The sequence below is a fragment of the Marmota monax genome, unplaced genomic scaffold, assembly GCF_021218885.2.
Source record: "Marmota monax isolate L192 unplaced genomic scaffold, Marmota_monax_Labrador192_F-V1.1 WCK01_AAM20220418_F8-fsc00244, whole genome shotgun sequence".
NCBI lineage: Eukaryota > Metazoa > Chordata > Mammalia > Rodentia > Sciuridae > Marmota > Marmota monax.
This window is the reverse complement of record NW_026692962.1, coordinates 773,365-896,821: the sequence shown is the minus strand read 5'-3', so window position 1 is coordinate 896,821 and position 123,457 is coordinate 773,365. Positions and strand designations below refer to the sequence as shown.

At 34.4% G+C, this 123,457-nt stretch overlaps 3 protein-coding genes across 9 annotated transcripts; 2 read left to right on the top strand and 1 right to left on the bottom strand.

Moving 5' to 3' along the window:
• Positions 1 to 15,487: 15,487 nt before the first annotated feature.
• On the bottom strand, positions 15,488 to 93,444 carry Slc30a7 (solute carrier family 30 member 7). Of its 2 annotated transcripts, XM_058581974.1 has the most exons (12): positions 93,310 to 93,444; positions 92,871 to 93,072; positions 92,548 to 92,649; positions 78,916 to 79,029; positions 75,202 to 75,289; positions 74,485 to 74,611; positions 70,078 to 70,221; positions 59,124 to 59,174; positions 55,514 to 55,649; positions 31,893 to 31,983; positions 26,086 to 26,235; positions 24,905 to 25,214 (listed from the first exon to the last, which is right to left on the bottom strand). In XM_058581974.1, the coding sequence occupies exons 2-12, from the start codon at positions 92,948 to 92,950 to the stop codon at positions 25,131 to 25,133; spliced, it is 1,167 nt and encodes a 388-aa protein (XP_058437957.1). In that variant the 5' UTR covers positions 92,951 to 93,072; positions 93,310 to 93,444; the 3' UTR covers positions 24,905 to 25,130. The 2 variants fall into 2 exon arrangements, with proteins under 2 accessions (XP_046308276.1, XP_058437957.1); XM_046452320.2 differs by lacking the exons at positions 24,905 to 25,214; positions 93,310 to 93,444 and adding an exon at positions 15,488 to 16,814 and having other exon boundaries at positions 92,871 to 93,107.
• LOC124097773 (peptidyl-prolyl cis-trans isomerase-like 1) lies at positions 61,012 to 62,449 on the top strand. Its single transcript, XM_046452331.2, has one exon. It carries the CDS (start codon positions 61,060 to 61,062, stop codon positions 61,570 to 61,572), a length of 513 nt encoding a protein of 170 aa, XP_046308287.1. The 5' UTR covers positions 61,012 to 61,059; the 3' UTR covers positions 61,573 to 62,449.
• A 3-nt stretch (positions 93,445 to 93,447) lies between the features above and the next one.
• Extl2 (exostosin like glycosyltransferase 2) lies at positions 93,448 to 113,316 on the top strand. 6 transcript variants are annotated; one of them, XM_058581975.1, is made up of 7 exons: positions 93,448 to 93,671; positions 94,421 to 94,498; positions 96,640 to 96,715; positions 98,507 to 98,711; positions 107,882 to 108,309; positions 108,939 to 109,009; positions 111,336 to 113,316. In XM_058581975.1, exons 5-7 carry the CDS (start codon positions 107,916 to 107,918, stop codon positions 111,822 to 111,824), a joined length of 954 nt encoding a protein of 317 aa, XP_058437958.1. In that variant the 5' UTR covers positions 93,448 to 93,671; positions 94,421 to 94,498; positions 96,640 to 96,715; positions 98,507 to 98,711; positions 107,882 to 107,915; the 3' UTR covers positions 111,825 to 113,316. The 6 variants fall into 6 exon arrangements, with proteins under 6 accessions (XP_058437958.1, XP_046308285.1, XP_046308281.1 ...); XM_046452329.2 differs by lacking the exon at positions 98,507 to 98,711 and having other exon boundaries at positions 96,643 to 96,715; XM_046452325.2 differs by lacking the exon at positions 98,507 to 98,711.
• The last annotated feature ends 10,141 nt before the right edge of the window (positions 113,317 to 123,457 follow it).

Here is a 123,457-nt window from a genome sequence, read left to right as displayed (position 1 = left end):
TGGAGGTATTAAACCAAAAATTTAATTTAAATGAAGACCTTCTTATTTTGGTAATGGTAGAATAGCTTATAATGTACATACCCTTCCAATTATAAACTTCAGGCAAAGTATAATAACAACTGTCTAAAGACACTAGGGAGAATAGGAAAGACAGTAGAATGAATCGGACATAACTTTCCTAAGTTCATACATGAATACAGGACCAGTGTAACCGCACAGCATATTCAGCCACAGAAATGGGTTCCTAATTAGAGTAAGTTATGTGCCATATATGTATAATATGTCAAAATGCATCCTACTGTCATGTATACTTATAAAGAACAACAACAAAAAAGACTAGGGAGTCACCAAAAACAGGCTGAGCACTATGCTAACCTGGCTTTCCTCCTCAGGGCATTCCCAGGCTGGTGAAGAGTGGCTAGGATGCAAGAGAAACTTGCGTGTTCCGTCTTGAGGTTTTAGAGGATGGGTTTGGGGACTGCTAGAGGAGCTGGAAATTGAAGTAGTAGATCTTAGAAACAAAGGTGCTGTTTTAGTCAGCTTTTTCACTGCTGTGACTAATGGCCCTGATTAGAACAACTGTAGAGGAGGAAAAGTTTATTTAAGGGCCCATGGTTTCAGAGGTCTTAGTCCACAGAAGGCCGGCTCCATTCCTCCAGGATTGAGGTGAGGCAGAAGAATATCATGGAAGAGGAGTGTGGCAGAGGGAAATAGATCACATGACCATCAGGAAACAGGGACTCCACTTGCCAGATATGATTATATACCCCAAAGCCACACCTCCAATGCCCACCTCCTCCAGGTACCACACAATTAATCCCTATCAGGGGATTAATTCACTGATTGGATTAAGACTTTCACAGCCCAATCATTTCTCCTCTGAACTTTCTTGCATTGTCTCACTCGTGAGCTTTTAGGAGACACTTCACATCCAAATCATAACAGGTGCCAAATAGGGAGGAGTTTTCTAATCTGTCTCCTTAAATCCTTGGCTGACTCTTGGACTGTACATATATAGAAAAGACACCATGGAATCCACTAAAAGTCATGACTGAAAGGCTAAGAAGCAGAGCAGAGATTGCTCTCTATTGCAAGAGAAGACACTTTCAAGTTTGAAAAGCCCTTCTAACAAGGTAGAAGGGCTTAATAAGCACTGGGCTTTTCATCAAACCCACAGAATGGTGATATATTAGTAAGACTAGGCCCAGGACTAGGGTTCTGTAGTAAAACTAAGGATAAAATTTTTTAGATAATATAGAATCAAACCTTCATAAAATCAAGATGATTATCCATTAATTTAAATGCATGCTAGAACAAAGCCTAACACTTTGAATATGATAACAAAATGAGTCTCTTAACATATTCACAATGACCAGAGACAATAAAATGTTATGAGGTGTGACTACATAGTTCAAAAAAAAGAAGCATATAATAGAGAACATAACCTAGCAATTGGAATTAGTAGACAAAGATTTTAAAGCATACTTTAGAACTATTCATAGATAATTTAAAAAAGGGGAAAGGTGATAATGGATGAGTATAGATGAGTACTTTCAAGCAAGAAGTGGAAACTTAACAAAAGAGAGAAGAACCAAATCATTGAACATAGCAGTAGACTAGCAATGCCTTTGAATAGAAATTGTCCAACCTGGGGAAAAAGAGATTGGAAAGAAAAAAAAAAAAAAAGCATGAAATCTCTGCCATGTAGAGCATTATCAAGTAGTTTAACTGTAGGTTATTTGATTCCCAGGAGAAGAGGAAATAGGGGGGGAAATTACATTAATAAAGGCCAAAATTTCCTCAGCTTTGGTAAAACTATCAACACACAAATTCAATAAACTCATTCAATTCCAAGTAGAATAAGTAGAAAGAAAACCATACCTCATATAGCAATTAAAACTGATGAAAACTAACCATAGAAACTAAAATCCACTAAGGGCAGTAGTAGGGAATCCACTAAATTTTTGTTGTTGCAATTAAAATTTAACTAAGTATATTTATCTTTTGCTAAACTTGACATTCCTATTCTGTCTATAATTTAACCACTATATTAATGAAGTTGCAAAGTGGAAACTACATTATTTATCAGTAGGAAAAGGAAGAACAAAATTGGTTTTGATCTACTATCTTGAAGTCCCAATGTTTAACAGTTAAAATGGAAAGAGCTGAAGAATACATATATTTGTTCAGTAGATTTTAGCTTTTTAATACTATTTTGTTTTGCTGTGCTGGGGGTTGGACCCAGAGTATTGAGCATGTTAGATACGTGATTTACCACTGAGCTATATGCCCCCCCACTAAATTTTAATGTTATTTTAAATTATCTTACAGCAAAACTTCCCCATAATCTTAATACATAAGAGTATCATAGCCTGGCATGGTGGTGCACTCCTGTAATCCCAGTGGCTTGGGAGGCTGAGGCAGGAGGATCAAGAGTTCAAAAACCAGCGTCAGCAACTTAAGGAAGCCATAAGCAACTTAGCAGAGACCCTTTCTCTAAATAAAATATAAAAAGGGCTGGGGATATGGCTCAGTGGTTGAATGCCCTTGGGTTCAATCCCAGGTATCAAAAAAAAAAAAAAAGTATCATCATTCCCCCTCACCCCAATTTCCTTCCACTGCCCCTTTCTATTTATCTTGCTGCCCACCCACAATCCCTGGCAACCAATGATGTTTTCTTTTTCTGTAGTTTTGTCTTTTTGAGAATGCCATATGAATGTTTAAACATAATGCTTCTGAGATCCATCCAAGTTGCTTTGTGTATCAAAAATTCATTCCTTTTTATTGCTAAGTAGTGTTCTCTTATATGAATAAACTATAGTTCACAAAATGTGATACATTTGAGATTTTTTTTTATGAAGTCTAATATTTGGTGTGGTATTTTTTTCTTTTTGGATATATTGTTGATGTACAAATGTTCCAACACTCTGATAAAAACACTGTCCTTTTTTTCACTGAATTGTGTCAATCCGTTTGTCTTTTTGCTGTTGCTTTTTTCTATGCCTCTTTCTTCTGTCATTGGTTACTTATATCTTGATTACTTTAGCTTTGTGGTAAATATTAAAAACAAGCTGGCATATATGTTGCACACCTGTAGTCCCAGAGCTGCTTGAGGCCAGCCAGGGAAACATAGCAAGACCTCATCTAAAAAAAAAAAAAAAAAAAAAAAAAAAAAATCAAATCTCATAGGGTGATTCGGTTAACTTCTTTTTTCAAGTGTTTTAGTTGTTCTAGTTCCTTTGCCCTTCCATATAAATGCTAGAATGACCTTGTTGACATCTACAAAATTTCAGATGGTGTGGATATTTGGGGGTTTATTCTATTTGGAGTTTCATCATCCTCTTTAATCTGTAGATTACATCACCAAACTGGGGATGTCTGCAGCCAGACTTTCTTCAAATATTTTTTTTTAGCACTGTATAATTTATCCTCTCTTTTTGGAACTCTGGTAATAGAAATGCTACACATTTCTTGTCTCATTGGTTCTTGAGCTCCATTCATTGTTTTTTGTTGTTGTTTGTTTGTTTGTTTAAGTCTGTTTTCTGTTACTCAGAGTAATTTTTTTTTTCATCTATCTTTAAGTTCATTGCTCTTGCCTCTTCTCTGTTCTGCTGTTGAGTCCATTCTGTATGTTTTTCTAAAACTTTTTTTTACTGTTCTAAAATTTCCTCTTGGTTCTTTTTCATATCTATTTCTTATTTTAACATTTGTTGAAAACTTATTTGTGTTGGCTTATGTGAGTATTTTTATAATAGTTAACTTGAGGTCTTTGTTAGATAATTGCAACATTGATGTCTCAAGTCTTGGCATCTGTTGATTGATTTTCTTCTGCAAGTTAAAAATTTTCCAGTTCTTTATCAAGTAATTCTGATTTTTTTTCCCCCCTCGTGGTACTTTGTTTTAGCACTCCTGGGGATTGAGCCCAGGGCATTAGACATGGTAGGCAAATGCTCTACCAGTGAGCTACATTCCCCAGCCCTGTAGCTGGTACTTTAAAGAAATTTTTTAAAATTTTTTTGTAATTTTTTATTAGTACATTATAATTATACATAGTAATTATGGTATTGTCAAGTAATTTGGATTTAACTTTGGTGTTTTGAATATTATGTATAGATTCTGAGTCTTGCTTAAATTCTGTTGAGAAGTCTTTTTGTAGATAACAGGTGAGGTTCAGGACACAAGTACCAGTCTGCCTTCTGTGGCTGTGGTTCCAAGGTCAGTTCAGTTTTAAAGGCTACAGATCTCAGGATCTATCTTGGGTTTGTGCCATTTTGTTAGGAACTTAAGATGTATTCTATTGGAGAGTTTAGCTCTTCAAGTGCTTTGGTACGCTAAATAAGGTTGACATAAAAATAGTAGTGATTTGAGAGTGATCCTAGAGGTTCAGAAGCAATTTTATGAAGTTGCTCTTCTGGGTTTCTCCCCTTCCCAATCTTTCACCATATTCTGGTTCCCTGGGCTCCCTAGTTTCCATCAGTCCTCAGGCCAGAAACTTGGGGTTTGAGTTATTCTACTCTGTTGCATTTGATTTCATAATTTTATGAGTGATTTGCAGCCTGACACATGTGGAGGGGGAACAGAAAGAAAGCAACAAGAGTTTGCTCTGCCCTTTTGCAACAGTTTTCCCAATCAGAAAAAACTGTCTTATCTCAAAAGTTTTAAGTTTCTATGGCATTCCAAGCTGGCACCACCAGAGGATTGCCTAGGGAAGTCTTTGTTCTAACTAATAAATGTATAAACTTTGCCTTCTTTTGAACTCTATAGCAGCCAGTATGAGCTATGGACTAGTTATTACTCAAGAAGAAGTTTGATGCACATACAGGATAGATGATCTCTGTAGAGTTTAACAACATTATGATCTGACTTACTGCTTAGGGTGGGAAGACATTGATGGCTAATGCTTGTATATGAAACTGATATGTGAAACTTACATATTTTTGTTTAAAAATGTTATACTTTAAAAATATTACTTTGTGCCTGTGTTCAGGAAATACTCTTTGGAATGATTTTGGTTCTGGATTGTCTGATCTCTAATCCTTTAGTTCTCACAGTGACTGGCTTACAAAAAGTATAGTTCACTTCAGCAATTCATACAGAACCTTTAAAGAGGATTTAAACTTCCTATTAAAAGCACAATTCTGGGGCTTGGGTTGTGGCTCAGTGGTAGAGCTCTTGCCTGGCATGTGTGAGGCACTGAGTTCGATTCTCAGTACCACATATAAATAAATAAAGGTCCATCAAGAACTAAAAAATTATATATATATTTTAAAAGGCGCTAGATCCACCCACACTGGTCTGTGTGGGCCTGAGGCTCACAGTATGTCTGATACACCCCTACCCTGGCAGGATAGACACCTGCCAGAGCCTAGCCTCTGGCACAGGACCACCCTTCCCAGCAGCAGACTACCACAGGAGGTCAAGCCCAGCGGCCCAGATTTACTCAAACCAACTTGCACAGGACCCAGATCCAGGATGCAGTAGTAGCATTCATTGAGGGACACCAGCAGGGTCTGGAAGCCCAACATCAAGGTGAGGTACAGACAATCTGCATGAGTACTACAAGAATATAGGGAAGAAACTGTAATATCTCAGATTCACACTGCAAGAAAGGAAGATACATAGACAACATGAAAAAATAAGGGAGGAAAGTGCCCCAAACAAACCAGGACACTAATAACAGAACCCATGGACAGCAAAGTTGATGAAATGTCAGACAAGCAGTTCAGAAGGTTCTTAATTAAAATGATCTGTGAATTAAAGAATGACCTAAACGAGCAAATATAGGCAAAAATTGATCACTCCAACAATGAGATAAGATAGCAAATACAGGTAGTAAAAGATTACTTCGAGAGAGAGAGACTGAAAAAAAAAACAGGCAGAAACTCTTGAAATGAAGGATATAATAAACCAAATAAACTCAATAGAAAGCATAACCAACAGACTAGATCACTTGGAAGAAAGAATGGTAGACAATGAAGACAAAGAATATAATCTGGAAAATAAAGTTGATCACACAGTGAAGATAGTAAGAAATCATGAACAGAACATCCGAGAATTATGGGACAGCATCAAAAGACCAAATCTAAGAGTTATTGGGATAAAGGAAGGCACAGAGTCTCAAACCAAAGGAATGGACAACTTCTTCAATGAGATAATATCAGAAAATTTCCCAAGCATGAAGAATGAATTGGAAATAAAAGAGGCTTACAGGACACCAAATGTACAAAATTACAATAGATCTATACCAAGGCACATTATAATGAAAATGCCTAGAATATAGAATAAGGATAGAATCTTAAAAGCTGCAAGAGAGAGGAATCAGATCACATATAAGAGGAGACCAATTTATATCTCCAGATTTTTCAACCCAGACCCTCAAAGCCAGGAGATCGTGGAACAACATATACCAAGCTCTGAAAGAAAATGGATGCCAACCAAGAATCTTACATCCAGCAAAACTAAGCTTTAGATTTGATGACGAAATAAAAATCTCCCATGATAAACAAAAGTTAAAAAGAATTTACAACTAGAAAGCCTGAACTACAGAACATCCTCAGTAAAATATTCCAAGAAGAGGAAATGAAAAACAATGATGAAAATCAGCAGAGGGAGGGATTACACTAAAGGAAAATCTAATCAGAGGAGAAACCAAATCATGTTAAATACCAAAAATAAACAAAAAATAGCTTGGAATACAAATCATGTCTCAATAATAACCCTGAATGTTAATGGCCTAAACTCACGAATCAAAAGACATAGACTAGCAGATTGGATTTAAAAAAGGAAGAAGAAGACCCAACAATATGCTGCCTCCAAGAGACTCATTTCATAGGAAAAGACATCCACAGACTGAAGGTGAAGGGTTGGGAAAAATCATACCACTCACTTGGACTGCGGAATCAAACAGGGGTTTCCATCCTCATACCAAATAAAGTAGACTTCAAAATAAAGTCAGTCAAAAAGGATAAAGAGGACACTATGTACTACTCAAGGGAACCATACAACAACAAGACTTAAAAATTTTAACTATATATGCCCCCCAAAATGGAGCATCTATGTTCATCCAACAAACTCTTCTCAAGTTCAAGAGTCAAATAGACACAAGCATATTGGGTGACTGTAACACACCTCTTTTATCACTAGATAGGTCTTCCAAACTAAAGCTGAACAAAGAAAGTATAGAACTCAATAATACAATAAATAACTTAGACTTAACTGACATATATAGAATATTTCATCCTTCAATAACAGAATACACTTTTTTCTCAGCAGCACATGGATCCTTCTCTAAAATAGACCATGTACTATGCCACAAAGCAACTCTTAGCAAAAATAAAAAAGTAGAGATACTACCCTGCATTCTATCAGATTATAATGAAATGAAATTAGAAATCAATGATAATATAAGAAATAAAATCTACTCCAAAACCTGGAGACTAAATAATATGCTACTGAATGAACAATGGGTTGCAGAAGACATCAAGAAGATTAAAATTTTTTTACAGGTGAATAAGAACACACATACAACATATCGAAATCTCTGGGACACTATGAAAGCAGTTCTAAGAGGAAACTTCATTGCATGGAGTTCATTCCTTAAAAGATGAAAAAGTCAACAAATAAATGACTTAACATTACATCTCAAAGTCCTAGAAAAATAAGAACAAATGAACACCAAAAGCAGCAGAAGACAGAAAATAATTAAAATCTGAGCTGAAATAAATGAAATTGAAACAATTGAAAAAATTGACAAAACAAAAAGTTGGTTCTTTGAAAAAATAAATAAAATTGACAGCCCCTTAGCCATGCTAACAAAAAGGAGAGAGAAAACTTAATCACTAACATACGTGATGAAAAAGGGGGAAAAGGTACACTCATACACTGCTGGTGGGACTGCAAATTGGTCCAGCCAATATGGAAAGCAGTATGGGGATTCCTTGGAAAACTTGGAATGGAATCACCAGTTGACCCAACTATCCCTCTCCTTGGTCGGTCTATACCCAAAGGATTTAAAAACAGCATACTACAGGGACACAGCCACATCGATGTTTATAGCAGCACAATTCACAATAGCTAAACTGTGGAACCAACCTAGATGCCCTTCAGTGGATGAATGGATGAAAAAAATGTGGCATATATACACAATGGAATATTACTCAGCAATAAAAGAGAATAAAATCACAGCATTTGCAGGTAAATGGATGGAGGTAGAGAAGATAATGCTAAGTGAAGTTAGCCAATCCCACAAAAACAAATGCTGAATGTTTTCTTTGATATAAGGAGGCTGATTCATAGTGGGATAGGGAGAGGGAGCATGGAAGGAATAGATGAACTCTCTAGATAGGACAAGAGGAGTGGGAGGGGAAGGGGAGCATGGGGTTATAAATGATGGTGGAATGTGATGGAAATTATCCAAAGTACATGTGTGAAGTCACGAATTGGTTTGAATATACTTTGTATATAACCAGAGATATGAAAAATTGTGCTCTATATGTGTATTAAGAATTGTAATGCACTCCACTATTATAAATAAATAAATAAATAAATAAATAAGAACAAGAACACACACACACAAAAGGCGTTTTATGTCTACAGGGCTAATTGTTTTTTTCTTTAGCTTTTTTCAATTAGATAATATGAAATTGTTTTAGTACTAATCCTTTTGCTTTAAAAGGGAATAAAATTATATTTTATTTTCTTAAAAAAGGCACAATTCCTTCACTTTTTTCCAATAAATTTTGTGATTGTCCATTGTATCAGGATCTACGTATTTGAGTATTATCTCATTAGTACTCTTCTTGGTTATAACAACTTAGAAGATAAAGTTGAATTGTGAATTGTACATTTGAATGTTGTGACTTATACTAAGTCTTAACTATGTAGATTGCTTTTTAAGCTTGGAGGTAAGGTAGAATGAACTGATAAGTGTTTTTGAATGAACCAGAATTGCTTTACAGTGCTACTTGCCATACTCCCTATCTTCGGACAGAATGAAATAATAAATTACCATCATTCTGTTTACATCTATTGGACATGTTTGCTTCTCCCTGTCTTTTCTATTTTCTGGTCTATTCTAACAAAAAGTTAGTTTATTGCCATAGCATGGGTAATGCGATTGAATAAGGAGGGAAAGAAAAGCATTAATAGTTTTCAGAGTTGTTCAAAGAAATTGTACTTGATGGCATTAGGGAGTTAGGATTCTGAGCTAGAGATTTTGTCAGCATAACACAGGGAGGTTTCTAGGGGAAGGAAGCAAACTAAAAGTTTGATTGGTGCTGTATTGTATTGAATGACTTGCCTAAACCTGTGTGGAAATAGAAGACGCTGCTCTGAGAGGTATGGATAGGCCACTGCAGACTCTGATTAGGCCACAATCTAATTCCAGAGAACACAGGAAGGGTGGGGAGCCCCTGGGAGGTGCTTTAGACCTAAGAAGTCAAAGTGCAGCATGCAGCAGGGCCAGCACAGTGACCAGGAAGCCAGGGTATGGAGACTGTTTTAAAAGGCCTGGGCAAAAGTCAGATTCAGCAGAAATTCCTGGCACTCCCTGCCAAAGCCAGAATTGTGTTTTTCTTTTTTCTTTTTGTGTGTATGTATGTGTTCATGTGTGTGGCAGGGGTAAGCTGAAAAAGAGGTGACTTAAAACAGAACGTGGAATACATGTGAAGCTGGGCAATTAATTCCCAAACATGGTTCTCCCCCCGTCGTCAGGGAGGTCCTGTAATGGGACAGTGGAAGTGGAAAAGGTGAAATTTAGAGATTTCAAGGGAGGAAGAGAAGAACTTATGATAGAGGATTCAGGAAATACAGGTGACAAAGGAAATGTTTGTATTTTTAAGAACTCTGTAGGAAATCTGTCAGAAATTGATAGTTGCAAAGAGATTTGAATGGAAAGATTAATTTTTTTCTCTTTATTTTGAATTTGCAAAGCTGGTCGTTCTGCCATGGATGTGACAGTAAGCCACTGATGCCCTTAAGCCACTTTGATAAATAGGCAGAGTGAAGGCATGTCTCAGGAGCTGTGGAGACAGTTAGGAAAGGAAAAGGGGGCTAGGGACACAGTTCGGGGGTAGAGTGCTTGCTTAGCATGAGTGAAGCCCTGGATTCAATCACAGTTCTGCCTAAAACAAAACCACTTGCACTACAGATTAGGTGTTCAATAGCAGATATGCTAATTAAACCCTTATAATGTAGTTGAGATTAACATGAAGAGGCTGCTTGGAGAAGGTGGGATGAGTAGGGGTTGGGATTTGGTGCAAGTATTTTAAAAATAATTTCTGATTAAAAGGAAACTTTTAGAAGAAATGGAGCTCATGTCAGATTCTTTGGTCTTAGATCATGAGAGGAGATCAGTAATAAAGAATGAGGTAAGAAAAGAACAATTTGGGGTTAATGGAAATACTTGCAGTTAATACACTGAGACGTTGTGTTTAAGGTCAGGTGATAAACAAGAGACACCATGAGGCTCTGTTATGTAGACATTTCTAGACTTCAGTGTCTCTTGTCTGCTAATGAGTTTGTTGTTTCTTGGCTCTGAGAATTTTTCTTTTGCTTTCATATCATAAATCCAATCCAAGCTGTTCCAATACAATCCAGTTCAACAAACTGATAGACACAATTCAGACAAAGATTTTAAAACAAATTTTATTGAAAATAATTTTGATACAGCGGTTCATGATTCTTTTAAAATATACCTGAAGTTAAACAAAATGTATATGTGAGTGTGTGAAAGTAGAAAAAAGTGAAATATACATTCTGGATTTTTTTATATTGCACTTGGGCAAATCATAGCGGCTTACCTTAACATCATCAAGCCACATCACAACATCTCAAATGTGATAGTGTACGCAGATGGTTTTGGAAATGCCATGATGCCATGATCTTCACCAAAGGATCAAACCCAAATCCTTGACCCTACGTTTAAAAATCCTTAAAGACAAGAGTGCAAAGTGTTGTAGGGGTGTTTAGAATATCAAGAAGAGATTTGGCAATTTTTCCATTCACAGTATTTCCAATATAAGATGTCCATTCTGCTTATTTATCAAATTCAGGAAGGTTACAGAAACTATCACATGGGAAAACATATCATTGAATTTGCTACTATTTGAGAAAGCAATGAACTTATTGGACAGAGTATTGACAGGATATGCCTAGTTCAAAACAGATTTTTCATTGAGGGTGGTATACAATATGTAATACATAACCAAAACTCAAATGCTAAAATTCAAAACAAAACCTTTTCCCCTACCAGTATAAAGTGGAAGTTTTACAGTGGAAGCAACAATGAACAGATTTAAAAATGAAGAAATAGAGGTATGTTTTACCAAAATGTAGTATTTGGAGGGGGACAAGAGAAAAAAGGTACAAACTATTCCAGGAATATTTAATTCACTTAATTATTACATGTTGTTTTTATAGAAGCACCTTCAAGAAACCTCTGAAAGAGTTTTGGATGATAATACACATGGGGATAAACTAGAAGACATATGTAGGTCCTTTAAGTAATATGAATATGGCAATTCTCCATTAAAAAAAGGAGACTGTGGTTCGTAATGTAAATATGCAAAATACAAAAATTCAAGTGACCCAGGTTGCAGTCTCAGTTCTGCCAATTCCTTTCCAACAGTATGCAAGATGGGTAACATTTGTATACCTGCACTGTTTGTGTACTGAAAAGAATGGACAGCTCACAAGGATACTTGCGGGGGGTAAAAGTCACTTATTTGTGCAAAAATGGCAAAAAAAAAAAAAAAAGCTGAGATGTCTTCCGTGACACGTAAATTACTGATCTTACTTGTCTATAACGCTTACTTTTGTATCTGCTACTATCTACAATAGGTACTCACTATTTAGCTAGACATTTAGTGAGCATGTTAAGTATAAATTCATACTAACTTTGGGGATAAAATTATGTACAAGACAAAGACATTCTCCTTTATAAGCTTTCCAACATCAAGATCAAAATTACAAATACTAAATTTTCAAAGTTATGGTGATAGCATAGATTTATATGAAACAGATTTCATTTTGAAAAGATATATATATATAAAATGTACAAATCCTGCTTATCTTTTTCCTGCAGCACAAAATTATTTTTACTTCTTGGAAGACAATAAAGTATGTTCAGTTTCTTAATAAAGTAAACAAGAGTTCAGTTCCTCATACTGACACAGAGGGCACTATCTTGAGTCAGTCTCTTAAGCAGCTTACTCCAAATGCCAATAAAACTTTCTACTTCTTCTTTTTTTTTTTAATGGTCTTAAAAGTGTTTGAGAAATTCTGATTACTCTTTTCAGCCTGCATAGTTTTACATAAATGGCTAAAATAGAAAATAAGCATAAGAGTACAGAAAGAAGGAATGAGTTTAAATGATTTATAACAACTGTTGCCCAACATTAATTCTGTCACGGTAATCCATTTGTTGGGTTTTTAGGAGCATATCTTTAGATCTGCTAAGTCCTGGATCTTGAAAGTACTGTTGAATGACATACATAAGAAAGAGTAGTTGTTAGAAAAAGTGCTGGATTTGGATTTGGTGCTCTACCCCAAGCAAGTAACTTAAAATTCTCTTGATATAACTTCATTTAATAAAAGTCATGCAAAATTCACTCTTTATAGAAATGTTTGGATTAAATGTGATAATATGAGAAAGGCCATGATGTGCATGGCACATAAATACTGAATAAATGTTATTCCCCACCCTTGTTTTCTGTATAATCTGCAGTTAGGAAATGTTAAACATAAACCTAAGATGCCCTCATCAAAAAGGCTCCCATCCATTTGGCATTTAAATAGAACTATACTTCTCTGCTCCTTTTCTGCAAACACTTTTTGGTGCATTAAAATTTTTCATTGTCTTTGTCTTTGAGTCTCTTTTGATTCTGTGGTGGGGATCTGAGTCACTATGGCTTTTGGAGGATAACATCTTGAAACAATCTTCTACTGATAAAACTTGTAATGAATCTTTTTCAAAAGATAAAATTTCCATGGTTCTTGTGAATTAGAAAATAATTTATTGAAAAAATGGTGACTTTTTTGTAAAAAGAAAGAAAAAAAGCTTAATTTCCCCAAGATAATGCCTTAATGAAAAACCAGAAGTAGTGGCTTAACATATGGAATTCTACTAAGATTTCAAAACTTTACCCTACTGAATTGAAAGATTTCTTCAATATATTTAATGCCCCTTTTAAAAACAGCTCCAAGGATTTTAAAAACAAAAAGCTCTCCAGTGATTGAAATGCAAAGTGGCAACACAAAATGCTATAATCTGTGAATTCACCTGGTTTTTAAAAAGTACCAGTTCACAATAAAAACAGAAAAGGAAACTAAGAAATCCTTAAACTGGATTGAATCTTGGGAAATTAACAGGTACATTTGCTGACAGAAGTATCCATTGTAAAAATGTCATCATTTTTTAAAAGGAATTAGTTCCACAAGTAAAAAAAAAAAAAAAATACGGAAAAATCTAATTTCATTATTAGATATGAAAAAATGAGACAAATTACATTTATAAAGTGCCTTAATGTACCAAAAATGTTTGTTGGATATTCTTTATTTACAACTGTCAGTCACATTTACAGAAAAGCAAATATCATACTAGAGAGGCAGCACAATAAAGAACTCTCAACTTAAGAGTCAGAAGATCTAGATCTAAATTCTAATCTTGGCTTTGCCACTAAAGATCTCTGAGCCTTGAGTAAATAATAGCTTTTCTGGGCTTCAATTTTCTCATCTGTAAAATGAGAGGTAGAGCTAGATTGCTTCTAAGCAAAGCCCTCACTTAGATGTAAAATTTTGTTAAGTAATGTAATGTTATTCTTAAATCCCAACATTATATATCAGGGTGTTACCATTCTGATATTTGTAAAAATTGCTTATTCCATGGGAGGTAAAAACATTACAGAACTCTGGTCAGCTGCATTTTGAGTTAATGATTCGGCTGCTTTAGAGAGGTACATAAAAGTCACAGTATTTTGATTACTGGTAAATATGTGTAGGCTTTGAAAAATGCTGAAACATTTCAGACAAAGTGAAATCATAATACCAGTGACACCTGTTACCTCTTTATTATGCATCCACTGCAGAAGAATGGTACATGTGACAGTATGAGGAACAGTAACCTACAGATAAACTAGATACTGCCCTTCACCAAGATGCACAGGGAGTTAGCAAACTGAGGAAATTATGCATAAGTCCTTCATCTTCAGTAATAAAATGAATTTTAAAAGACACAAGTAGTATGGGTATATTTCTGTTTAGGAAAGCTTACCCAGCAAAGTAAACTTTTCCTGAGCAATACAAATTTGCTGTCTAGAGAATATTCTGGTTTTTGAAATACTGGTAAATTTATACTCAAATATGGATGGTTTTTGTTTTGCAAGAGCCTAATGCTAAAGACAGTCTAAATTTACAACCATAATCAGGTGGTATTTCTCAGTGAAATATCTATTTTAGTAATATATTAATTTAGTAATATATAATATCTGTGCCAAGACCACTGATAAGCAATTATTTTCTGTGAGAAAAAAACATTTTTCTTTTCTGCTGTATACACAGGTATACTGACATTTAATTAAAACATAAATGTTAATGCCAACTTGCTCAATGACATGAGCTGGAAATTTCTTGAAACAGTACAAAATTAAGAGTTTCATATCCAATACTTACCAAAGGGGAAAAAGCATATTCATGGATTTGTGCATTTGAGGATACAATTAAATAAAGTAATATACATATTTTGACAAAAACTTCACTTGGAATGGAGGGCTCAGCTTAAGGCAGAACTGGATCTTCAGAATGCACTGATAAAATTTACAAACCAGTGCAATTATCTCCATATGTGAAATGTCAGGATAGTTACATATAATTAGTTTGTAAAGGCATACATCCAAAATCTCTGCCTTCATCTAGACCTGTCATTTTCTGTAATATGCCAAAACCCACAGACTGATTATCCCAGAGTTCTATCAGACTTGGTAGTGGTTCAAACTTCCAAATGACTACTTACACTTGTAATGAAAAAGCAATACTAGTAGACCACATTTCCTTCTGTACTTTCCCTCCTAAAGGACCTTTTTCAATTGAACACAATCTACTGCAGGAATTCTTAGCTTTCAAACTACCTGGAAGTGAGCAAACATGTCTTGAATGATCAGTTAATGGTAATCTGTAGCAGTTTTTAAAAGCATGAAGAAAATGGTGTAGTTTTTCTAATATAAAATAGTTCATGAATGATGGATCAGAAGTAGGGAAAAGATATTCTAAAACCCATGCAAAATCAATAATGATTTTTGCTACTTTACTGAATGTACTGATCTATACTCTTCTCTACAATCATTGTTGCTCCACAAGATTCCCCCCCGCAACAATTTCAGTGTTTTAAAGTAAAAGGGAATATATGTTGTGATAAAAGGAAGTACAATGGGAAAATGTTTATCCAAATCAGTATCTCTTCATAAAAGAATACTTAAGTAGCGCGTTGAAGCACTTGTGTCAAATTGCAATTTTATTTTTCAAACACACAAGAACCTAGAAATAAGCTTATCTTGTACTTCTAAGACACCTGTGTTAGGAAGAGTTCTACATCACCACATTTGCTCCGTACCTTAAACAGTTCCAACTCAATCAAATGCTGTATAATATTCCTGAAAGCAATCATTTGTGCAAAGTTAAAACAGGAAAACAAACTGTATGATTTGACATTTGAAGATTGAAAATGCACATTAATGCTATGACAACTGTTTCTGCCTTCAGTCTACTGCCTTTTCCAAACATTAATAAAATTCACAAAAATGGCAAGGAGAGCTACTGGAAAATTTATCATAAACACAGTATCTTTCCAGAAATTTGGAAATTAGCAAATGTTTTAGGTCAAAACAATTTTGTCTGGAACAGACATTTGCAAAGTTTTGAGAATCCACTCCACAAAGTAATTTGATGTGATTATTGAATTCGTTTTAAAAAGCAAAATAATACCTTTTATTTATTTATTTTTTTGATGAGATAAAACAATAAAAAGAAACTTCATGTATCTAAACCAACGCTGGAAGTACACAAAAAAAGACTGGTATTCTAAGCAAGAGTCATGTTTTGTACAGATTACAGAATATCCATTTAAAAAAACACATACATGACCTTTGTTGGTACATTTCTATGCTGGCAAATACATTTTCTGATACAAAGGCACTTTGAAAACCCAATATGGTTTGGTTCATAAGTTTGCAAGGTACAAACAATTTTACAAACATATGATTATACTGAAGAACGTCAACAACTGTGACATTACATATAAAACATATTTCCATTTCTTTTTAAATAACACTGGTTTTGTAGGAATAAAAGCAGTGGTTCCAGCAGCTTCAGTGAAGACATTCCAGATGACTGGAAGCCCACAGTCTGAATCTCACCAGCTGGGATGAGGGACAGGGAAAGGGCATTCACGAAACCCCCCTCCCACTCCCTGATGGGGGAAAAAAGGACAAATCAACCCTCTAAAACAAAACCAAAAACCTCAGAAACCAGAATGGCTTGGAGGGAAGAGCACAAATGACAAGACCAGCAGTCCAGGAGATATCCTCTTAATTGTGATCCCTTAGTGGTGAACTCCCCACAGAGCACAAACGGCGGACTCTACCTGGTCTTCATGGTGCTGGGGAATTGTAGTGATGAAATCTCTATTTAGTACAACGTTTTGGATTGTACAGTACCAGAAAAATTTGGTAAAAAAAAGAAAAGAAAAGAAAAAAAAAAAACATTCTTTTCATTTACTACATGGCTGCAAAGTCAATCTGTACATAAAGCTGTCTCACTCCAGCCTGAAAAGTTGAAAAAAATAAAAATTAGATTATCAAGCCAATAACAGACTACACACTTCAGAAAAGTAATAAAAAAAATTCAATTAAAAAAACAATTGTTTTTCTTTCCTGTCTCTGGGAAATAATTATTCATATTTTAACACAAATCACCAGAAAATTATATCAGAAACAATTACATTTGTAAGTTGTAAAACCATTGCCAAAAAGCATACTACTAGTCACAAGTGATATCAGAAAAATGAGGTTACTCATCTACATTTCTGTTGAAGAACACCATAATGCTTGACTGGTTAGCTACTACTAAAATCCAGTCATCCCAGTCTAACTCTTCACATGGTAAATGGTCAACAAGAATATTTAATAAGTATAACCACTTACTAGTTATTTAATTATTTTATGCTTCAACTCTTTTGTTTAATTTTGGATATATACTTACTACTCAAGAACATTGCTCTTTAAATTTTCCCCCATCTCTTCTATGCTATCAATTTTCCTCTCTCAACTGGATCATTTTATTAGCATACAAATACACTATAATTTCTTCCACCTTTAAAAAACCCTTTACTTTACCCTACATCCCCTTCGGGTACAGTCCCAATTCTGCTCTTCTGGATAGCAAAAATCCTCAAAAGAGTTGTCCATATTTCTTCTTCTATGGAAGTCATTTCAACCAAACTTTTATTTCCCATCACTTCCCCCCAAAAGTCATCTCCAAGTTGCTCAGACCAGTGCTTAATTCTCAGTCCTTATCTTACTATTCAACTTACAAGCAATAGTACAGAAGATCACTCCCCTCCTACTAAACACTTTCCCTGCTCATGGCTTCCAGAGAAAACTCATAGGTTGCCCTTTAACCTCACTTATCAATCTTTCTCAGTCTCTTGTTGATTCTTCCTCCTATCTTTGAACATTAGACACTGAAATACCCAAAGGCTCAGTGCACAGAACCATTCTTTTTCTGTTCTGGTTCCCTAGATGATCAAGTACCAGTTGTATGCTCACTTCTCAAATTCATATTTCTAGACTGTAACTTATACCTATTCTTCAGTTCCCTAAGCCCAGAGGTCTTAAAATGGCATACACAGCCCCCACATAATCTGATCCCTGATTGCCTCTGCTCTGATTCTTCTTCTACCCCTCCACTGTTCACTAGGCCTCAGCCATACTGACTCTTCTACATTCCTCAAGATATTGACATGATATCCTCATGTTACATCCCTATTCGGACATCAGCAAGGCCTACCTTCACCATCCTGTGTGAAACACATTTAACATGCATTTATTGTATCCCATGTAGTGTTCTATCATCTAGAAATATAAAAGTGACAACAACAACAAAAATCCTTGCCCTCAAAGTTTATATTTTATTGAGGGCCTGGTGGGGAGAAATGATGAACAAATATGCAAGGAAATACAATATATGAGATAATAATACATATGTCACGGAGAAAAGAACACTTGGAACAGAGGAGGTAAGCGCCTCAAGCACTGACAGTCTCTCACCCTTGCTCCTCACCCAACATCTCATCACTCATCACCTGGTGACATATTATACCACTTAATTATTCACTGTGCTTAATACTCTTGTTCCCCCACCATTAAAGAATCTCTCCTAGAGAAAGGATTTTATCTTCTTTTGTTCATCCCTCACTCCCAGAACCTGGCACATAGTAAATGCAGTCAGAAAAAAAAAGTCCTTTCTTGTCGGTACCTTAGGTAAACTGAAATATTTAAAGTAAAGCCCCCCCCACCCCAAAAAAAAAGGAAGAAAGAAAGAAAAGAAAAACAGAATGTGGGTGGGTGGTGGGGGTGACACAGACTACCTTACAGTAATTTCTGCACTCTTTAAAACACCGCTTTCACATATCTCCCCTCACCTCAACCCTTGACATCCAGAGAAGAACCTGAGCAACAACAAACAAACGCTTTAGGAGTCAGGACCCACTGGTGCAGAGCTGGGGAGGCACTGCTGGACAGACCCTAGAAGCTTGCCAGGACAGAAAACATGCTTTTGGGTTTTCTTTATTTGCCTCATTATAAAAAAAAACAACTTACTGTGTAAGTCTAAACTCTGTTATTCAAACTTTGAGAGAATACATTTACTAATACCTTCTCCTTGGTTAAGAGGTTTATGGCTGAAAAATGACAGAATTTAGTGTCTGTATGATTTTTAGGTACAAATTAAACCAAATGTCATCATTTCTCATTTAACATTGCAGATAAATGCCAATATTAATCTCACAGGACTGTTATATATTCATCTAATAGTTAATAAGTATTTTAAAAGCCTTGCTACATACCAGACACTGTTATAAGGATCAAGAGTGTAAGAGAAAGAATTTGATATGCAATAAAAGCTATTATGGTTATTCTTGACTGATTATATGATTTGATTTACTCAATCTAGATGGACCCTGAAAACTGTATTTAGGAACTATTTTGTAAAATTGTTGTATACCTAATCTTAACAGAAAACAATTACCGCCTAAATAAATTCTTAACAGCTGTTTTAACAAAATTGTTAATGAAAGTAAAATGTGCAAAATAAAATAAGTTGGACTCCTTTTATTGTCTCTACCATTTTCTTTACCCCCCAGCCTTAACACAGTGAAGATGGTAATAAGAAATGAAGTAGCCCAAGGCAACAAAAAAAGGGGGAAAAACAAAGAGGCTAGATAAACTAACTTTGCATAATCATGAGTTAATTACTCAAGCAGATATCAGTCCCCTGAGGGGCTGCAGCTTTCCACAAAAGCTTAGTCAAACAGCAAAAAGAAAAGGAAAAAAAGGTCACTTTATCCATCTGTCCCAATAGGGAAAGCTTCAAATTCTCCAGCTTCCCATTTTCCTCTTTCAATTTCCTTCAAAGTAGGCAGAAAAGTAGAATTGCCAAAGAATCTTTTGGGAAGTCACTTACTCCCTGAATGCAAACTCTGCTTTGGATAGTTTCTTTGCATTACAAAGACATGACAGATATTTCAATGATGAAACAGTGCTTGGTTCCACCAGATATTCTACCATTAGAATAATTTCAAGTGTCAGAGGCCGACTGAAAGGCCATCCTTAAAAATGTGAAAACCAAATAATAGTAATTACGTTAATGATAATTCTCAAAATTGAGAATAATAAACCATACTTCAGCCAACACTTTTTAAAATGGGAAAGATAGCTAGTTACTTGAATACTTCTAAACTACTAAAAAAATAAACATTCACTTAGTATCACAGGCTTAGAATATCTTCAACAGATATTCATTGTTGTGGAAAGGAAAACAAATGAGAAATAGAAAAGTTAGAAAACTAAGTAGCAATATGACTATAGAAAATTATTGGTTTACTTGTATTCTCTATCAAAAGCCACTGAAACTTTCTACTTTAGTTTTTGACTAACCATATAATATTAATCTTTTTTCCTTTAAAATGAAATCTTGAAAAACTACTACTTTTCCATGGAAAACATTCCAGTTAATGATATGGTGAGTGAATATGACTAAATTATATGTCAAAAACAATAACGTGAATCTGGGTTTCTTTTTCTGTAAATTGTTTTGAGTATCAATTAATATATTATGTATCTATCACAGTGCATGGCACCTGGTGGACTCAATAAATGCTAGTTGCCCCTGCTGCTATTATTTCCACATACTCATGAACATACCATATGGATTAATTAAATACAAACCTAGCAATATGTTTGGCCTCACATCTGTTTACTCCTACCTTCTGAGGATGATGACCAAAGGTAAAGGAAAGATGGATGAGGAAAAGTTTGTAGAGCAGGTCAGCAAAATCAACACACAAAGATCAAAGCTCCTTACAAAAAGGGGAAGGGAATGGAGAGGCTAGAAGAACAGTGATCTGGCTGGAAGGGGGCAGAAAATTTCACCCACTCCAGGTGCTTCTCTGAAGACAAAATAGGGTCAGACAAGGTCATAGGTCAGACAGGAAGGGATTATGAACACAGGAGAGTGATGGAGGTGGAGAGTTTCTGAAGGTCAGCGAACCCCATTTGGGTTTGTGAGGAGGTTTTTTTGGTTCCTTCCTGGGTATCAGTGTTTATTTCTATTTTGAGGCCAGAGAAAAGAACACAAAAAGCTAAAGCAGGAAGCTGTGGGCTTATAACTTAATAGGCTTAACAAAGAAAGGCAGATGAGCAGAAAAGATGGAAAAGATGAGGTAGAAGTTCTTTCAGAGAGTAAATATTATGTATTAGGCTTGACTGTCTTTTGTGTTTTGTGAACTAAGGAGGATAATGAATCTCAAGCATGTTCTACATTTTTCTTCAAAGATGTTTAACATTTTTCTTGAATGTGTCTTCTTCAAACAACCTTTTTCTTTTTTTTAGTTCAGTCAACATTTTTATTTAATACATAGATGATGTACCATATCTTGTGCTGAAGATACAAAGAAAATATCCAAACTTCAGTAATTACTATATATTAGTAAATATGAAACATAGTAGTTATCTTTTATTAACCTTTAATTTGTTTTAATTTTTAATTTGTTCTAATTAGAAAGATAACCTATAAAACAAATGGTGCTGAGAAAACTGGAAATCCTATGTAGCAAAATGAAATTAAACCTCTCTCACCATGCACAAAAATCAATTCAAAGTGGATCAAAGCCTTAGGCACTAGAAGAGAGACCATACACCTTACAGAAGAAAAAGTAGGCTCAAATCTTCATCATGTTGGCTTAGGACCTGACTTCCTTAATAAGACTCCTAAAGCACAAGAAGTAAAACCAACAATCAATAAGTAGGATGGATTCAAACTGAAAAGCTTCTTCACAGCAAAGGAAACAATCAATAATGTGGAGAGCCTACAGAATGGGAAAAAATCCTTACCACATGCACCTAAGATAGAGCACTAATTTCCAGGATTATATATAAAGAACTCAAAAAACCTAACACCAAAAAAATAACTCAATCAATAAATATGCTAAGGAATTGAACAGACACTTTACAGAAGAAGAAATATAATCGATCAACAAATATATGAAAAAATATTCATTATCTCTAGCAATGAGAAATGCAAATCAAAACTACTATAAGATTTCATCTCATGCCAGTAAGAACGGCAATTATCAAGAATACAAGCAATAATTAGTGTTGGCAAGGATGTGGGGGGAAGTATACTCATACATTGCTGGTAGGACTGCAAATTGGTGCAACTGCTCTAGAAAGCGGTATGAAGATTCCTCAGAAAATGGAAAGAAACCACCATTTGACCCAGCTATCCCATTCCTTGCTTTATACCCGAACAACCTATTTCTAACAAGAAAAAAGTATATTTATAATTTTAGGATTATAGTTGTTATTGTGAAGTATGTCATTAAAAATTAACAGACTTCCTTCCTATATAATATAGAAACTGGATTATAAAGTAAGTAATCATTTCAAAAGAATCTAAGTACTAAAGTAACTTCCAACAGTTCATTTGTATTACTCTATATTCATGCAAACTATCTTCTTTAGCAGTTAAAGATTGACAGATAAAGAGACTGAAAAGATTGATGCTTAATACCGAGTTCTAAAATAGTCACAAAGCTTTTCTTATTTTTTGTTTTTCCTTGCAGTACTAAGGATTTAATCCAAGGCCTCTAAGTGCTTGAGTTCTAGGCGAGCACTCTACCACTGAGCTACATACCTCCAGCCCTCTTTTATTTTGAGACTAGGAAGGTCTCAAATTTGAGATCCTCCTGCCTTGGCTTCCCAAGTAAGTGGGATTACAGCCATGTACCACACTTGGCACAAAGCTATAGTTTTATAAACAAAATAGCAAATTATAATTTGGCCTTTTCAGTTTAAAGTTATTCATTTAATAATTTTTAACAAGAATATTTTTTACCAAAAACTATTACTTAAATTTTGATTTAAGATCAGCTATAAGAAAGATACCTACCTACAAATGTAATAAACATTATGTTTATTATGTATCAAACATATTATATTCATCATGTAATTAATATTATGGAAAAATATCCTTTTTTCCTTTTAGAACTAAAACTGCTAGTATTTTAAATCTTTCTATAAGAAATCTATCTAATGCATTAGCATGATCTTTTCTTTCAAAAAATTGAGTAATCATGATTTTATTTTTGATAAATAAAAGAAAAAGAAGTAATTTTTAAAAAATTAAATTTCATGGGCTGTAGCTGTGGCTCAGTGATGGTGCACTTGCCTGGCATGTGTGAGGCACTGAGTTTGATTCTCAGCACTGAGTATAAATAAATAAATAAACAAACAAATAAATAAATAGGATAGGTCTATCAACAATTAAAAAAAATTTTTTTTAAAGGGAGTGGGCCAACCATGGACTAAAATTTCTGAAATTGTGGGCCACAATAAACTTACTTTAAAAAAATATTAAATGTCATGAAATGAAACAAAATGCTATGGCAATACTTAAAATAAGCTCTGACATATTCATTCCATAAAGACATGTATGACTAAGGTATAAGCTGAAAGGGAAAATAAATTAATAAGAAAATTTTGGTTTTGTATATGTGAGAACTAAAAAGATGATGAGACAACTTTAAAATCATTATATGCATCAAGTGTAAAAATTAAATTTATTAGTGGGGTGACTTCCCTCAACCCGTTGGGGAAAACATGTTGAGCTTTCCTTACTGTAAGCCTCAAAGAGAGACCCTGATCTCTGCAAGGAATAAGATAAAGTTGTCATGACTCTAGGTTGATAAAAAGGCTTAAATATGTTTCAGAGCTTAAAATAATCAAAGCCCAAATGCAGTTTCCAAAATCAAAGAAGCAGTTAAATAAACTTTCAGCTTCACTAAGATTTCCAACATTACTAGAACCATCTCCGCTACCTACTTCAATTACAACTTCTGCAGTTCCTAAGCACAGACAGCTGCTTGCACATTTCTCAACCTAGAAACTGCAATCCTTCTCAGAGTGAAAATTGTGACTCAGAGCCAATGTCTTAGGAGAGTACAGGATGTCCTGGAGATCAACAGAAGTTCGTAACTATGAAGATGGAGGGTACAGAATAACCAGGAGAAAATTCAGGATAAAGGAGAGCAAAATGATTTGGAAAAGGCAGTAAACAGACTATTGCTTGTCTTGTTCTCCTTTTGACCCTGAAACATGGAGGAGGTATGAGAAGGATTCAGACATACCATGAAGGTCTTGCATACTTCATTATGAAACTCATAATGATACAGACATATATAAAGTGTCTGTTAAGAAAGAGGCCTAAAGCCAGGTGCAATATAGCACAAGCAGCTTGGGAAGCTGAGGCAAGTGAATTCTAAGTTCAAAGCCATACTCAGTAACTTAGGCCCTAAGTAACTTAGTGAGACCCTGTCTCACAATAAAATATAAAAAGAGCTGGGGATGTGGCTCAGAGTTTAAGAGCCCCTGGATTCAATCCAGGGTACCAAAAAAAAAAAAAAGGCCTAGTTGTTAAAATTCTGGGATATATAAGTGGTAACTACAAATTGTTGTCTATTAGCAGAGTAACTCTTGATTGCATATGATTAGGATTAGAGTAAATCCTAATTACACATAAGATTATGCCATTAATTCATTCCTTAAGGAACTCAAATCATACATGTCTTTTTATGAGGAGAGATTGCTTAATTTATGCTAATGTCCTAAATTTAACTAAACTACACATTATGTTATGTTGCTTCTATCTAAAGATGTGTGCATGAGAGATAGACAGACAGAGACAGAGATGTATAATGTGATACATATATAAAAGGATAAAGTAATTCAGCTTAGAGGGATCTTTAAGGCTTCTAAGAGAAAGCAGCACAACTGACAGTTAAGTTAGAGTAGGGTTTTAATCCATATGAAAGTGAATAGTCTGGTGAGTTTGGAGTATAAAGTACATGGCAATGAAGAGCAGCATAGAGATTTGAAGTGAATTGGACCATGCTAATAAAGTTTGGGCTTTATCCTGGTGGTAATGAGGAGCTATAATAGTTTTTATTTTTCAGGCTTTTATTTTGAAAAAAAAATTTAAGTCAAAACAAAGTAAAATAGGTACCCACCACCTATACTCACCCAAAGTTAACATTTTGCCAAATTTGTTTTCTCTACATTTTGCTAAAATATTTGAAAATTAGACATCCTGATACTTTATCATTAAATCCTTTGCACATTATCTCCTAAAATTCTTCTGCAGTCACAATAACATTATCATACCCAAGAAATTTAATTCCCATACAATTTATGTGAACTATTATACAGCCTATATTCATATCTTAGCCAATGTGATACTCAATAATTTTCAGATTTTGTAGCATTTTGTATTTTAGATTTTCAGATTAGGGATGCTCAACTGGTAGTCTATTCAAACATTCCAAAATTCAAAAAAACTCTGAAATCTGAAACACTTCTGCTCCCAAGCATATTGCATAAGGAATATTCAACCTGTATTAAGAAAAATTCAATAGCATAGTAAGCTACTAAATCACACAGAAGGTAACTATCATGCAACAATGATAACAGACCAGGCACACATAGTACACACCTACCATCCCAGGACTTGGGAGGCCGAGGCAGGAGGATTGCCAAGTTTGAGATCAACCTCAGTAACTTAGCAAGGCCCAAATCAAAAGACCCTGTCTTAAAATAAAAAATAAAAAAGACTGGGGATGTAGCTCAGTGGTAAAGTGCCCCTGAGTTCAATCCCCAGTACAAAAAAGACAAAAACCAAAAAAGTTAACAGATTGTGGTTAAAGCCACTAACAAAGTATTATTATTATTCCAAATGCTCTTTTAGAATTGTTGGTTTCAAATAGCATCTAATATGGATAAGGAGTGTGCAGTAAAGAAGAGCCCACTTTTTTGTGTGTGGGGGTGTACCAGGAATTGAATTCAGGGAACTCGACCACTGAGGCACATCCCCAGACCTATTTTGTATTTTATTTAGAGTCAGGGTCTCACTGAGTTGCTTAGCACCTCACTTTTGCTGAGGCTGGCTTTGAACTCAAGATCCTGCTACCTCAGCTTCCCGAGTTGCCGAGATTATAGGCATGTACCACCATGACTGGCAAGAATCCACTTTTTTAAAGAAAATCAAGTCAATACAACAATGAATAAATTGAAACCATCTTCCTTAAGAGTATTAACTAAAATAAAGATCTCCCAAATTAAGACTCTGATTGGAGGAAAAATGTAGTTTTATATTTCCCTTATAGCTTACTAGCCTATATTTAATATGCTAAATAATAAACATTTATAAACTAGTACACACAATAAATTTTAAGACCCTTACAAGAAGTTAGCAACACAATCTTACCTGAGTGAAAATATTATGTGTTTGGCTTAAAATCCATCTGGCATCAGCATCAGGTGCTACTATTAATTTCAAGGTCCCAACGTAAACATCAGAACATAAAGTCCAGAAGTGCTGTTCTTGTAAACTATAAACTCCTTGCAACTGCTGCACCTAAAATACAAAGGGCAGATATCAGCATCAAAACAAAATTTATGTGCCCTCTCCCATTGAAGTTGTTATGCAATCTATCAATTAGCATAGATTCTACCCTCTAGTTGAAAAAAGGGGAGGAGGGTATTTGAATTGACAAATACCTATGGTCAAGTACCACACCAATGCAAACATATTATATACCAGATAACACCATAATAGGGGTTTGAGAAATAGAATGAACGAACACATATCAAACTTGTGAAGCATAACTGAGAATACCTACAGGAGAAGTGAAAATTTCAAGTACACTGATCAGAAAACAAATACAAATGAGCCAAGAAGCTAGAAAAAGAACAAAACCCAAAGAAATAAGAAGGGAGAAAATAAAGGACAGAAATCAATGATATAGAGATTTTAGAATATGACAAAATTCATAATATAGAAATTAATTCTTTGAAAAGATTAATAAACTAAAGAAATATTTCTAAATGGGACATATATTAAGCAGGACAATTCTTCGGGGTATGTGACTGTCCAAGAGAATACAGGACCTTTGCCTCTCTGGGTCTCATTGAACAAATGCCAACATGTACCCTTCCCCAAATAATATGACAATACTAAAAGAGGGGAAGGAAGATGTCTATGTGAGGGATGTATCCAACAGCTCCCTAGGTTTTCCACAGCCTTAGGTCAAGAACCACACCAATGCAAACTTCTGATGAAGGTAAAAGATAAGATAGAATCAAACAAAATGCAAAATGAAAAAGGTAGATAACTACAAACACACAAAAAAGAAACTTTAAAATTTAAAATCTACAAACAGGAATCCTATGAATGCCACAGGAATCCTATGAATAATATTGACTATATTAATATATGACTATACAAAATATTACAACCAAGTAGAATCCAAACAATCCTCAATGAGACCTCCATTGGGAGGTCAGCCTAATCCAAATGTAGTCCTAAATAATTATAATAGCTTCTTAACTAGTTTCTCTAATTCTAGCCTTGCATCTATTCTATCTAATCTCAAAATAGTAGCCTAAGTGAGAGTCCACTGGTTTACAGGTCAGATGCTGCCACTCCTCTGTTCAAAATCCTCCAATAGCTTCCTTTCTACCTCTGCATTAAGCCAATATTTTTACAACTTGTCACCCTTTCACATTATTCACCTCACTACCACCTCTTCTCCTCTGTCCCTTTTCATCAGCTGCCCCAGCCTCCTCACCATTCTTTAAAAAAAGCCAGGCACATTTCTGTCTCAGGTTACTTGCTTGCCTCTGCTTGGAATATTCTTCTCAGATTTCTACTTTTTTTGGGTATTGAATCAAATGTCATCTTCTTAGAAATCTTTTCTTGGGCATGTGACATTGCATAGCATTCATCCACTCATTTATTCATCTATATTATAGGTTGAGCATCCCTAATCCAAAAAAATGCAAAATGTAAAGGATGACAGTAAAAACACAAGTGCACTAAAAATATTATATACAACTACCACCAGGCTATGAATTAAGGTATAATGTAATCAATGAATTTCATGCTTAGACTTTGGTACCACCTCCAATATATCTCATTATAGATATGCAAATACTTCAAAATCAAAAGAAAAATTTGAAATCTGAAACAATTCTCTTTCAGCATTTCAGTTAAGGAATAATCAGCCTCTATTTATACTGTGTACTGTGTGTCTCCTCCTGAAGACTTTAAGATCAATAAGGTCAGGAACTTATTTTTATTTTGTATTTTAAGTGCTTAAAATACCGGGTCCAAGTAAGTTCAATAGTAATATATATTAAATAAATAAAAACACATTATGAAAATGTATACAAAATGGATAAATTTCCAAAAATACTAAAAAAAAGAAAATGTGAAAGTGAAAGAATCATTGAAAATTGAATTGGTAACAAAATTCTCTTTCAATAAAGCTCTAAACCTGGGGATGGGGAGCAACTTTCAAGAAGATAACCACTTTTTGGTTTTCTAGAAATAGAAAAGAGCTGCTACATTACATTAGTAAAAAATTACTTTGATTCCCCAAACCAGATAGACAATAAATCATAAACTAATTTGCCTTATGAGTTAAATAACCTAAATCCAACAATATATGAAGAAAATAACATATCATGACTAGATTGAGTTTATCCCAAGAAAGAAGAATGGTTTCAAATCAGAAACTCTATTATTGTTATTCTTCAATTAATAAACAGAAAAATCATACAGTCATTTCAATAAGTGTATTATAATTACAGTACTTAAATTGTTTATGATCCAGAAAAAATTACTAGGATGATTTTGTTTTAATACAGGTTATCTGCCAAAAATGTAAAAAATATTTAAGAATAAAACTTTAGGTGGACTCCTTTGAAGATCAGGAAAAAGAGAAAGATGCTACAGCAGCTTAAAAAGAGAAAGGGCTAGGGTGGGGGGTGGGGCTTGGTGGCAGATCATGTGTTTAGTACAGGCAAGATCCTGGGTTCATGTCCCAGAACCTAAGAAAAAGAATAAAAAAGAAAAGAAAAAGAGGCAACTCTGTGAAGGGGTTTACTACCTCTACCTGGAAATAGTCAACAAACTGCATAAATAACTGGGTTTCACAGTGGAGATTTTTGTAAACAGTAGAAGTCTGGATCAAATGAACAACAGATCTTTTCAATTTTAGATTTGATTTTTATGTAATATGTTTGTGAATATTATATACTACATAATATACTTTCTATATCATATACTTAATTGAAAAATTAAGATATTAATTTATAATTAATTATAAAATTAAGAAAAGGCTGATCTTATATCTATCAAAAATATTTTTCTCAGAATTTGAGGAATACAGGTATTATATTTTTAGAAACTCCAAGAGAGTTGATGGGAAATTTAAGACAACATCCACTGTGCTCTCTTTGAAAACTGTTTTTACCAGGGAAAGAGATCAAAGGGAATTTTCTCTTCCTCCTTGAGGCCTCTGAGGACACAGTGTCTTCAAACTAAGAATTCCTCCACATTGTCCTAAGTGGCATCCTCAAGGAGTGGTCTACTATTAGTGAGACAACAATCTGTGAATAGATTTCCTCTTCCTCCATAGAAAAAGCAGTACTAGGATATTCTTCCAGTTATCCTAAAACATACAGTAAGGAATAATTCCTGCGGAAACTAGCTTTTAATGTCCCACTCTTATACTAACTAATTCTGTTCCCAAATCTAAACAACTAATCTTAAATGGTTACACTTCATTTTCCCTATTTCAAAAAACTACTTTATACTATATTTATACTATTTTTCATTTTCCTAAAGCATCCAATCTTTTTGTAGGATTACACTGCCTTTTAAATCATAGAAAAACCTGAAGTAACATAGAAAATGTCTTACCCTGTATCACCAAAATCTACCAGTCACCTCTTATCTATGTCAGTACCTTCTACCTTCCTCAGGGTATATGGTATTCCTGCTCCTATCTAGAATTAATTCTTCGATCATGTTTTTTGGCTCTATCCTTTCACCTGCTCAAGAACTTCATTCTTTTAACAATGTCCTTCATTGATGTACCATCAATTTGTTCCCTTCAGTTGGACTTTTCCAGTAACACACATGTTCTAGAACTGTGCTGTGCAATACAAAAAATCACTAGTGGCTATTCAAATGAAACAAAGTTAAAATCACATGTGGCTACTTCAATGAAATAAAATTAAATTTTAAAAATTCAGTTATGCTATCCACACTGGACAATGCAGATAATAGAATATTTTCACTGTCAGGGATAGTTTTCTATAGGATAATACTGTTCTAAGATACCATATTTTTCAAATGAGGAAATACCCTGTCTCCTGGTACTGTATCCGTATCCAGCCCATCAACCTTATCAACTCATTTCTCTGCTCAATTTAACAATACTTCTTAAGAGTTGTCTGTAACCATTGTCTTTACTTCCCTCAAATCAAGCTCTCCCCCTCAACACAACTCTGAAATTGCTCTCATCAAGGTCATTAATCTCACGTTGCTAAGACAAGGATTACTTCACTGTTCCTAACTGACATGACCACCATAGAAATACTCAACTCAAATACTAAACTCTTCTTCAGCTCTGTGGTACTACACCCTTCTGATTTTCCAGCTTCCTTATTAACCTTTCCTGGCTTTTCCACCTGTGCTCTAGATCTAGAGCTGAAAGTGGAACTAAGAGAATAAAATTATATCCTCTACCAGGTAATCTCATGTAATCCTAAATGTTTTTGATGCCATTCATATATTAATGACTTAAACTCTTCCTAACCCTAACCTATTCCCCAAACTCCAAATTTGTTACTTTATGAACATTTCCCCTAGAAGTATAATGGGCATTTCAAATTTAACATATCCCAAACAGGATTCTTGATTTGGTAGGATTTTCCATCCTCAAACATGTATCAATCCAGTCTCAAATCTCAACATTACCATCTACCACACAGTAAGCCAACACTTTTGCCCCACCTTTGCTAGTATAATCCACCTCCAAAAATGTATCACAAATTCATATTTATTTCCATCTTCATTGCTATGACAGCAGAATAAGCCATCATTTTCCCCCACTTATATGACAATAGATAATAGATTGGTTTTCTTTACTTCCATTCTCCCTAGAATTTGTTCTTCACATGGAGAAAATAATCTTTTAAGAACATAAGGGTTATGATACTCCCACTATCTCAAAACTTTCCAGTATTTTCCACTGCAGTAAATTCTAAACCTTAGATGACCAAAACCCTGTACAATCTGACCTCTACATTTCTCTCCAACATTTCAAAACACTCTTCCCTTTATTTATTATGCTTCAACCACAAAGGCCTTTTTTTTCCTTCTGTTTTTTAAATACACTAAATTAGTCCCAATCATAGCACTTCTGCACTAGTGTTTTCCTTTGCCTAGGAAAAAGTAGAAGTCCGGATCAAATGAACAACAGATCCTTTTCAATTTTAGATTTGATTTTTATGTAATATGTTTGTGAATATTATATACTACATAATATGCTTTTTATATCATATACTTAATTGAAAAATTAAGCATATTAATTTATAATTAATTATAAAATTAAGAAAAGGGTGATCTTATATCTATCAAAAATATTTTTATCAGAATTCTTCTCCAGAATTTTCATATGGCTGGTTTCTTCTTGTCTTCTAGGTTTCAGTGACTTTCTCAGTGAATCTAATATAGGCATCCATGTCTATCACATCCCCTCATTCTATTTCTTTTATAGCAATTATCACTGATATTTTCTTATCAACTTATTGCTTAGTGTCTGTTTTTCCTCCACTAGTTCTAATGTAGGCTCCATGAGAAAAGAGGCACTGTCTTTTTTACTACTACATCCTCACTATTTTAAAAAAGAGCGTGATGCTGAGTACAAGTTAAAAAAAAATATGAAATAAATGCTTATTTGATCTGCTCTTCATATTCTATATTTTAAAAGAGCAGATCAATTTCTGGATGAGAACAATTTCTACCACATTTTCTTTAGTAAAGTTCAATATTTTCCAATGATTTTATTCTGGTTTGTGTAAATGGTATTCATGGTCAGCATTCAGTCTTGGGAGAAATACTAAATTATACACACATGCTGCCCATATTTATGAAAGTTGAAAACCCTAACAGTTTGGAAACAACATAAAATCCAATGGTTTGGAAACTTTGAAACTTACCCTTTGATAGCACTGAGGCAGAGTATTTTCCAACAAGGGAGGAGTTCTCTGCATCAATATTCCAACAGACTCTTTTAAAAGAGGAATAACGCTAAAAAAAAAAAAAAAAAAAAAAAAAAGACAACGCGTTTATTTAAGCTACATTCTGACAACCCCATTCTGCAAGACAATAACAACACACTTTCCTATAGTGGAATAGAATCAGATTTGCCAGAATAACATCAGAAAAAAGAATATAGCAATCAGGGGCTGGGGTTGTGGCTCTGTGGTAGAGCACTTGCCTAGCATGTGTGAGGCCCTGGGTTCAATCCTTAGCACCACATAAAAATAAATAAATAAATAAAGTATAAATTTTTCATGTGATCAGTAAGTTGTTATTCAATCTAAAAGAACTTCAGAAAACATATCAATGTATAAGACTAAACTTTAAAAACTAATATTGAATCATCTAAATATCTAAACACAGCATGAGTTCAACCTTCCAAGGTAATCATAGCCTATCAGACTCACTGGTCCTACTAATATTTACAAATATTTATATCCATTTATCTGAATAATACTGATTTAAAAATATTAAAAAAAATAATATATCAATCCAATATTCCTCAAATCTGGTAATTTCTTGGTCATATTTTTTTAAAAAAATATAAGACTGGTTATAACCACAGATGCTGCATACTTGGTATGTCTAGGGATGGGGCCCACAAACCTGTATGTGTTGAGTTGGTCTTTATCAGCATATGAAACTACTGCTTTAGGAATAAAGCTAAATGTACACAAAACAATTAGTAACTGCATTAGAGGACAGATCTAATGCGACAACATTCTAACTTAGCTGGACAACAAATTCACCTCACCTTGTTTTGTTTTCATTTCTGACATATGGAACCAGAATTTTTTTTTTGGTGAGGAGTACCAGAGATTGAACTTAGGAGGCACTCAACCACTGAGCCATATCCCCAGTCCTGTTTTCATTTTATTTAGAGACAGGGTCTCACTGAGTTGCTTAGCACCTCACTTTTGCTGAGGCTGGCTTTGAACTTGTGATCCTCTTGCCTTAGCCTCTGGAGCTATGCGCCATGCCCAGCCCTGAACCAGAATTTTTAAAGGAAGATCCAGGCACCTATCTGTTTACAAAGTTCTCTAGGTGAGATTCCAATGAGTTACAGTGTTAACACTACTACTTGCAACAGACTGAGAGGTCATTACTAAAGAATAATAAAGCTTAGGTAAATAGCTTAGGTAAGAGTTCACTTTTAAAACATGGAATCTCAAAATGTCAAAGGAAAAACTCTTGAAAACAACTACAGGAGAAAAAAAATCATAAGAACATACATTTTTAAAGGAAGGTCTCACAGAAGAATAGAAGTTAAAGACTACTTTAAGAATTAGTGGTATTTCCTTTTATTTTCTTTTTTTTTGGGGGGGGGGTGCTGAGGATTGCACTTTCCCACTGAGCTATAATCCCAGCACTTTATTTTTCATTTTGAGACAGGATCCCAATAAGATTTATTAATATTTGACAGAAGGTAGGAAAGAGAAGGAACTAATGAAGACTAAAAGATAACTGAGATAATGCTTATCTTGCTCATTAAGACATTCCGAAGGTAGCCTTGTACAATGCTGGTCATAAAGTAGGCCCAATATAATTGTTGAAAGAATGAAAACAGGTAGGAAGTATTTTAGAATAAGAATTAATGAATGGAAAAGGACATAGGAATTGAATTAGGATCTGTTCCCACACATTAAGTACAGTGATAATTACTTGGGTCAAAAGGGTAACAATTAAAAAAGGATCAAATAAAAGAGAATTAAACAGAGAAACAACTGGTATCTACCTGGATGTAGTGAAAGACACAATGAGAGCCATATTAAGGACAAACCTAAGTTATTAAAAGTATGAAGAACAGCAGTAATGAAAGTGAACAACTCAATGTGGACAGGAGCTTCAGATACATTGAAGTAAATATTATTTGATCAATAGTGATTTAAGAGCCAAAAATAATTAGAAGCCACCCTTAATTCCTTCTCCCATTATAACCTCATCCTCTAAATCACTAACCTTTCATGATTTCACAACCTAAATATTTCTTAACTTCATTGTATTATACATGTCTATAATAATCTTCACATCCTTCACTTGAATTATTACAATAGCCCCCTAAGTTTTTTTGGCTTCTAATATTATATCCTCAAGTCTACTTGATAGGTAGATTCAAAGATGGTTCCCAATGACACCTGCCTCTGTAATATTCATATTCTTGTGTAATCCTCTCCCCTTGAGTGTGTGTACAGGTAGAGTTGGAACCTAATGACTTGCTATTACCATTGCATTACTATTCATACTAATGAATAGAGTATGACAAAAGTGATGTCACTTCTAAAATTAGGTTAAAAAAACTCAGACTTCCATTTTATTTACCCTCATCTCTTGCTCTCACTTGCTCCCTCTCAGCTTCAAAGTTGTGAGCAGTCCTACAGAGAGGACCATGGAACAAGAAACTGAGAGAAGGCTCTGAAGTAGAACCAAACACTCATTCCAATAGCACCAAAAGAATAGAATACTATTAGCAAACACTTGAATGAAGCTGGAATTCTTTCTTAAATGAACCTCAGAGTAATTACAGTCCTGGCTGACAACTTGATTGCTGCTTTGTGAGAAACCCTGAGGCAGAGGTCCTTGAACCTCAGAAACTATAAGATGATAATGTGCATTATTTTGGCTATTAGGTTTTCGTATAGTTTGTTATGTATTTGCAAATAACTAAAATGACCATTCCCTATAGAGCTATTAATCTCTCTACTGTCACCTCTTATCAATTCTTTATAAACTCTTCAAATATAAATATACTTGTACTTTACCTAGTGATGTTTCTTACTTTCATGCTTAGGCTAACACTGTATTCTCTGCCTAGTATATCCTTAAATTCCCCTTCAGTCCAACTTCTATTATTTTTTTACAATCTCAAGTGTCAACACTTTCAGGGTATATTTCTTGATCCTAAACTGTCTTCCAGACCATGTGGAATGCCTTCTTGTGATCCTATAATGAAACCTATTATACTTAGGGAATTATTACAGTGTACAACAATTATCAGGTTGTTTCCTACACAGAAAGGTGCTCTAAAGTATGGAGTGTGTCTCTTATGTTTCTGTGCCCAGCATCTCAGAGTTTTGTATATAAATGTGTATGGACCAAGTTGTTCTGGAACAAGAGTCATGAGTAGGAGGCCTCAGGCACCAAAGAAGCTCACCTAAAGACACAGCTAGAGAATAGGAGAGTTAGAATAGGAGACTTCAAGTCTTTTTTGAAAAGTCCATGCCCACAAACATTTATTATATGTCTATTATGTGTCAAGCATGTGCTTGACACAGGAAATAAAAAGATACATAAGACTTTAAAGGAATTCATAATTTAAAACAAAAGTTTATAGAGAAGGTAATGGAAATGAGGCAACAAACACTAATTTAGGGCCCACCAGCAAGAGATGGCTAGTTCTGTTTACTACATTTGTCTAAGATCTTGTTTTTTACAGACATCTAATTAATTTACAAAGCTGAAGTGTTAAAATATCAATCACTAAATATAAAATCAAGTACTCTTTACTTATTAAGTTCCATAAGGTAATATATTTAAACATTATGTGTGTTTTCATAAATTGGTAAATGGAAAAATGTTTAACATTGCTTTGTGTCTGTGTCTTTGCTAAAACAAGGTTACTAAGTGTTAAGATTCTATCATGTGTAATTTATATACAAAGAGTAGAAAAATTTTCAGTTGGGTTTCAATTATAGTATTATAGTATCATAAAAACATGAAAGTCTTTCATCTTATTAAAGTGGAGTAATTTGTCTAAATCAGAAATTTTATAAGAGTTGTTTCAAAATGTGAATTTATAAAAAGGGTTAACGGTTAAAAAAGAGATAGAAAAAGATTCAAGATGTGGAAATATATTTTAATATAAAAGGTTAAAGGAAAAAGAAATGTTTCTATATGAGATAATTTCTGTGTGGTAAAGTAAAAAGTTGTAAAATGCCATTTAAAAAGATTTTGAGGAAACTAGACTTACTTTATAAGCTTGAGAAAGGAAAAAAGAAGAAAAAAGGTATTTGTACATGGCAGATTGAGACAAAGCTTCTCAATGGAGTTAAAAAAAAAAAAAAAAGCCTTTGGTTGAAGGGCAGCCATGTAAACTAACATTGAAGCGATTTAAACAAAATCTAAGCCTCGTTTAAAAGAGTGAAGTTGTAGGTGGTGAAAAAGTACACTTAAAAGTACAGTATAGATGATAATTGAAAGGCTTTAAAAGGTTAAATTGAAGGTGGTCAAGCTGTGTGGTGGCTCGTGATTGTGTGCCCAGCCAGACTGCGGCACCACCATTTAGAAGAAAGCATATAAGAACTTCAAGTAAAAGGGGAGAAAAAAGGAACAGAAGAAGACATGTGCTCACCTGCAACAGATGGAACACAGAACAGAATGGGCAGTGGTATTACTTAAGCAGTAGGTGTAAATTATCTTTTCAAGCAATTTTTAAAAGTCATTATCTTAAAATACTTGGGTTTAGTCTTAATTTTTCCCCCTACGGGCTAAAATAAGAGAGTGAATTCAATCTACAATACTCCTTGAATAGATTAGCTTTATAACATTAAAGGTATTCCCTAGACAGTCCCAATCTCTTCATAAGTCACCCAGCACAAACATCTACAGATTAGAACTTTGTTCAGATTTTCATGTGTATATACTATGAGTGTTACCTCCCAATGTCTTCTACTCCCTGCCATCACCTTTGTAGAAAAGAATTCAGTACTTCACTTTCTCTACGAAATTCATTTTCAATAAGGACCCTAATTTGGAGACTCTAGAATTGAGAAAGATGTTACATGATCATGACTAACATATCATTAGAATTAAAAGTGAATTTAGAGATCACTCATCTTGAATACTCAATTAAAGAATCATAGTACTGACAGCTTTCAATATCCTCACATATGCAAATATATATTACATATGGCATCTAGAAAACAGGGGAGGGAAGGTCACCTAGACTCACCATAAAACCTCAGACAAGTCTGCTTGTCTTAATGATAGTTGACTTGTTCTTGTTTTAAGTGATTGAAGTTCCAAAAAACCCCTCTGGCAAATGCAACTGAGCCCTTAACTACTTCAGACCTCAGCTCTCCAAGAACTCACCCACAATCTTATTTTTCTTATCTAACCTATCATAATGTAGATATATAAGACATCATAACTAATATAAAGAAACAAAATAGTCATTTTTTTAAAAGGGTCAATTGTGGTCTTCACTGATCTGGTTAGTCTATAAAATTTGGAATGGCTGCCCTCTTAGATTGAATTTAAATACAATGTTTATATTCAATAGCAGAAAGTACATCATCAAAGCACATGGATATGTCACACTCATTTTCTCCGGTAGAGATTTAAAACTAATGAAAGCCTTCAGCTGTAGGAGTTATGTAGGTCATGAAACTGGTAAGGAAAAAAAGGTGCTTGCAATTATACAATAATATGCAATTGGTTCTACCCCTGGTCAATTTCTACAATAATTGCAAAGGCCCTAAAAATGTAAAAAACATGGAGAAACTCTAGTTTTTGACTTTTAAATTGTGTTTAGCTCAGGAGTTTTTATCCACATTTTTCTGATTAACTATCATAATGGGGAATCATAAAACAAATTTTACCATGGATCTATCTAGCCATAATGAAAGGATATGTAGAAAAAGACAAGCTTTGCAAATTCCTAACTGAGCTAAGACTTAGAGCTGCATCCAAACCCAAAAAGAAAGCATTTGGAAACAATTAGAGGTTCACTTCTGGCTGACTAACTCAATTCTAGCTTTCACAATGAAACACTATTTTCCTATCATATATAAAAAGGGACGAGTCATTTGGTATGAGTTTACCAGTGAAACAGGGTAATGATTTTATTCTTCAAAAATTGAAGGTAAGTCAAATTTATAATCATACTATCATAAACAAAATTAATTTGAAAGTTTTAACCTTAAATTATAACAGATTAAATGAAAAAATAGTTACTCTGCAAATGAAAATGTATTCGGATCTTACTTCACAAGTAGCTTTGAGGAAAAGAAGCTCAACATTTCAACAGTAAATAATATTATCTAGCAGTTATCTAAAATTATAAAGAAAAGCAAACAGAAGAAAAGGGTGGTATATATTATGAAATCTTTTCATGGACAACTAGGCTAACTGACGATTATAATGTTTAATAAAAAAACTTCAGAATTAAAACTATTATTTAGATCTGAGAATAAACACCCAGAAATAAAAATTTTTAAAGGATTACTGATTCAATTTTGTGAATTGACTTGCAAGGCTAAGTCCTCCTGCATATTACCATGGGTTCTTAGAATCTTCAAATGGGGGAGGGGGGAAAGGTGGAACTGTACTTGTAAAAATAACACATAAATTTGAAGGTCTAACACATGTCTTACACTCAAAAGCTCTTAAGTGAACAAAAAAAGCCAAAGAAAATTGATCCATAATTACAATGCAATCTACATTTAAATTAAATGTGCAGTTACATTTGCATAAATAAATTAACCCATGGACATGGATAATTATCTACTAATCCAGAATTTTATAAACCCAGTAGAAAACAGATAACCCAAATCACACTTCCTGGGAATGTGGTTTATTTTATAATTTTCCTGATTTTCTAAAGTTATTGTTTAAATCAATGCATATTTACAGAGTATCTAGTTTACTCAGTGATGGGAATAATAAGATATACTAAGGTACCCCTAGAACTTGGAGCCAAAGTCATAAAAAGGCTGCCCTTTTCCTTAAGTTTCTGGAACTTAGTTATAACACCTAATACATCTAATCTTTGGACCAAATATCAGTGAATTTGTCAAATTAGTAAATAGTTAATCATATTTTTGTTTAGATAGCACTTAATAGCTTTAAAAGTGCTTACATATTTTTTTTTCTAATTGGACTTTCACAAAAGCCTTAAGTAACCTTAAGAAAATGTTCAAATTATAGAATACCAGATGGAGAGAAGATCATAAGAAATCATTTAGACCAACTTCCTCATTTTACTGATGAAAAAAACCCCACACAACTCAGAGGCTTTAAGACAATTTAGTTATAGCTGGGCAAGAAGCAGAGATAGCTGTGACAATGCCTAGACTAAAGCTGTCTGTACACATTGCAGTATCTCATCACAGTTAAGTTCTCTAGGTAGAGTCAAGGTCATGTCATATTCACTTTATTCCCAATGCCCAGCCAGTGCTTGGAACAGAACAAGCACTTAGGTCAGCTGAATGCATTATCTATTTAAAATTTTCAATTGCTGATGGGCAAATTACTGGAATAGAGAATAGCCAACATTTACATGATTTTGAACCCTTCAAATAATAGCTAAATAACAAGAGAGTCAAAAGCCCCTAATTCTGTCACTCCTAAAAAATGGACCTCTAATAAACAGGCAAAGAATCGTATCGTACATTCACATTTAGGTGAGAACAATCAACATTCTCAAATCTTAATGTGTAATTTTTACCTTTTTCTTTTTTCCCCATTACTGGTGATGGAACCCAGGGGCACTTTTACTGAGCTACTCTCCCAGCCTTTTTTATTTTTTGAGACAGGGTCTCACTTGCCCAGACTAGCCTGGAACTTAAGCTTCTGCTACCTTAGCTTCCTGAGACACTAGAATCACAGGTGTGGGCCATCACCCCCAGCCCACAATTTATTATTTTAATAAAAACACCAATCTTCTCCTCATTTTCATGAATAAGCAATTAATAATCACACCTGCAATACAGGTTAAAAAAATCTTAAGATAGAACTAGACAACGGAATCGGTGAGGTAAGAAGACAAAAAGCTCCACAAAATAGCTTTGTGAGAATATTAGGCAGGAATAAATTCCAGTTCTGTGCATCAAATATGTTCATGTGTGTATGGACAAGATGAGCTTGGAAGAACTTCCCCATTACCTCTGGAACTAAATGAAAGTAATAGTTAGATTAGGATGGACACAGGCAGAAGATGAAGCTCTTCAGGGAAATCTGCATTTCTAAAAAGTATAGAAATAGTATCTTGTTTAGAAAAACCAGATAAGAAATATTTATCAGGATTATTAAAATCAAATTAATTATAATTCAGATAGCTTCCGAGATCACAAAGTGTTAGCCCAGAGCAAAAAGGCTTTAAGGTCAACAAGAAAGATCCAAGAGAAATAGCCCAAAGCGTTAATTAATCTCTAGGTTCAACAAGTTATTAGGAATCTGAGCCAAACTATATCTATCTAGTTTAACAATAGTGTACTTATAATCGATCCAATCTACACGATGATCAAATTTCATCATGTCCTCCCAACGTAATAAAAGAGTTTGTCTTGTTTTATAAAAATATTTTTAGGTGCTAAGGATTGAACCCAGGATCTCCCACAATGTGAAACATACCACTGAGCCACACCTCTACCCCTGAGCTTTGCCACTTAAGGTCCAAGTGTATTGCTCTGAAAAAATCTAGCATCCAAGAAGGACTCTCCGGAAAGTACAAAAGGGCATCAGTGAGAGTGCAGCAACCCCTTGTCCTCTTAAATGAGAGGTAGAGCTCCTCTAGGGTTTGGGTCTCTCTGGACCATCATAATCAGCACTAGTAGCAAAGATGATCTCTCCCTGCCCACCTCATTTGATGCTGAGTAAATTGGAGTGAAAGCATGTTCAGTAAGAAGAGAAGACTACATTTAGGTGGGCAGTGCCTCTTTCCAAACAACCTTCTTTGAGATGGCAGGCAAACAATTAGCACTTATCTTCCCATGTGGCAGGTACTACTCAAGACTTTCTATACAATAACCCATTTAATTAACATGCAACAAATTATGAAGTAAGCATTATTATCATCTGTACTTTAAAGATGAAAAATTGAGGCATGGAGAGGCCAGGTTGACTTGAGCAAGGTCACAAAGCAAACTGAGAAAAGCAGAATTGGAACCTAGGCAGCTTGCTCCAAAGGGAGTGCTGTAAGCCAGTCTGCGACACTGCCTCTAGCAAGGCTCTCCCAAGCACCTCTGCCTGTAGCAAAGTCCTGACTTTAGCAGAAGCTGATCTTCATAGTGTACAGAAGTCCTATGCCACAAAAAAAGAAATGAAAAAGCTCACAAAAGTATGAACAATACAAATTACCGGAGAGGACCTTGGCAATTGGCAGTGAAGGCTAACAATGTGCAAATTTTCCACCATCCAATAGCTGACTGACATGGTCAAACAGGACCAAAAATAAATCCCTGACACCTAATTTCCATTATGGGCCCATATTCAGTGCTAACTTCTGAAGTGGTATGCTTGCTAGAAGCAAACCTAATATATAAAATAAAGTTCAAAAGAAAAGAATCCTTTCAAAATTGTTTACCCAAAGTAATTTTAAAAAATCACTGAGTATAGATAGATAAATGGTAGGTTTCTAATTGCTACAATAAGCAACTGGACATTGCTAACCCATTGGATGTAACTATACTAAATATTCATTTGCTGAGGTAAGAGTAGAAATGGTGCTTTCAAAGGATTAATTAAGCAAAAGAATAGAATGACTTTAAGTACAATCTGTATCTAGTTGTGGAGTTTGAAATTACACAACAGTGAACATTAAAACTGAAGAACCAAAAAGGGGCTGACATTTTTTTTCTTTTTGCAATAAGTAAATGAAGAGTTGAAAAGTCTTAATATATTTTCCACTTTTTTTGATTCACTTAATTTTTAAAAGGTTAAAATTGTTGATGATTCCAAAGTTAAAAGTACATTAAATATATACATCCAAAGTCTCACTTCTAATCCCTTTCTTTCCTCTGAATAGAGGAAACTACATTTGTTTTATTTGTTTTTGGTTTAATTCTGGTGTTTCTTTTCAAGTTATATGAAAACAGGCAGATTACATGTACAGACTTTCTATTTCTTTGGTAAAAGGTGGCAGTGCTTTTACATAGCATGCTATATACCTATATATCATGGGCTACATATTAAGTGCTTATCAACTGCTATCTTATTTTCTTAACAAGTTTCTTAATAATATATCTTGAAAATAATGCCACATTATCAAATAGAGATCACTATCTTAATTTTTAGAGTTGCATGGAGCTCCCTTATTGATGGACATTTATATTCTTTCCAATCTTTTGCTATAACAAAGTCACAAAGAATAACCTTATAATTGTCCATGTGTTTGTTTGTTTGTTTTTAATGCACTGGAGAGCAAATCCAGAGCCTCTTCTGCTAGGCAATGGCTCTACCACTGAGATATATCCCTAGCCCCCCATTTGTTTTGCTAATTTACCTTTGGAATGTATTCCTAGAAATAAAAGTGCTTGATCAAAGGTAAAAACATTTAATTTTGCTACTACTGACGAATTCCTCCCCTCAGAGACAGTACTGTTCTCATTTCTATTATCAAAGGATAAAAGTGCCATTTTGCCCATAGCCTTGCCAAAAGATTATGTTAACTTTTGGGTATATATCCATCTGATTAGTAAGAAGTGATGTCTCAATGTAGTTTTAATTTACATTCCTTTTTTAATAAATGGGATTGAACTACTTTTACATATTTAACAATCATATGTTGTATTTTTTCTTTTTTTGTGAGCCAAATGAACCTATATTTCTACCTATTTTCCTTTTAGGATATTGGTCTTTTAATTAAAAAAAAACAACAAAATAATTTTTTTCCAAGGTGCTAGGGATTGAACCCTTGTAATATCAATCAAACTCTCTATCATTGAGCTACACCCCTGGTCCCTAATTTATACTTCTGGGAGCACTTTCTATATTAGGCAGAATCTCTTCAAGATTAAAATGGCAAATATTTATCCTGGTTTATTATGCCTTTTAACTTTCCTTATGGTGCTTTCTTCCTTTGTCAAACGCAGCTAAATCTGTCAATATTTTTCCGTTAACGATGTTCCAGATTTTGAATTAGGGTTCCTCCCTAATATTCTCATATTGTAAAGTCATTTAGTCATGCCTTTTTTTTCCTAATACTAAGATAGTTTCATGACTTACATTAAAACCTCTAATCTATTTGGAATTTCTCTAGGCATATAGTATGAGGTATAGTTCCAAATTTATCTCTCTCCAAGTGGCTATCCAGTTATTATGAGGCCATCTTTTTATCCACTGATTTGAGATAATGCCTTTATCATTACTAAATTTCTATATGTACCTAAGTCTATTTCTAGATTTACGAACCTGCTCTATTAGTCAGTCTTTTTTTTCAGGTATCTCACTTTTAATTATAAAAGCTTTTACATTTTATATCTTCTTTTCCTCCTGGTCATCCCTTCTTTTATTTCTTTACCAACTTTACAATTCATCTTTACTATCTTCTGTGAGGGAGGGGACCTGATGCTATTTTTATTAGCAAAGTTTTAAATTTGTAAATAAACATTAAAGTTGACATGTTTACAATGTTGATTCAATAAGGTCATAATTAACAACAAAAAGCTCTGTAAAAGTTTACTGTTGTGTTTTTCAAGAGTGTCAATTCTTCACATAACTTTTACATATTTTACCTCTACATTACCTTTTTTGTTGTACTGAAAAGGTCTTTTCTTTAATTATGTTATTCAATTGAATTTTAGGTGTATATCAACCAGTATTAATTTTTGTACATTAATTTCATATCTAACTTTGATAAATTATCTATAGTGTTTCCATCAATTCTCATGGGTTTCCTAAATATACACTTATATATTTTGCATAAAAACCTCTTCTTTAAAACTTTTAAGCTTCACATTACTTTCTCTTTTATTTAAAAGTATTTAATGATCACAAATATTAACTTAAATAGCACAGGCAGCAGAGACAATCCTTGTCCAGTTACTAATTTTGGTAGAAATGCCTCTAGTGCTACTCCATTAAGAAAGATAATGGCAACCCAGTGAGGTGGCACATGCCTGTAGTCCTAATAAGAGGATCACAAGTCTGAGTACTGTCTTCAGCAATTTGGCAAGACCCTCAGCACTTATCAAGATTCTGTATCAAAATAAAATAAGGGATAGGGATGTAGCTCAATGGTAAAATGTCCCTTGGGGGAGGGAGAGGGAAAACAGAAGGACGGAGGAGGAAGAAATAAATGGCTTTAGGACTGTGATGTAAATTTGTCATGTTAAGGAAGTATCCACTGATCTCCAGTTGTATTTTCCTCCCATTAGAATGGTATTGCATTTTTTTCAAATGCCTCTTCATCACCTACACCAATGAGCACATGGTTTTCTCTCTTAAATTGTTTAATGTGATGAATAATAATCATGAACTCTTTGAAACCAAATAATCTCAGTCTTCTTAGATTGAAACCCACATAGAAACAATATATTATTTCCAATATACTTTTTTAAAAAAATAAAGTTTATTTCCTCAAATATCATTAGGTAATACATAACTCTTGTAACTTGAAAGTCAAACTAGTCTCATTTCAAATACTCCAAATTTAATATTTCCAGGAATGGATTTACAAAACTTTCTAATGACTTTGACAAACACAGAAAAATGCTAAGACTACATTCACTTATAATTAATGACAAGAATCATACTATCACTGAAAAAAAGAAAACATCTTGAGTTAATACAGATACTTAATAGGAGAACACTGTATATAATAGTAAGGCAAATGAGAGAGTCTACAAACCATGACTGAGATTTTGAGAAAGTAATAAGTAGCCTATGGTTTCATTTTTTCAGCCACTCATCTACCCTAACATTGTATTCTGCATTGACAAATAAACATCGACTCTTTTCCAGGCATTGAGTTAGATATTCAGAATACAGAGGAGAAAGATAAAGTGTGGCTAACATATCCTAGAGTGACCCCTCAATGAGTCACTCCCAAATAAAACTCCCTATTCTGTATGAACAGAACTTTGGAACTTTGTTTCTATGTAACACAATATGGCAAAATAAACAGAATTTGTAGGCCCTATATCAGTTTGATGCTTAATTAAAACAAGAGAGATTATCCTGGGTAGTTCTAACTAATTAAATGCAAGCCCTTCAAGGAGGGACTGGAGGCCTCCCTAAGGTCAGATGCTCCCCTGGTGACTTTGAAGAAGTAAGCTGCTATGAATTAACCAGTGGCAAATAAATGATTTCTGCCAACAACCACAAAAGCTTGCAAGATGACCCTGAACCTCAGATGAGTCTGTTGCCCCAGCCAACATGTTGGTTATAGCCTTGTCAAACCCTGAGCAGAGACACCAGTTAGGCTTTTAATAAAAGCATAAAAGCAACATAAACTTGAGGTATAGTTTTATGCCTTCCCTGTCTTATAATTCCTATTAAGGGTAAACAGTGGTTAGAAATAAGGTATTCTGGCCCACATTAGGATGATGAGGATTCAGATATATTGTAAAGTTGGACAGTTAGAGTGATGGCAATTTTATTAATCACCTCTCTTGTACAATCTGCCAAATATTGACAAAGAATATATCACTCCTGAGAGAAAGCCCAGGAAACCTTTGTTAAACAATAAAAATCTGTATCTCTTCTAACGTCATTTATTTATTTAAAATACAGATCTTAAAGCTATTATTTTTTTAAAAGAGGAAAACTAGAAATATTCATGTAAAAATGTAAACATCATAAAGAATTTCAAAACCTCATTGTCTCCCACATATTATTGCTCACTGTGAAAGTAAGAAAACCACATTTGAGAGTGATTTAATATCCTATGCAGATGTGATGACCGGAAAAAAAAAAAAAAAAAAGCTAGCTGGGCATAATGGTGCACACCTGTAATTCCAGTGACTGAGGCTGAGGCAGGAGTATCATAAGTTTGAGGCCAACCTTAGAAACTTAGCAAGGTGCTATAAGCAACTTAATGAGAATTTGTCTCAAAAAAAATTTAAAGAAAAAGCTGGGGATGTGGCTCAGTGGTAAAGCATATCTGGGTTCAATCCCCACTATAAAAAAAAAAAAATTTTTAAAAGCTAGGTATCAACTGTATGACTGCAATTCAATCAATTCCTATTCCTACATCATAAAATGTGTAGAATTGGGTTGGGGTATAGCTCACTGGTAGAGCGCAATCTCCAGCAGCTAAAAGAAAGGGAAAAAAGTATAGTGATAGAAGAAACAGTTCACCGACTGTATAAAATATCTCTCTGATAAACTGATGAATCTGGAGATGTTTCCAATGATTTCTAGTAAATTGTATCAGCTATTAGAGTAACAATAAGCCCCTCCAAACGACCCTGCCTGAAGCCATCTATAAGCCAGCCCATTTTTGAGCCATGTGTAAAGTGAGCAATGTTGGAGCTATTAGGCAGGGAAGCCTGGTTTTAGGAACTCTCAGTCAGAATCCACTAGTGTAAGAACACCTAAATCACATGGCACCCTGTTCTAGCTCACCACTCAAGTTAAAGCACAGCCTCCCAGAGATGGAGATGGATTTAACTTGCCAAAGGTCAGTCAACCTGTTTACTGCAAGACCCCTGCCTCACTGAGAAGGAAGCATCTAAACAAGACTCTTCCCACTGAAACCTTTTCCCTGGGGCCTTTGATGTACTCCCCCTTAAATAAAGAATGGGAGCCTTTTTCAGTTGTTCAGTTCTAGTTTCCATCAGGACTGGAAGATCCGTCAGATGTTCTGCTTTATAAATCTAACCTCAGCTCTGTCTTTATTTCTTTCTGATTATTTCAGACTTTTTATTTTCCCAGGCAGCTCATACCTCCTGGGCAGGTCACCCCAATATAGCACCCTTTTCTTAAAATTTTGAGACAGGGTCTTGCTAAGTTGTGAGGCTGGCCTTGAACTTTCAATCCTTCTGCCTCAGCCTTCTGAGTATCTGAGATTACAGGTATGTACCACCACACCCAACAGAGATTAAATAATAAAAGAACTGCACATGGATACCTACTTAGACATCAAACATCTACTAACATATATGTCTAGTTTTCTTACACTATTTATTTTCCTTCTTTGTATGAGAAATAAAATTGCAAATCATGGGGCTGGGGATGTGACTCAAGCGGTATCGCGCTTGCTTGGCATGCACGGGGCGCTGGGTTGGATCCTCAGCACCACATAAAAATAAAATAATGATGTTGTGTCCACCGAAAACTAAAAAATAAATATCAAAAAATTCTCTCTCTCTCTCTCTAAAACAAAATTAAAAATTGCAAATCACAAAACAGCTATATTAAAGTTTCTTATCAACAGTTCTAAAACTTTTGTAGGTAAAGAAATAATATTCTGTTTATGAATGATTTCCTTCATTTTATCTTTTATACTTCAATAAAATTAATCATTAAATATACAATATTTCATTATACAATAAATATAATTATGAAATACATAACATTTCCTTATTCAATAAGTTAATTATGAAATGTATAATATTTAAAGCTACAGTTTAAATATCTCATCAAAACTGATATGATTATATTAAAAGTAGAAATAGCATACAGAGTGTTTGTCCATAAATTTTCTTTTAATAATCAAGTATATATTAATCATTTTATTATATAATTTCATGTTAAAGATCAAGTAATATATAAAGTCTGAAGCTATATTTCTGTTTCTTTTATTAGAATTTAATAAGTAGTTCTATTCATTTGATGTTTTGTAGAGTTTTTTTTTACTTTAGTACAGAGGGGAAAATACAGTGTGCTTGATGTTTAAAAGGAAATAGATATATTTCAACAACAGATTCCTGAGTAACTCAGAATAGAAAATGGTATCTCAGAAGGCTCTATTCAGTCTATGCATTCAACTAACCATTTTAGATTTGTAATATGGTGCTTCCATCAGTAATGAATAAATACTTTAACTGGAGTAAAAGTGACTCCTAATCTACAAACTGGTTGTGTTTTAAGGTATTTTTAAGTTAACAGTTTGAAAACCATTATTTTAGAAGCAATGCAAAAGTAACTTGGTTCCATGGTAGATGTTTTAATCAAAACCATCTAGATGTGGTAACTGAAATAGTAACATTTTTAAAGAAAAAAATTCACTGAGTTTCCATTTTACAATATGAATACTGTATACATATTGAGTACAAATACAAGTACTAAGTTAAAATTCTGACAAACTGTTTACCTGTATCTTAGTCCCCAAAAGTATAGTTCATAAATTTAACCACTTAAAAGGCAAACCACAACGGAAATTGTTAGGGAACACCCAAAAACATTAAAAAAAAAACTACAATTTCTCATATATGAGCATTTGAAGACATGATAGCTTCCTGCATGTTAAAGAATTGCTTACTTTTTACTTAATATAGGCCATAAATAATTAGAATCAATAATATCAGTACCTTGATCAAATCCTGTATGTATGAACAATGGTGATCACTTATTTTTTAGAATGTCAAGTGTGCAAATTTTGTTTTCATGAGCATATATTCTATTTCACATTTCTATTTAGACCATTACTTGTCATTTCTAAAGCTTGTGTAGTTTGCCTCTAAAAAGTTAGTGTTTTTTTTTCTTTTCCTTCAACAATAAATAAATAAATATATTATTTAAAAATCTTCTGTACCTAACAAAAAGACTTTCTTTTGGTTATGAAATTTTTTTGGATATTCAAATGATTATGATAAGAAAAAAGCACAAAGCACCACAAAAGATGATTATTGGTAAATTGCAGATAAACGAATTTTAAAAAGATCCAGCAAGGCTTCAGAAATACTACACCAGAAACCAAGCATATTTCTGTGTCCTTCTCATGTTTTTCTTTTCCATCACGCATAGGTATCCCTTTCATTTAAGTGAATAAAAAAATCAAGGTACAGATATATGTAAATGGCATCATTTTTAAATCACAGTGTAATTCAAAATCATACTAATTGTTCAGATTTCTGCATTCTAAGTTCTGAATTCACTTTCAATTCTTATTCACCTTACTAATGGAAGAAAACATAACCATTCTGAAATCTCTTACAGAAAACATATTTCAGAAAATAAAAAATTAAACTCTCACTTTTATGCTCAATCTTCTGCTCTTCATTGGGAAAAAAATACATCCCAACATAATGCAGAAATTTCTAACACCCTTCGCCTGTGTTAGAAAATGTTGAGAGAAACACTGTCTTTTTCTAGAAAACCACTTTCACTGTGAAAGTGAAAATGGAACATTCAGCAGCCTAGAAGGGACAGACACAAATTTCCATGGCATGTTTTCAACTGAGCAACATCAGACCGAGAATATCAGAAAGAGATTATTTCTCTTGTAAAGATAGAGAAAATTACTTCTTTATATTCTACTTTGTTGAGTCCTTTAAGAGTTTTCAGGTATTTCGTCAAATTAGTTTGGGCTAATCAGACAAACTTTTAAACAGTCTAAAAAACACCCCAGAGTGATCTCTTCATAAATATTCCATTATCATGTTGTATTTGAGCAAATTAAGTTTGCTGTCTTAGCAGAAAACTAGTCTGAGCTGGAATTTATTTTGTACTTTGGAGCTACTTTTTTTTTTTTAAATCTCTCTCCATTTAAAAAAAATTAAGTCTTTTAAGTCTTAAGTCAGAAATGCTGGTTTACCTTAAAGAAATTAGGAAAAATGCATAATTTTAAAAGTACACCCAGAGAGATTCAATTAGCCACTCAGAGACACACACACAAACATGCAAACAGTATATTTCCCTCCTCATACCTGTAAAGAGAATATGGACATTTTATTAGAATGAATCATTCTTATGTGTTGTGCTATATCTTTTCATTTTGTGTTATCAAATTAAGCCTTTATTACCTAATAAATCATTCCAAAACTTTTTTTAAAATAGTAACTGTACTATTATCTTTCACCTTAAACCTGTGAATGTTCTGATGGTGACCAAGCTTAATAATCTGTGCACATAGTTAAAGCTCAGTAATTTTTTAAAAATAAGCCATGACATAATCGTAAAGAAATAATGTCAGGGCTAGGGGTGTAGCTCAGGTAGAGTGTTTGTCTGGCATGTGCAAGGCCCTAGGTTCAGTTCTCAGAACTGTACTTTTTTTTTTTTTAAGAAAAAAAGAAATGATGTTAACAGTGATTATATGTCCTCTGGGTGTTATGATCCTGACTACTTTTTTTTCACTTCTTTATACTTTTCTGTATTTTCCAAGTGATGACTCTGTGTTACTTTTATAATCGGGAGAGGGAAGTTATCACGTTTCTGGATCACTTCCTACTAAAAATATATCTTGATATGCATAAAGCAAATAAAAATATTATGGAGGAAATGAAATTTAGAAATAAGACAAAAAAAAATCCCCAAAAGCAAACCCATACAAATAATAACAGGGGTCCCTTTTCTGATGAACCTATGGTTTATTTTTTCCTCTAAGTTTTCCTATAGAACGCTAAATTTCTTTGTCAACTATTCTATATGTTAGAATATACAGAATTCTAATATGTAGAATTATTTCTATGATTTAAACAAGCTACTTTAAAAAATGTAATTTTCACTAAATCCTCTACCTTTTCTTGAACAGAGAAAACTTGCAGAAAACTAGCTATCACCTGAGGGCACAGTCTTCCTTCCCTACAGCACTGGTGCAAAGTGCTATTTTCTTTCCTACACTCCCAGTACTACAGGTTGTGGGGAGAGAGATGTTCTCCTTGCTTACTACTACACTTTCAGTTCACTGTTCCTCCCACATACTCCTACCCACAATACAGTTCCTTGAAGGCCACACCCATCAGATTATTCCACACTCCAGACACCTTGTAACCAGTTCTTAAAATTCTTGATTGGTCCCCTTCAGTTACAGAAGAAAGATTTAGCAACAGGTTTATCATCTTTTCACATCTACCCTTTTCATTACTCTTACTTTAAATGTCCACACGAACAATCCATCCAACCTTTGGTCCCTGTTTTATAATCTTAACCTCCACCCCTATGATTATACCTTGGACTTAGGATGTCAATTTTTGAGCATTTCACAATGTGAATAAACCTCCCCATTTCTGGATCACTTCCTTTAATACCTGCAGTCTAACACTTCTTTCCAAACCAATAACAAAACAAAAACCTCTAATCCACTGATGGCTTCTTTAAAGCATGTATCATTACCTTTAAATCTCAATTTTCCATCATTGTAATCCCTGCATTGTCTTTCTGTTAGTACTGACCTGACAAAACACAAATCTGTTAAATCCAGCTCTCTGTGTATTCCATAAATTTTACGAAGTAGCTTAAATAAGACTGGAGAAAAACAGACTTCCGTACTAGTTGTTTTCACTTTAAATTCATGACCACAAACCTCAAAGTGGGTCCTCAGTACTGCCAGGCAATCACACTGCTCCCCTTTACAGCAGAAGGCTTTGAAAAGGAGTTGACTGTAGTTGCTCTTTTAATTTCCTCCCTTCCCATTCTCTCTTGAAGCTACTCTGATCAGGTTTTCATTCTTATTACCCCCCTGAACGTCTGTTATAAGTTGCCAATTATCATTCCCAGGAGCATTCAGCTTATTCCCTCCTGTTTGAAACACTTTTCTTCACATAGATTCTGAAACATGTGTTCATGTCTTTCCTCCCACCTCACAGCACTCCACTTTGTTCTTCCTTGCTTTTGCTGCCTCTTACTGCTCACCTCTCCTAGGGCTTAGTCCTCAGTCCTCTCTCCTTATTCTCTGGGCATAATCACCTAACCTCATGGCTTCAAATACTGTATATAAACTGATGATACCTAAATTTATATCTTCCACCCCAATCTGTTCCCTGAACTCTAGCTATCCACTACTCTGCTCTGCTCACTGCATTCCAACTATACTGCTCCACTTGCTGTTCCTCAATCATGTCAGGCATGTACCTGCCTCTGTGTATTTATAAATGAAGCTCCATCTACTAGGAACGCTCTTCCTCTGAGTAGTCCTATGTCCCTCTCTTTCCATTCATGTTTCTGTTCAAATGTCACCTTATGAAGTAGCCTTGTCAGGCTTTTCTAAAATAGTATATCTTTATCCTGCTTTAGCACATTTATCATAAAATGATTACATTATCTGTTTGCACATTTGTTTGCTTTACTATTTCACTTATTAAAATGTAAGCTCCACAATGGCAGGCATTTGCCTATCTTGTTAATAGCCCAATACAAGGCATCATAGCATTTGACAAATGATTTTTAAGTTATCTGTTATCTCCAAACAGTGTGATTACAAAACATTTTAATACCTATCATACATTTAGTAATAAATTTCTTACAATCAGCATATATTACTTTAAGTATCAGATAAAAGAGCAAATAATATAAATGCTAAACCTTAACAATAATGAAAGGAATCTACAATAATGAAAAGGAATACAATTCTATGACCTGAAACTATGCATATATGTAAACTACAAAAACTTTTGAAGAGGTCAGTAGGGGCTGGGGATATAGCTCAGTTGGTAGAGTGCTTGCCTTGCACGCACAAGGCCCTGGGTTCAATCCCAGCAGCACCACCAAAAAAAAAAAAAAAAAAGAATTAACCTAAAAATGGGCTGGAGTGGGCTGGCATGTGTGAGGCACTGGGTTAAATTCAATTCTCAGCACCGCATATAAATTTTTTTTAAAAAAAAAGGTCCATTAACAACTTTAAAAAATTAATTAATTAAATAAAAAAGAGGTCAGTAGGTCCTAGCTAAAGATGACAAACAGGTTTTATATGGCTGGTTGTGGCTGCCTAAAATACTATATTGAAAGGGACCCCGAAGCTACGTTTCAGCAAGAACTATGATATTAAGGGGCATTTTTCCAAGAAAATAGAAGTAAGGGGAATGGTAGCTTGACTCCATGACTTTAAATCTACATGTGGAATATTTATTTTCTTTTTTGGGGGGAGGGTTACCAGGGATTGAACTCAGGGGTTCTTGACCTCTGAGCCACATCCCCAGCCCTATTTTGCATTTTATTTAGAGGGAGGGTCTCACTGAGCTACTTAGCACCTTGCTTTTGCTAAGGCCAGCTTTGAACTCAAGATCCTCCTGCCTCAGCCTCCTAAGCCACTGGGATTACAGGCATACACTGCCATGCTCCGCTTACATGTGGACTATTTCTAAAATCTATGTACAGTTGACTGCTACCAATAATTCCATATTTGTATACTGCCTACCTAAAATTTCTATATAAATGTCTAATGAAAGATCTTAAACCTGTGACAACTGAAAAAAGAACTTGTGATTTATAGGCCCCTTCAAAAACTAACAAAAACATTACTCTTTTTCCAATCTTCTTTCAATTAACAACACTTTCATTCACCTAATTGTGCAGGTAAAAATTCTAGGAATTATCCCTGATTCCCTTGTCCACTTAGTCTTGACCCATACATTCATATCCATGAGCCAATCTTGTTGGCTCAACCCTACTGCATTTTCTAATTTGATCCACATCTCCCCATTTTCTATATCAGTACCTTAAGCCAAGCCACCATGACCTCTAACTTGGTCCATGACTGGTCCATCTGTCTGTACTTGTGCCCCTATTTCCAACACCTCAGTCAAAATGATTTTTAAAATATAAATTAAATATTGTCACTCCTTTATGAAGATGTCCCACTGCACTTGGCACAAAATCCAAACTTCTAGCCCTGCATAATTTCTCCTAGCCCATTCCAACTTTATCTTAAACCATTCTTACTCCCTATTTCAGCCATACTAGCCTCCTTTCAGTGGCAAAGCTGTTTTCACTATGGGGCTTTTATATTGGCTGGTTCTTAAACTAAAAAGTTCTTCCTCCCACCAGTTCTCTCACAACATTCAGATCTCAACCTAAAGACCCTCACTTTAGAAGTCTTAACTCAGATTAAAGTGGCAACTCAGTCACATCACATATCCTATTTTAACTCTCAGCACAATAAAAATAGTGATGTTTGAGTGGTTTACTTATTAATCTGTTTCTCTCTCTCCTATTACAGTGAAAAATCAGTAGTTGTCTTTGGATGTTGTCTTTTTCAACCTGGCTAAAAGAATCTACTTTTAAGAAATTATTTGCTGAAAATTATTTGTGCATTTTTTTTAAGTGTGTTATATTTCAGTTTTTAAAAAGTTTTCTCTGTTTGCTTACTTATATTTATGGAATAAATGAATGAGAACAGAACTAAATAAGAAGTCCCTATTTGGGGTTAGAAAAAGTAATTCCCTAATGTTGAAAAAAGGCACAAATTTCTTTTTATTCAGAATCAGTGTGCCAACTTTTTGTAAGAATTAGATACCCACTTAAAACAATGAAAAAGTATTTTTTTAAAAAAGATGACTTTTATATATCTTGTTATCCTCATCAAAAAAAAAATAATTTTAGCCAGCATGGAGAGTTTCAAGAGACAGAAAGGAGGCTGTCATAGTTTTCCAAGCAAGATATAATAGATAGAATTAGGATAATAATAATGGAGACAAAAAAAAGTGATAATACTCTTAAGAAATATTAGAAGCAACTAAGAAATATAATACATAAAAAATAAAATGACTACTGAATGCATCTATAAAGAAATACAGATATAAGACTTACCAAATTCATCAGCAGTTAGGTTTCATAGAATATGTAACACCTAAGCCAAACTTTCAAGAAAGTGTAATAAGATTTCCAAAGATGAAGAAAAGGCATTCTAAGCTTTAGAAAGACTTTGGTATAACAGAGTTGCTTCCTTTTACTAATAATATACAGAAATTTAAAATTAATCTACATTTATATATTCTTTAGAAAGAAACTTCAAAATCTCCACTTGTGAGTAATTTTAACATTATGATTTCATCACAATCTACTCTAATCAACTATGAGCTATAAAAATCATCAGACTGACCTCAAGTAGGCCTTTGCTATCATTACAAAAGAACCTGAGGGTAAAATCATTTGGAAACATAAAAATACTCTAATATAGGGGCTGGGGTTATCACTCAGTGTAGAGCACTCGCCTAGCATGTGCGAGGGCCTGGGTTCGATGCTCAGCACCACATAAAAATAAATAAATAAAATAAAGATATCGGTGTCCAACTACAACTAAAAAATAAATATTAAAAAAATACTCTAATACAGACATTATATGCAAATTTTAAAATAACTGATGACCATAAAATAAAGGAACATATTATTCTGATAAAAATTAAAGCAATAATAAAATGTCTCAGGGTAAGAGAAACTTTGGTGATAATTACTATACAATCTAATTCAGCAAATGTTTACTGAGAAGTTATACATCTATACACACAAACGCTTTTACATGTACATTGGGACTATGGTAGGGAATAAAAAGAAAAGAGCTAAGAGATGATTCCTCAAGAATTTTATAATCTAGGTGGGAATTAAACATACATTTATGTCAATAAGCAAAAGACTTCTGCAATGACAATATGGCTAATGAGGAGGCTGAAGCATGAGAATTGCAAGATTAAGGGCAGCCTTGACAACTTAGTGAGACTCTGACTCAAAATAAAATTTTTAAAAAAGGGTTTGGGATGGAGTTCAGTGGTAGAGTGCCTAGCACATACAAAACCCTGGGTTTAATCCTAGTGCCAAAAAAAAAAAAAAAAAAAAAAAAAGTCAAATTCCATAAAAGAAATAAATGAGAAAAAGAAAAAAATTATAAAAGTGAGAAGAGAATTTATGTAGGAATTTTTTTAAAGAAATTCAATATTTTTTACCTACCTCTCATTTTAATACCTGTGAGTAACATAATAATACTTACCTTATAACTATAAGCATGGCTATAAGGATCGAACAGATAGGATCTGCTATCATCAAACCAAAATTCTGCATCATGATTGCAGAGGCAATTACACCAATACTCCCAAGTGTATCTGCTAGAATGTGTAAAAATACACCTAAAAATAAAGCATAATAAAAGTAAGCACCATAGCTTCCGTTCAATTTAAAACAGAAAACGTCTTTGAATTATACTCTTAAAATCATATAGACATCTAAATATCAATTTGGAAAATCAGTTATCAAGTATATTTACTAAATTGAAATAATGTTTTTAAAATCAACAGGGTTAAACTATCTGGTAAATTATACTTGCTCTTACAGGAATAATTTAAATGAAGAAGTAAACGAACTGAGTTTTAAAAACTGCAAACATTAAAAAGGAAAATATGATAAACTACAAACATTCATCTCTGTATCTCTGGCTTAAAAGAATACAAAAGTTTTAATAATTTATTTAGGGAAGGAAACTGCATTAGCCTAAATGAACTGGTCAAGGAAGTTTTCTAATTATGAATCCATGTACATACAGAGCCCTCTGCTGGTGATTAAAATTATTACCATTTGGAACTAGAATTTCCTGTGGCCCCTAATTCTGCTTATGTTGATGATATATGTATTAATTATCTTAAAGTTTTTGTTACCTACATTTGTTATACACTATGCTCAAACTCAAAGTGAAAGAAACCAGGGATTTAAATATTTTTAAATGAATATAAAATACATGTTGAACTTTTAAAAATTAAATACTACATTGATGGGACACTGATATTGATGTTCTAACTGCTCAAGAACTCAGATGTTATTATTTAATAAGTGATACTTGCCTGGAAAACATTAAAAATATCAAGAAGGAAGTTTCACATACATTTTTAATTTTTTTTCTGAAAAGACTCAACTAAGATAATAACTTATTCAACATTTAAATCCTTAATGAGTAAAATTTACTATGTAATAAAATGCTATTTCTTAAACTTTAATAATGGCTTGCTAAATATAACAATACTCTTCAATACAATCAAGTACCCTATCTGACCTTATTTTTTTTATATTTTGCCTTAGAGTCACTTTGTGTGTGTGTGTTTGTGTGTGTGTGTGTGTGTTGGGGTGGGTGGGTACTAGGGATTGAACCCAAGGGCACTTAACCACTGAGCTACATCCCCAGTTCTTTTTATTTTTATTTTGACACAGGGTCTCACTAAGTTGCCGACTTGCGATCTTCCTGGGTCAGCTTCCCAATCACTGGGATTTATTGGCAAGCGCTGCCACGCATAGCTTAACTACACTATCTGAAAAGAAATAGATAATGTGCAAAAAGCATGTACCCAACTTAGAAATACCTATTTTTTATTATTCCCTGAACAATAAAAAGTAAACTATAATTATTTTTACATATAGAAACAGATTTAACTTAAAACAATTTCTAATAATTTAAAAACTGATCACTAATAAGTCCAATTGAATCTCTTGTGTGCTAAGATATGATATTTCAGTTCACCTGCTACTACAGAATTTACGTCTAGTACCAAATATAACTCATCCTTTAATACCTACATTTAATTTTTCATTTGTATAGAGTTTTGATTCATTATAACTATTCTTCAGAAAGCTAGTTGCTTTCTTAAGAAATTTTTCCACAATAAGTTTTGTCAGAGAATACTTTTTAGAGAAAGATATACATCAAAGTGGGATGAAGATCCCTGCTATAGTTTGAATGTGAGGTGTGCCCCAAAAGCATACATGAGACAATGCAAGAAGGTTCAGAGAAGAAATGATTAAGTTATGAGACCCTCAACTCAATAAATTAATCACCTGATGGGAATAATTGAGTGGTAGCTGAAGACAGGCAGGGTGTGGCTGGGGGAGGTGAGGCACTGGGGGCATGGCTTTGGGGTATATATTTGTATCTGGCAGGTGGAGATCTCTCTCTCTGTTTTCGGATCATCATGTGACCTGCTTCCCTTCTACCACACTCTTCTGCCAAGATGCCCTTGAGCCCCAGGAATGGAACTAGCTGTCTATGGACTAAGACCTCTGAAACTGTGAGCCCTCAAATAAACTTTTCCTCCTCTACAATTGTTCTGGTCAGGTCTTTTAGTCACAGCAGTGAAAAAGTTGACTCAAATAGTGCCTAAGCTATAAACTTTTATATTAAATCTTTACATATTTTAAGCAGTGTTTTTGGTAAAATCAGCAATGAAAACAGCTGTAGACACTGGAAGGAAAAAGAAAAGAATCACTTGTCCTTGATTTTTCCTTAGATTAGAAAGTCCCTGGCTATGTGCTAACCTGAAAACTGTTTTCATTAGCAAGTGTTATTAACTATCTAAGCCCAGCTTACTTCATAGTAACTAAGAAGAAAAATCACTAAAGAAATACATAAACAATATGCTTAACTTGTATAAAGTTAAAACCTTGGAAAACTTGATGGGATGTTGATAATATCCTCCCAAACTTAATAAACCAGGATTCTTATTCAAGATATAGCAAATAATTGAAAAATTCGGTTAACTCATAGTATCCATGGTAGTTTTGCAGGAAAGTTTGAACCAGCTATATCTGTCCTTCAGCTACCTACTGGTTTCCTTCAGTCACAATAAATTGATAGATAATCAGAAAATACAAACTGATTTTAATATTAGCTGTATAAAAGATAAGTAGAAGGCTAGATCCTTTCTTTTTCACTCATGATAATTTTCAAAACTAAACTGTTATCAAAACTAACTTATAGAAAATGATATAGCTGTATCAAATATACATGATTACAAGCTATTTCAGCAAAGGGTATTCCGAAATAATTCTCTATAATTTGTAAATGGATAATTAGTGAATGGAAGATACACTTATTAAGCCTTTTGAAAATGAATTCTTCAATATGGAGAAACATTCTCAGTGAAAAAATAAAAAGCAAATGTTAGATCAAGAAATAGTGGAGAAAACAGGTACAGTACTGACTAGACCAGAAGCTACTGAAAAACTCAGACTGGAATCAAAAGTAAATAAAGCTGGGAATTAGGAACCCTTAGCAATAAAGTCTAACTGGAACCTCAGAGCCAAATATTGGTTCACATCTCCAAAATGGAAACTACAATAGTTTCCAGACAAAGCTGATTTTCTTTCACTTATAAAACTTTATAATGTCTCATTTTACATGACATACAACACTTGATTAGGTACCATTAACTGAAATCTACAAATATGACAGAGGTCTTATCCTGCATTACATTTTTAGCTCTAAATTTTCCCCACAACATAAGAATATACTGATTATTATTCTTGGAAAATCTATATAATAATCCTATGAAGGCAAACAGAATACTACTATAGCATTACTATGTCTACAAGCCTGGCAATTACTTATATTTAAACTTCGTAGTTTCTGAAATTTTTTTTTTTAACAGTCAAATGAAAAAGAAAAAAAATCAGTTAATATACCTAAGTAGTATATATATTTAAAAAAATCATCACTTAAGAAGAAATAACATTTTAAACATAAATATTTTGTTATGTATTTTTCTTAAAGGAAAACTCTAGACAACTGAAAATTATGAAATCAATTTCATAACATTGAGAAACATAAAAATTTGTCATACCTTGTAAAATCTGTCTGCTGGGTCCTGTTGTTTCTTTTAGGGAAGGACCATCTGTAGAGAATTAAGTTAAATTATTTTAAAACATGTCTTCAATTCCTTATTCAAATTTTTGCAATTCTGAGTCCTTTTCATTCAATTGTATCATGAAGGATGTGTGACTATTTAGCCACATGAGACCTATAAAATTATTTTTTAAATTTAATAAAGTAACTGAGGAGTGATAAATCTAGTACAGGCAATTTAAAATGCATCAAGGATACAGAGTATTTTAGAAATACTGTATTAAAAAATAAAAAGCACAAGAAATTCAAAACTGTGAAAATATGCTAACATTCATAAAATATACTCTAATGCTTTTATAATTGGAAAATTCAGACGAAACTAAATGTAATGTTTGAAGTTAAAAAAAGTCTAAGAAATGAAGTCCAGTTAGAAATGAATCCAAGATAACTTGATTATGACAAACAGTAGTTTTTCAATAGTTTCTAGATGGATATGGCAAGTTTTCTATTCAAAAGAAATTAAAAAAATTTAAATTCTTTTTTTGCCTTTATACCTAAGTGCAGTAGCACATTTCTAGAACACCAGTGACCCAAACTCATTTCTAGAACACAGTGACCCAAAGGCAGGAGGATCCCAAATTTGAGATCAGACTGGTCAATTTAGCAAGAGCCTGACACAAAATTTAAAAGGTTGGGGATGTAGCTTGGTGTCAGAGAGTACCTAGGTTCAATACCTAGCACTGCAAAAAAAGAAAAAAAAATGCCTTTCCGATTAAAAATGAAAAAAAAAAAATGGATTTGGCAGTATTCCCTCCTTTTCAATTTCATGGAATAATTTTAGAAGGATTGGCATTAGTTCTTTAAAAGTCTAGTAGAACTCAGCTAGGAATCCATCTAGTCCTAGGCTTTTCTTTGTTGGAGAGCTTTTAACAACTGCTTCAATTTCATTATTTAATATTGGTCTAAGCTTTCTATATCCTCATGGTTCAATCTGGATAGGTCACATGTCTCTAGAAATCGTCAATATCTTTAAGATTTTCTACTTTATTGGAGTATAAATCTTCAAAATAGTTTCTAATGATCCTTTGGATTTCAGTAGTATCTATGGTGATTCTTTTTTATATCTAATTTTATTAATAGGCAAAGCAATCCTGAATAAAAAAAGATACTGAAGGCATCATAATTTCAGACCTCAAATCCTACCACAGAGCTCAAGTAACAAAAACTGCATGGTATTGGCACCAAAACAGACATAAAGGCCAATAGAATAGAATAGAAACAAACCCACATGGATATAGTCATCTGGAACTTGACAAAGGTACCAAAAACATAGACTGGAGAAAAGATAGCCTTTTTAACAAAAGGTGCTGGGAAAACTGGACATCCATAAATATGTAGAAGAATAAAACTTAATTCCTATCTCTCAGCCTGTATAAAAGTCAAATCAAAGTGAACTGAAGACCAAGGAATTGGACCTGGTACTCTGCAACTGTCAGAAGAAAATGTAGGCTCGACACTCCAACGTATTGGTACCGACATCAACTTCTTTAATGAGATTCTTAAAGAGCAAGAAATAAAACTAAGATTCAAAAAGTGGGAAGGCATCAAATTAAAAAGTTTCTACATAGTAAAGGAAACAAGAGTGTGAAGAGAGAACCTACAGAATAGCAGAAGATCTTTGGTACCTATTTCTCAGACAGTGGATTAATATCTAGAATATGTAAAGAACTCAAAAAACTTAACACCAAAAAAAAAAAAAAACCCAATCAACAATTGGACAAAAGAACTGAACACTTCTCAAAAGAAGAACTACAAATAGCTATTGAAGATACGAAAAAAGTTCAACATCTCTAGCAATCAGGGAATACAAATAAAAACTATATTGAGATTTCATCTTACTCCAGTAAGAATGGCAATCATCAAGAAAACAAATTATGGGCTTCGTTATGGCGGCCATTCCCCCAGACTCCTGGCAGCCGCCCAACGTTTACTTGGAGACCAGCATGGGAATCATTGTCCTGGAGCTGTACTGGAAGCACGCTCCGAAGACCTGTAAGAACTTTGCTGAGTTGGCTCGTCCGGGTTACTACAATGGCACCAAATTCCACAGAATCATCAAAGATTTCATGATCCAGGGCGGTGACCCAACAGGGACAGGTCGAGGTGGTGCATCTATCTATGGCAAACAGTTTGAAGATGAACTTCATCCAGACTTGAAGTTCACTGGGGCTGGAATTCTTGCAATGGCCAATGCAGGGCCAGACACCAATGGCAGCCAGTTCTTTGTGACTCTTGCCCCCACCCAGTGGCTTGATGGCAAACACACCATTTTTGGCCGAGTGTGCCAGGGCATAGGAATGGTAAATCGAGTGGGAATGGTGGAAACAAACTCCCAGGACCACCCTGTGGACGACGTGAAGATCATCAAGGCATACCCTTCTGGGTAGACTCGCTGCCTCGCAGGCAAAGCCAAGTCTTCTGCAGTGGCCCCATCAAACCAGCTTCCAAGTGACATGTAACTCAGCTTAATTTTGGCCTTGAATATATTGGCTCTAAGAAGCCAGGGGCCTTGGGTGAGTTAGGATCGAAGTGTACTTTAATAGAATGCTTCTCTTCTTCACCTATTGCCTGGACTGACGGGGCATTTGCAGAAATGCCTCCATATGTTTATTTACAGGTTTCTGCCCCCTGAGGATGACCCATACTTCTCCTTGCTGTGCATGTCTGCTCTGATACACTTGGAACAAAATGAAGCAGGCTGTGTCATCTCACAGAGCCTAAACAAACTTGTTCTTGAAGAGATTTATATTCTGGCCTACACTACAGTCTCTGGTAGCTGACAGCCACAGAATTCAAACCGAGTAGTGTCTATCAGCCCTGTTAACCCTGCACACCCCATCTTCGTCTCCTACATTTGTTCTTCCAGGGAACGTATGCGTCTCTCTGTTTTCCCTCTCAAAACCAGAACATCAACACTGCTGTTTCTTATGCTTAAACATCCCACACAAAGCCACATTGAATTTTTGCCAAATGAAAAATGCATCCAACAATCAAGTTTCTAAGAAGGTGCCAAGTGAGGAATGATAATGTTTAATAATTGAGAAAGGAATTTATTAGAAGGAAGCTGAGGCATTGACCATTTTTTCCCCAGAAGGAGAAGAAGTCTGTAGTGAGCACAGGACGGACCGCATTTTCCTCAGAGCAGCACCCTCAAGGAAAAGCACCGCTTATGTTTTTTAACCTAAGACTTTAGAGAAATCGGATGAGAGATTTTTGTACTTTTTTTTTTTTTTTTTAATCTTTTATGAGGTTTGGGGTAGGAGTAGGGATGAGAGGAAGTAAATACCTATGTAATACATAGAAATTTCCAAATAAAATGCTATTGGTGGTTAAAAAAAAAACAAAAAAAAAAATTATGATCAATGTCGGTGAGGCTTTGGGGGAAAAGGTACAGTCATACATTCTTGATGGGACTGCAAATTAGAACAACTACTCAGGAAAGCAGTTTGAAGATTCCTCAAAAAAGTAGGAATGGAACCACCAAATGATCCAACTATCCCACTCCTTGGTATATATCCAAAAGAACTAAAATTAGAATACTACAGGGATGTAGTCATATCATGTTTATAGCAGCACAAATCACAATAGCTAAGCTATGAAATCAGTATAGACGGATACCTGTCAACAGATGAACAGAAAAGGAAAATATAGTGTGTGTGTGTGTGTGTGTGTGTAGATACACAATAGAGTTTTACTCAACAATAAAGAAAAATGAAATTATGGCATCTGCCAATAAATGGATGGAACGGAGACGAAAAAAATAAACCAGACCCAGAAAATCAAGTCAAGGGTCAAATATTTTCTCTAATATGTGGAAGTCAGACCAAAATAAGAAAAACACAAAAAAAATGTGGGGGTGGGGGGTTTCCATGAAAACAGAATCGAGATCAAAGGTATAAGGAGGAGGAATGGGAAAAGAAAAAAAAAAAAAAAATGGAATGAACCCGACCAAACTCTCTTAGGTACACATATGACAAATCACAGTGAATCTCACCTTTATGTATATCCACAAGGCACTAATTTAAAAAAAAATAATAAGTAGAATAAAGGGAACAGGAGGAAGGAATGAGAGGGGAGAGAAGGATGGAAATGGGAAATACTGGGGACTGAATTAGAACAAATTATATTCCATGCTGGTATAACTGTAATATTTTGTATAACTAAAATGAACCTATAAAAAGTTCAAAAAAAGATGAACAAATATGATAAATTCCTATGACTAAATACATTTAATATTACTAATCAGCTATACACTGAAGCAAAAAAAAATAAGCAAAAGATAAGCAAAATTTGTTTAAAGGGATTATAAAGACTGATAAGCTTTCTGAGCTGACAGTGCTTGCCTATAGTCACTGGATGCTGGCCAAGAGCACAAAAGGGACAACATATCCTTATCACTGCAGCATTAATAAAGCATTGCAACAATGTAACAAAGGAATATAAAAGCAAAAGAGTACAGTACTGCTGTGAAAAGATGTAGCTACCAGGAAAGGGCCACAGATAGTCATAAGTACACTATTTTAAAAAGCCAGCACTCCAACAAGGCACCAGATTTGTCTACAGGTAGTAGATCTACAAAGATAGTTTGACATCAGTACTTTTAAAGGTATGGTCTACTGTACTATTATAGGAGTGATATAAGATAACACAACTCCCACCTATGTTAAATCTAAAATCCTCTTAAATAATTTATTATTTGTGGCAGACACTGGCTAGTTGCTTGCCAAATTCATTTCCTGTTCCTCTTGGATATGCAACTAAACTGTATTTCCTAGGCTCCCTCGAGTAAGGGGTGTTCTTTGGTTAAGTTGTAGACAAAGAAATATGTGGTGAAAATCACTTACAGGGTCATAAGAATGTCCAACATGATCTATATATTCTCCTTCCAGCTTAATGCAGAGAATCTAGCAGACTGTGCTAACATCTAGGAATCCCATAGATTGAAGGAGCCTAGATCCCCAAATTGCCATAGGAATAGAATTCCCACACTGTATCCTACTGACTTACAAGCAATTAATAAATTTTTAGTGTTTTCATTACTGACATTTGAGCAATATTTAAAAAAAATACAACTAGTTGTACTCATAGCACAGCATTCCAATAAATATGAGATTATACCTTTTATGGGCAAAATGAGATTATGGCCCTATTACTTTAGTATCCCCTGTCTGGCTTACACAATACTTAAGGGAGAATATAAGTTAAGAGCACAATTTTTGAAGTCAGATTCTGTGAGTTCAAATCTTTGCTTCTTAATTTACTAATTACTATGTTTTCTTTGTGTCATAGTTCATGAAGACAATGGCTATATCTACCTCACTAGACTATGAGAAAATTTTTAAAGTTAAGGCATGCAAAGTACTTAGACTATTCCTAGCACATATTGAGCAGTCAAAACAACTAGGAATTATCAGTGTTGCTTATTAAGATGATGATTACTGGAATATACCATCAGGCTACCATAAATATCTAACCCTCAAGAAATATAACTGAATTTTTTTAAACATTTTCTCTGTCTACCAAAATAAGTATGTATTTATTAAAACTTAAACACAAAATGTGTCTTCTAGTGAAATTTTAAAAATGCTTTTGTAGCCAGGTATGGTGGCACACACCTGTAATCCCAGTAGCATAGGAGGCTGAGGCAGGAGGATTTCGAGTTAAAAACCAGCCTCAATAATACAGAGGCACTAAGTGAGACCCTGTCTCTAAATAAAATACAAAATAGAACTGGGAACATGGCTCGGAGGTTGAGTGCACGAGTTCAATCCCCAGTATCTCCCTCAAAAAAAAAACCCAAAAAAAAAAACCATGCATTTTAATATACTTCCCCACCAAGTAATTGTAACATTTAGATTCAAGGTTGAATTCTTTTTTTTTTCTTTCTTTTTCTTGAATTATGGATTAAGCATCCCTAATCTGGAATCCAAATGCTCCAAAATTGGTTTTTAGATTAGGGATGCTCAACTGGTAAAGCCTATGTAAATACATTTTTTTTTTTTTTTTTAAATCTGGAATGCTTCTGGTACCAAGCATTTTGGATAAGGAATATTCAACCTGTTGTTACTTGTTTTGTGTGGGGAATGGGAGAAGAGTAAAATCCAAACAAATTTACTCAACAATTTAATAAGACTGACAAATATAAATGGCATGTTTTTAATACAATAAATATTTAATGAGTTGTTCTTGGCACTGTGCTAGAATAAAGAAGTCAATAAGGCAGTCCTTGAGCTCAAGGAACTCACAGTCCACTGGAGAGGAAGGACAATAGAAACTAGTTTCATTAACAGATTATTTCTTTCGCCTTTTAATTTCAATTTTGTCTCTGTTAAATTTCATAAACAATTAGCAGAAACTCTCTTTAGGTTAATTCTAGAGTCCTATTTTGCATATTTTGCAATCATTAATTCCATGAAGTAAAAGAATTATTCAGTTTTAGATTAAAAAAAAAAAACAAGTAAAACATTCCAGTTAATTAATAAGAAATAACACACATGAGGGATTCAGTTTCTAGATTCACAAAATTCAAAAGCTTTCCTAAGCTAAAATAGTTTTCAATTTTTGGTCTTCTCTCTCCCTTCTCTCCACCTCCCTCATCTCCCTTTTTGTTGCAATATAATTTCTCACTAAACAGATCTGAACTGTTCAAATTCAAATGCCCAACACAGTGAGCATTTTTCCACCAGGGGAAGTTTTACCAAGCCTGATTTGGTATTATGAAACCTAATCCCTTGCCCTCACATACCATGCATAAAATCTGTATTGTCAGTCACTCATTATTCTCACTAAGGCAGCTTTGCCAGTACTCTTAAGCATGTTAAAAGGAAAGGATTCCATTAATCTCTTCATCAAGGTACATTCTAGCAGTTTTCCAGGGCTGCAAACATAATTTTGGGATCTATTAAAGTTTCTATTTATCACTTCAGTCTCTTTTCCCAGATGTATGCTCTCCTTCCAGCCCTTCTATCATCTCATGGCATGGTCAGTCCACAGATAGTGCACATTGAAAATACAAGCCCTTATTACCTAATAAAAAGAAAACAGGATAAATGAGAAAAAAAAAAAAAAAAAGCTTTTCTAAAACTGATCTACCCAAGAGTGTCCCAATATCATGCCCGTTCTTTTTTGCCACCTACCCTCTCCTCCTTGACCAAAAAAGAAATACCTTTCATCTATAAATAATAATGCTACAGTGCATTGTCCAGGATGTAAACAAAAATTCTAGGCAACAAGTAAGGGGTCACTTTAAAATATTGGTGTAAATGTTAGTAAAGTAATGACTTTAATGACTGGCCACCAAATCATTTTGTAAGCAATGTGGTTTCTAAATCTTTGATCTTAATAAAATATAGGGATTAGTTACTAGAACTTCCAATTAATAGAGCAACAAAAATCATTTTCTGATGATAGATTACTATAATTTTTGGAACATAATTCTGAAGGTAGTCAAAGAATTGACTAAAACTGCTATAACAGAATTCTTCCTATTTAGGGTAACTAGTACTTATAAAGATGAAAAATAGGAACCAAACTGATATAAAAACTTTTTTAGGAGCTGGGGTTGTGGCTCAATGGTAGAGTGCTTACCTAGCATATGTGAGGCACTGGGTTCAATTCTCAGCACAGCATATAAATAAATTAACAAAATAAAGGTCCATCAACGTCTTAAAAAATAATAAATTTTTAAAAATCTTGCTTTATGCCAATAAGCATAATTTATCTATAAAATAATTTTAATGAGAGCTCCAATCACCTGATTGAGATAGGTATTTCAAATAAAATGTTGCCTTTTATGTTACTAATTATATATCAAATTTGAGATAGAACTATTCTGATTGACTTTGTACCCAAGACTACAATAATTCCATTTAAAAGCAATGTCTGAATGCTAAGTATTATAGAAAAAAATTTTTGTACATATTTTATTGCCAAAAATGATGACAGATAATCAAATAAAGACTTAATACAAACAAATTCCATTATTATAAAATACAGGAAAGGAAGTGAAATGAAGGACAAATTTAAAGAAATCAGGATTATGTAAAAATGTATGTGTGATTATATTTTACAATGGGTGACAGTATGTTCTTAAGTCAGTAAGGTATTTGGAGTCCATTAATATACTCAATACACTGATGTAAGAGTTTCAACTTCAAACATTACATATATATAATAGCATATGTATAATATATATTAAATATTATATTCTTTGCCAACTCATCAAAATTTTTCTAGAAATCATTATAAATGTGTGTGATATGCAGATTTTAAAAACTATTAAGCTATGACGCACATAAGCAAAAAAGATGGAAAAGCAAGGTGTTGAAGCACAAATTTTAGAAATTTACAGAGGCAACAAAAGGAAAAAATAGACTAGGGGAATCACACATCAAACTAAAAAGGTTCTGCACAGCAAGGAAACAAATAACAAAAATAAAAGAATATATTTGAAAACTATATATCTGATAATAAATACCCAAAATATACATAAAACTCAAACAACTTAAGAGAAAATAAAGATTACCTGACTAAAAAAGTGGCCAAAGGAACTGAATAGAAATTTCTCCAAATGAATGTACAACTGGCCAACAGGTATACTAAAATGTATTCAACATCAGTAGTAGGGAAATTCAAATCAAAACAATATATATCATTTCATACCTCTTGGGATGGCTATTATCACAAAAACAAAAGATAATAAGTATTGGCAAAGATATGGAGAAGAGGAACACTTGTACGCTGTTGGCGGGAATATAAATTGGTAAAGATGCTATGGAAGAGAATATAGAGGTTCAAAAAATTACAAACACAACTACCATGTCATCAGTAATTCCACTTCTGGGTATATGTCCAAAGGAATTAAAAACAGGATCTTAAAGAGATATCTGTACCTCCAAAGCACTATTCACCATAACCAAGACATAGAAGCAACCTAAATGTGCACCAACCAATGAATGGTGTTTGATTCAGATATTAGGTGTCCCCCAAAAGCTCATGTGTGAGAATATGCAAGAAGGTTTAGAGGAGAAATCATTGGGTTATGAAAGCCTTAACACAATCAGTGAATTAATCCCCTGACAGGATTAACTAAGTGAATGGAAGTGAACGTGGGTAGGGTGTGGCTAGAGGGGGTGGGTCACTGGGGATGTGCCTTGGGGGTATATATTTTTGTATCTGGTGAATGGAATCTCTCTCATGTGAGCTACTTTCCTCTACCACATTCTTCCACCATGATGTTCTGCCTCTCTTTTGCCCCCAAAGAATGAAGATGGCTGTCTATGGATTGAGACCTCTGAAACTGTGAGCCCCCAAATAAATTTTTCCTCCTCTAAAATTTTCTTGTCAGGTCTTTCAGTCACAGCAGCAAAAAAAAAAAAAAAACAATACTACTAAAACAAATGGATAAAGAAAAACTGGTATATACACAATAGGATATTAAAAAACAAAAAAAAGGAAAAAAGAAATCCTGCCATCTGGGACAACATGGATGAACCTGGAGTATGATATGTTAAATGAATACACCAGATACAGAATGACCTGCACTATAAGATACCACTAACATGAGGAATCTAAAATAGTCAAACTCATAGAAACAGTAGTATTATGGTTACTAGGGGCTGGAGGGAGGTGGAGATGGAGAATAGTCCAAGGGTATGAAGTTTCAGTTAGAACCTTTACAAACTTTCTAGGTAAGTTCTGGAGAGCTGTATAGCATAATATAGCATTTAAAGTTAATACTGTATTGTATACTTCAAATTTTGCCAAAAAGATAGTTTCGTTGTTGTTGTTTTGTTTGTTTTTGGTAGTGGGGATTGAACCCAGGGGTACTTAACCACTGAGCCACATCCACAGCCCTTTTTACTTTTTATCTTGAGACACAGTCTTACTAAGTTAAGTCTAAACTTAGGGCCTTTCTAAATTTCGGAGGTTGGCTTTGAAATTGCAATCCTCCTACCTCAGCCTCAAGTCAATAGGATTACAGGCAGGCGCCACCATGCCCAGCTAAGATGGTAGATTTTATGTTGTGTTCTTATCACAATAAATTTTTAAAAAATGATTAAAAGAATAAAGGGTGCAGAAAGAAACTTTGGTTGTGATGGATATGTTTATGGTTTAAACCATGGTGATGGTTTCACAGGTATATACTTATCTCCAAACTCATCAAGTTATATATACTACATATGAATACCTTTCTGTATGTCAATCATATCTCAAGAAAGTATTCAAAATATTTAAAGACTGCAAAATTCGATGCTCATTCTCCAAGGTACCTCTCAAATTTTCAAATCTAAACTTTTGACTCTATCTGCAGGCAAATACTATTTGAACATATAATCTATTTAAAGATTAATTGAATTGTGTCAATAGCTTTTATTGATATTCTAAAATTCATAAACTTTAAAAAATATAATTTAACTAACTACATATTAAGTCGAGAAGTACCCTGAAACTTATTATCTAAATGATATAAAAAGCAGTATACAGAGCACTAAAGAAAGATGGAGGTAAATATCAGGCAATAAACGGCAATAAAATAAAATAAAAATGTGAAAAATTGAAAACATTTATAGTATTTTATAGGACTATATAGCACAAAAAGCCTCATGATACTTTTAAAAAAATCAAAGATTTTCATTTGCTAAATTGCAATTGTTTCTCATTCATTGATACTTAATTAAAATCAAGGCATCTTAAAACATACTCACTGAAAAAAAAAAAAAAAAACTATACTCACTGCCTTACACCAAATTACTTTAATGTATATTAGAAATGAACTTATTTTGGAACCATTTAGACTGATTTATCAAAAAAGAAGTTGACTATATATAAATCTATATAAATCTTGATTACTTAGAAGGCTATCTACTTAAAAATGTTTCTGCTGTACTCACCATGAGAATGAAAGTGTCCATGTCCATGAGCATGATCATGGCTATGTGCAGCACCATGCTTCACTTCATGACTATGGCAATGTTCTCCATGGCCATGTACTGGATCTAGAGCACCATTAAAGAGGGAATGACTATGTCCGTGCCCTAGAAAACAAAAAGTATTAGAACAGAAGGTATATAAAAATATATTATTATGATAACATGGTACTAGTGAAAAGAATCTAAATTCTAATTCAATGCACTAAACATATATTTGTGAAAGTGTTAAGATTCATTAAAACAATCCCAACTGAGTTCCTGCTAAGATGCGAGCAAAAAAAGTAGTAACTGGAAATATCACAGAAATATTTGTAGATAATGTTGTTTATTCAATTCAAGAAATATGTATTTGAAACATAGTATGTGATAGGCATTGGGGAAAATGCACTAAAAAGCACAGATAAAAGATCATTATGCACACTAATAAAGATTAAAGAAGATGCAAGCATATTAACTGAAGAAAAAGCTGGGAACTGATGTCTTTGGAAAGAGGATCAGTAAAGTTAAAACAGGTATGAGAAGTCTGACACAAAAGAATGCAGAATTCTCTCTCTACGGCATAACTAAAAATCATCAAGAAACTTACTAGCTATTCAAAAGGACAGAAAAAAATATTCACTAATTATCACTTATATTTGCAAAAATTCTAAATAGCAGAAAACCAAATCCAGCACTGTGTTATATGAAAAGATGATGACCATGAGAGATCATGTTCTAGAATGGTGAAGAAGGACCTTGGTAAACTGCCTATTCTCTAAAACAACAAAAATGTAGGGAAAACAACTACAAAATAACCATTTCAGAACTCTGGTAATTAATCAAAACCATAGCATAAACTGAAAACCATGATCTAAGAGAAACATCTAAACCTTGTTGAGACAACATTTGATGTAACTTGGAATGGTTCACATTCCATCACTCTCGCTAATCCATGAATAAAGTAGCCAAAAGCCAGTAGGATTATAGGTAATGAAGAGATCAGATGTCTTCTGTTGCTTTGTTAAAGCACCAAAGCACAGTTAAAATTTTTTCTAAACTTGCAATTCACTGGAACAATATCTACTTTCAATGATATGGATCTTAGACTCTAATAAGAGACTTCAGCTCAGCTGGAGGATGAGGGTTGGGGGACAGGGCATTATCAAAACAATGGCAAATTCCTAGCAGTATCTCAGCTGCTGAACATTATGATGTTAGCTGAGGCAAACAAGGGCCTGAGAATTATGAGGAAATCTCAGAGAAACAGACAACCATAAGGAACTTTGAAAAGCACCAACACATTCCTAGGGAATCTAAAAGTCTGCATGCATGCTCTGTACATCTCCAAGGAAGACATGAGAAAAGAGAAATCACCTCTGATCTTTCACTGACCTTGGGAAACCCTGTGCAAGGAAAAAGTATAAAATAAGGCTGCCTTTTAAACTGTCTGAAATACAAAGGTGTGTTTTCTCACAAAGATGCATTTGGCAAAAATGGAAAATTTACAAGCAAGCAATTTATGGAAAACTCACTAATTGTTGGCTGACTACTAAATTATACTGGCTCAGGTTACCTAGAAAACCATGTTAAAAATAAAAACAAGATCTAAAAATTTCAAGAATACTAGCACAGAACTCAATGACCACATACTGCAGGAAACATACTATTGAATTAGTCAAGAAAAGACTCCCAAGAAGAAATAGAGCAACAACAAAAACAACAAATTTTGGAAGGCTAATGTTGCCCTCTGTCGATAGCAGAGTTGTTACAATATATTATCAAAAATGTCCAATTTTCATCAAAAACTATGAGGCATGCAAAGATACAGGAAATTATGCCATACACAAATAAAAAAGCAGTAACTAGTATATTCTAAAGAGATCCAAATTTTGAACTTAGTAGTCAGACTTTAAATCAGCTATTATAAGCCTGTTCAGAGAACTAAAAGAAACCTGAAGAATGTATCATGATGAGTCACTGAAGAGAGATTATCAATAAAGATACAGAAATTACAGAAGAGAGAGAGAGAGAGAGAGAGAGAGAGAGAGAGAGAGAGAGAGAGAAATTCTGAAGTTAAAAGCATAATAACCAAAGTACAACATTCACCAGAGGGACTCAACAAGAGCGTTTAGCTGCAATAATAGGAAACTTGAAGGTGAGTCAATAGAGATTCTCCACTCTGAGAAATCAGCAGAAAAAATGAAGAAAAATGAACAGAGCCTCAGAGAAGGGACTAGAAATGGAACCTCTGTGTGAACCAGCGATCCCATTACTTTTTATTTATCCAAAAGAACTGAAATCAGCAAACTGTAGCAATCCAAGCTTCTCAATATTTATAGCAGCATAATTCACAATAGCCAAACTATGGAATCAATTCAAATGGCCATCAATAGATGAATGGATTATGAGATTGTGGTATAACACAAAATGGAGTTTTACTCAGACATAAAGAAAAATGAAATTATGGCATTTATTGGTAAATGGATGGAAATGAAGACCATCATGCTAAGTGAAATAAGCCAGACTCAGAAAATCAAGGACAGGATATTTTCTCTCATATATGGACTCTAGAGCAAAATAAAGGAAAGGAGGAGGGAAGACTGAAGATCATAAAGATATAGGGAAGATCAGTAGAATAGAAGAATGAGACTGAGAAAGAGAGGAGAGATGGGAAAGCAGAGAAATTCAGAATGAATTTTTTAAAAATCATGATATGTGTATATATACATATACCACAGAGAATTTCACGGTTATGTATAAGTAGGAAAAAAACAATCAAAAATAAATAAATAGATGAGTGAAATGAAGGTCAACAGAACAGAGGAAGCAGAATGAGAGGAGGATAGGAAAAAGGGGGAAACATGAACTGAAATCAAATTCCATGCATGTTATGAATCTTTTGAGATGAACCCAACTACAACGTATAACTACAATGTTCTAATTTAAAGAAAAGAAAATTAAGGACCAATTAATAAATGCTGATTAGGAAAACTACTTATTCATACTAAGGGGAAAAAAGAAAAAGTTAAGTCCTAACTCACACGTTGTAAAAAAAAATAAATTACATATAAAGGAGTAAAATGAGTAGAAAACCCCATCAAACCAAAATGAAAAGCATTAAAATATAAAGGATTATGTTTATGTCCCTAGAATAGAAATATTCCTTAAGCACGGCAGAAAACAGACAAGAAAAATGCAAGACAAAAACTAGATTATATCCAAATAAAGTCCTGTTAAAGTTTAAAGACAAGCCATAGACTAGAAGAAGATATTTGTAACACAAAAAACAAAGGATTAGAGTGATAAAAATATTTATAAATGAAAAGAAAAAAAAAGAAAAATAGGCAAAAATATATGAATAGGTAATTCTAAAAGAAAAGTCTGAATGACCTAAAATTACACTGGAAAGAAGTATAACTTCACTACTAATCAGAAAAACACTAAGCAAAATCAGAAACTATTTAGTAAAATACTAACAAAACTGTATAAAAACCCCCAATATTAAGTGTTAATGTGGGTGGGAGAAATTAGTACTTGCTTTTATTCCTTAAAGTATATGTGACTAACAGTCATTTTGAAAGGGAATTTGCAAATATCTGAAACTATGAATGTATAGATCCTAAGTTCCCGAAATTCTTATATCTAGCACAGTGAATTCAAAGAACTTTCTATAATGATGGAAATGTTCTACATCTGCACTGTCCAATATGGTAGCTTCATGTGGCAATAGAGTATTTGAGATGTTATGAATGTTACTGAGGAACTAAATTTTTAATTTTAATTAACTAAAATTCAAATTTAAAGAGCTACATGTGAAGTACAATACAGGGCAATACTACTTTAGAAACACTTGTATATATTCACAAGGATAGCCTGATATGCATAGATTGGAGAAAAAAATTGAAACAACTTGAGGTCATACACAGAATATCTGGTTAAATAAACCATAGTGACCTACACCATGGAGTTTTATATGGCTGTTAATTGAAGGATTTTAACGGAAGTATTGCAAAAACATGATACAGTAAATCAATGTGTGTGTATGTCTCTCTCTCTCTGTTGTGCGTGTGCGCACGAGCCAACACACACTAGATTTGTTGATTTCTGGTATCTGTTTTATATGAATGACATTACACAAAAGAACTAAAGAAGTCTAAAGGGATCCACACAAAACATAACATTCATAGCTCTAAGAAAGCACTTGGAGGGGCATGGAGAAGAAGGAAGGATATTTCAGGAAGACATTAATAAAAATCTTTGGACATATTACTTTTGTTATTAAAAACCAATATATGTAGTTTAATTTTTTAAATTATCAATTTTCTCAAGTAAATAATTATGATAGAAATTGGGAGAAAATGAAGAAACAAAGGGTTCTAACCATCATACCAGAGCCATGAGAATGTCCATGACCTCCATGCTTGAAAACAAATATTCCTATTAGGTTTACCACAAACCCAAGAATTGAAACAAGTAGCAGTCTCTCATGGTGTACATCTGGAGGAGCTAATGCTCTCTAGAAAACACACAAACAAACAAACAGCATTGATATAATTTCTCACCCATCAACTGGTAAAAATATAAAGTAATATTAACATTTTTTAGTCATTTTCATAATTAAAAGCATTCAAAAAACATATTTCAGAAAAAGCAACCATTGCTATTTTTAAATAAATATTAAGTGCAAATATTTGGCCCCAAATATGTTCCTCTTTGGTATTATAAAATAATACCCTCCATATGTTTGCTAATTATTACACTTTATTTAAAAAATAATAAATATTAAAGATTCACTAGTAAAACTCAGAGGTTCTATTTTCTTTAAAAACACTTCCCAGCTGACTTCACTACCCAGGTTGCACCTTTACTTTTCACAGTGTCACTATTTTATTCATACCTTGTAAGCACAATTGTTTCATTGTTATTCATTTCAAGAAGTTTCACATATATTTAATATTTTTCAACTATTTTGCAAGCTCCTCCAGCTTACAAATATTTTATCTAATTCAAGACTGTGATCAATAAGTTAGAAACAGCTCTATTATATGCTATAAACATTTTTATACAGAAATATAATTTACTGATTCTAGTCATTATATAGTATACCTCAACTCCTTCTGAGAAAATAAAAAAAGCAGTGAAGATCAAAAATAGGCCATTGACAAAGCCAGCCAGAACTTCCGCTCTAACATACCTAAAAAGAAGCAAATAACTACTTTATTAAGTTATTTTTTAAAAAATTAAATCACAAATTACATTTCAGAGATTCCAAACCATATTACATGGTTTTAATGCCAGCAAAGTCCTAGTATTTATAGTATATTACATTTTACATAAATTGTAGAAATGAGAAAATTAATAATAATGAATTATGTTTAACAGCAGAATGCCACAAAACTCACAGATTTGTACAAGCCATTCCAAAGACCTTCTTTAGAGTAAGTAGGTTTAGAAAGACCTTTCACAGAAATGTAAATCTCAAGTTGCCAGTGGCAAAAGAACAGGATCAGGCAAGTGGTCAAAGAAGGAAGAATCCAAAGAAAAATAGTAATAGAAAAGGTCTTGGAAAAGGAAGTTTTAGTACTCATTTATTCCTTTCTGAAGAACTCCTTATACCTTCTTCTCTGTATCTTTCAGCTTTCAAATCTTTGGAAAGAGGAGCTTTGATCTCAAGTAAAATAAAATTATCCTTGAATTATCCCAGAGACAACTTGAGATTTCTATTTCTATTACTCTTTTTCTAAGATTAATAAATTTAGCATAAACTTACAATTACCTATTTTTAGAATCAATTCTAGCTTCATATAATTCTAATTAAACTGTTTTAAAAATACCTGTCTTTTTCTCCATGGACTTCTGAAGCTTTCTGCTTCCTACCTGTGTGAAGCATTGGGGAAAGATTTTATTTTTCCAGTTTTCTGCCTTCGTTAAAGTCACAGAAACAACTTTAACTTAGCATATTTAATGTTCAAACTTTATTAAAAGTATGCTGATTCTAGTTAATTATTTTGGTTCTTTAACAGAATAACAGGAGCATTAAAACTACTGCTTTTCCTAGCTTTTTAATGTCAATTTCTAAATAATACAATTTTTACTGTAAAAGTATTTTTAAAGAAGAAGAAACTCTTAAAATACATGCTATTCCGTTAGGGTGGAATTTGTCCTATCAACCATATTCCAACATAGCATGTATCTCTATACTCAGATATAATGCATATTTCTATCTCCTAACACATACAATTAAATTAATATACTATTTGATAAAGTATATTTTCCCCCCCTGGAGAAATGCTCATTAAATTCAAATGATTTGAAGTCAGCTTTCCATTATCTACACTTAGGTAGAAGTAATGGAAGGTTGTAGGATGACTGTCCAAAAAATTTAAAGCATTTTTTTTAATCTACCCTTCTAGTTCCATAGCTAATGCTTAACTGAATGCCTTTTGTCCTTGAGTGCCACTAGATTTCAAGATCCAAGGCAAAAATGGTGTTCAGGCATTGTTCAGAATTGTTCCTAATTCCCAACTTAAAAGTTTTGCTACAAAAATGCTGATAAATTGTTGGACTCAAGTTACATAATTAGTTTTACTATATTTGCTATACGTATAGGTTTAAACTAGGCACACTTGCCTTTACATATGCCTATGTTCACTTGAACTGAGTTCTTGGAATTAGAACATATAAGCCATGAAAGTGCTACTGCCTAATTAAGAATGCCTGGTGTTTGAATGCTCTGAGTCGGGCAGGGAGGGAAGGATATGAGTATATGAATGTAAGCATGTATATATGCATCTATTTACCCACTGTATATTACTTTCATGCTTTCTTTACTATTTTAAAAAGAAGAGTGTGACAAGACACAAGAATGACTTTCCATAAAGATACACTGAAAAGTTTTGGCTTGCTCTTAGATTCACCCACTGTTTTTTCTACTACAGTCAATCTGCTATTATGACCACCTTGAACTGGGGAATATAAGGAGATTTACCCTTAGGCTTTGCCATCTTGGGTTTAGCCTATTCAGTGTCATTTTTATGTACAGACACCAGTAGTTTACTACTACAGCAATTATTCATAGATTCTATAGCAATTATTCAGTTTCAAATATCACATCAGCTTTTATTCCTTAATCTACAAAAAGAACAAACAAAGAAATAAACAAATGAAAAAATACAATGGAGAAAACAAAATGAGGAATTAAAATGAGGGAAGACTATTCTCTTTTTGAATGAGCTAAAGTTAAAATCATTATGGTACTATAGGGATTCAAATCTCTTCCTAAAATTTATTCTATAGCATGAAACAATGTATTCTAAATGGGAAACAAAAGATAACCTAAGCATTAAGAACTGAAGAGAATTTTTTAATAGTAACCTATTGTTTATCCAGAAAGATTGCTAAATAAGATATTCTTGTTAGATTCCTGATATACAATACATATAAATTATTAATTTTCCAACAAGAATTATACCTTTAGATTTAATCTTCCTTTAAAGTATACTTATGAATCTCTTAGTAGCTATAGTTCAAGATTATTTGATTATTGACAACACAGTGCCACAGAAATGTTCTTGTCTGAACTTTCAAGCCTGAATTTATGGTATATAGAATCTCTTGCTCTATAATATAAAATAGTATAATTAGTATTTCTGCCTCACTTTTAATTTTACAAATAACCATATTCCTCTTGTTATAATTAAAATCATCAAATTCTACCACAGAATTTTAACTCTCTCTTTAAGCACTTGTCACAATATAGGCTATTTACAGTATTTTTACAAAACTCGTTTCCTATTGAACCATAAGTTTCTTCAGGGCAGGAGCCATGTTTTATTCATTTTTACTTCAGTGGAACTAGCAAAGTATTCAACTTATAATCGACCCTCAATAAATATCCGAAGAAAACAGAAGCATGTGAAACAATTAATGTGTTGCTTGCTATGAACTAAAACAAGCTGAGGGAAAACGGAAACAGTGAAGGAACAAGAGTAGAAGAACAAGTGTTTAAGAGAATGCATATAAGAGGTTGGAGAGAGATATATGAGAAACTGCATGGGAAAGAGAGACCTCAGGGAGGAAGTGCTGAAAGAAAGAAAGACTGGGAATATAAGAGAAAAAATAAACTGAGCAGAAGTGTTAAGAAGGGAAGAAGACAGAAACAGCCTGAGAGTTACAATGGTAAAAAGGAGAGGAAATGACAGGAGAAAAGGAAAAAGAGAGAAAATGTATGAAAGAGGAAAGGAAAAGAGAAAGATCACATGCAGGCCCAAGAAGAGACAGGGCTGTAGGGAGGGAGGAAGTGGGGTTGGGGAGGAGGGAGGAAAGGGAGAGGGCAGAAGGGAGGAGAAAGGAAGGTGGGGAGAGGAAGAGGGGATAAGGAGAGGGCGGAAGGGGGAGAGAGAGAATGAAAGGAAGGTAGACAAAGGCAAAGGCAGAAGAGAAAAAATTTCAGTGTATAAAAATGGTCATGCTTCTTTTCTTCTTTTTCCTATTCAAGGAAATCCTTCTATCTAGAACAATCTCACCTCAAAGTTTTTGGTAAAACCAAGTGCCTACTGACCAGCAAAAGAATTTAGCTGCAAATAAAATTATATATTGTAGGTTCCGATTACATATTATTTGAAAACAGGCAAGTTAAGAAAATGAGTACCTTTCGGGAAGTGAATGGGAAGGAACTAAAAGAGGTGTGGGAGGGAAATGTCAAGGGTTCAAGTTACAAAACCATGTTCAATTTGTAAAAACTCATCAACCTTAAGATTTGTGTGTTTTGCGTATGTGTTTACCTTATACTTCAAGAAAAAGATTTCTTAAGAATCTTACCCATAGGAGAAAGCATCATTATCTCTCCATTTTGAAATAACAGAAGCTGCCAATCCAGCCAAAATGGCAGTGCTATCGAAAAACATGTGAAAAGAGTCGGAGATCAAACCTAAGCTGGAAAACAAACATATTGGCATATTACAATAAAAATCAAATAGTAGGCATCCTTCTCTAAAAGTCTAAGGTTCAGCATCTGTTCATCAAGAACTACCTTCTAAAGAGACAACATTTAAATATGATATATAGAAAGACATCACAGATGACTTTTAAATACATAAAATAGAAACCTTCCTACTCTTTGCCCTCCAGATGCTGCTGGGAAGAGTTGAAACAAAAGCCATCTGCCCACCTGTCACTAGCAGAGGTCAGGTGTCACTAAGACGGCAGGGAGGGAAAAGAGTCATTTGCTACTGGAAGAGAAGCTGAAATCTGCTTGGGTTCAGAATGTTACACTAATGCTAAGCAAAAATCTGCTATTATTGGGAGTCTTGCACTGCTCTCCTGATATGCCAGGCTAAGGGGTGGGAGGGAAGAACAGGTTGGGGAAAAGGGGAGATGCAAGAATATTAAGAAACCCATCCTGAGACGCTTGCTCTCTCTCACCATGTAATGCCCTCTGCCATGTTATGATGCAGCAAGAAGATCCTTTCACCAGATGCTGGCACCTTGATATTGGACTTCTCAACCTTCAGAACCATGATCTAAATAAACCTCTATTTTGGGCTGGGGCTGCAGCTCAATGCTAAAGCACCTGCCTTGCATGTGTGAGGCACTGGGTTCGATCCTCAGCACCACATAAAAATAAAGATAGTGTATGTTTACCTATAACTAAAAACAAGATATTTAAAAATAAATAAATAAATAAACCTCTATTCTTTGTTTTAAAAAAAACAAAACTATCCACCCTGACGCTCAGGTATACAAGGACTGCCACAGTCTAAGACTACAAAGGGAGAACCTAGTATCATACCCTCCAGCCTTGAATAAAGTACAAGGGAACAGCAATCTACCACTGACAGCACCAAGATTCCCTCATGGTGCAGGAATGCAAAACTACTGAAGGTAAAGAGTGGAGCAAGAATCCTGAAAAAACCCTCTAGTACTCAAAATCCCTCACAAAGCGCAAGATAATAAAAACCACTGGAAAAGTTTAAAGTCTGTGGCTTGTTGAAGCTAACGTCAACAACAAAGCCCCAAACCCAATTTAAATCCAGTTCAGCCATTGACCAGTCAGGTTTCAAAACCACTATCCACATTAATGGTCAAGACAGGAAATTAGGTGTCCATTTCTGGGCATAGTCAATATTAATCTCAGTCTCAACTATTTCTTTAAACACAATATCCACCACTCAACAAATATTTACAAGACATATTGACAAGATCAAGAGTAGAGGGAGAGCCCATTTTCAAGAACTAAAGTAGTCAACAGAATCAGAACTAAAAGTGGCCCAGATCAGAGAAGGACTTTAAAACAAATATGATTAATGTGTTGAAATATATGGTATAAGGCTGGAGAAAATTTATAAACAAGTGGGAAATTTGCACAGAGATAAAAACTACATATAATAAAAACAAATGAAAACGATTTTTTAAAATTATAATATCAAAGCTGAAGGAAAATATACATAGGATTCTGAATAGAATGGACACAGACCCAGATCAAAAGTATACAAAGTAAAACACAAAGAGGAAGAGGAAAGAGCAGAAACAAAAATCAGAACAGATCAAACATATTCAAGATTATCAAACAAACAAAACATGGATTTGGAATCTCAGAAGTAGAAAAGAAAGAATAGGATCCAAAGAATATTAAAGGAAAAGTATCTGAGAATCTTCTAAAAATTCATTAATCTTCTAAAATTCATTAAATTCACTAATGCAAAAGCTTAATGAACTCCAAGCAAGGAAAAAAAAAAACCACACACTTTAGAGCTTCTTAACACTAAAGAGAAAGAAAAAAGTCTTAGAAAATCAGAAAGTGGGGGTCAGGGAAAATAACTAGGTAAAAAGAAATGAAAGATAAGAGTTATACCATATTTTTAATCAGAAACTATTTAAGCTATAACACAATACAGCAACATCTTTAAAGAAGTGAAGGAGAAAAAAACTACCAGCAATCTAGAATTCTATACAAAATACTCTTTTCTATACAGAACCGAGTTAAACACAATAATAAAGTTACATGGGTATGGATAATTCCACATGAAATATATTAAAAAAGATTACTGAAATTATAAGTATATGAATAAATATAAAAGATAATCTTCTTACCTTTAATATCTTTTAAAGATAATTGAGAATAGAAAAAATAGGAAAAAAAATCAATAAAGCTGAAAGTTCTCTGCACACACACACACACACACACAAAAATCAACAAAATTGGCAACCTTTAGACTAGTCAAGAAAATACTCAAATTACTAAAAATCAGAGCTAAAGGAGGACCACTACTACTGATTTAAAGAAATAAAGAGGACTATAAGGAAATATTATGAACAATATCCAATAAATTAGATAAAATAAATAATACCTAAAAACAATCAATCTAACAAAACTGATGAAAAATAATAATCTGAACAGATCTATGACAAGAAAAAAAGATTAAATTAATAATCTTCAAACTTCCAACCAAAAAAAAAAAAAAGTATAGTTCTTAGAAGAACACTTAGAAGAACAATTAAACTACTCTTTTAAAAATTCTTCCAGAAAACAGATAAGGGACTACAACACAAAAATAAGAACAATAGTTCTCCACTACCAAAATAAAACAAAATAATATCACAAGGAATTACATACATATATGGACATAAAGAAATCCTCAACAAAACACCAGCAAGTCAAATTCAGCAATATATAAAAAATAATATATACATGACCAAGTAGGATTTAACCCAACAATGCAAATGAAAATTGGTAATTCACCACATAGGGAGAATAAAGGATAAAACCTACACAATCATTTCAATATACAATGAAAAACATTTGACATACTCCAACACCCCTTCATGATTAAAAAAACAAAAACAAAAAAACACAACTTGGAATAGAAGGAACTTCTTCAACTTGATAAGTAGTATCTTTAAAAACCCACTGTTGGGGTGGGGTTGTGGCTCAGTGGTAGAGTGCTCGCCTAGCATGTACGAGGCACTGAGTTTGATCCTAAGCACCACATAAATGTAAAATAAAGATATTGTGTTCACCTAAAACTTAAGAATAAATATTTTTTAAAAAAACACTGTTAACACCATTAATGGTGAAATACTATTTTCCCAAAAGATCAACAGCTAGACCATAATGTTCCTTTCCTTTCCTTTACTGAAGAGTCTAACCAGGGCAATTAAGCAGGAATACTGATTGGAAGGGAAGAAGTAAAATTACCTCAATTTCAGACAAAATCTTGTCCTTATAAAATCTTAAGGAATATATTAAACTATTAAAACTAATTAATGAATTCAGTAGGATTACAGGATACATAATTAACATACCAAAATGAACTATATTCTTATACAGTAGCAAAGAATAAAAATAAAATTTGGAAAAAAATTCCATTTACAACATCATCAAAAAAAATTAAAATTCTCAGAAATAAATAAATAGACTTATACTTGAAAACTACAAAATATTATTGAAGAAATTAAAAATGACCTAAGTAAATGAAAGGCCTTCCATGTTTATGGCTCAGAAGTAGGGTTTTTTTTTCGATTGCTTGGGATTGAACCCAGAGCCTCATCTCAGGCTAAGCATGTTCTCTACCACTGAGTTATATCCCAAATCCAGAAGACATTTTTTAAGATGGCAATATTTCCCTAAATGATCTATAGATTCAACTTATCCTTATCAAAATCCCAACTAATTTCAATGGAGAAAATGACAAACTGATCTTAAAATTCATGTTGAAAACAATGGAACCATAAGAGCCAAAACAATACTGAAAAAGAAGGGCAAAGTTGGAGAACTCACACTTCCCAATTTCAAAATTCATATATAGCTACATGAATTTTAAAAAATGTGGTGCTGGCGTACAAGAAAACATGTAGATCAATGGAGTAAAATTTAGTGTTCAGAAATAAACCTTCACATATATGATAACTGATTTTTGACAAGGATGCCTAAATAATTCAATGGTAGAAAGAATCACCACCAAAATTAAAGAGTTTTTAATAAATCCTGTTTTAAGAAAATAGTGCTGATGCAACTGAATATCAACATGCAAAAAATGATTCTGAAACCTTATAAAAGACACAAAAATTAACTATGCTAAACAAGTGTTCAACCACTGAGCATATATCCCTGAACAGATATTTCTTAAAGACAACATATAAGTGGCCAATAAGTACATGAAAAGATACTTAACATTATTAATTATAGGAAAATGCAAACCAGAACCATAAAGAAAAATAATTTCATACCCACTAGAATGACTATAATTAAAAAGGCAGATTAATAACAAGCTTGGCAAAGATGTAAAGAAATTGAAATCTTCCATACACTGTGGGTATGTTACTTGACAATAAAAGTAAATGAAATACTAAAATATGTACAACATGGATGAATCTTGAACACATAATGTGAAGTGAAAGAAACTGGTCTAAAAGAATCATATACTGTATGATTCCATTTATATGAAATTTCTAGAATAGGCAGATCCATAGAGACAGAAAGTAGAGTGGTTGTCTAGAATTGGGAGAGGTCAGGGAATGAAGAATCTGAAGAGAAAATCAGAGGTAGACAGCTAGGGATATAAAATTTCCTTCAGGGAAAATAAAATGTTCTAAAGTTGATTGTTATGAGGGTTTTACAACTGTGCTAAATATACTAAAGCCACTGAATTATATACTTTAAACAGGTAAGTTGTATGGCATATAGATTATATCTCTATTAAGTTTCATTTGTTTGTTTATTTATTTTAAAGATAATTGACTGCCTAAAGCAGAGATTCCCAAGTTACGGCCTATAGGCAAAATTCAGGCCTCTATCAGTTTTTATGAGTCTTACTAGAATACAGCTATGGTCATTAGTTCATGTATTATCTAAATCTAATTCTGTGCTACAACAGCAGAGTGGAGTAGTTGCAACAGAGATTGTATTGCCCTTAAATTATTTACTATCTGCTATTTACATAAAAAGTTTGCTAATCTCTAATATAAAGCATAAATAGAAACACTGTTGTTATGGGGTTTATAACATGCAAAAGTGAAACGTATGACAATAATAGCATACAAGGAGTTGAAGAAGAAAACTAAAGTGCATTATTGTAAGATTCTTACAAGATAAGTGAAATAACATATTATTTGGGATAATTTAAAGACCCCACTACAACAACTACTCAAAAAAGGGTTACTAAAGCAGGGTACAGGAAATTCCATACTAACACAAAGCAGATATTCAACTACCACTTAGGAAGGAATAAGAAACCTGTTACTATCTAAGGCCATACACATAATACATGACACATTTTGGCTATCATGGGAGAAGGAATAAAAATGTTGATAAAAGTACAATTAGGGCTGAAGTTGGGGCTTAGTGGTAGAGCACTTGCCTGGCATGTGGTGAGGCCCTGGATATGACACTCAGCACCACATATAAATAAATAAATAATCCATTGACAACTAAAAAAATATTTTAAAAAGTATCCTAATTAGAATAAGTCATACTCCATATATATATATGTCAAAATACACTCCACTATCATGTATATCTAAAAAGAACAAACTTAAAAAAAAAAAAAAGTATAGCCCAGAGGTCCAGATTTACAGGGTTTGCATAAGTCTAAGGCTGGGTCAAGTTAATGAATACTCCTCTTGCTCCCACCACAAACCTAGCATAGAATAACAAGCAATAGCAGTGAACAACTTGGGAAGAGGCAAGATCATGAACAGAAAGCTTCTGTGCCTACTTTTAAATTTCTTCAAATAGTATAGTTATTGGAATACTTATAGAACTGGAAATTGATGGCAAAGCACATTATTTGCCCACAAGAAAAATAATGGTAATTTATAAGCTTTTCCAAATCATTACGAAGTATTTTGGAAAATGTCTTAAATTTTATCACAAATCTATGACATATGACCACAGATATGGATGCATCCAAAAGCTTAAGTGTATAAAGTTCTTTAACCATCTCATCTGAAACTCAAAGCAGAATGAAAATGAGTGAATAAATGAACAATCTAAAATCTGAGGATAAGGTAAGGGACAGGCAATTCTCTCAAACTTAATATTTTAAGATTTGTTCTTGGATCACTGTATCATCAAAAAACTATATTTGGACCATAGTAGCTATTACACTGAAAGTAATGATTATATTTTGAAGTATAAAAGACCCATTTTCTCTCTACTGCTATGAAACCAATGATAAGGACATTGTCTACGATTCTGTTTTCCATACTCTGATAAAAAACTAATATGGAAAAACACTGTTACAATAATTTTTATATTCTGATAAAACAGTATAGTTATATTGATATTATGGAATTTTATAACTAAATTTTAAAAATTACTTCAATAACTGCATTAGTCTACACAGTTAATAGGTTTACTTTTTCCTTCCTATGTATATTTTTATTTCTTAAAGTATAAGTTTTATTCTATATACAATTTCGGGGAGAGGGGATACCAAGTATTAAACCCCTGTGGGCACTCTGCTACTGAGCTACACCCCCAGCCCTTTTTTATTATGAGACAGGGTCTTGCTAAGTTACTTAGGGCTTTGCTAAATTGCTGAGGCTGGCCTCACCAGTCACTAGGGATTACAGGCACCCAGCCTCTATATATGATTTTTATTTTAAACAGTCATCAGTCAGTCTCAGAAGGCAAGATAATTTTTCTAAATAAATATTTAAAAATTTACTGACTTTTTGTTCTACACATAGATTTATATCAATAAATCAGTAAATATAACACTATGTCATGGACTGAATTGTATCTCCCTCATTCATAAAATTCAAGTTAAATCCCTAATTCTCAGTACCTCAGAAAGTGACAATATTTAAAAATAGGTTCACTGCAGATATAATTAATTAAGATTAGGTCATAAAACGGGTTCTAATCCAACATGAAAAAGAGAATTTGAGAGGAAGAGACACACACAGGAGACCACCATGAGAAGATACGACAGATAATAGGTGATGCTTCTACAGGCCAAGGAATATCAAAGATTATCAGAAAACCAACTTAATTAAGTTAGAAGAGGGTTGTAGAACAGATTCTTCCTCAGATTCTCAGAAGGAAACAACACTGCTGACACCTGTATCTCTGATTCCTTGCCTCCAAAACTATGAGACGATCAATTTCTGTTGTTTAAGACACCTAATTTAATACCACCTAATTTGTGGTCTTTTGTTACAGTAGCCCTAGCAAACAATTTTTTTCAAAAAACTTATTTTGTGTACATTAAGTGGATACAAAATATTGCCTTAAAGGGAAAACATAAAAGGTAAATCCCTTTTGAATATTACAAAAATCAAGTTCCCTTTTTAAGAGTGTAGGTATAGCATAGCAATTTTAATACTCACCAAATACAATTTTATCTAAATTTTAACTAAACCTTTTTTAAAATATTTTATTTTTTAGTTGTAGATGGACACAGTATCTTATTTTTATGTGGTGCTGAGGATCAAACCCAGGGCCTCGCACAGGCTAGGCAAGCACTCTACCGCTGAGCCACAACCCCAGCCCTAAATTTTAACTAAGCTTAATTTTCATTAAAATATAATTTTATGTTCAGTATTAATAAAATGTGATCCTACCTGAAAAACTACTTCCTCTTTTGAGATGAAAGAACATCATGTTCTCTTAAAGCAGTGTGTGATTTGAAAATTACTTAGCTAAAAATATACAGACAGATCCATATGAAAAACACCTATTTCCAGTTCTCAGTTCACCTCTTGTATAAAAAAGTCTGCTCTAAGGAATGCCAATTTTATTGATAATTTTCAGTATCAGCAAATGTTCCTGATGATGAATTAGCATTTTAACTGCATGGTATGTTTCTTTCCTTCTTTTTTTTTTGTACCAGAGATTGAACTCAGGGACACTTAACCACTGAGCCACATCACCATTGTATAAGGCCTCACTAAGTTGCTGAAGCTGGCCTCCAACTTGCGATCCTGCTGAGCCACTGGGATTACAGGCATGAGACATTGCACTCAGTAGCATGTTTCTTTTAAAGGTAAAGATGGCATAGAGACTATCTAAGATTATATGATTTCTACACCAAATGAAACTTCAGTAAGTCACAATAAAGAAAAGTCAGCTACCAAAATCAGTATATTTAACTTTTTAAGTGACTATTTTCTAAAGACACTTGAGAAAACTATCTTAGGGTATTAAGGAGAAACCTAAAACACTGAAGCAAATGTAGAATAAATATGAACCAAACATGGCAAAAGAAACTTTAAAAAGGACTTGATTTAAGGTCTGCTGGAGGCAAAAACAAAGGAAAAAAAGCTATAAATTATAAGAGATTTAAGATCTTGACATATCCACCAAACTAACACTATGTGTAGATCTTGTTTGGATTTCTAATTTTCAAAACCAAATGTAAAAAGAATTTATAAAACAATGAGAGACATGTGAACACTTACTAACTGGGCATGTGATATTAATGAATCATTGATTTTTATGGATGATAATGACTTTTGGGTTATGTTAAAGAGAGGTGGGGCTCCTATCTTTTAGAGAACCAACCTAAAGTAATTATGGAAAAAGCTCCATCTTACATCTGGTTAAACCAATCCAATGGTGGGATAAGGATAACAGATGGTATAAAATAGATTATGGCTTGATACAATATTAAAGCTGGGTGATGGGTACATGAGATCCATTAAACTCTCCCCTTTTGTAAATATTTAAAATTTTCCAAGACAAAAGGTTTTAAAAGGTTGATTGGTTACTAAGCTAAGAGTATATTCATACTGATTGCTAAACATCAATTGAAAATTGAAAATAAGGGATCACCATAATTTACAAACCCCCTACCAACTGGTTTCCATAGGTAGAAAAAGGGGAAAAAGCATTAACTATCAATTTATTACCAAGTACAAAAATCCTTAGAATTCTGACATTAATAAAATTAATAAACTAATGAGATGAAATAACTCACAACTTCACTTCATTACATAACTCTTAAGAATTCTCAACAAAATGTAATACTTACCTAAGATTTTAAAGTGAAAAATAAAACTACAAGAAAGCAAAGGCATCACCATAGCAGTTAAGTAATGTTGCCTTTGAATAAAGAAAGTTGATAAAAGACTAAGATAAATAAAAATTGTAATAAAAAAATACATGACTAATGGTGTTATTTTTCTCTAAGGAATTACTTTATTTCTCTGACATATTATATGGAAGTCGGACTGAATAAAATTCCAGTACTGCCCTAAACATTTCTCGAACAAATATTTACTTTGTTAATACAAAGACATTAAACTTTAGAGTCACTAGAGTTTCTTTGGTGTCTAAGGCAAAAAGGGTGTCCAATAGCTTTGGTATTTAAATAATGTAACTAAAATTAAATTTTTAATAGGTGATAAGGTAAAAATAAAACATAAGAGCATAAAAATAAACAATATTGATATTCTAGAAAAAAACTATATGTAATTAGTAGAAAAAAATTTTGGACAAGATATGCTCTAGACCCTGATGCTACTTTGGAAAGGACAATACTCTAGGTCTGAGAAAGAATCCTTGACTTTCAGCAAACTATTAACCATAATAGACCACATTTTCAAGCAGGCATGACATGTGATAAAGTTTTAGTGAAAGTGTTTTGTTTCAAATCTCCTGAAGAGACAATGTACAATTATGTACAACCTCAAGAATGGGAAATTACACTCCATCTATGTATAATATGTCAAAATACACTCTACTGTCATATATATCTAAAAAAACAAATTAAAAATTAAATTAATATAAAAAAAGAAGTTCACGGGACTGGAATAAGAGTAAACAGAGAAAGAACAATTGAAATGACATTGTCAACAGGCAGAAGTTAGGGACAGTATGGGCAAATTCCTGAATGAGTTGAGGTAATTCACTTCTCTCTTCTCAGCAAGGAAAGGCCAATGGAAGTTTTCAAGCAAGAAACTATTTAAGGTACTTTTAGGACTATAATCAGTTCAGTATTGGTAAATGTTCAAAAACCGGCTCACAGAAAAAGAAATACATTACACTATTATTATATTCAATTTCCACCATACAAACACAAGAGATGTAAGAGTAAAGCTCAAGATAATATTAAAATGTAATAAAATAAGCAGCTCAGGAGCCTGAGGCAGAAGGAATGTGAGTTCAAAGCCAGCCTCAGCAATGGCAAGGCACTAAGCAACTCAGTGAGACCCTGTCTCTAAATAAATATAAAATAGGGCTGGGAATATAGCTCAGTGATTGAGGCCCGAATTCAATCCCCAGTACCAAAAAAAAAAAAAAAAGAAATGTAATAAAATAATTAGAAGGTGAAAAAAAGAGAGAGAGAAACAATGTGCATGCCTTTTGTCTATTTTTCTTTGCACTCTAAACATTCTGCTGTAGAATGGCCAGAATTCTACCAGCCATCTTGAAAATAAAACATTATTTGTTTAAACAACAATTATTTCAGGTTTTTCTGTAATTTGAAAACAAACAATCCTAATAATACAAAACCATATTCCTAATATTACCTTAAGATTTAAAGAGTTACTCAACAATAAATAAAGAAAAAGAAAATGCTAGAAGGAAAAGCAACATACAAAGTAAGAAAAAACACATTAAGTATTTCTACATTTTCCTCCTAACTTCTAAGAATGAGAGAAAGGAGTTCAATGTCTTAGGGTCTTTTTTCTCTAATACAGGTAGTTAGCATGTTCAGTCTAGATTTAAGCACCTACCATGTGCCATGTACTAAGGTACCTGAATACCGAAAAAGATTCCTATTTCAATAAAACTGAAAGGTGAAAGGAAGCAGATATTTGATTCAATGGGGGAAAAATACACAAAATGCTTAGCTATTCTTCCACTGAAATACCTTATCACTATCAAAAATATAAAGGAACTATAATTAAATTCTTCTTTTAGAATTAAGGTTCTGAATGAAAACCAGAATAATTTATTATTTGTTGCAACTATATCAACTGTTTCTGTGAAATTAATTTGTGAAGAGTATTTTTTTGCATTTTATGTAAATTTTTTTGTGAAAAGAATATTTTATCCATGTTTTAATCTCCTATGGGAAAAAATTTCTTGATATGTTCCCAACAACTTCAAACCTATTTTTATAGAATGAGGCTGAACACTGAAATGACCCTGACAAAGCGGGTTTTGGTGAGAAATTTACTGAAGGAACTTAAAAGCTTAAGTGAACTGAGAGGCACAAAGATAATCCAGTCATAAAGAAATTATTGATCAGTCAACCAAAGGAACTAAAAATTTTAGTATCTAAATAAAACATAGGAAACCAGATTATGAAAGGGCCAGAGTAATTTCTAAATCTGCCCAATATCAGTAAGAACACATCTCTACTTCATAACCACTTAAAAGCGTTTGTGAAGATGATAGGAAAGTTAACATACATGAGCACAAGATGAATACCTGCAAAACGATAGAGGTATGACAGATGCCAGAGCCACACTTCAAATCAGAAGGAAATAATGAAAAAATAAGCTGAGAGAGTACCAAAGAAGAAGTCGCCTAAGGGCAGAAAAGCAAATTAACTTAAGAACAGAAGAACAAGTCACCCACTCCTGGTGTTTATGCACTGAAGTCTACTACCAAATGATTTGGAAAATAATGGCTTTAGTACTTTACAATTGATCTCTACAGATCACAAGTTATCACATACCTAATTTTACATGAAAGAAGTAGCTTAGGCACCTCAAATATCACAAAGTGATTTTTAACACAGTGATACCTTCAATGTATTATATATGTTAAAAGCAATATAGTCTTGTTTTAATAATCACACTTTAATCATGGCATAATATTTATTATATGTTTTTATATATTCCTCATCTTAAATTATGTCATAAGTTTGGCATGTGTGCTGATTGTGTCACAACTGTATTATGGTTTATATATGAACATTTTGCTACAGTTTCTTTATATTGCAATACATTATGTATCATTATGGTATAAACCACTTTGTGATATTTGAGATGCCTAAGACACCTCTTTCATGTAAAAATTAGGTATGTAGTAACTCTTGATCTGTAGAGATCAATTAGGAAAGTACTAAAGCCATCATTTTCCAAATCATTTGTCAGTATACATCAGTGCACAGGAAAAACATCTATGATGGGGTATATTTCTCTCATACACACATAATTTTCCAGGGGATTCAAAAATGGTTATTATTATTATTTTTGTACTGAGGATTTAACCAATGGGCACTGAGCTATATCCCTAGTACTTTTTATTTTTTTATTTTGAGACAGGGTCTGGTTAAGTTGCTGAGAGTTTCAGTAAATTGCTAATGCTGGCCTCAAAATTGCTGATTGCAATTCTTCTGTCTCAGCCTCCATAGTTACTTTGGTTACAGGCATGTGCCACCATGACTGGCTTCAAAATAGTTATTAAATATAACAAGATTTAATTGTCAATATACCTTTGACACCCAACTTGTGATGAAAGCAAAAATCTTTATAATCTGTTGATTACTTAGTATTGTTTATAAAAGTGAATTGATTATTCAATTGAAAAGCATAGTTTTTCATATGAAAATATAGATGTCAAAAACCTGATGACAGAATCCAAGGTCATTATTCAACCTCAATACAAATAAAGATCAAAGACAATTCTCTTTGAAAGTGAACCTTAAAGGATAGAGACTAAGTCTGTTTAATCAGTAGAAAATAAAGCATAAATGGCAAAGGTTCTTAATCTGGGGTCCAAGATCTATTTCAGAAAACCCAAGAACCACCAGGCTTTATGTAAAATTCTGAGTATTGGCTTTCATCAGATTCTCAAATGAGTATAAATCTAAAGATGAGTTAGTAGAAGTGTGATGATCTTATTTAGCAGAATAATTTCACAAGATCTTAAGTTATTCAACAGCAAAAACCTAAGTAATAGCAACTTCATTTCCATAGTTACACTGAATTTTCCTCTTTCCAAGGAGGAAATATAGTAGGGGGCGGGAAAAAGCTGACACCAAAAACCATCAACTCTATAGAGGTTTCCAGAAAACTATATGGGATTTCTACCCAGTTAGGACCAAAGGGAAATCATGAGACAGTTTCAGCATTAAAGAGAAAAAGAGAATGGCACACATTTTCCTGGACATCCCAGTACTCCCTCTCAGAATCTTCAGGGTGAAATCCAAATGCCACTCCCCCAGGGAGAGTCAGGTTTCTCCCAATACCAAGTAGGCAAAGCTAAGGTGAGCTGATTCAGAAACGAAATACTCTCTCCATCTGCCAAAACGAGTAGGGGGCTTGTTCATCTTGTCTGACCATATGGGACAGGAAGGAGGTTGCATGATAGGACCTGAAAATTAGGACAGGCGGCCCTAACATATTGATATGGGTTGTGAAAAAGCAACAGAGGTGGTGGCAAAGGTAAAACCTGAACCTCCCGGTGAGGAGCTACGTGGCACTAAGCAAATAGTGCCTGGTCTTCCTCCACCTTTTGCTTCCGCCCCAACCATTTTCCCCTTTGGTTACCAGTTGCTCCAGATGCCATAGAGTAGTTCCACAAAAGCGAAAGAGAGGTTCAGGCACAGGAAGAAAAACAGGTTCCGGGACGTCTTGTCCGACAGGATAGACCTGGGCATGATAAATCGGGAAGAGATTAAGAGAGTCGAGGGGGTGCCGGGACCCCGAGTTGCGGTCCTTCTTTCAAGACCTTCCCAGTCCACACAGTCTTTTCCCCACAGCGGGAGGCTGAGGGAGTGTCCCTAACACTCCCTCTCTAGACCCTGGACCATCTTTAGGTCTGGGCTTTCCTTCTGCTGGACACCCCCTCCCAGCAAAACAGAACCCCGCACCTAAACCAGCCCGAGATCTTGACGAACAGATTGAACTTGGGTGGTTTGTATTCATCATCCTTGATGGACAGGGGCAACATCTTCTCTGCCCGGCGGAGGGCCGGGCCTACTCCCCTCGACAAGTGGCTCCGTGGGGTGATGGCAGTGACAGCGGTGACGCCTCAGACCGGAACCCCCAGCACCAGCCTGGGGCCGCGCGTGGCTGCGAGACACAGACAGACACAGACAGACACAGACACACACCCTGGAACTAGCTGACTTCCGGCCCGGGCCGCGCAACGCGTCCTGGGATGGAAAAGGGGGTGGGCGGGGCTGTGGCCGGGGCTTCCCGGCGGAGGGCGGGGCTTACGGCGGGGCGGGGCGGAGGCTGAGGAAGGTTGAGGAAAGAAGTGCAGCTATGGCGGGATCTGCGCAGCTCATCCCGGCGAGGTCCCACTACCTGAATTCACGCAGAATATTCTGACGTGGCGACATTTGCAGACTAGCTAGCTGAGAGCTTGAGCCCGCTCACTCCTACCCCTACCGCCTACGACCAATGTTCCCGGATGCACTGAGTCCAGCGCCTGCCCCTTCGCCATTAACCCTCTCTGGGCATTGTTAGGTCCTGGTGCAGTAGGTAGCAATGCTTTAGAATCCGGGCGGCCACGTGTTCTCCCGCCCGTGCGCAGGAAGCCCAAGTGATGGCTTTGCCGGGTGAACGCTGTGAACACCTAAATCCTTGTAATCCCCCCCTTCCCCGAAAACAGCGCCTGCCCCTCCTGTGCTGTCACGCGGAAGGCGGCCTTCCCGAAGGACTTGAAGGTACTTAAAAAGAGCCCTTTACAAAGAGGTCACACTAAGTTGAGATTTGGCTAAAGCGTTGCTTCCCCGACGGTCTATGTCCGCTGACACCCTGAAACTCTGTAATTCGTACACGTCCCTTTCGCTTCCAGGTCATCCCCGGGGCAGCAACCTGCCACTATGATTCTTATCAGAACCTCGCTGCCAGTTTGGGGGAAGTCCAGTAAGAAGCCGGCTCGGCGGGGCACAGGGGTGTGCAGGGCACCAGGAGGCGAGCCCAGCGGGCCTTGGCAGGGCAGACTAGACCGCGGGACGCCTTTCCGGGAAATTGTTTGGATAAAGTCAGGTGGTCTGTCACGTGAATGATTAAAAGTTGTTACCTTGCAGAAGAAATGGGAAGGGATGGAGGAAAGAACTAGCTTTTGGAGTTGGGCTGGAAACTACAAAACCGAGCTTCTTGGGAATTCCTTTTAGTCTAACAGGAAGTGGAGCGTCACCGAATGGGAGGGGTGGCCACTCCGTGACTGTCCCCTGCTTCAGGCGCTCACTTTGCAGGCGGCGCTTTTCCCGGGTTATAAATCCAACGAATGATGCACGCTGCTTGGTTTAGGAAAAAGAAAAAAACAAAAATGAGCAAGCGAGACGCCCCTTCCGTTTTATGCTAACCCAGCTGCAAGCAAATAAATTGGTTCCCCCACTGCAATCTTCTGCGCTCAGGTGAGGAGACAGCAAAATACTCTCGCGTTACAATTTTTTTTTTTTTTTTGCAGGATATATGCATGTTTGCTCCCGTTCTTGGAACTTTCCATATGAGGGATACTAATTCTCTAGTTTGATTTTTGAAAAATGTAGGTATTCTGCATTTTTAAAAAACGTTGATGTTTTCAAGATGCTGTGTAATAACTGCTAGGTTCCACAAATTAAGTTCTGGGAAGAGTATTTTGTCTTTGCCTATCTTAGCGTCTGTTTCATTATTTTAATTTAAACATAAAAATATTTTCAATTAGTAACATTTACTTTTTTAGGAAGCTTTTATATTTGTAATAGTTTTGTCATGCTGCTGGGGAAACCTTCATTGGGTGCAAACTAGGAAGTTCAATGATAAATATTTTCCTTGAAATAGAATTTTTTCTTCAAAAGTGCTTTATTTCAGTACTGTTTAAGGGAAGGGATGTAGAAATAATCAAATTTCGGTAACCAATTTCTAGCATTCTCTTACCAAGGTCAGTAGCAATTTGAGCCTGTTTTTGTTTTCTGCCTTTGAAAATTAATTCTGCATTGTACATTGTACTGGTACAAATGTGAAATTTCTCAGCAGATTTATGGAGAAATCTACATTACCCTTTTGAGACAGTTTTGAAATATGTTGGAAAAATTGAAGCTTATTTTCAGTTGCATCAATTTCTAGAGACTCTTGAATTTCCCTCTCTCTACCCCAAATATATAAGCAAGGTATTACCGTGTGGACCTTCTTCTTTCAAAAAAATTTTAATGCTACTTCACAGCTTTCAGTCTTGAACAGCATAATGGCCAAATTCAATATGAAAGGAATTTTTATGTGCAAATAAAAGTGTAGGTGGACACTGTTTAAATTAGGAAAAGTTCTATGAGTGGAAAATATTCCACTGTGCCTTACTTCATTATCTTGAAATAATATTTGTCCCACACATGTTAACCTATATATGTTGTCGTGTCAGAAGTCATTTAATGACTATTTACTATATGCCAGATTCTGTGCTTGGCTTGGGAATACAAAGCCTGGTAAGGTAAAGTTCTTTCCCTGGAAGAATTTTTATGGAGAGGAGAAGTTGAAGTGAAGAGAAGGATAAATCAATCAGTCTAGTATTTTAGAACTGTGTGATGTGTAAGTTGTACACATGAGATGCTCTTTGAGCAATGAGGATGAGTATCTGTCACTCAGTCAATCTTTTTGTGTAGCCTAATCCATTCCTTTTCCCCTGTAATAATAATAATTTTGTTATGCAAGAACATGACTTTGGAAAATAAAAAATGATTCGTTAGCTCTATTTAGGTGGTCAGTGTCTTGCAAGTCTCCAATCAGGTATAGTATTCTAAAGTCTACAGTTAGAATTCTTAGTTTCTTCATGTTACAAGATTAAGTGGATATATAAGATCATAAAGTAGATGTAGTAATGAATATTTTAAAACTAATAAATGCATTTTTACTAAGAACTTCTTAAATATTTGTTTATATCATCAACAAAGTACAGTAGGTTAACTATGCATATTCTATGGGAGACATGAAGACCGAGAAATGAAAACAGAGAGAATTAAGGGGCAAGAGTTCCTCTCCCACCATGGTTTCTTCTTTGCAGCAACAACCAGCAAGAATGGGACAGATGCCATCTCTTATCCTCATTCATCTATCCTGGCAACACTATTTTAGACTTCATAATTTTTTAGGTGAATCAAATCGAATGCCCTATGAATTGCTGGTGAAAACAGGAATTATAATAGTGTATTAGAGTAGAGAGATTTGTAAATCCAGAAATTGAATAAAAATGCAAATTTCTCATGTTAAGAAATTTGTAATGTTTTGAACAACCAACAATAAAAAATTAAAAAAAAATCATAGAAGATGATTTAAATAGAAATGTGATGAGTATATGTCAAAATTTTACATGTTTTTGCCATAGTAAATGTTTGGCCTAAAATGTAAAAAAAAAAAGAAGTTTTACTCTATGGCATATATGCTCTAGTGTCAGATGTATAAGCATAAATGCTCAGAATGATGTTAGTTTTTTCTGCTTCTGGACCTTGGAGAAAAATGAAAACAAAAATGTAGCATTTTTAGTGTCAATCAACAGGAAGCCATTTTCTGCCTCATGTAATTTTTAGGACACAGAATAGCAAATTATAATTTACAAATAATTCAGATACTATGGACATTGCTATTAAAAGCAGTGCTATTTTTTTCATTTTCTGCTGATTAACAAAATATCACAGAAAACTCTTTTCTTTCTCTTAGTAGTGCCAAGGGAGCTTATTCCTATCAATCACTGAAGCCATAAAAAAGTTTTTTAAAAAGCTAATCACACAATGAGGTAAGTAGCATGTTTTTTTCCTTTTTCTTTTTGAAAGTATGTACTTTATACCACTCAGTACCATTAAGTGTTTTTACATTGCTCTGTCACTAATCTTCAGAACTTTTTCATCTTGTAAAACTAAAATATATATATATCTATTAAACAACAACTATCCATTATCCTCTACCTCCATCCCCTGGCAAGTATAGTCTGCTATCTCTTTCCATGAATTTGACTCTCCTGAATACCTCATCTGTGTGGAATCATACAATATCTGCCTTCTTTGTGACTGGGCCAGTTTCACATAGCATAATGTTTTCATGTTTAACATAAACATGTTTATGCATGTTTAGCATGTACCAGAATTCCCTTTCTTTTTAAGTCCAATATTTCATCAGATATATATATATATATATATATATATATATATACACACACACATATACCACATTTTCTGAACGGATTATACATTTATTGGTAGACATTTGGGTTGTTTCTGCCTTTTGCTGTTGCTGATGATGCTGCTATGAAAGTAGGTAAAGTAGAAGAATTTTTAATCTGCAAAAGATTATTTTCAATAAAGATATTTTGGTTTCCTTGAAGATAAAAGTTCCTACTTGAACCAGCCAGTGTCTGTTAGAAAATTCTAGAAGGCCTTCTTCAGAATAGATACATTGAAATACTACTCCAGAATGCCTTCTTCAGAATAGATACATTGAAATACTACTCCAGAATGCCTTTTTCAGAATAGATACATTGAAATACTACTCCAGATTATAGATTGAAGTCAATAGTCATATTCTTTATGTATGTGTGCTGTGGATGGAACCTATGGCCTCATGCTTGCTAAGTATGCACTGTACCTCTAAGCTATATACCCCCAGCCCCAATACCTGTAAGTTTGAAATATCCTTGTAAACTAGAATGAAGTTGAAAATAGACCTTACAGATGACAAAGATAATTCAAAGTGGCTCAAGCACAGAAGTCAGGAGTTTGGTTCTGACCTACCACTCTTTCTGTGGCTCAGGAAATTTATTTAATATTCTCACCCTCACATGTCCCATCTACAAAATAGAATGGATATATTTTATTTCTCTTCTTACTAAAAATTTGAAACATTGCCAATCTGAGGTATTGTATAATATGAAGAAAGGACAACTATAACAACTTTCTTTACTATTGCTAAGCTCAGTGAGGTAAGGAACTACACCTACCTGTTCATGGTACCTGACATGCTGGACATATGGTATGTGATAATTGATGCAGCACCATGGATGTTTGACTTTTCCCTAAGAACATGAGAAAACTCACATTGATTGGGATTGCTTCTACCTCAAATTTGAAATCTGAAAATATTTATAAGTCATAATTCATTTATATGAAATCTGTTTCTCTTAGAGAAGTGATTTTGGAAGTGCTGAAAATCAGTGTTGAGTAAAAAGGAGAGGTTCCATAGAATATTCCAAGGATCTATTGCCTAACTATCTTGCCCCCCCCCCCACTTCCCTGTGTCTAAAACAGATAGAGATTCAAATGAAAACCTCCAGTATCCTAGAATGGGAAAAGTAATATGTTTGCAGATATGGTTGCAACCATATCTGCAAACCAACCATATCTGCAAACATATTACTTTTCCCATTCTATACTAAGCTAAAGATATCTGCAAACATATTACTTTTCCCATTCTATACTAAGCTAAAGATGCTTTATCCATTTCTAGTTTTCTTCCTAGGATACATTGACTCCTTTGATTCTTACAAGTCATTGGTATACCTCTTAGTAATAAGGCCACCCTTAATCCTGGGCAGGTAGTTGTCTGTGGAATTGATCATCTCCAAGCATCATCATCATCATCATCATTATCATCAGGAGCAACAATTAATTGGCAATTCAGGAGGAAGGTGCAAGGCTGGAAAGAAATTTCTTCTCACAAAATTCATATCTGTGCATTTCACAAATAGGGAGGACTTTATTGTCTACCTCAGTAACAAATGACTGGATTGAAGGAAGCAGGTGATACTTTAAAAATATTACACATAATGTTTACGTGTTATTTCCCCTTTATCAATGATAGTAAAGCACACTCCAATGAATTGATAATGTTGAAAGAATATGATAGTATGTATAGAAAAGGGAAGAGGAAAAATAGAAAATATCAGAACTGATGAGCAGCTTTCACCATGGATAAGGGGGTGAGATCAGGAAGGGAATTGGAAACAGGCTTTTATTTACTGATATCCCTATTCTAAATGATGCCCTTGTTATCCATCCTAACCTGATTTTTCCATAAAGAAATGGCCCAGTCAACCTGGCTGCCAGCAGGAGGACTTAATAGGTAGTATAATCAGTACAAAAATGCTTTTTTCATAGCTTTTACTGAGAAATGAACGTTGCAGTAGCATCTATGTATTCAAATGTGATGCTGTGATAAATGTAGCTATTTCTCAATATGTTTTAGTAATTCTTTTTCAGAACTGTAGTTTCAAAAATGTAGTAAAGGCAGAACTAAGCCTTTGAAATATAGGGTTTTTTAATAGTTATCAATCATTTTACATACATATATATGATTAGTTATACTGTACATAGGAAAGGCAGATTACTTAATAGTCTATAATACAGTTGCTGTAGATTATGAAGATCCATTCATATCATTGTATAATTTCTTATTCTTTTCATATATACATGACAGTAGAGTGATCACTGTATAATTAATTGATCATAAATACAAGATCACAAGATGAATCTGTGATACTACACGGATCCTTTTTTTATCATTATAAGGCTATTCCTATTCCTGCTTTTCCTACTGTACTTGTTGTTAACACAAAACAATTTAAATTATTTTGATGTATTTAGACTCACACAAAAAAAAAGTAACAGGAATTAAGAATCTTGTAAGAGTAGATGGGCTCTTTAGGAGAAAAAAGTGAAATGAAATCGTTTAGGAAGGAGAGGATAGAATTCAGACAGAATTGGTAGAAAATGAGAAGAACCATATGGCATTTATAAAATAACGATGAAAGAAACAAATTTCCTGAATATGGGTAAAATTCTTAAGTTAAAAACTTTTTGCAGAATACTGTATAGCACCTTGGGAAAAACCATGAAGTAAAGTGACCTTTCATGTTCTCTTTCTGGCATTTTATATTGTACAGTTACATAAATTCTAGTTTATGCTGCTTAAATTTTAATGGAAAAGGCTTACTCTGGCCAATAGTGAACTTAGTTTTTCTCTTTCTGCCAGCCATCCAATGTCTATAGCTTATGTCACTTTGAGAACCCAAACTAAATTTTCTTTTAAAAAAAAATCTTTATTTATTTATTTTTATGTGGTGCTGAGGATCGAACCCAATACCTCACACATGCAAGGCAAGTGCTCTACCACTGAGCTACAGTCCCAGCCCTGCAAACTAAATTTTCATTTGTCAAATAGGTGAGACTTTATCTGTTAAATCAGGTATGTTGCCTACCTTATTAAATAATATATATTTTGATGATTGTTGCCGCCTAAACCTCCCTTAGGAGTTTTACAAGGAGGATGTTGTCCAACAAATGATGGTTTCCCCCTAAGGCAGATGAGTTCATCAAGAGTTTCCACAGAAACAGGAATATCCAAAGATATTTCAATGCAGAATATCTTTGGAAAGATGTGAAAAAAAATCAGAGATTGGAGACATCTTTTATTTATGAAGTACATTGGCCGAAGAACTGAAAGTAGAAAAGTGACCTATATGTTGTGGGCTTAAGGTCACATTTCAAGACTGGCTGTCCTATTACCATATGGGTGGTGACCCTGGTTTTTTACACAGGGAAAGATTTCTCGTGTGTTGTCTAGTCTTAATTGGACTTAATTTGCATTTAATTTGAGTTTATTCTGTTCAAGTTTTAGGCACCATTTTAAAGGTTAGGGGAATTTGAACATTAAGTCCCTCTCCCCATTCAACTGGCAAGAGTTATGAGCACTTACACACACACAAAAAAATGATCCAGACAGTGTTCTGGATTATTATGACTGCCATAACTCCCTCAGGAGGCATTTAGATTGAAAAAGAAGCTTGAGGCACAGCTGTGATGCTTGGAAGCAAGATCTAGCAGCACTGTGTTCAGAGTTCACAGGAGCATGGAGGAAGGATTGCAGCAAGGGCAACTTTCATAGCAGAGGTGATGCTTGAAAGGGATGTAGTGTGGGGCTTGTCGGATGGAGAGAAGGAGAGGCTTTGTAGATAGAGAAAACAGCATGTGCCAGTACAGGGAGTCATGGAATAGTTTGCTGTATACAGTACTGGTAAGAGGAAAGGCATTTTGGAATTCAGTATTTGTGCCCTCTTTTTCAGTTTGAACAGTGTCATGCACATAATAAACCTGGCCAGAAATTGTTCATCAGTTGTACAAGTGTCTCTTCCAAATCTCATCTTACATGCTCATAGACGGAAAATCCAGGTTCTGAATTGACCTTTGCAGTCCACCTTGGAGTGATTTTATTTCTTGATAGCTTCAGGCCCTTTTCTGAGAATCTATATTCTATAATCATGGGTTTTTAAGCAAGTACATACCCTAGAGAATGAGCCAGAGGAGAAGCAATCTGTATGGTTTCAGACAAATCTCACAGTGAAATGGTAGCATAGTTACCATTCTCCTACCATCTGTGACATAAAAATGAAAATAAAAGTTTCTCATTGTATGATGCCAAGCTGCTTATTGCAGTTCTACCTTACAAATTGAAGACAACTAATATTTGTTCATGCGTGCTCTGGCATATTCATTTACAAATTCTCTCTGGATAATTATTGTTCTTCCAGTTTGAAGAGATTAGGCCTCAGGAAATAATTCTCAACAGTGCTCTATCTAGGAAACTTTGATAGATGATGTAGTAAATAATCAAATAGCAGATCTTTGATAATTCAAATTGCTGATTCATTTAAAGACTGTACAGGAGAGAATGCAACTATTGCTTCATAGACCATGTATTATTTACTTTCTTACTTGACCTTATGTTCATGTTTAAGAAAAAATCTTTATAATTTCAGATAATGCTTCAGTTCTCAGATATTAAATATTTCTGACATAATGTCCCAACAGTTCCACTCCTCAGCATATATCCAAGAGAAATGATAACAATTTAACATAAAAATGTGTACATGAGTATTCATAGCACCAAATTCATAGTAGCCAAAGTGTAGGAATAACCCAAATGTCCAGCAACTGATGAACAGGTAAACAAAATGTGATGTGTCCATAGAATGGAATATTATTTGACAATTTAAAAAAAAAAGAATGAGATACTGGTAAATGCTACAACATGTATAAATTTTGAAAAAACTTGAAAATGCTTTTGCTAAGTGAAATAAGTCAGATATAAAGGGTATATATTATATGATTCTATTCATATGAAATGTCTAGAATTGGCAAACCCATTGAGACAGAAAGTAAATTAGTGGTTTCCTGGGGCTAGGGGAGAGTTTGGGGATTGGTATTAATAGAAAGGGAAGTGATTGCTAATGGGCCTGGGTTCCTTTTTTGGGATATTGGAAATGCTTTAAAATTAAATTATAGAGATATTTCCAAAACTCCATGGGTATATTAAAAGCCAGTGAACTGTATACTTTAGTGGGGTGAATTTCATTAAAACTGTAAAAGAATTCCAACATACCAAGTGACAAGTACCTTAGTGACAGTCTGATATATTAGTTTTTTGATACATTCTTGCAGAATTTACTATAGCATTGTGAAAGTGTCATGGACTGTACCATCAGGAAATTCTTGCCCTGGCTCTGTGACTGACAGGTCAAAAGCAGCTTCATGACCTTAGGCAAGATCCTTATCCCTGGACCCTGAGTTCTTACTGTAAAACAGGAAGCTGGATTAGGTAGCCGTGAGCTATCTTCCAGCTGCCTGAATTTATATGTTTGTTCAGTGAGTCATGTAATTATTGGGGCAGTTTTAGAGACATGGCTTTGCACCCTTATTGTTTGAGTATAACAAATAGCAGTGGGGTTTTCGGATGCTACTTGTCTGGTAGTCCTCCCCATCATGTTCAAGTACATCTTCTTAGTAACTAGTATGTAGAGCAGGGTTTTTCAACCTTATCATTATCTGAATATTAAGGCAGATAATTCTTTGCTGTGGGATTATAGGATGTTTAGCAGCATCCAGACCTCTACCCCATAGATAGCAATATCTCCCCTCCAGACTTTTCCATATGCCCTCTGGAAGGCAAATTGTCCCTGGTTGAAAACCTCTAGTGTGGAAGATGCTGGAATAACACTGCATAAAAAATAGCTAAAAGAATCTGTTCTCAACCTATAAAGGACTAGTAAACCAATATAGGTACAAATAATATTGTTAGGGGATCTTTGATTTTTCAGATAATAAATAGAAGAAAAATTTTTGTTTTACTGATATTTATAGTGTTTATCAAAGTTATATTTAATCTGTGGTCATGGGGATGAGAAATGGACAGAAAGATAATAGACTAAGAGCTATCCAATCCTCTTTGGAATGAGACAGGGTGTCAGTAAATATATAAAGACATAATTTTAAAAAGGAATATTTAGGAATCAAGATCAAGAGAACTGGGAGGCACCTACAGTTTCTTCTTGGTTCTTTATAGGTAAGACACAGGTTATACAGATATGCTGTCTCCCATCTCCCATATCTCACATTCAAAGCCCAAACCTCTGAATGGGATGATAGGTTCTTTCTCTAGAAAGGAAGAGAAGAAGGCTATAAACTATGAGGTCCGTATAGCCATAAAGTCATTACTACTTTCCAAACTATATTAAAGCTGCTTCTAATGTGCAGCTAGACATCAGCCTACTGCAGTGTGTCACTTGCAGTGCAGTCTGTAAAGTTCTCTCTTGCTTTTCCATACAAACTAAAAAGTTCATATAATTTTATTAGGCTGCATTATTTAAGGCAAAATGAAATATTTGCAGTGTTTCTAAAAATATAAGTTATTAATATCTTCTGAAACCTTTCTGATTGAGGTAAAGTAGGGGATTAAAAGTTCTCTGAGAGAGAAATTTTCTAGAGTGGGTAAAAGGAACAAACTTTGTTGCGTTCCTAGCAACTTAAACACTCAGACCTTTTGCCCACCCAGGGACACCATCTGTCACGTTGCACTCCACTAAAACACTCAGGGTCACTCCAGGGGAACTGGGCTGCGCAAAATAACCACACAAGAGACAGAAATACCTTTTTATTTGAGGGTGCTGTGACGGCTCTTCTAACCTTAGGGGTCTGCAGAGAGAGAGAGAGAGAGAGAGAGAGTCCTCAAGTGCTGACCCCTTTTATTGAGGAGAAGCTATTCAAATAAGGCAAGGGGATCAGTTTTCAAGGGGCTGAGTCTAACTTCATGATGTCTGCTGTCAGCAGATTGACTGACATCTAGGAAGGCCACACCCAAAGGAAGAGTAAGAGAAAGGAACACACAAAGGGTATTTCCATGGAACATTCTATCCTAAACAGGGCAAGGGGTAGTATCACAAAGGAACAGGTGAGTGTAGCTCTACCCACAGGGATGTAGGAAGGCACACCCACGCTTGAAGACACAGTACTCACCCTAAAGATCTGGGCTTTAGTCTGGGTTACCTAGGCAACCAGATCACAAGGTGGCAGACAATGCCACACCAATCAGAAGAGGAGACAAATGCTGGTCATGTACTATGTTGCCTCCCACAAAATTCCTACTTAAAATTGTAACTAAATGTGAAGTAATCCCTCGAGTGGCTTTGACATTGTATATTTACAATAGTCTTTAACAATTAATTTTTATTACTTTTTCTCTTCTAAATTGCCAGATAGTAAACTACCAATGTCGACATTAGAGACTAGACACTTCTGTATGCAGAAAGTGAAAGAAGATCTTGTTTTAGATACACTTCACTGCAGTTATCAAAGTGGTTCTTTCCCCAAGCATTTATATCTGGCCATTCTTATGTAGTACTGAAAATGTTTTATGGACCTGCTTTTGATTCAGTATTTAAAAAGTTTTAAAGGCCCTTGAATCAAGATTATTAATTCATATGGTTTGTCTTCGAATGACTATATTAACAATAAGTGTTGTTTTAGTAAAAGGGTATATAAGATGAAAATTTTGTACTCTAAAGCCTTAAATTAATGTCCTTGAAAAATAATCACAGTAAAGCTGAGTTTACTTCAGAAATAATTTTTTTGGTTCATATAATAGAGTGAGACCGTGAGAGGAAAGGAAACACAGACATTGCTTTTCTTAATAGAACAAACTACAGAAAAAGTCCAGGAGAGAATACCTCTAAAAGTTACTATAAAGGTAGCATTGCTTTTTCATTCTCAACTGTTAAAAAGTGAGAGCTGCTAGGACAATGACTATTGCCTTGTGCTTGTGAATAAGCCCTGCCTTTGTTTGCTCATGCCCTAGCATACTGTCACATCATGAAGACATTGTTATGTTGAGAATTCTTTCTTCTCATAAACTTCAAAGGGAGATGGTAAAGGCTTGGCCTGTGTGGTCTTGTCCTTCAACAATAGAGAAAATTTTGTACAGTTACAAAAGAATGTACAACATGAAACAGGATCATGGAATATGATGGCCACATTAACTCAACCACTACACAGTCTCCTTAGGGAAAAACAGAAGGTTAATTGGGCATTGTTTGGAAAGTAAAGTAAAATTTAGTTGGATATAATACTCAATTAGACAAGAGAGATGTTGACTATTCTTAGGATTGCCTGTGGCATCGTGGCCTAGAGGCAATTGCATAACTTCACCACGAGATGTGAAATCAAGAGCTTAGATATTTCTGTGCATGTATACATAGTGTGCTTTTCCAAGAAGATGGAGAGAACCAAAAATAAGATGTACAGAGGCAGTGTTATGCCAGGGAGAACAGTAACGGTAGCTCTGTGCCATCAGCATGGGTTAGCAGTGAGAAGTTGTTTTCAGCTTCATCATCTTTGTCGGTAAATGAGATATCTGTCTACAGCATAGCCTAAGAAGAAAAATGTTTCCAAAAGGAGCAAAAAGGGATAGACCTTGGATCAAAGTCATTAAGAATAATATATATCTCATGCCTTCTGATTTTAAGAAACCAATTTTTTTTTCTTAAAGATATTTTTAAAATGTTGATTAGAAACTCCTCATTGATTTATGGTTTCAGTCTTTTCATAAATAAAAATTTTTGAATTATTCATTTTTCTCACTTCTTGATTTTGTTCTTGCACAGAGTAGTAGAATAGATCTGTGAGTCCTAGTGTATAAGGACCAGCTACCATGGGACCAAAGTTAAAAGAGGCAGGCAGATCCAAGATTGCAGAGAGCACAGTTTATTGGGAGACTTAGGACAGAAGTGTGGTCTTCGGTGGAAGCAAGACCAGTTGGAGCCCTTCAATTTGGATCAGAATTGGGGGTGTATATATGGGTTAGTACAAAAGTAGTTTCATCCTAGCTGGAATGTACTTGGTTTATCTTTGGTTAACATCAAAGAGTCAGGCTCATCCTGGAGCCAGGTCCCTTTGTAAAGTTCCACCTAGTACTCTAAGGGTTTTGTTTATGGTTTGTTGGGAAACTGTGCAGGAAAAACTGACTAGGGCTATTCAGGGGAAATCATGATAGTTACAACTCAAGATGGCTGTAGTTATGTTAACCTAAATTCATACATTGCTAAAATGGATATGAATACTCCGTTGCTGAAATACAAAATAAGGACATACCTAAAAGGCTTACAGAGGCTTGTGGAGGAATAAATAGTCTGGAGTCAGAAGCAGAAATAGCAAAAGGATAAAAAAACAAATCATTGAAAAGACAACAATAGTGTTATAATGGGAGGCAGCAAACATAGAAATTAAATTGTATGAAAACCAGGAAATCAGTTCTGGATCTTTGTAAAATTGTCTGTGAGATTTAGATTTTATCATATATATAACTGAGATATCTGATTAGGTAAAAAAATTTAACGAATGAAGTAAATAAGCCACACTTACCTTTGTTCACTGCTCTTCTGTGGCTACCTCTTTAAGTCCTTTAAGTATCTGGAGGAAGATAGAAAGAATGCATAGCTGGGTATATAACACCTGTGCTCTGTATCGCAAGACAAGATGCTCAGGAAGCCTGAATTTGAATGGAGACAGGACACCGTAGCCCATATAATGAACAACAGCCTGGGCTCTAGGTGTCAATTTTCCTGACATAACTACTAGCTCTGCTACCTAAATCCCAGGGAAAATCCACTTTGGATTCTTTCACTCTCATCATGCAGACATACAATAGAACGGATCTCTTATTGAGACTTCTAAACCACTATCAGGCAGTGCCGCGTTATTTGGGGAAAGTTATTTAATCGATCTCTATAAAAATCTAAACTATAAGAAGAAGAAGAAGAAAAAATAAATCAGATTCCATGAGTCTCCTGATCAAAATCCTCCAGTTGCTTCCCATTGAGTGATTTTCTCCTCACTCAGGAGAAAATCCATATACATTATTAAGGCTGACAAGACCCCACATAACCTGGCCCTTGCTTATCATATCCCTCTGGTTTATAACTTTCTTCATTACCACTATCCTAAATTATCTTTTGAATTTGTCTACCTATCTCTCCCTGCTATCTCCTCTGCTACTGAGAGCAGACACCTTGTCTTATTCATTGCTATATCCACAGAATCTAGAACATTCCTTACACAGGGTGAGTGCTCAGTATCTATTTTGTTGAATAAATACATACTATGGCATATGAAGCACATTCTTGATATACAGGACCTGATAAGGAATAAACCCTCTGTAATTGTTTGCTGCTGCTATCACCATTATCTTCTGCTTTAAGTATGTTCCATATATCATTTTATTTGAAAAAAAATCTGTTGCCAAAATACAAGTTTAAAATGATTGAATTACTGGAGGAAATACAATCTCTTTTAAAAATAATTTCAGATCTAGATTGTTAGGAAAAAAATTTAAATGCCCAGTTATTATTTGAGGTATATATGATTTTTGTCTACAACTACCAAAAAAAAAGCAAGACCAAAAGGAAAAGAATATTAGACTGTATTTTTTATCTCACAGGCTAACTTAATTATTGTAGAGTAAAGGAGAACTGAACTTGAATCAGCCAATATAAGTTTGACCCTCTCATCATTGAAAAAATATATAAAAAACATGGTGACCGGCAAGAATGCTGACATTCTCTATTTTATTCCCATTTCTACTCCAGGTGTTGCCATCTCTGCAAACTTCCTGGGCGAGTAATGGGGATTCGGGTGCTTCGTTTTTCTTTGGTGATCATCCTTGTGCTACTATTGGTAGCCGGGGCTTTAACCAATTTACTTCCCAATGTCAAAGAAGACAAGATGCTCACTTTGCGTAGGGAAGTAAAATCCCAGGGAAAGTCCACCCTGGATTCTTTCACTCTCATCATGCAGACTTACAATAGAACGGATCTCTTATTGAGACTTCTAAACCACTATCAGGCAGTGCCGCATCTGCACAAAATAATTGTGGTGTGGAACAATGTTGGGGAGAAGGGACCAGATGAGTTATGGAATTCTCTTGGACCTCACCCTGTTCCTGTGATCTTCAAACTACAAACCACAAACAGAATGAGAAATCGACTCCAGGCTTTTCCTGAGGTCGAAACCAATGGTAAGTTGAAGCTGGCTTCTGAGCCTGTAAGAGTTGCAGTTAACCAGGGCTAGGGGTGTGGATTTCTGACTTCCTGCCTATCTTAATGGTCTGGAGAAAAATGGAGGAATTTATTATAAGAAACCACCCTGAAAAGCTTAATGAGCAGTTTCCAAGGTCTCAAGAAGTTTCCTGGGGAGGACAGCATGTACAGCTTCATCTTACAACAATAAAAAAGAGGTTAATATTGTTAAATAAGTAAATAAGATATGCTATCATATATATCATTGTATTACAGAATGCAGTCAGAGGCCATTAAGCTTATGCTAAATATAATTTTGTCACTCTCCTCACATTTGTAACAGCTGCATGAGGTTTTAATTTGCTTAAAAGAACCTTGGCTTTATTTATTTAAAGATTCATTAGTTTCTAGCATGACGGATGATAATTACATGACAATTTTCCTTTCAGGCAGTTATAAAATCAGGTATAATTCAAATAGCTTTTTTCTACTAGACATATTGCTCCAAGATTACGTTTCTTGTTTACTAATTGAGTCAGAAAATACTTCATTCAAATTATCTACATAGATACAACTATTTTATTTTATTTCCAAACTGTTCAATATAATTTTTTTCATTTCATTTCAGCGGTATTAATGATAGACGATGACACACTCATCAGTGCCCAGGACCTTGTTTTTGCTTTCTCAGTTTGGCAGGTAATGATGCTGTATCCTTTATGAAACATGTATATGGTTTTATCTAGTGCTTAACCAGGGCAACGTTGTTTAATGTGGGGTCTACTGAAAACAATGTAGATGGTACTTATCTAAAAGAGATAAAATTGTTGTGGGCTTGTCAAGATTTATGACCTTAGTTAAGCCAACCTGGAAGTTATAGTATCTTTTATGTATACTTAATTTATATTTTGGAATATTAGGAAAAAGAACTGCAATTACCTTCCAGAGAACAATGAGGAAATAATCTGGTGCAATAAAGGCTAGAATGCAGATATATGTTTCCATAAGCCACGGACATGTGTCTCAAATGAGAACTATATTTCTGTATTAATATTATATTTAACTTTTTGAAACAGAAAGCATTTATTGCATCAACAATAATTTAATTTAATAAAATAAATTAACTCTGAACAACAGCCTGGGCTCTAGGTGTAGACTTTCCTGACATAATGGATACATAATAAAAAATGGTCTCATACAAATGGTTCTGCGACCATTGTTTAGAAATTGTGCAGTGATAACTTGGCATGTACCATGGTAGGGTTTCATTTGTTTTGTTTTTTTCCTAAATCCTAGCTTGAATAAGTAGACATAAATTGCTCACTTGTTCTCCTATTAAATATGTAATCATAATTGTTGACTTTTATAAGTCACACCACAGTTACCTAAACCCAGAACACCTGTAAAGTGATAAAACACTGTGCTACCCAATAATTTGGTCTAATTTGTGCCATAGTTACCTACTTCCATTAGCTACTTGGCATATAATATTAGATATTAGTGGTGAGTGTCTTAGTACTCTGTAGATATCAGTCTTCTAAAAGCTGCAGTTTTTAACTTCATGTGTAGTGTAGTATCATATCAGCAATTTTTTCAGCCCTGTAAATAAAGGTTTCTAGGCAAAAAGTTCTAATGTAATGCTGTGAGATTTCTATTTCAGGTTAAAAAAAATCAGTTTACCCAACATGTTAAGATAGGGGCAGGCAGAATACAAAGACTGTGATTAAATACAACAATCTAACAGAACAATAAATAAAGAGGAGATAAATATGATTTTAGGTATTATTAGTAAAAATAGTTTCAATCCACTGTGCATTGCTCCATGCAGTGAGTCATATTGGTGCCCTGCATATGTTACAATTTGAGGTCCAGAGGCAAGCAGGATCAAGTAGATGTTCATCTGAGTGAACAGATACCTGTTACCTCCATTTCAGGTGGTCTCTTTTCCTTCTCTGGCCATCTGAAATTTCTTTCATTGTATAGATTGTGTAGATGGCACTTCTCTGAAGCTTCCCGGCCTTTATCCCCTATCCCCTGACCTTCTGTTTTGCCTCCAGCAACACAGTTGTTACTCTCTCCTCCATACTCCCCTCAGATTTACCCAGCTGCATTTGCAGATGGTTCACATCATTGTAATTCCTTGTTCACCTATCTGTAATGTCCCCTCCCTAGACTGTGTGTTCTTTGGAATGATATTTAACTCAGCCTGATTTGTGTTCATTCAACAAGTGAATGAAACTCTTGATATTTTATAGGAGTGAACTAAATCTTTCAATCCCATAAGTTCTTGCCTCTTTCCTATGCTTCAGTGTTTTTCTTTTGTTGATTTTCATTTTATCTTTTTCACTCTCACCTTAATTGTATGAAGTGTTTTGCTGCCATTTGTTTTTTTCTTCAAAGATCTTAATACATCTGTCATTTATATATTCATGTATAATTTACATATTTTGAATAAAGAAATACCCAAGCTGAGAAAGGATAAAATATAACATTGGTTAAAATCAACAGTGACTTTCAAGAACATTAAAATCAACATGGAAAAACAGTAAAATCATACATATAGATCACAATTTTATATATTCCTAAGAGATTATAACATTTTTTGAAAATTGTTATATTGTATCTTGTCTCCTACAGTAAATAGCCTTCCTGCAATCAACTTTTCTTGCAGCAACTTGGAAGGACTAGAGTCATTGGTGACTAGAATTTGTTAAGATCAGATAATGTTAGAATATTTGTGGGGGTTAGAATTTTTTTTCCAGAGAGATTTGGGGTGTGATGGAATTTGACCTGTTACCTTATTAGGATACAGATTTATGAAGTTACCCGGAGTTAGATGAAATTAAGATATATATATATATATATATATATGTGTGTGTGTGTGTGTGTGTGTGTGTGTGTGTGTGTGTGTGTGTAATAAGGAAAAGTTGACTAATCAGTTTCAATCTTTCATAATAAATAGTCTTTTTCACTATGTCTGCTCTAAATAAATGTCATACTTAATTATTCTTTTCCCTCTTTTCAGCAATTCCCTGATCAAATTGTAGGATTTGTTCCTAGAAAGCATGTCTCTACTTTATCGGGTATCTATAGTTATGGAGGTTTTGAACTACAAACACCAGGGTTTGGAAATGGTGACCAGTACTCCATGGTGCTGATCGGAGCCTCATTCTTCAATAGCAAATATCTTGAACTCTTTCAGAGACAACCTGCAACTGTCCATGCTTTGATAGATGAAACTCAAAACTGTGATGATATTGCCATGAATTTTATCATTGCCAAGCACATTGGGAAGACTTCAGGAATATTTGTGAAACCTGTAAACATGGGCAATTTGGAAAAAGAAACCAATGGTGGCTATTCTGGAATGTGGCATCGAGCTGAACACTTTCTGCAGAGGTCTTATTGTATAAATAAGCTTGTTAATATCTATGATAGCATGCCCTTAAAATACTCCAACATTATGATTTCCCAGTTTGGTTTTCCATATGCCAACCATAAAAGTAAAATGTGAAAGTAAAACAAAAACAAACCTGAAAACTGCTTGGTATTTGAGTAGCTTCTCCATGCTATGTATTTTTGTTCTTAAGCAGCAACATGAACTTTTATCTATTCCAGAAGTCTCTACAGTAGAAAAAGAATATGCAGCACTTCTAGGATGTAAAATTCACATTAACTTCAAAAACCAAGAAGCTAGTCTCATCCACATAGGTCTTCTCATGAAGAATTTTCACCTAAGGTTATAATGCCTTGGTTGACAATTTTATTGTTTACATCTCGAGACTGTTTTACAATTGCTTTGATTCCTGGCATTCGCCTTAATGACCTATAGCAAGCTGTTTCCAGAATTGGAAAGTCAAGAAAGGCATTTCTCAGCTTTTTCACTAAGGTTGATTGTTTTAATTTGAAGCTTGCAATGCCTCTTTAGCAAAAGCCTGTGGTATAGGGAAAAGCCACGTGAGAAGAGAAGTTTCAATCTCATGTGAAAACAAGGAGAAGACGTGACTACCAGTGCTTCCCTATGACCCTTCCAACCAGAGTTAGCTCTGCCCAGCATGGTTTGGATGCAAAGTTAGGTGCTGTTTGTTTTTATTGCTAAGTCTGTTGTGACTGGGAGCATAAGTTTTAGTAGCTAAAAGATGTCTAGTTGTTTGCTTGATTTTTGTGAGTCTACTGCATGGATCACCCAAAAATGCAGCCTGTGTTTCTTATATGCAACTTAAATGCAGCAAGGAGTAAATGTGTTACTGTATTTTGTGACTGAATATGACTTGGAGAATGTATATTAATTCTTATATTTTACATGGAGTATGTTTAAGAAAATGTGTAAAATAACTTCTGGAAGAATGAGTAAGTAGAAACTAGCAGAAGTGAAAATCAATATCAAAAGATCTTTATTATTAAAGAATAGGTTATCTCATGGATACTAAACAGCTGTGTGTATTACACACAAATGCTTGCATTCAGAACTTGTTTCCTTTTTTTTTTTTCTTTGAATAAGATCCAAGACACTATTTATCATGGTGAAATTTCAATTACACAGATACAAGAAAAAAAAAATAAGTACTGAGTCATAGCAGAAATTCTCTAGGAAGTCCACATCAGTTCATTGTTAAGTTTGCCCACTGTGCTGTTTATCAGTGTCTGTGTCCCACCCAGTCTGTGTTAATTGCTGACAAGGGGTACTTAATTAGGCCTCCATCACTTTTTCTTCCTCCTCCTCCTCAGCGTCCTTCTCTCCCTCCACCTTCATCTCTTTACACAGTGCCTGTATACTCTCAAAGTTGCAAGTATAGTGAAATAATCATGTTAATGTGCCAACATTGATGCCATTGTGCAGTTAGTTCATTATATTTTGGGTTTTTTATTGTTTGTTTATTTGTTACACTAGAGTATGTACATGTCTTAATGTGGTCAGGTTAAAAAGTTGCTTTCCCCAACCCTGAAAGTACTTTTTTGCCTTCTGGTATTCCACTCTCAGACAAATAAAATAAACTTTAACTCTCCATGTGTTGTATGTTAATTAAGCAGATTCATGGTTTTGTGGCTGGTGTTTTTGTAAACTTCTTTATATTGTGTTATATTGCTAAGGATAAAGGAGAAATATCAGCTACCTACTCTATGAGAAAATTTCCCATTAGGAAAATATTCTCAGATTTTATTTCCCATTTTGTGTTTTTAAACTTGCCTTAAGCATAACATAAGTTAATTAGACCATGTTTTCAGTTATCAATAAGGGAAATATGAAATCAAAGTGCAGCCCAGTAGATATTACAAAGAGTCCTGTTTTGTGGCTAGACTTCTACTAACACCATCTTTCCCTGAACTGCTCCTACTCTTGCCCCACATGATCCAGGAGAGAGAGACTCAGGCTAAGCAGCGCAACACTTAATATCACATCTAGAGCATTTGCTTCCCATCAATCTTCCCAACTTTGTGCACTCTTAAATTTTATTTGTTAACATGCAAAACACTTTGCTGCAGGATTTGGAAGACTTCTCATTCATAGAATGCTGTCAAAGGGAAGGTTTGAAGACAGTATAAGCTTCAGGCAGTTTTTGAAGTGCTTTCAGAAATGCTACTCCAAGGTTTAGAGCAGGGGCAGATCTGATCCTTTCCTGGTCCCTACAGTTAACCATTTGGAAGCAACAGAAAGTTGCTCATATTTTTTCCCTTGAAAAGACCCCAGCTTTGACCCCATGGTCAAGAGTGAATAAATTGTTTGGGAGAGGGACAGTCTCTAATTGTGCATGTACCAGTACATGAATTTGAGGGGTATAAAGGGAGGGAAGGCAATACTGTGAACAGAGGAGGAATTTGAAGGGGCTGACTTAAATGGTAAGATTAGATTATTCTCTATCCCATACCAGTTTTTTTGTTCATTTATCACTAGGGGCCTCCCAACTTTGTTCTCTCTTTTCCCTATTTTTTAATCCCTCCTTCATACTTCCATTTCCTGTTTTCCCTTTTCATGAAGGCCCCTCAATGTAAAACCCAAATAGTTTCTTTAAATGTACTTAACACGGGCAAAACAAAAAGAACATTGGATATACCATGAACATATACTGAGTCCTAATTCCACTTAATTTTCTTATATGCAGAATAAGGATGAAATACCCGTCCTAAAACTGCAGGTTGCTTTAGTTTTCAAAACATATGTAAAGAACTTTACAGTGTCAAGAAAATCAAAATAGTTTTTTAAAAGTTGTCATAGAAAAAAAGCAATTTTGCCAAGAGTTCAAATTATTTTTTTTATTTTGAAGTATAGCTGTGTCAAACTAAAATTAGAGCATGAAAAGAAATAAAAATGAATATTTTATAAATATTGAAAAAAAAATTAAGGAACCCTCTGAAGCCAAGGCACAGAGGGATATTTAAATGAAGCAAATATCTAATCTGGAGATGACTCTATTTCTTTTATTTGAAAAGCAAAAGAATCAAACTCCTGGTCAGAATCTTAAAGTAGTTTTAAAAACAAATTCTGAAGAAAGAAGCCATACTTTATAGCAGTAGTTCTCAACTGGGCTGATTTTGTTCCCCCAAAGATTATCTGACAATGTTTGTAAACATTTTTGGTTCTTACAACTGGGGGATGCTACTGGCACCTAGTGAGTAGAGGCCAGGGATGCTGCCTCACCACATGTTAGCAGGTCTGCTGTTAAAGGAATAAAAAAAATGCTTGGCATTATATTACAAAATATTTGATTTATGTATCTACCTGACACTTTCTCACAATGCAAGTGTCATTCACAAAGTTTTAAAATCTCTATTGGAACAGAAAATTAAGGGGGGGGGGGATGTGTTTATATTACTGATAAGACATCTGGTACATGATTCTGTGACTCCAATCATTTTGGGTTGGATCTGGAATGTCCCCCCAAAGGCTTATATGATGAAGTCTTGGTCCCCAGTACAAGAGTGTTCAGAGGTGGGGATTTGGGGAAGTGAGTGGATCATGAGGGCTCTGACTTCATCAATGGATTAATCAATTGATGGTTTATAATTGGACTCTTTGGAAGTGATGGAAACTGTAGGAGTCCAACTGGAGGGGTGGAGGGAGCGAGTCGCTGGGGACTGGCTCTGGAAGAGTATATCTTGTTCCATTGTTCTGGAGATACACACACACACACACACACACACACACACACATCCCGTAGGTAGTTGTATCACTCACAGAATTATTTCTGATTTTTTTTTTCTCTAATCCACATGCCTCTTTGTATTTTCACATCTGAAGAAATAAACAATGCACCCTGATTTTTGGGAAGGTCATATGAATACATACATATTTCTGAAACCCTAGAGAATAATATTATATAATACACTGTATATTTTAATAATATGTCTCTAGTTAAAGAAAGTCAGAATCATTGATTGGAAATAAGCTAAATGTAAACTCTTAAGCAATTTGTGTACATTTTTGGCTTAAGTAATAAATATAAGCAACAGATAGCTAGTGAAGACAACTTATATAAGGAAAGACTGGAAAGGGAAAATCAGGAAAATTTCTAATGTCAGCTAGGTGACCAAACTATTTAAATTTGTCTGGGTCTCAATTTCCACATCTACAAAAAAGAGGGACACATTAATGATCAGTATATTTTTTTGATCAATTGCAAAATCCCATGACCCTAAATCAGAGTATTGAATTAGTAGATTTTAAAATAGCCACATTATGCTTCCTGGCAAAAAATGTTACCCTTGAGCGTAGCTCTGTTGGAGCTGGCTGCCACCCCTCCACAACCTAAGCCTGTATCCCCAGGAGCACTTTCTGAAGGTGAGTTCCAAATTAAACTCCACTATTTGTAGTGTTTTAGGACCAAAAAACATAATGACAACATACTGGAAGAGGTTACGATTTAAAAGTTATTTTATGACTTTAAGCTTCTATTTAAAGGATGCTACTGGCCATTATGAGGAATCCAAAGAGAGTTGGATTCAAGCCACTTGAATCAATTTGAGCTATGATTTGGAAATTATCATTTATAGTCCCTAATTTGTTAAACCCAGAATGCAAATACAAGTTTTGAAGAAAACACAATTTTTATGAAATTTACTTTCTTACCAGCAGATGTCAGTATGACCTAAATAACTAACATTTTAATCAGTTTTTAAATACCTACCAGTAAACTGAGTAAAAACAGTCTTAAAATAACAAAGTTTAAAACTTGTCAATGTTTTTTATTAAGAGTATCTTAAGTGGAGCTATAGAAACATCAATCTTTCAAATGTTATTTAGTTTAAATGAGTCCTGGCTCAGGGAAATCACATTACATAAACTATAATACATGTTATCATTATAAATTATGTGACAGTAGCCTTTCTTGGTGACATATAAAAGATATGAACTTAATTAAATACATAATTATAACATGTACTAAAGTATAGAGTAACATTATTTGTAAATTTCACACATCATAGACACTACAACCAAAAGAAACTCATTTAGGACCAAGTGTGGGGCCGCACACCTGTAACCCCAGTGGCCCTGGAGGCTGAGGCAGGAGGATCATGAATTCAATGCCAGCCTCAGCAACTTAAAGAGGACCTAAACAACTCAGTGAGACCCTATCTCTAAATAAAATGTAAAAATGGTCTGCAGATGTGGCTTAGAGGTTAAATGCCCTGGCATCAATACCTGGTCCAAAAAAAAAACTCATTTATCTCTGGGAGACATATATAATGCTGGGCAAAACACATTAATTCCTAATGAAAACTAAAACATCAATAGTGTACATGAGGGGGATAGTAGAGGATAGGAAAGGCAGCAGAATACAACAGACACTAGTATGGCAATATGTAAATCAATGGATGTGTAACTGATGTGATTCTGCAATCTGTATACGGGGTAAAAATGGGAGTTCATAACCCACTTGAATCAAAGTGTGAAATATGATATATCAAGAACTATGTAATGTTTTGAACAACCAACAATAAAAAATTTAAAAAAATAAAATAAAAAATAGTGTACATGATTTGTTTTCTAGAAAGTAGCTTTTTGCTGTTAGCAGAGTTTTAAATCTAATGTCAAGAACAGCACTTATTACATGCCGAACACTTACTTTCCATCATCCCCTTTAGTCTTTGCTGCAACCCTGCACCGTAGGTAGTTGTATCACTCACAGTTTGAAGATACAATAACTGATGTTCATAGATGTAAAGTGTTTATCCAATAAAAGGCTACACAGCAAGCCAAAATGATAGACTACTGATTCCAACACTCTACTCTGCTTTTCATACAATACTCCATTTCTTTGAAATTGCCCTTTCATGACTCTGCATTGAGGAGACTTCTCCTTGCTTATTTTTCACCCTCGGAGTTAAGCCACATTTTATGCCAAGTATTTCTGCAGCAACGATATGGAACACAGCTAAAAGTAGATACAAATAAGGATAAAACAGAGGAAAATCTGTAAGATCATTTTTAATAGCAAAGATGATACTTTCTTATAAAGTAAAAGGTGCATTTATTATATAATAGCAATCCCATGCCTAGATATTTATCCAGGAAATATAAAAAAATACATATTCTCACAAAAACTTGTACATGAATGTTTATCAAAACTTTATTTATAATCATCAAAAGCTGAAAATATGAAGGACATCAGCAAGATAGAACAGGACTGCCTGTCATTCATCCTTCCTACAAAAAGGGACCACAACAAAGAGTAAATGACAATATTCCAGCTGGAGTGACTGAGGAAGTACACTGGAGAGTAGCAGGAAGTGGGATAGTCCCTGTGAAGCGTGAAAACCCAAGATAGCACCACAGAAAGGAGAGAGGCACCCTGCCTATGCCCTACTCAGATTGATTCAAAGTCAAGACAGACTTGTTCTTACAGTGACCTCAATAGTCACTTGAGTCAATTTGAGCTATGATTTGGAAATTATCATTTATAGCCCCTGCAGACAACTTTACAGGAGACTCCTGCTGTCTTCACAACCCTCAAATATGTTTAGAGTTGCCCAGAGTTCATGTGGCTCTATTACCACAGAGTAGAGCTCACATTGTACATCCCTAATCCTGAGCTCTAATGGCTAGGCACCATCTTAAAACTGAACCTACTGCTAGAAAGCATCCTGCCCTGGGAGCTAGTGCCACAACATGTCTCCACTCTTGAGATTCCACCATCATTGCTCACCAAGAGTACAACACCCTGAATGCCAAACCCATGAAGGGCCCCTTTCCCACAGGAAACAGGCACTCAGACTGAGAGAAAGCTAAAATACAACTGATGGCTCAAGTGTACCTGTTCCTAGACTGACAGCCAACCAGGCAGCAACCCTGTCTCCTGCCTCAAGAACCCACTGCACAGTCAGCTGGGCTCCTGCAACTGGCCTGACAGGCAGCCAGGTGGTACTTTGCCCCCACCTCCATCAGCATGAGCCCACCACATGGCTAATTGGGCCATTGGTTGATGCTCCCTTATCCTGGTCCAAAAGCCAGCCTGGCAGTGGTCTTGCCCCACCAGTGAACACATAGCACAACTGGATGCCTAACACCACCACTCCCCCAACCACACACACACAGCCTGAAACTGGCCCAATAGTCAGCTAGGTGGCACCTTTGCTCCCAGAAAAACCACACCACAGTCAAAGATACAGCCTAGGCTATTGACAAAACCAACTGTTGAGGATTACACCTGAAGAAACTGCACAGAGACCACTCTACTGAAATACTCAGAACCAAAGCTAACACACCACATCTAAGTGACACTCTATCAACCATATACAGCAAAATGGCTCTCCCTACCAAACAAACAAACAAAAAAACCCAGAAAATTTGAAAAGGCAACTGAAGTACTAGATGCATAGATAGCAATGCAGGAGCACAAGAAAGATTTAGGGGAAACAAATAAACAAACAAGATTCCTAAGGGAACACAATAGTTCTGTAATCACAGATCCAACAAAGAAAAGGAACTTTACAAAATGCTTGAAAATAAGTATAAAAATAATGATCTTGTATCTTATCAGCAAGATACAAGAGAATACAGATAATTCAATGAAATCAGGAAAACAATTCATGATCTGAATGAGAAATTAATGAAGATATAGGCATCATAAACAAGAATCCAACAGATATCTTGCAGCTGAAGAATCCAATAAATGAAATAAAAATATAACTGAGAGCCACAACTATTTTAAACATAAAAAAGAATTTCTAATCTTGAACATATATCTTTTTAATTATTATTTTTAATGAATAATAATGAAGACTGGCTATGAGATCTATGAGACAGCAGTAAGCACACAGATATCTGCATTATGGAAGTTTTAGAGGGAACAAAGAGAAAGAAGGGCAGAGAAAGCACACTTAGCAAAATAATAGCTCAAAACTTCCCAAACTGTGGGAGATATATAGACCTCAAAATCAATGAACCAAAAATTCCAATTAGATTCAACCCAAAGAGGCCCTCTCAAAAACATATTGTAATAAAAAGCTGTCAAAAGTCAAAGATTAAGTAGACTTTAAAAAGCATCAAGAGAAAAACAACAAGTAACATATAAGGGAATACTCATTAGATTAAGAGCAGATTTCTCAGCAGTAACTCTTTAGCCCAGAAGAGAATGCAATGCTATATTGAAAGTGCTGAAAGAGGAAAAAAAAAAATGCAAACCAAGAATACTAGAATCAGGAAAGCTATCCTTAAAAAATAAAGAAGATGTAAAGTCTTTCTCTGACAAACAAAAACAGAAAATTCATCCCCACTAGACCAGTTTTACAAGAAAGTCTTTAAAGTAGTCCTATTTCTAGAAGTGATAGGATGATAATTACTATCATAAAAACATGCAAAAATATAAAACTCCATTGTGGAGTAGATACACAAATGAGAGGATAAGGAATCAAACCTCCTAACTACAGAAAACTGTCAAAAACACAGTGATTAACACAAGGAGGAAGAAAGGGACAAAAACACATGAACCAAACAAACAACAAAATGACTGGAGTATGTTTCCATCAAGAGCCTTGAGTGAAAATGGATTTAATTTCCCAATTAAAAGATGTAGACTAAAAAACAAGACCCAACTATGTGCTTCCTATAAGAAGTTCACCTCACTAGCAAAGACATGCATAGAATAGAAAGTAAAGGGATAGAAAAAGATATTCCATTCAAACAGAAACAAAAGCAAGCAAAAGTAGCTATACTCATAGTGGTTAAAAATATTTTTAAGATTTTTAAGCCAGAAACTACGAAAAGAGATAAGAAGGTCATTATATTATGATAAAAGGATCAATTCAGTTAAAAGATATGACAATAGAAATTAATAGGCCCCCCAACATCAGACCATCCAAATATAGAAAGTAAATATTATTGAATATTAAGGGACAGACTCCAACACAATAAATTTGGGGGTTTTAACACCCACTTTCATCATTAGTTAGATCATCCAGACAGAAAATCAAACAATTTAAATTAAACAATAATATAGACCTAATAGATATTTACAGAACATTCATCCAGCAACTACAGAACACAAGTTTTCATCAGCACATTTCCAAGATAGACCATATGTTAGGCCACAAAATCAGTTTCAATAAATTTTTAAAAATTTAAATCATATTGTGCATCTTGTCTGACCACAATGTGATAAAATTAGAAGCCAATATAAGAAGAAATAATAAAATTGTATAAATATATGAAAATTAAATAACATGCTCCAAAATAACAATGGGTCAAAGAAGATATTGATAGTATTATTAAAAATGTCTGGAAACAAATAAAAATCAAAACATATCATACCAAAAACCTATCACAGGAGGAACATTTGTAGCTATAAACACCTACATTAAAAAACAGAAAGATTTCAAATGAACAACCTATATACTATTGATAGGAATATAAATTACTAATAGCCATTAAGTAAAACAGTATTTTTTCCTCAAAGAACTAGCAATAAGGCTAACATATGATCCACCTATTGCACTTTTGAATATATATCCAAAGGAAATGAAATGAGTATGTCAAAGAGACATCTGTCTCCTATGATTTTTGCAAAATTATTCTTGGCCAAGAACAGCCAAGATATGTAATAAACCTAAGCATCCATCAACGGATGAACGTCTGTTGTGATTTGGATAAGTGGTGTCCCCCAAAAGCTCATGTATGAGACAATTCAAGCATGTTCAGAAGTGAAATGATGAGATTGTGAGAATTATAACAGAATCAGTGGACTAATACTCTGGTATGATTCAACTGGGTGGTAACGGTAGGCAGGCAAGTGGGGCTGGAGGAGGTAGATCATTGGGGGCATGCCTTTGGGGTACGTATTTTATCTCTGGTGAGCATAGCTGTCTTTCTGCTTCCTTGCCATCATGTCCTGAGATGTTTTTCTCTGCTACACTTTTCCACAGTGATATTCTGCCTGACCTTGGGCCCAAAGCTATGGAGTTGGCCAACCATCAACTGAACCTCTGAAAACATGAGCCAAAATAAACTTTTTCTTCTCTACACTGTTTTTGTCAGGTCTTTTGGTCACAGCGATGAAAAAGCTAGCTAACACAATCAATAAAGAAAATTTGGGATGTATATACAATGAAATATTATTGAGCCATGAAAAACAAATACCTTTATTTGCAGCAACATGGATGGAACTGGAGGACATTATATTAAGTGAAATAGGTGAGGCATGAAATAGGTCAGGATTGAAAAGATAAATGCGACATGTTCTCACTTACATGTACAGGCAGCTAAAATTTGTCTCTTAATAGAGAGTAGAATAATCATTACCAGAAGCTGGGAAGATGATAAGAAAAGTGGATAGAGAGAGGACAGTTAATGATTCAGGGGTGCAGGTGGATAGGAAGAATGACTTCCGATGTTCTAAAGAACAATAGGAAAACTATGTTTGACAATGATTAGTTGGTTATTTCCAAATAGCTAGGAGAGAGATTTTGAATGTTCCCAGGACAAAGAAATGATAAGTGTCTGAGGTGATAGGTCAATTACTCTAAAATGTACATTACATATTGTTTACATGCATTGAAACACCACATTGTACTTCATAAATATGTAATTATTATGTGTGAATTAAAAAGAAATTGTGTGTGTGTGCACACGTGCATGCACTCAGATGCACAAAGGAAGGGGGAGTTGAAAATAGCCCAAGTTTTCATCCACTAGTTAAAGGATAAATTTTTATTGTGGTCTATCCATACAGTAGAATACCTCTCACAATGAAAGGGAACACATTTCTGATACTTGCAGCAGCATGGCTAAATCCTAAAAGTATTAAGCAAAACAAAAAAGCACAGGCTTATATGATCTCACGTGCATGACTTTCTGGAAAAAGCAATACCACAGAGTCAGAAAACAGATTAGTAATTATCAGGGCCTGGTGGGAAAGTGTGGATTGACTACAAAAGAGAATGAGAAAATTCCGGGGTAATGTAGAATTTTCTAGATCATGATTGTGATGGTGGCTATGTTACTATACACATTTAGGTATACTTACAATTGATGGATTTTACTTTATGTACATTTTATATCAATACACCAGACTTTTTTTCAAAAGTAAAAGACAATGGACATGTAAGTATTTTCATTATCACTAGTAATGAAATTTCTTAAATATTGAGTCAAATAACAAGAAAAGAGAAGTGAACAAACAGCCCGAGTCCTTGCCTAACCTGGGAATGGAGAATATAAACTAGCAGCCTAGAGCTAGCTGGCCAGCCCACTCATGTGATCTTGTGTGAAGCAGTACTTCTCTCCAAGTCTTAGTTTACCTACTGTTAAGTAAATTGCATTAGATTTTCAAATTCTTTAAATGTCTTAAACTTTTCAAGCTCAAAAAACAAAGCAAGGACCATGTTTACTATTCCAAAGACTTTTCTCCTTGCTGGTTATTAAAGGAAAGTGCAGACCTCACACTTTCCTTCAGTAGAGAAGAAGGGTTAATATTCTTAGTTATTATCACTCACAATGGAGAGGAAAATTATGCTATTTGGCCAGTAGATGTCATGCACTCATTTATGAAAACCTGAAAATTCTCCATATCAAAATATTTTTTAAATGAATGTTTGCCTAATATTTTTACCTGTAGTGATTATTAACATTGTTTCTCAAAAAAAAAAACAACAATAATTTAGAGAAAGGAAAATGTCCTAAATATTCAACCTGTTCCTCATTTTTTCCCTTTAGAT

Coding starts and splice junctions, on each gene's coding strand:
- Slc30a7 (XM_058581974.1), bottom strand. CDS start 92,950: ATGTTGCCCCTGTCCATCAAGGATGATGAATACAAACCACCCAAGTTC. Junction 79,030..92,547: donor TATGGCATCTGGAGCAACTG/GTAACCAAAGGG, acceptor TTTGTTTTCCAG/CTTAGGTTTGATCTCCGACT. Junction 31,984..55,513: donor GCCATGCTTATAGTTATAAG/GTAAGTATTATT, acceptor TTTTTTTTTTAG/CGTTATTCCTCTTTTAAAAG.
- Extl2 (XM_046452329.2), top strand. Junction 108,310..108,938: donor TCCTGAGGTCGAAACCAATG/GTAAGTTGAAGC, acceptor ATTTCATTTCAG/CGGTATTAATGATAGACGAT. Junction 109,010..111,335: donor TTGCTTTCTCAGTTTGGCAG/GTAATGATGCTG, acceptor CCCTCTTTTCAG/CAATTCCCTGATCAAATTGT.
- LOC124097773 (XM_046452331.2), top strand. CDS start 61,060: ATGGGCTTCGTTATGGCGGCCATTCCCCCAGACTCCTGGCAGCCGCCC.